The sequence below is a fragment of the Pteronotus mesoamericanus genome, unplaced genomic scaffold, assembly GCF_021234165.1.
Source record: "Pteronotus mesoamericanus isolate MK-2021 breed Mesoamerican mustached bat unplaced genomic scaffold, CSHL_Meso_final contig_182, whole genome shotgun sequence".
In the NCBI taxonomy this organism is placed as follows: domain Eukaryota; kingdom Metazoa; phylum Chordata; class Mammalia; order Chiroptera; family Mormoopidae; genus Pteronotus; species Pteronotus mesoamericanus.
In genome coordinates this window covers 33,732,758-33,850,628 of record NW_026555078.1, presented here as the reverse complement: position 1 = coordinate 33,850,628, position 117,871 = coordinate 33,732,758, and the positions used below count along the sequence as shown (strand labels likewise).

Below are 117,871 nucleotides of genomic sequence, written 5' to 3'. Positions count from 1 at the left end.
GTGTGTGTATGAATTTTTTTAAGATTTTATTTATTTTTAGGGAGCGGAAGGGAGGGAGAAAGAGAGGGAGAGAAACACCAATGAGTGGTTGCATCTCGTGCATCCCTTGCTGGGGACATGGCCTGCAACTCAGGTTCGTGCCCTGACTGGGAACTGAACCGGCAACCTTTTGATTCACAGGCCAGTGCTCAATCCACTGAGCCACACCAGCTAGGGCAAGACTGAGAACATTTCTAAACCCTGATGTCTGAGGTTCACCGTAGGTAGTAGTCAATAATCAAGACATCTAGACAAACATCGCTGAATACACAAGGGAGGCCAAAAGTAGGTTTACAGTTCATATGGAATGTAAGATAATAATTAATACATAATAATACAAGAATAAACTGTTAACCTATTTTGCGTCACCCTGTATGTTGTCTGCTTTTCCTCTTTAAGATTTTTTTCCTCCCTTCTTCATTTTATTGTATGGTTCATGTTGACTCAGGTTTTAAGATCTATTTTTGTGCATTATAATTCATGTTAAGCTTTCTAACAAATATAAATTTCACATGTTTGGATGTTTTGCTAGCTGTTAGTTCATTCTTGAACTGGTCACTGAAAAAAGGTTCCCAGTTTCATTGAAATAGCCTCTTGCTAGCTCGCAACCTTCCAGCTTTAAACCATTCATTCATTCTTATTGTAGAAGGAAATGTTGGCTCATCAGAAACTTCCTTTTTTAATTCAGATTGTCTTGTAATGATACAGCTTGTAAAAAAGCATAGTCAGTGTTAGGTAGTGAAAAAAACTCTATAATGAAACTGCAAGAGACCTTGAAAAGTCAGGGGATTGGTTAGAAGGACAGTGAGGAAAGAACGTTTAGTATTTCCGTCTGGCATTAATTACTGTGTGATCTTTGGCAAATGATTCATTCTCAGTTTCTTTGCCTCTGAACTTAAGGTGGTGGCCCAGATGACCCATGGCTCATGTTCTTATAGGAGCAAAATATCTGAAATTGTGTTTGTCCTGGAAAATCTGGGTCACGTGGCTCCCAGACATTTCATATCTCTTCTGATTTTGAAATGCTTTTCTGCTCATAGAGTCCCTTCATTACAGTGTCTACAGCAGGAAACTTGTCTCAAATTTGCTCCCGGATCTAATAGTTTGGAAGGCACTGTTTGCTTCTGTGCTCTTAGTCCCAGAGAGCAGGCAGGGCTTACGTGTTGGAGCTGGGGACATAGAAGCTGCTACCAAACTCCTAAAATGTCAGCTGTAGCCATGAACACATCTGGAAAGGTACCAACAGCCATGTGCACAAATGTGCCTTTGTTGTGCATGAGGAAATCTAGCAGAAACTCTTTTGTAACGACTCCCTAATCCTTGCCACACAGGGCCGGTTTTAAAGTAGATGGAACACATAGCAGGCTACCCACAGGGCATGATTGTGAAGACACCAGACAGGGTGCTTCAGCCAGAAATACCTACTCAGCGGGCTGTCAGTCCAACATTATTGAACTTAACTTTGGCTCATAAGAGCTATCACAGTGGCTTTAAAACACATCTTTCAAAAAATGGAAAGAAATCTACTTAGAGGAACAGGAACACTCATAGAATACAGTAAGTCAAGTTCAAACTAAAACTTTGGTGAGGCTATAGTGAGACTTTAAGAAAGATTCTAGAGTATGTTTCCTCTACTTGTAACACTATGAACACTACATTAGCATCTGAACATTTCCCATTTCCCTGTATTCATTCCTTTGTTATCAGGGAACCATGCTTCAATGGCAGGTCACAAAGTCACCTCTCAGTTTGTCCATTCGTGTTTCAGTTGCTGTTGAAAGTAGATTTCAGATTAAGATTTATGCCCGTTTTTAGAATTATTTCTTTGATCTGAGGCATATCCCATTTTTGGCCATCAGTGTGTTTATAGGCAAACTTCTTACATATATCTCTGGGTGCTTCATTTTAACAACTACTTCAGGCATTAATAATGAAATTATTAAACTTTTAAATAAGGGATTATAAAAATTTATTAAACATGGGGAAATATCTGTTTTAACATTGAAAACTATACACAGTGAACAGACTTTTTCTCTCAAAGTTCTTAGTACTATTTGTAGTTCATAAACAGTGAACTTATAACAGCTTATAACAAATTTATAATGTTAAACATAGCTTATATTAATTATTGATGAAGACAAAAATAGATTCTGAGATAACAGAATTCTGAGCATCTGAAATAGATAGTATAGTGTGACTTTGACCAGAGCTTCCTACAGAGGTTTACAATGTCCTTAACTTGTTTTGTTGGGGTTTTTTGGTTTTTTGGGTATTTTTTTGTGATTCCTCTTCCTCCGGTCATTAAAAGTATTCTCTGAGCCCTGGCCAGGTACTCAGTTGTTTGGAGCAACATCTTGAACACCAGAAGTTTGTGGGTTCAATTCTGGATCAGGGCACATACCAAGGCTGTGGGTTCAACCCCTGGTCAGGGTGCGTGTGTACAGGAGGCAACTGATCAATGTTTCTCTCTCATTGATGTTTCTCTCTTCCATCAATGTTTCTGTCTCTCTCTCCCCCCACCCCACTTCCTCTCCAAAATCCATAAAAACATTTCCTTGGGTGAGGAATTTAAAAAAAAAAAGTTCTCTAAAGTTTTAGATACCTATCCATTTGTTAAATTAGCTGTTGGATATCCACTGTGTTTTGGGCAGTGTGCTTGTTCCTGAAGCCACAAATATGAATAAGAGAAAGCCCCTCGCAAATGTTAGTGGGAGACAGTCACAGCATAATAATACAGAATATGTGTGAGGTTTCAAGAAATCTCATGGGAAGGAACTTCTTGGAATGTCAGAGAAGATCTGCCCAGGGAGGGAACACTTTTCAGAGAGAGATACACCTGACATTTTGATCTACAGAGGAAGAAAGCAGACGGGTGTGGTAAGTGCTTGGCCGAGGGAGCCCTGGGGTTCTTGCTGCAGGGCACCTAGCCCAGCCTGAGTGGGTCTGAGAAGGTGCTCAGAGATGGATCCAGTAAGGGCTGGAGGAAAATACGGAATAGGAGACTCTTCCAGGAAGGCAGCCCTGAAGGCCAGGGCCAAAGGTGTTCGCATAATTTATTCAGGGAACTACAGGTAGTCAGAAAGGCAGGGGGACCAGATTTGTGAGGGAAATTGATGAGAGAGGGAGGGATGGGATATAGACTTAGGAATGATGGCGGTAGATAGCGCTTATTGAGTTCTCACTGTGGGCCATGCACCATTCTACCCATAGCACGCATTAGCTCATTTAATCCTCATATAACTCTATAAAGTAGTTACTATTGTTTAATCTCCATTTTGCAGAAGAAGATAATTCTTTGATGTTCTTCCATTTAAGAAGTAGACCCTCACTCTGGCAGGTGTGGCTCAGTGGATTGAGTGCTGGCCTGCAAACCAAAGGGTCACGGGTTTGATTCCTAGTCAGGGCACATGCCTGGGTTGCAGGCCACGTCCCCCAGTAGGGGGTGTGCAAGAGAAAAACCACACATTGATGCTTCCTTCCCTCTTTCTTTCTCCCTCCCTTCCTCTCTCTAAAAATAAATACATACATACATACACATACACATACATACATACATAAAATCTTTAGGAAAAAAAAGAAAGGAGACCCTCTCTCCTCTCCCCTTGAATGTGGGCTAGTTAATGACTTGCTTCTACCTAATGAATATGGCAGAAGTGATGATTTGTGACTTCTGAGACTTAAGTTATAAAAGGTATTACGGGCTCCTTGCTCTCTCTCAGATCACTCTGGTGGAAGTCAGCTGCCTTATGACAAGGACACTGAAGCAGCCCTGTGGAGAGGCCCACATGACAGGAAATTGAGCCCTCCTGCCCACAGCCATCAAGGAGCTAAAGCTGCCTGCCATTTGCCAGGTGAGGGGGCCATTCTGGAAAGATCTGCTAGCCCCAGTCAAGCCTTCAAATGACTGCAGCTTCGGCCTGGACTGTAACCTCATGAGGAACCATCAGCTAAAACTGCCTAGCTAAGCTGCTCTCTAATTCCTGACCCCCAGAAACCTCTGGGATGATAAGAGTTGTTTTAAGCTACTCAGTTTTGAGGTAATTTGTTATGTAGCACTAGATAACTAATACAGAAAATGAGGCATCAACATATTGAGTAACTTTTCAAAGATCACGTAACTCATAACTTAAGAATTTGAAATTTGAACCCAGGCATTCAAAATCCCGTCTATGCCCCTAAACTATATACCATTCTGCCTTGAAAAGTAGCTGGGGACCTGTCTGTGGAGATCTGCGCCTCTGTTACACTTACACACACACACACTTTCTCTGTCCCCCTCCGTCCTTAATCCTGACAGTGAGCAGGAGGTACTGCAAACAACTGCTTTTTAGAAAGATTCTTTGTACAGAGGTCTGAGTGAAAGGGCTACAACTGAAATTTGGGAGAACAGTGTCAGGTAATGGAAGTACCCAGACAGTGGATGGTGAGGTCCCGAACTGAGGCATGGGGTAGAAAGGATGAGGCAGGTTCAAGAATTATTTAGTGGGTGGACTTGAAGGCCTGCTAGGAGCCTGGCTGGCTGTTGCAGTGCTGGGCAGGAGGAGCTGGTGGAGGGACTTTAAGAACTGGGCAGGTCATGCCAGGGCGCAAGGGCGGAGAAAGGGCTGTGGGGAGCTGGTGGGAGAGCAGGGGAGGGTTACGGGGAACCCTGCCTTGGCCATGGTGCATTTCAGGTTTCTTTGAGGCATTTAAGAGCTACCTGCGAGGTGGGGTCTTTGCAGAGGAGAACTCTCAGCTGAAGTAGGGTCTGGGAGCCACCTGTAGAGTCATCATCCGTGCTGAAGTGATGGCAGGGATAACTGTACCCTGGGACAGTGTGTGCACTGAGAGGAAGAGAGTCTCTCCAAAGAGGCCTGGTCAAACCTTGAAGTAGAGTTGGAGGAAACCAAGAAGCCAGAGAAAGGAGAACTCGGCGAAAATGGCATCAGAAAAGCTGAGGGGAGAGAGTTTCGAGGAAGAGCATTATTAAAGTGCCAAATGCAGGATCAGTATCTGCCAGGTACCCTTTCTCAGTCAGTGGAATGTGGCCACTGTGACTTCAGGCCTGGCGCTGGCAAGAGCGCACCGTGCGGGTCTTCCCCGCCGCCCTCTGAGGCCCTCAGAGGCTCCTGTGAGAGCGTGCGGTGTTCACCGGGTCTCGGCCATCTACTTCCCCGCTCATTTCAGTTCAACAAACTGAATTGCTTACCAAGTCATTTCAGTTCAACAAAATTTAATAAAGTTTAGCAACTGATAAGGAAGGTAATAAATGGTTGTCAGATGAATAAATACTTACTAATTAATAAATGCAAGGCTTTACCCTACTAGCATATGCAAAAATAATGTAAGAAGACTTCTCAATAAGTCCCACTGACTCATATTAAGTAGCTGCAGATTTCAGTGAGGGTTTGATGTCTCTCATGGAGACACAAAATTTTATTTCTCGTGGAAGAGCTATGAGAATTAACAAAAACAAAAAGGAGTCAAAGACCTGGAACTCCAAAATTTTTCCTGGTATATTAAGATTGAGTTTACAAAGGCAATTTGGGAGTTAACGTGGATTACGCTGAGCTTTTAAAAGGGGATTCTTTCAGCTCCAGCTGTTCTCATGGCAACTTCCTGTCCACCTGGGAGTCATTATTTTTAAAAGTTGTATTTAAGTTAAATGCAATAATGTCAGTACTTAAACATTTTTGGTAATTAGATATAGCAATTTGATTCTCTTTCTAAGCTATGCTTGGATTTTCAATTAAGAAAACCACGGCAAAGTCATAAAATAATAGGTCCATAATAAAGGTTCAAAGGTCCAAAAACTTTTACATACTTAAAAATACTAAATTTAAAATATTGAATTCTGTGGCTTTCATAGTAAAAGCAAACAGAAGTTTGCCACATATCTAAATAATTAAGACAATTAGAAAACTGTAAACCAAGCTTTCAGGTCTGTTGCCCTTTATAGGATGAAAGCTCATTTGTAAATCTGCTAGATTTATTAACTGAGGATGCTCATTTACTAGGGCATAAAACCCTATAACATAATGGCACTTACGGAGCTTGTTTTGTTTTTTAATTTGTTTTTAAAAGTCCCCAAAAGTAAAAAGACTGGAAAGAAGAGTTAATTGAGCTCATCTGAAACAACCTTGGTCACAGCTCCTAAGGGAAACCTTACCCTTAAGTCTCACCTACTCCTTTGTCTCTGAGTCCAACCCCCTCCCAGGCCCTTCTCACCTGTATGGAATCCCTGTGCATGAGGCTTTCATTTTGTCATCATAAATTATTCTATAGTCATTCCATGGGTACTTAGTGCAGGTTTGTCTCTGCAGTTTACTTTTATTGAGGACAGGGAACACTCGTAAGTTTTGTCTCCCTTTTCCCACAGTGGCTTGAACAGTGCTGATCACTGGATAACCTGATTCCATACTGTGATGTTTAATTTTATCTGTCAGCTTGGCTGGGCCCTGGTGCCCCGTTAGGTCAAATGCCAGTCAAGGTGTTCCGCAGCGCCTGGCCAGCCACGCCATCGCGAAGGCAAACAACCCGTCCTCTACACTGTGGTCTCAAATGCTTTTTTGACTTAAAATATTTTTACTTTATAATGGGCTTATTCACACATAACCCTATCATAAACCGAGGAGCATCTATAATTTCGAACCTATAGAAATGTTTCAAGAATAAGAATAGTACAAAGAAAACCCATATACCTGCTTCCCAGCTTCATCTAGTTTACCCATTTACTTTATCATTGTGCACACACTGTCTCTCTCCATACACACACACAATTTCTTTTTCTGAACCATTAGAGAGTAACTCACTATAACTCTTTACTCCTAAATGCTTCAGTGTGTATTTTCTAAGAATAAGGATATTATCTTACTAATCCAGTACAGTTAACAACTAAAGAAAATTCAATATTGCTATAAACACGTCTGTTCCGTAATCTGTATTCCAGTTGTAGTCATCCATCTAATATTGTACTTTAAAGCATTTTTTTCTTTAGTGTAGGATCAGTTATCATGTCTCTCTCAATATGGAACATTTCCAATTCCATATTAAGACTATTAAACTAAACTAAACTAAGCCTAATGCTAGTTTTAATAAAACTTTGAGTCAGAGATAAATCAGTGTAAGATGTAATTTTCCTCCTAAGACTTCATTAGGATCACACAGATTCTGGACATGAAACGCATACCCTAATGACGCCCGGCTTCACGGCCGATGGCCCTGCCGTCCTCGGGCAGGCTTCCCCCTCAGTCTCTGCCGTCACCCTGGGTGCAGTCCATGCTCAGGTCTGCGTCTGAGGTTCTATGACCAAGGGTTTATTCTGAATCAGAGCTGGGTTGCGAATGAAAACCAGATCTGTTTTTCAGTTGATTAATTTATAACATAAGAAAAAAGACAACGAAGAACTTGAGTTTAAAAAAAATTAATGAGAATACGTTGAAGTCATTGAGAACAGGCTTTTCCCAAATGTTTCCCTCAGCTTTATATTTTATAAAGAATGAATTAAGCTGGATTTAGTGCATAACATGTTCTGGCTTTTTTTTTTAACAGAAGGGAATATTCAATTAAATTATTCATCTGAAAATATTGATGGGGAAAAACCCATTAGATGCATAAAGACAGATAACATTAAATGGTTAATTAGGAACAAAGGCTCAATCATGTAATGAAAATAGTTAGGAAAAAGAGTTCTTTGTTTTTAAATACATTTGTATCCACTATCATATAGTCTTATTAAAATCATTGTCATGGTACCTGTTTGGTCCAAAAATTGTATCATGTAACATCTTTACTTTGACTGACACACTCTCTTGGCCTGGTTTTTGCTTCAGATGAGAATAGAAATGGTTCATGTCATAGTTTTAAAAAGTGTCTTTGATAGTAAAGCAGAAAGAACACAATTAAGGAGATGTCTGAATTATTCGATTTTTTTAACATACAGAATTTATTTTAGGGCATATTCTTATAACCAATGAAAACGCCTTACTTTTTTTTAAGCAGGAAAAAGATTAAATTAGAATTTGATGCAGTAGAGTGCAGAGGGTTGTGCAAGTACATGTTTAAGTGATTGACAATTAGCTGATACACCAATCAGAAATCCCCAAATAGTAGATATTATGTTTGTGAAAAAGAAAGCTTTCTGTTTGTTTTACTTAGAAAACTTGATGAATAAAATGATTACCATTTTTTAAAACTGAATACCATTCTCATTTAGAAATCAGCTAATTGTGGGTCTATGACCCAGATCAGGAAGTTAGTAATAAAGATTATTAAGAAAAATGGACTTAACCTAATTCAGTTGACATCTCCTGCTCTGGAAACCTAAATGGCTTAGGGCCAAAGGAAGATCTGCTAATACTACAGTAAAGCATCTCTGATAAAACAAAGATTTCCAGACACATTTCTAAAACATTTTCCATTATTTACCATACAGGAGGTTAGGTGTGATGCAAATGAAAGACAGTTATTTTCTGTTAGTGAGAGGCCTTCCCTTGACAAAGGACAGGGACACACTTCTTTCTCGTTGTGTAAGGGGAACAGATTGTTTCCTTTTGAATGCGTCTGTACAGGCTGAATGCAGAAAGCAGTCATGTGCCTGGGGACAGATTCTGGCCTTTGCCTCCCTCTTCTTGAAGTGGTTTTCCATCCCTTAATGTACATAAATGTGATTTGGAGAGGCCGCTCCCACTTCCTCCCAAAGAGACAGCTCCTCCAGTGAGTCATGCAGACAGACGCACACCAATGTCCAGGGTGTTTCCCTTCTAAGCACAGACGGGGTGTCATGTTGCCTGCAGCGTCAGCAGCCTCCTCCAGTTTCTCAGAGGAGGCTGCCCACTTAGCCTAGGGCCACTGTCCCTGGGGGACCAAGGCTTGTGTCTAATTACCCTCCAGAGTAGGAAGTACCCTACAAGGTGGGTGCCCATTTCACAAGAGTCGCAGGTGTATGAGTGCAGGGTGGGCGGGCGGGTAGAAGTGTGTTGGATCGGAGGTGAGGTAGACTGGTGGAGATAGTAATGGGTCTAGGGTTTGGATTGCCCGCAGGATATTTCAAGAACTAGGTATTGCTTTCTAAATCACCGTAAATAATTTCTTTTCCATTCTCCCCAAGAGAGCTCAAATGTAATCACTAAATTTTCTGGCTTTTAGGTTATGAGCCTGGGGTTCAATCACTGTTGGATTTTATTTACCAGAATGCAATTAGATGATTGGATAAATTGTTGGTTACTTTGCCAGTAACTATAACCCTTGTGGCATTGTTACTTTGGAAAGGCTAAAAATTTTAAACTTCCAAGGTTCCTGCCAATCCATGTTAAATAAACAATTATTCTGACACTGGTTAAAATAGTAAGGAGACTATTCAGAGCTATTGTAGTAAGAGCACTGCAGTAGAGGAGGGAGATGGGACTCAACTCCAAATACAGTGAAGACGTCGGGGGATTAATAAAAGACCTGTGGAGTGAGGGGCTCAGTGGACGGAAAATTACCAAGAGGAGATAGGAAGGGCAGGGGACTTAACAGAATTCTTGTGAAAGGCAGGTCAAGGACATGTACATCAAAGTTGGGAGACGAGGAACTTGATCGCAGCAAGGATGAGGGACAAGGTCAAGGCCTAGTCAAGAAGAGGGCTCAGAGGAGTCTGACCTAAGCTTGGTGATACGTGCTTTGCAGTAAGTGCTACATCTGACTGTCTGCTGCAGAGAGAAGAGCAGCACAGTTAGCCTGGGAAGGGGAGGCAGTGCCCGCGGAGTGGCTGTGTGAGGCCCGTGACTTCGCCTCTGCAGGCCATGGATGCTACAGGGGGTCAGCAGTTGGGCCGGGGAGAGCTTTCAGGCCTTCTGTGCGTCCACTGTGTCCACCCACACCCAGGCCAGCCAAACAATTTGCTGTTGAAACAAATCCAGAGAAACTTGGAAGTCTTTATGGTTGCATGTCCCAGAGACAAAGTGGAAGAATCACTTTGTATTAGTTTTATGTATTAAAAATACTGGAAGTACATTTTTAGATTATAAATTTGATCTTATGTGGTAAAGTAATCACCTCAAAAGCTTATTCATTTTTTTAATTGAGGTAAAGAATACATAGCGTAAAATTTAGCAGTTGAACCCTTTCTGAGTGTACAATTCTGTAGCATTTCCAGAACTTTTCCATCAGCTGAAACTGAAACTCTATACCCATTAAACACTAACTCCTCATTCTCCCCTCCCCCTAGTTGCAGGCAACCATTGTTCTTTCTGTCTCTATGAATTTATGTTGTCTGTGAGGTGCTCTGGGAACCTCATGTAACTGGCATCACACAATATTTGTTCTTTTCTGACTGGCTTATTTCAGTTACCATACTATGATGTTTTCAAGGTTCATCCATGTTGTAGGATGTGTCAGAATTTCCATCCTTTCTAAGGCTGAATAATATTCCATTGTATGTGTATACCATATTTTGTTTATCCATTTATCCTTCAATGAACACTTGGGTTGCTTCCACCTTTTGGCTCTTGTGAATAATGCTGCTGTGAACAGAGATATGCAAATATATGTTTTGAGTCCCTGCCTTCAGTTCTTTTGGATATATACTAGAAGTGGAACTACCAGATCATCTGATAGCTTTATTTTTAATTTTTCGAGGAATTATTTTCACGCCACTGTACATTCCCAACAGCTATTTTTCCATATCCTCACCAACACTTGTTATTCTGTTTTTGTTCTTGTTTTATAGTAACCATCCTGACGACTATGAAGTGGTATCTTATCGTGATCTTAATTTGCATTTCCTTAATGATGTTGAGCATTTTTTTTAACATGATTGCTGGTTGTTTAGCTCTTTTTTGGAGAAATGTCTGTTTAAGTCCTTTATCCTTTTATATATTGGGTTGTTTGTTTTTTGTTGAATTGTAGGAGTTCTTTATATATTGTAGATATTAATCTCTTATCAGATATATGCTTTGCAAATACTTTCTCTCATTTTGTAGGTTTCCTTTGATGCACGAATTTTACATTTTGATAAAGTACAACTTATCTACTTTTTCTTTCGTTGTTTGTGTTTTGGTGTCATATCCAAGAATTCATTGCCAAATGCAATGTAATCAAATATTTTCCCTATGTTTTCTTCTAAGAGTTTTATAGTTTTAGGTCTCACATTTATGTCTTTAATCCATTTTGAGATAATTTTTACTCTGGTATAAGGTATGGCTCCAGTTTTGTTTTATTGGATGTGGACATCCAGTTTTCTCAGCACCATTTGTTGAAAAGACTGTCCTTTCAATAGAAAGGTCTTGGCATTCTGTTGATCATTCAGTTTTATCTTACACTGAGAAGAGGAAACTGTTAGAATAACATTATTTTTTTTAAATATTTTATTTATTTATTTTTAAATTAAGGGGAAAAGCAGGGGGAGAGGGAAAGAAACATCGGTTGCCTCTCATATGTGCCTAGTCAGGGACCAAATCCACAACTCAGGTATGTGCCCTGACTGGGAATCGAACCAGTGACCTTTCCCCTTGCAGAACAATGCCCAACTAACTGAGCCACACTAACTAGGGCAGAATAATCTTATTTTTAGGTGCACCTTTCACTTTTCAATCAGTTTTTCAATATCTGTGGTTTGCGAGTTATTCACCAGCCCTTTGCTCAAGAATCAATGGGGGTAGTCACTTTATCTCTGTTAGGGGTGGTGAGGCCTGGCCACATGAAGGCCTCTGACAGTCCCATGGTGCTTTATGGTTTGAGGAAATCCAGACTTCTCCACATTTCTTCTTGTCAGGTATCCTACAGATTGAGCCTTTCTCCTAAGGAACACATTCCTTGAGCTTAACAAAATTTTAGAATGCCAGCATGCATGGAGGAAATAAAAATATTAGTCACTTACACACCAGTGTGAATTCATTTACATTATTTTCTTCCCAGTTGAACTGTACTGGAGGGCTGGGGAGAAGTAAGGGAGAGGGAAGGGCCACAGTCCAAGGAGGGCAGGCCAGGGTGTGGTGCGTCCTTGGACAGCATGAGGCATTGAGCACCCTGGATAAACCCAGAAAAGAGGACCACAACCCAGAATGGGAAGTAGGAGGATCTAAAGATAAAATTTGCCTATTTCACAGCTGTGCCTGGGAGAGGCCTTGGAAGGAGTATGAGTAATCCATAGATGTGCATGACCAAGACCTGGTCCTGTCGTGTTTATTTTAAAATAGTGGCACATATTTCTCCAGGCCCAGCAACATTTCTTTTAGATAGTGTCAAATCAGTCCTTTTAAGGGAAAAATAGAAAGGTCTTAGTGACGAAAAACATCTAACAAGAGGATTTTCTTTCTGTGTCTCCACTTCCACATGCAACACAGACACAATGATCTGTTTGGGGGATTTGTCATGATTTTGTAATGATTTTAATTTGAGTTTATTGCTCATATTTAACTGGCAGATATTTAAAATGTAGACTATTCTGTTGAAGCTGGACACTTCTGGAGAGTACTGAATATTTTATTTAATTTTTATTTGTATATTTTTTACCTACAAGAAGCCATAGCTTTATTAAAGATAGAAAGAATTTGATAGTACAAATTTCAAACCAAGCTGAAGTTACTCTTTCGAAACACACAAACACAAAAGAAAAGAAAAAGGAAACAGGTCCTCATTTTTAGATCGTTCCAGTGTGAATTACATAATAGCATTTACAATATTATTACTGTTGTTCTTCAGGGCATGGACTGGCTTTGCTCTTGACACATTTTCTTGTGACCTGACCAGTTCCACATCCTTGACTTCCACACCTGTTTCTTCAACTTCTCTGTTACTCTGCTCTTGTACAGTTGGAGTCTGTATGTTTTTTCTTGAATGTCTGAGACAGCTTCACCTTGAACTGCGAAGTTCTCAGCACTGCTAACTAGGCTTGCTGAGATAAGTCCTCAATCTTATCTTCCCCCCAAAACTGTTATAGGTATCTGAAGCTGGGCTCTTGTAGACATCTGGTTTTGTGATAGCAAAGAGGATATTCTTAGATTTCTAGATAGTGTAGCTTGTTGAAGACCCAGTTTGGACATAGCCTTCTGTGCCTTCTTTGAACTCTGGCTGTTTCGCTTTCCTGGCTGGCTCTTCATCCATTTCAGCTGCTGCCTCCTGGGCTTGTTTAGCGGTTGCCTGTGTGTAATCTTGTTCCTCGAGCTCTGGTACTGATTCATCACTGTCCGATTCTGTTCCAGACCCTGTCTTAGCCTGGGGCTGTGGCAGTTCCTGCTCTGTAGCAGGGACGGTTTATGTGGTTTCATGGGACATTTTGTGTGGGGAACACAGAACCAAGATGGCCAAGTACTGAATATTTTAATAGTTCCATTCATACATTTCAAGAATTAGGATGTTTTTAAAATTATTCATATTAAATAAAATCTTTTTAAAAATAAAATAAATTATTAAAGATTGACATATTTGTCAAGTTCCCGTTTCTAGCTGAAGTCATCTGTACTATACGCTAAAGAAAGTAGTTTTAAAATTTGATTCAGTTATCTCTAAAGTAGCTTTTATTCACAAAGGAAAAGTTGTATCAAGGTAACATCCAAAATTTATATCTCATTAATGCTACACTGATCTCATTAATTTGGTCACACAGGCACTGTTAGTCCTATAAAAAGTTCCACTAAGGGGGAACTCTTACACCCTTAGTTTTGTGCTGAGGGTTCTCCTTTTTCTAACACAGAACTACTTATCTCTCACTTCTTGGTCTTCGTACTGTTACAAGAGAGTTGACTTGTCACACTAGAGTGCAAGATGTCACAAATCATTCTGGCCAATGCATTTTCTCTTTAACAAATCACATTTGACTATTTTAAAGAAGTGAATGAGAGGGGCTACCTTGTGCTATTATTAGGAAGCTTGGGTTTCTACTTTCCAGTATCTTTCAGCCAGTATGTACTCTTTCTTTTTTTTTTTAACTTAATGTTGTCCAACACTTCAGGCCTTCGAATCTAGTGACTGGTTTCCCCTTCTCTCAAATAGACTGTGACCACCCTATAACATGCTGCTAAAAAAAAAAAAAAAGAAAAAAAAAAGAAATGTATACACCAAACAAACAAAAATATATTTTAACACAGTGGTGGATATCTTGCTTGATTAACACATATATTTTCTTTATTTACATTTTGGGGAATGCATTTTTCCCTGTTTGGAATTACATTTGACCTTAGAACAGGGATTAGGGGGGCCACCCTGTGCACATTGAAAATCTGTATATCACTATAGTCTGCCCTGCACATACTCAGATTCCCAACCCAACCACAGAGATGACCCTTGAACAACATGGGTTTGAACTATGGGTCAATTGAAAAAAAAAATCACCTACGGGACCATGTAGTTCATACCCATGTTGTTCAAGGGTCAACTGTATTACTGTTGTTTGAGGTAATATCTGACTAAAATAAAGGAATAGCCAATAAGTGTTTGAGTAGGGTAGAATGGAATAGAAAGCACTTTTAACCTTGGAATAATATATTTCTGATAACCTTTTTTATTTTAAATCTTACAATGTGGTATCATGGCCATATGCATATGTCCAAACTCATCAAATTGCATGCTTTAAATACAGTGCAGTTATTTTGTATATCAATTAAGTCTCCATTAAGCTCTCTTTATTAAAAAAAATAGCTTTGTTTCTGTCAGATAATAGGAGGCTCAGTCTTGGCCACCCCCCAAAAAAATTCCAATAAATGGAAAGAGATACTGTCCTCATGGCTTGGAAAGACTTGATATTGTTAAAATGTTAATTCTTCCCAAAGTAATGTAGAGATTCAGTACAGTCTCAATCATAATTCCAACAGGCTTTTTAATGTAGAAATGGACAAGATCATTCTGAAATCTATATGGAAATGTAAAGGACTTTGACTTGCTAAAGCAGTCTGTAAGAAAAAGAATAAAGCTAGAGGATTTACATTACCTGACTCAAGATTTACAATATAAAGCTATAATAATCAAAACAATGTGGCTCGTGCAGAAGAGAGAAATATGTGGTGTAAGGATAGAACAAAGTCTACAAATAGATGCTCACTTACATAGTCAACGATTACATAGTGATTGATTTCTGTCAAAGGACAAGAAAAATCAGTGGGCAAACAGTAGTGTTTTCAACAAGTGGTGCAGGAATACTGGATAACCACATGTTTAAAAAAAATGAACCTCAACCAATACCTGACATCATATGCAAAACTTAATTTAAGATGGATCCTAGACCTAAATGTGAAAGCTAAAACTACAAAGCTTTAAAAGAGAACATAATAGAATACATTCATGGACTGAGGTAGGCAACTATTTTTCAGATGGGACTCAGAAAACAATAACCATAAAAAGAAAAAAATTATAAATTAGATTTTTTCAAAATCAAATATCTTTGTTCATAAAAAACATTATTAGTAACAAACAAATGAGGCTTGTCAAGGCAGCAGCATTAATGTTGTACTCACATCCTCCCATAACCATATCAAGATTACAGATAACTAAAGAACAGCCACCATTCAGAATCACCTGAAATCTAGCTGAATAAAAGTACTTCAACTGAAGGATTTAAAGGAGAAGCCACATTGAGATTGGTAAGAGGGGCAGAGACACAGAACAGGCTGGTCCCATTCTCACATGTGGCAGATTAAAATTGGAAGGAATAGCTCAGGAGCAAGGGGTTCCCAGCCCCACACTAGCCCCCCAGCCCAGAGGTTCAATGCCAGGAAGAGAAGTCCCATAACTTCTGGCTGTAAAAACCAGAGGGGAATTGAAGCTAAGTGAGACAGAAGACTTTTAGGGTCCCAGGGGGTACCTCTTAAGGAGCCTGCACGTGAACTTACTCTGACTCACTCCCCCTACGCTCCAGTGCTGGGATAGCAGTTCAAAAGGCACCAGGGACATCTGGGGAGGAACTTAATTGTCTGGCTTCAAGGTAAGAGCTTGAGCAGGAGCTTTCTCCTAGACAAAAGTTCGTCAGAGACCACTGTTCCTTTGATGAGCCCAACCCCCACAGAGACAGCAGGCAGGTGCCATATCTGGGTCTCCGTCAAGGTGGCCCACACTGTTTGCCCCATCCTAATGATTCCCTGAGACTCTGCCCAACCAGACTTGGAGGCCCACCCAAGCTGTTTCCAGTGTCTTTTCTATAACTGATGGCCTGTTTTGGCTCATGCTTCAACCTTTCCTAAAATCTCTCAAACCAGCAGCATTTGACCTGAGCGTGCCCTGTATTTCTTGCTAAGTGGCCGCAGGCCCAGCACTGGCAGCATCTGGCTGTCGTTCACAGCTTGGCTTCTCCCGGGCACCTCCAAGCCCAGCACAAGTAGCAGCCATCTGCAAACTGCTTTGTAGCTCAAGCTGGTTGGCCAAGGCAGAACACAGGCAGAAGCTGACCTTGGTCTGCACCTCCTGAGAGGCCCCAGAGTTGGTTTACCCTGTGGACAGCTTCAGATCATGTTGAAGCAACACCCAGCCACCTCCACAATGACATACTCAAGGGGGCAGACTTAGCAGGCACCAGAGCCTCACTGAAGTAAGACCTCCTCCATGGCCCCTGCACAGCTAATCCTCCACAGTGATCACATGCAGCCCTCACAGCCAATCACCCTGGTGGGTAAATCCCTCCCATTGATGTGCTAACAACAATCAAAGCTCAATTACAATAGGAGGATGTACACAACCCACACTGGGGCAGGAGGGGCACCCGGAGTGCCTATCTTGAGTGATCAGGGAGGCTGTGCCACTGGACCCAACAGGAGACCTGCTATGTTAGGCCACTCTAGCAAGTCCAGGAGATGCAGCAGCTCTGCCTAATATACAGAAACAAACACAGGGAGGATGACAAAATGAGAAGACAAACACACCCCAAATGAAAGAACAGAACACAATTCCAGAAGAAAACTAAACAAAATGGAGATAAGCATTCTATCAGATGCAGAGTTAAAAACATTGATTATAAGGATGCTCAAGGAACTTAGAGGAAGAATAGTTGAACTTAGAACTTCAACATCATAAGAGAGGACATGGAAACCATAAAAAAAGCCAGAAATGAAGGATACAATAACTGGAATGAAGAATAACTTACAGGGAATCAACAGTAGAGGATAAAGCCAAGAATCAAATCAGTGGTTTGGAATATAAGGAAGCAGAAAACACCCAATCAGAAAAGCAAAAAGGAAAAAGAATCCAAAGAAATGAGGATAGTGTAAGGAGCCTGTGAGGCTCCTTCAAGTGTACCAACATTTGCATTATAGGGGTGCCAGAAGGAGAAGAGAGCAAGAAATTGAAAGCCTATTTGAACAAATGATGACAGAAGACTTCCCTAACCTGGTGAAGAAAGTAGACATACAGGTCCAGGAAGCACAGAGAGTCCCAAACAAGATAAACCCAAAGAGCCACACACCAAGACACATCACATTAAAATGCCAAAGGTTAAAGACCGAGAAAGAATCTTAAAAGCAGCAAGAGAAAAGCAATCAGTTACCTACAAGGGTGCTTCTATAAGATTGTCAGTTGATTTCTCAACAGAAACTTTGCAGGCCAGAAGAGATTGGCAAGAAATATTCAAAGTAATGAAAAGCAGGTAGTTAAAACCAAGATAACTCTACCCAGCAAAGCTATCATTTGTAATCAAAAGACATATAAAGAGCTTCCCAGACAAGAAAAATCTAACAGAGTTCATGACCATCAAACTAGTATTACATGAGATGTTAAAAGGTCTAAATGTTTAATAAGGAGAAAAAAATAAAAAATATGAACAATGAAATGGCAATAAATACATATCTATCAATAAATGAATCTTAAAAAAACAAAATAAGCAAAGAAGCAGAAATAGACTATAGAGAACATTTTGACAGTTGCCATATGGGCTGGGCGAAAAAGGTGAATGGGTTAAGAAGTACAAATTGGTAGTTCCAGAATAGTCATGGGGATGTAAAGTACAGCATAGGGAAGGTATATAGGCAATAATATTCTAATAACTATGCATGGTGTCAGATAGATACTAGATTTATCAGGGGGATCACTTAGTCAGTTACATGTCTAATCACTGGGTGTACACCTGAAACTAATATAATATTGTATGTCAACTGTAATTGAAAAATAAAAAATGATTTAAATAAAAAAAATAAACCGGCAATCCATAGCCTGGAAGAAGAAGTGGCAAAATATATTTCTAATAAAGAACTTGTGTCCAGAATCTATAAAGAGTTTGACTATGCAGTAATAAAGACAACCCACTTTTAAAAAGATATACAAAAATCTTAAACCAATACTTCACAAAGGAAGATATGTGAATGGCCAGCACACACAGGGAAAGATGCTCAACATCACTAGTCATCAGAGAAATGCAAATTAAAACCACAATGAACTAGTACTATACACCTGTTACAGTGGCTACAATGAGAAAGACTGACATCATCAAACGTTGGTGAGTCTGAAGGCAACTCTTATACATCACTAATGGAAATATAAAATAGTATATCTACTCTGGACAGAGGTTTAGCAGTTTCAGGTAAAAATCAAACATGCACCAACCCTTTGACTTAGAAATTCCACTCCTAAGAGAAATGAAACACACGTTCACAAAAAGAATAGTCACAGTGACTTTCTTCATAATAGCTCTGGAATGGAAACATCCCAAATGTGCACCAATAGGACAATGTATAAACAAATTGTGGTGTATTCAGACAAGGAATGAACCACCGATACATTCAACAATGTTGCATAAATCTCAAAATGTGCTGAGCAAAAGCAGCCAGACACAAGAGGACATTCTGTATGATTCCATTTATAGAAATTCTAGAAACAGCAAAAACTAATAACCTAAGGTGGGAAAAACAAAGATAGTAACAGTGGTTGTCTCTGGGGACGGGGAGGAGTGACTGGGAGGAGACATGGAGGCACTATCTGGGGACATGGAAATGTTCTGAATCATAAGAAGACTGTGGGTTATATGTGTGTACCCACTCATCACATTGCATAGCTGAAATTTGTGTGCATTTTAGTGTATGTTTATTTTGCCTCAAACTGCATAAAGTAACTGAGTGGACAGTACATAGAGGTAAAAATGATGTAAAGAATGGCAAGATATTGGTAATTGTTAAAATTGTGTGATGATACGTGAGGGTTCTATTCTATTTACTCTATGTATGTTTGAATTTCTTCCATAATAAAAAGTTTTCAAAAGTGCTTATAAAATATCAAAAGTGAATTGATTGGAAGGCTCATGGATTTTACTCGTTGCTGTATTTTTCCTGGACAATGCTCAATTGTCCATGTTAATGGAGCAGAATATAGTGCTTTAAGATCACAAGTTTTGGAACCATTTACTAGTTATGTGGCTTTGAGGAAATTCTTTGATTTCTCCATAGTTCAAGGTCCCTCATACAGCTTTGTGAGGATTAAATGAGATGAAATACATGTAAAGTGCTTTGCCAGTTTCTTGCTCAATAAATGTCAGTTATTAGTGGAGGGAAAATGTAGCAGAGGTCACTTTAAAAAAAAAAATTTCTTATTTGGCTTTGAAAAGTCTTTTTAATTTGAACGTGCCTGTCTCTGATACTTGAGAATCAACATGATATGGTCATACAGGGGAAGATTTAGCTCAGAAGAAATTAGAAGGCAATTCCGGCCCTTGTAGTGAACTCTTCTACTTTATGTGTAACTTCAGAATTAACACCTAACCTCTATTTCCATGAGACTAGCTTCAAATTTGTAACATAAAGCTCATAAACTGATAATGCATACAATTCTAAAATCTTTTTTTTTCCCCTTGTTTGTTTGCTTTTTGAGCTTGAACTTCTTTTTTTCCCCTTTGGAGAGCACCTGTCTCTTTAGAATTTAGAAAAAAATTCTAAAATATTTTGCTTGGGCCAATATTTAAATTGGCTCTGTTTTCTAACTTCAAAACAACTAGTGGTACGGAGAGAAAGCTAAGATTTTTGGACCTAAATATAGCAAAATAAATAATCCCCAGCTGGCTAATAAAAAAAAACAAGTGCATAACGATGTCCAATCTCGGGCCTGGAGGAGGACAGTTCCCTCTGAGTTTCTCTCCTTTGCAACTTGCACCTCCACGCTTTCGCTTTGTTAAATGCTCGTCCCCGCTCCTTGGCTGGAATGCTTCTCCTTGCTCATTCGAGACACTTTCTCTGTGCCGCACCCCGTTACCCGCTGGGGAAGGGAGGATGAACACCACCCTCTTAGTTCTACAGCTTCGAGACGGACACTTAGTAAATAATGAGTAACTTGTGGGGACACAGAGACTGTTGTCAGGGAAGGTCTCTCTAAGAGGTTGTGAGTGCAGACCCTCTCGGATGAGAAGGTCTCCATTGGTTTCGTTTTCTTGCGTCACATGGTGTGGGGTTTTGGTGTCATTTTTCTGTAGTGGTCCAAAATGGAATCTGCCAGATAGAGTTGTCTTTGACGACTTACTTGCGGTGATCATCTTTCCAAATCCCTTCGCAGGAGTCTCGCTGTGCACCACAATATATTTTGCTTTAGGAAAGCAGATTTAGGCACATCTGCTCAGGGTCGAATTTCTCCGCGCACCCCTTACAGTGTCACAGAGAGATTCCCACGCCTCAGCGCTCCTGCTGTGTGGCTGCGATTCTCTCCTCCCCCACCTTCCTCTGAGGACATGCTCACAGGCTCATGGCTGTTTCCAGCTGGGCTCCCTCCCCATCCTGAAATGTAAGGAGCATCCTTTGCAATTGAAGTTGGCCTTCTTGCAGGTCTTCCCCACGATACCTTGTTTTTGGAAGCTTCAGTGTGTTGCACTGCTTTATCTTGTGCTAGTGTATCACCTTTTCTGTTGCTTTCTCATCTTTGTTCCTCTGCTACTTTTTAAAAATACACGCATTTATACTAATTAAGGTTATAGATGATGCTTCTTCATAAGTGCATCTTATTTTCCATGTGTCTTCAGGATGATTTTTAATGGTTTGTCTCCCTCACATTCTGGTTTCTCCTGTCTGTACTTCTGATATTCATGGCTAATTTTAGCTTCATTTGAATAACTCAAATCCTCATCACAGTACTGCACATGATTTCTGTTTAAGTACTTGAATTAGTTTCACTTTTTTTTTTAAAAAACCCCTCTTTTTTAGGTTTTTACCAATATTTATTGAACACCCACCATTTCCTCGCATTGGGACTGGGATCTTTCTCCTCACTGACTCGGAACGTCGCTTCCTGCCCTCGGCCCTCCTGCCCACCCCCACCCCCTCTCCTCCCAGCCCCGTGTGCCCCCTGGTCAGGAGTTTTCCCAGGCTGCTCCAGTCCTGCTGACTTAGGAGCATTTATCACCCCCATCACTCACTTGGCAGTTAGTCATAAACCACTATCGGACGTGTATCAAATGCCTCGTCTCTTCCATGCTGGCAAGAGTCTTGTCATCTCCGGGCCCTGCTGTCACTTGATACAGTGCGTCCTTCCTCCGGCGCTCAAATATTAGAATTTCTTAAAAAGATAGCAGTTCCTTGCTTTCTACTTCTCTACCTTCGGCTTCAGGAACTTATTTTGGTTTTGAGTCCTCCAAGAAAAGTTAATTCCTTTTCTCAAAAAAATCAGTCATGTAGCTTTATCTGCCTCGTAAGGAAAGGTTGTGAATGTATAGATCTCTTGGAACAAAATGAGCCGACTGGCCTCCAGGGGGTTGTGACCTCTTAGAGACAGAACTCAAACAATTGGTTATTAAACACCCCTCCTGTTTCTAAAAAACGGTTGCCCAACATATTGCAAAAGACTATGCCCCAGGCTTTTACAGAACACAGCTTCTTAGCACAGTTTCTCAGAATATAAATCAAGGGCAGAGTTTAGAATCAGATCTCATAGGCTTAGAAATCATTTTTGTTTATGCAGAGCAACATAATTTGATCTCAGGCAGTTCTGGGGACTAGAGGAAGCATTGTTCACTCATGTTGTTTACCTAAACACACACACACAATAAAAAAAACCCCGCAACTCTAGAAATTCTACATTCCACAGATTTGCCTTAACCTGTAAAGATGAAAGAAGACATCTGTCCAGTTGTCTCTTTAAAGATCTTCATAGGAGGAGTTCTGAGCATGGGAAAAGAGTGGAGTTCACAGTGGAGGCCTCTAAAGTGCCCAAGATCTGGACAGGGCTTTTCAAGGAACTTTAGTTCCATCTTCCTGTTAAGAATAATTAGAAGGCATGTACTCTTCATTATGTGGCTGCTTTCAACAAAATTTATGAGAAAGCAAAAGAAAGCTGCTTAACTACTGCCAGATGGCAAGTATTGGAGCACTGATATGAGACTAAAACCCAATCAGAAAGAAACATAACATGTTTAGGACAAGACAGGCTTCTCTCGAGAACACCTGAAACTGAAGCATTTTCAAACCTTCCACGAAAACACAGGCTGATTACACAACGTTACAGAGATGTACAAATGAAAGTCAAACCTGAGTGACAAAGGTGACTTCAACAGCTGTCTCCTATTTGATGTTTATGCTTTGCTCTTGCTAACTTTCCTGTTCAGGCTGTTTTTGAAGAGCTCACTTACTTTTCTCCATCTTTGGTACTGGTATCAACTGGTACTGTCACCCAACAGGAGGGGTAAAATGGTGGCTTTTCAAAATACAGTTGACCCTTGAGCAGCGCAGGTTTGAACTGCATGGGTCTACTTATAGGCAGGGTTTTTCCAATAAATATGCAGGTGACCTTTTTTGTCCCTGAGTTTCACAACTGCATATTCAACCAACTGCAGATTGAAAATACTTTCTTTTTTTTAAAAAAAAAAAAATTATTTCAAGACCTTACATTTCTTTTTTAAAAAAATTTTCAATTACAGTTTACGTACTAGTTAGTTACATCCTTTATGCAGTGATCGCCCTGATATTTCTGGAACCAAGCTGGCTCCATTCCTAGTTATTACAATATTATTGACTATATTCCCTATGCTGTGCTTTACATTCCTATGACTGTTCTGTAATTACCAATTTGTACTTCTTAATCCCTTCACATTTTTCACTCAGCCCCCCAAACCTCCTCCCCTCTGATAACCATCAGCTGTTCTATGTATCTATGAGTTTGTTTCTATTTTGTTTGTTTATTTTGTTGTTTAGATTCCACATGTAATTGAAATCATATGGCATCTGTCTTTTTCTGTCTGACTTAATTTTGCTTAACTTAATACTGGTCCATCCATACTGTTGCAGATGGTAAGATTTCATATTTTTTATGGCCAAGTAATTAATATATATATCTCACAACTTTCATATCCACTCATCTATTGATGGGCACTTCAGTTGCTTCCATATCCTGGCTATTATAAATAATGCTGCAGTGAATACAGGGGTGCATATATTCTTCCAAAATTAGTGTTTTGGGTTGCTTTGGATATAGCAGAAATAGAATTGCTGGGTCATGAGGCAGTTCCATTTTTTATTCTTTGAGGAAACTCCATATTGTTTTCCATAGTGGCTGCACCAGTCTGCATTCTCAGCAACATTGCATAAGGGTTCCCTTTTCTTCACATCCTCGATAACACTTGTTTATTTATTGATGAGAGCCATTCTGACAGGTGTAAGGTGATATCTTGTTGTGGTTTTAATTTTCACTTCTCTGATGATTAGTGACGTTGAACATCTTTTTACATGTCTGTTGGCCATCTGTGTATGTTCTTTGAAGAACTGTCTACTCATATCCTCTGCCCACTTTTAAGATTTTATTTATTTATTTTTAGAAAGAGGGGAAGGGTGGGAGAAAGAGAGGGAGAGAAACATTGATCGGTTGCCTCTTGCACACCCCAAACTGGGGACCTGGCCCACACCCCAGGGATGTGCCCTGACCAGGAATCGAACCAGTGACCTTTCAATATGCAGGCCAGAGGTCAGTCCACTAAGCCACACCAGCCATTGCCTCTGCCCACTTTTTAATTGGATTTGTGTGTGTGTGTGTGTGTGTGTGTGTGTGTGTGTGTGTGTTGAGTTGTATGAGTTCTTTATAGATTTTGAATATTAACCCCTTATCAGATGTATCTTCTCCCGTTAAGTGAGTTGCCTTTTTTTTTGGTTGATAGTTTCCTTTGTTGTATGAAATCTTTTTAGATGGATGTAGTACCATTTGTTTATTTTTTTCTTTTGTTTTCCTTTCCCAAGGAGATGTCAGAAAAAAATAGTGCTAAGAGAAATGTCAGAGATTTTATTGCCAGTATGTTCTTCTAGGATTTTTATGGTTTTGAGTCTAACATTTAGGTCTTTAATCTATCTGGAGCTTATTTTTGTATACAGTGTAAGAAGGTGGTCAATTTTATTTTATTTTTTTTCATGTATCTGTTCAGTTTTCCCAACATCATATATTGAATGGACTGCCTTTACCTAATTTAATAGTTTTGCCTTCTTTGTCGTGTATTAATGCACATGTAGGCATGGGTTTATTTCTGAGCCCGCCATTCTGTTCCATTGATCTATGTGCCTGTGTCTATGCCAATACCATGTAGTTTTGATTACCATATCTTTGTAGTATAGTTTGATATCAGATAGTGTGTTAACTCCAACTTTGTTTTTCTTTCTCAAGATTGCTGTGGCTATTCGGGGTCTTTGCAGTCCCATACTAATTTGGGGGTTATTTGTTCTAGTTCTATTAAAAAACACCATTGGTATTTTGATAGGAATTACATTGAATCTATAGATTTCTTTGAGTAGTATGCCCATTTTAATGATGTTAATTCTTCCTATCTTTGAGCATGGTATATGTTCCATTTATTTGTATTTTCTTCAATACCTTATAATTTTCCAAGTACAGGTTTTTTAGCTCCTTGGTTAGATTTATTCCTAGGGTTGCTGCTTTTTTTTTTTTTTTTTTTTAATGCAATTGTAAATGGGATTGCTTTCCTAGTCTCTATTTCTGATAGTTCATTATTGGTGTATAAATATACAACCAATTTCTGAATATTTATTTTGTATTTTGCTACTATACTGAATTCATATATCAATTCTAGTAGTTTTCTGGTGGAATCTTTAGGGATCTCTCTCTATATAGTATCATGTCATCTACAAATAGTGACAGTTTTACTTACTCATTTCCAATGTAGATGCCTTTTAATTGTTCTTCATGTGTAAGTGCTGTGGTTAGGACTTCCTGAAAATACTTTTTAATTCGTAGTTGGTTGAGTCCATGGATGCAGAGGGCTGATTTTATTGATCTGTGCCATTTATATAAAGGACTTGAGCATCCTCAGATTTCTGTATCCATGAGATGTGTGTGGGGAGGGTGTCCTGGAACCGATCCTGAGGGATGACTCATAGTTCGGTTTCTGGGGAGTCAAAAGTTGTATGTGGATTTTCAGCTGCACAGAGAGTTGATGCCCCTACCCCCATGTTGTTCAAGGTCAACTGTACACCTTTGTAAGAAAATTTATATATATATATATATATGAATGAATGATAATGTCTCTTTTCCATTCTCACTGAACCTCTGTTGAACTAATTTCACTCATCAATTTTTTAAAAAAGTCTTCTGTTTTACTCTAAGCACTCCTTACTCTGGTACTTTATGAACCAGAAACATTTTAAAAACAAACCAAAATTAGATACTGGGTAATTTTGGCATTGTCCTGCTATATAGCAGTGGTTTTTAATTTACCTTTCTCATTCCGTTGACTTTGTGTTTATGCATTTATAAAGCACGTTCAGATCATGAAATCCTAATTTCTTGAGAATCAACATTTTGTTCAGAATACCTATCTCACAAAGTCAGCATCTAAATGAGTATATAGAAGGCTGGATCTAAAGCACAGGGACACCTTTGATATTCACCCATGCAGCAAGAGCTGGTGTCAAATGAGTTTCTTGATTCCTCTGCTATGGCTTGGATGGTTTAGTAAGATTTGAATTGATACCTTCGAAACTGCTTTATGAGTAACAACGCTGTGATTTGTATACTGACCAGAGCCATGGGCTTGAAGCTAATTTTCAAATCGAATGATCTGTTCTTCTTCTCTTGTCTGGTCCCTCTTGTGACTAACGCACATTTGCAGAATGGCGCAGCCAGTGACCATGAGACAGACTGCAAAGCCAACTGGACCACAGGGGACGGAACTGATGACCCTGGGCTCATTAGCTCCATTCTTAAACCAGGGCAGCCAAAGAGTCAGCCAAGTCAGTGAGTCACGTGGTAGCAGGGCCAGGCTCCTGTGCTGGTCTAGTGCAGACCCAATAAATTACATATATCGAAAGAGCAGAGTAGCCACTGTCAAGAGCAAGACTCACTTCCTTCCATTAGGCCACAGTGACTATTAGTGTCACATTGTTTCACAATGGACTTTAGACTCACCAACAATCTGTCTTTTAGAAGTGCAGCATTTACTCTCCAATGGAAGAGAAGAGTATCTGCCACTTCTATTCTTTTTAATGTTTAAAAATCTTGCATATTTAAAAACTTGAATCATACTATGTTCTGCAGCTAAATTTTGCTTCAGAATTAGGTTGCAATTCACCCATTTTGTTTGTGTGTTGGAATTTATTCACTCCTGCTATTTTATTCCATTTACAGGTGTGTTGTAATTTATCCATTCTGCTGTGGATGTTTGACTATTTCCAGTTTTTTGCTGTTATAAGTGGTTATGCTGTGCATAGTCTTGTGCATGTCTCCTGGTATGCACATGCCAGTGCCTCTAGGTATATATACATACCTAGGAGTGGAGTTGCTGGGGCCCAGGATTTATCTTGAATTTCACTAGATGATGTCAAAGTGTTTCTGAAGTGCTCTTTTCCCATTTATATTTCCACCAACATTAAGTATTCCAAAGAGCCTACTTACTAGCAATACCTGATATTATCAGACTGAAAATTTTACAAACATTCTAGGTGTGCAACTGTATTTTAATCATCTTTAAAATTTGTTTTTTCCCCATTTTCTAGACTACTAGTGAAGTTGAAGTTTTCCTGTAGAGTTTGTGGCCAGTTTTTCTGTTTTGTGAAGTATCCATCCCAGTGTTTTGTCCATTTTGCTTTGGGCCTGCTCAGTTGAAGATGTGTGTGTTTTTATATTCTAGATGAGAATCCTTTGTCCATTATGTGTTGCAAATATCATCTCCCAATTTGGTTTGCCTTTTTACGCTTCGAAATCTGTAATTCCCATTTTAATGTGATTGCTTTGTATGTTTATACCTTAACACACAAAATCTTCAGTGTCATATAAATGCTCTCTTATGTCACCTTTTAAAAGCTTTAGTTTTACTTTCCTTACTTAAGTCTTGAATCCATTTGGAATCGATTTGAACTGCTACATACACACATTAAGGCATGGTCCGAACTCCTTTGTTTCATGGATACTGCCGGAACCATGCACTGAAGTCCTTGTATTTTATCCTGATTTGCAATGAAGTTTCCACACATGGGCATGTTTGTTTCTGGAGTCTCTGTTTGGGCTGTTTTATTTATCTCTGTGTCAACATTACACTTTTAATATAGTTTTGTACTGACTTCTTGCTGTCTGCTAAGGCTACTCCCCTCACCTTTGCAGTGTTCTGGTTATTGTTGGCTGTTTGCTCTCCTGGATTACAAATGCTGTTTTCCAGTGTTCCTTCTCAGAGCTAATTGAATTTATAATTAGGTAAGAAAGAGAGAAACAAGATTTAGATATTCTGATTCTGATCAGTAAAACTGATAGTAAATGTTTACTTGATTTTTACTTGATCATAAAGTTCATAAAATTTAGATTTGAGAATTTATGCTCATAAAGTATTTTCTTCTTTATTGTGTAATATCTACAAACCATATTAATACAGATATATTCTACCCATTTGGTTGGTCGTGCTGTTTTTATCACAAATTTAATTAACATTGAACTTGGACCACTTCCCTGAGCAGTAATACAGATAATGCCTGGCCAATGAAGCCACATGAGACTATAATTAGATCTCATGAAATAATGGTCTCAAATTATTTTAAGTGCTTATAATTTTTAGTTTGGGTAGCTCATGCATAAATATCAAAAGGGAAACTCAACTAAGGGTACATGTGTACTGGCAACTGTTTAGTAAAGGAACAGAGAATTTTAATGTACACATTCAGCCTGGGAAACTCTGTATTGTTTATTAAATAAAGTAGAGAAAGCAAGAGAGGAATCAGCACATGGGAAATAAGGTCACCAGATAAGGCTTTTTTTTTTTCTACTCTGTTTCCTGTTCTGGATGGCTCTGCAGTCCACTCTGAGAATTTCATTCCTCTAACCCAAATCGAAAATTTCCCATTTCCTGTCTCTCTCTCTCTACTACCTCCCCCATTCTTTTTTTGTTTGTTTTTGTTCTCCATTCTTGAGCTGCCAAACCAAAGCAGTTCAAACAGATAAACCCACAGCTAATTTGTTGAAGAGCACGGAGCTTTCAGTAAACAGCTTCTTCCTGGATATTACCGTGTAGAGATGATTGGAACTTTATCAGTGGTGTAAGAATGTACCGTATCTGTTGGGGCTGCACCCATATAGCCTACAGCAAGTCAACTCATTCCTGGCCTGTCTTCACAACCACATAGCTACAAAAGGAAGGAATGACTACAGTAGCTACAGAAACATTTGTTATTGGCAGGGTGAGGGGGGCGGTGGTGGCGGGCAAGAGTTTTTTGAATCGGCATGGACATTTTTAGAGTAAAGCACGGTATAGATGACAGCTGTGCAGGGTAAAGCTTTTAGGATCCTTAAAGTTCAGGATTAGTGATGATACTATGTCACAAAGGGATGGATTCCAGAAAGCCCTGTTCTCTTATTTTCTCCAGTATCAGAGTGGTGAAAATGTTGCCATGTTTTAAGTGAGTAATGTAGAAACAGCAACAGCCCTTTTCAGATTACATAGATGGTAGAAATAGTGAGGTAAGGAATAGGATAGGGATGTATTCCAGAGGATCAAAAAAAAAAGTTTCAAATTAAAAAACTTTTGAGTTAATGTTTTATTGGGAAACTACCATATTCAACATATCAATAGGTACAATGTTGGATGCTTTAAACATTTTATTTAACTCTGTAAGGTATTTCTTCAGATAAATTAAGAGTCAGGAACCCAGATTGGTCTGATCTCACTTCCTCACTAACTAGTAACTAATCAAAAGCACTTTAATAAGACTTTTAACAACCAAAAAAGGGGACAGATACAGTCTGCCACATCGTTGCTTTTTGGCCTGTGTAAGAGCAGGTCAAGAACAGCAAATGGCTTTCCTTATACAAAGTTCATGCCTCTAGGGTATTGGATATGTTAGGTAGATGATGGGAATCCTTTCATAGTATATCAAGTCACCAAGATGTACTTGAAATATCTTATACTTTTGTCAATTATACCTCAGTAAAACTGGGGGAAAAAAAGTTCGTGTCTCAAGGTCTCTGACTTGAAGTTCAAGGTTCTGTAAAAAATAATTTGTAGCAAGTTAAGATTACTGATTAACCACATCAGGGGCTTCCAGGTGTCTAACTTGCTGACTTAAGAGAAACAGAGTCCAAGGAAGCTTGGTTGGTCCACGTGACACCGAGTCACACAAGCAGAAACGTGAGCTGTATCTCTGGAGGCCCCCGCAAGTGTTCTTTTCATAAACTGATGTTGTCTCGGTTGCAAGACCACTACCAATAGGGTTCCTCAGGATTCATGAAGGATTTTGTTTTCTAAATGTAATTTTTTTTTTCAATTACAGTTGACATACAATATTAGTTTCAGGTGCACAGCATGGTGATTAGACATTTAGACACCTTACGAAGTGACCACTTTGAAAAGTCTAGTACCCGGCTGATTCCATAATTATTACATGATTGACCATCTATATTCCCTGTGCTATACTTTACATCCCTGTGACTGTTTTTGTGTGTGGCAATTTGTACTTAGTCCCTTCACCTTTTTCACCCTCTCCTCAATGCCCCCTCCCATCTGGAGACCATCAGTTTGCTCTCTGTGTTTCTATCAGTCTGTCTTTTGACTTTTAGATTTCCACATATAAATGAAATCATATGGTATTTGTCTGTCTTACTTCTCTAGCATAACTTTTTTGGCCTATCCATGCTGTTGCAGATAGCAGGGTTTCATTGTTTTTACGGTTAAGCAATAATCCATTGTTATGTACGTACATCTTTATCCATTTATCTATTGATGGACACTTGGGTTACTTCCATATCTTGGCTATTGTAAATAATGCTGTGATAAACAGAGGGGTGCACATACCTTTTTGAATTAAGTGTTTTGGTTTTCTTCAGATAAAAACCCAGACTGGAGCTGCTTGGTCATATGGTAGTTCTATTTTTAATTTTTAGAGGAATGAAGTTTGTTTTTAACCGGACTGAATAGGGAGATAGAAATCTGGGTCCCACTTCCAGCTCTGCCTTGGCACTAATTAACTATAGCTATGTGCCTTTAAGAAGGTCACTTGGCGTCTCTGAGCCTCATCAATAAAATGAGGAGGTTGGACTGTATGACTCTTTTGAAGAGCTTATGTATGTGAAAGCACTTAGCAAAACTCGTAATGCATAGTTGCTGTACAGAAAACATGTTCGTTTCCTCTGTATTAAACAGTGCTGAGGCTAAAATTCTAAGTTGGAATAACTCCTTGATTTCCAAAGTAACCATCATTATATTCAATAAACAAATTCATATTAAGTGATCCTAGGTAGAAACCATGAGGCTCAGACCCAATTCTCACGGAACTAATAATTTATTAGGGACAATAGGCATTCTCAATCAAAATAAGGATGACTGCTCTCACATTCCAAAAAGGGCCAAACTCAGCGGCAGTTCAGAATTAAGAGAAGATTTCAGGCTACAAAGAAACTTGGAAGTATAAATGGAAAAAGAACCACTTGAGCCCTTTCTCAAGTTTCTGCTGTGGTAAAAAGATGAGATTTGGACAGGTAGAGACTGGAAGGAGGTTTGTGGATGAAGACATCCCAAGTTTGGGAAATATGGAGATGGGAGAGTGCAAAGTTGGTCTGGAAAATGTGATCTGTCCAGTTTGATTGGAATGCAGGGCTGTTGGGAGATAAGGACGAAAACGTGAACTGGGAAACAGACCATAGGAGACCTCTGTGCACTTGACTGAGGACTTTGGCATTTATGCTGTAGGCAAGCAGGAGTCACAGAGCTGAAACACAGCCCGTGCTGTGCTGGGGCTGAATTAATCTCAAAACTGCTGGGAGGTCAGTGGGGCAAACCAGAGGGAAACAAATCAGCAAAGGCTGTTCTCACTTGGGGGGAGGCTGTGGGGCTATAAAGGACTTCAGTCGTCATAGGCTAAATGTAGTTTAGGGTTTTTAGCAAGTGATTATACAAGTTGGTGACCTGTACTTAAGATGAGGAAATGGACTATACTGCTTAAAATTTTTATTTTTAATGGAAAAGAGCTCCTGAATTTTGGAATGAGGCCTGTTATGACCTGGCCTCCGAGTACAAAGAAAAGCCATGGAGAAGGTGACCTGAGCTTTGCTTTCTGAGGCTGCTGCATCGTGGCAGGCACAGGAGACTGACTGGAACTTCAGTGTCGGTGGAAAGACACAGGTTGCATGAGGGAAAAATCGGTGACACCTGGCCTGATTAAATGCACCAGGTAAAGGAGAAGGTTCAGGACTAAAGTTCTGAGTCTGAGTGATGAAATGATAGCAGAAACAGGGAGTAAATTAATAAAAGTGTTTTGTGTGTTTTTAAACCGAGTCATTTTACTGTTTAAAACAAATTCTGCCCATCAGTAATGTCCGTTTATGTGTCATATTTTTGTTTATAATGACATTTCTAACATTTAAATATTACACAGTTCATTATTTAAGTAGTAGGGAAAATTAGAAATTCTCAATTTAAGGAAGAATCTGTTGGGTTGGCCAAAGAGTCCATTTGTTTTTCCTGTAAAATAAAAAACACATTTTTCATTTTCACCAATAACTTTATTGATTTGGATATTTTCGACTATGTTGCCTATCTACGTCATGGTGTAACATTGATTGTTCTCAATTAATGTCTCAATTTGAATCACTATCAACTTTAACTTGTCTACCCGACCCTGAAGCATCATCCAGTGAGAAATCTCCAGGAGGAAACTTCGCAAACCTCTTCTGAGACATTTGATCAGTCACAGCATCTTCTCAATACACTGTACTAATCTTTTTTGTGTCTTTACCTTTCTTGAAATAAAGCATATAATGGTGAAAATGTTATTTTCCTCCATATTTAATATTAAAATGGCTACACAAAAATTCATCAACTTTGATAATTTTAAAAAAATGCACGCTGATATGACAGCTGTCACAACACAATCTAACAAAATTGTTTCAAATGAAGTTAAAGACAAGTAAGTGCTACTGGAGTCTTACAAAAAAACCAAATGAACTTTTTGGCCAGCCCAGTATCTTAGAGATAAGTATCTCTATCTAGTAACATTTTAGAATAATATTTCTCATAACACAAGATGCAGGCAAAGCACTTAGAAAAGGCAAAAGTTCATTTCTACAAAGTTAATGCTATGTTAAATATAAAAACAAGAAATACATAAGGAAACATTAAATAAAAGATTTTGCTTTTATTTAAAATAAAATGCATTTATACAGTCTCTGAACCATGGATTATTGGACAATACTGGTAATCCACCCCTCCCTGGCACCCTTCTGGGCTATGTGAGCTCGGAAGTTTTTGACTAGCACCAATGCAGATTGTAACAGCGCAACAGACTAGAATATGGCCAGTCCAGACATTAGAGTTAAGGACATTGTGGCAAATCACAACTATATTGAAGTCATTCTTAACTTAGCAGATATTAAAACTGCACATTAATTATATATTTAAAAGCATTTAATGTAAAGATGCTACATATCTAAGCCATTTTCTAGTTGTGAGTTATTTTAAAAACTGTACAATTTTATAAAATTTGTTTGTACATTAGTTACATAAAATGCATACTTCATAGACCTTTACTTCATACTGTAATGCAAAAGTTGCATATTTTAGGCAGACAGTGAATATGCTGGTGAATACTAAGTGTTGTAATACAATATAGTGTAAAAATAAAAACACAAGACAATATACATACATGCTTATTCAAGGACAAAAACAAATCAAGCATAACAGACTAACAGCATTTTCCTTCAAGGTTAAAACAATGACATTATTAATCATCAGGCATCTTTCATAGGCCTGATTTATTGGGGGCGGGGGGGAGGTGTTTCAAATGGCCACCAGAATAAGTAGGATGTATTTAAAAACACGAGGTCAAATTAAACATACATTAAAATACATGCATTAAACATGATAAATAGACTTCATATAGTTTAAGCCCTGGATAACTATAAAATAGATGGCTTGAGTTTCTTAGTTTGGCTAGCTTGAATCAGTGATGTTTTGTTCCTGATTTGCCCACTACTTCAGTTTTCAAATCTTGGCCCTCAGGAATGTGTGCCATATTCAAGTTCATATACTGTATCATGATAGCAGATTAATAGTCGTGCTTGTTAGTGCACATATTAACTGGTCTGGTAAGGCAAAAAAGTTTTCATGATAAAATGATAAATTTCAAGCTTACTTTATTAAGCAGCATATAACAAATAGCTTTTAAAGTTAAATATTGTTATGGCCATGGAGTTTCATTACACAGTACTTCTGTTCACACCCAACCACTGGTAAGTTTATAGAACATCTCTTCATCTAAGCTCTCATTTTGGTCTTTTGCCCGCGTTGAGAGAAATATGTAGCCACCAATGAATTCATGAACCACTTTGCAGTCTACTTCAGTACAAATGAAAGACAGCCGTACTTCATCTGCAAACTCTACAGTGACCTGGAACAAAGAGAGGGAACTGTAAGTCCCAGTAAAACTCCAGATGGGTGGGTCCAAACGAAGCTGCGTTGCTATTTAAGTTCTGCCCAATCACAAAATACTTAATCCTTAAGTATTCTTTTTTAATCCTAAACTTAATAATGCCTTCAAGTCCAAAATAATAAGCCCAAATTACCAGCCCCACCCCCAAGCCTTTTTAGTTTTCTTGTTCTGAAAAGGAAGACAAGGGGTTTAGGTCATTAAGTTCCCAAATGGTCTCTTGTGATTCAATTAATGAGAATGTCCCTCCTCAAGTCCTGGGAGAAAACCTACTTCCTGTGTTTAATTTACTATTTGCTTTAGATATTTAACCTTTAGGTATCATGTTTAAATATTTCAGAAAAATGAGATTCTAATGAAGTAATAGGAACTGATACAACAAACCCAGAGATCCTAAATGAATAATTAGTAAAAGACTGTTTATTTTAAATGATATTCATGTACTCCCAAGGCTAGGGGCAGCGGGACACATAGCAGTGCCAGGTTTTAGAGCCCTAAACAGCTCAGTCTGAATCCTGATTCTGTTATTACATGTGTGATCCTGGAAAATGACAGCCTCTAGGCTACATTTTAGTGTCCTCGTTTGTAGAGTAGGGATAATCCATCTACCTCACAGAGCAGGCATTCAATAAACAGTAGCTGTTACTGTGAGTGAAAGGGATTCATACATTCCTGAAAGACAATAATATTCTAAGTAGATCATTATGTACTTAAAATTTTTTAATTATTGATTTTAGGGGGGAGGTAGGGAAGGAGAGGCAGAGAGAGAGAGACAGGTTGATTTGCTGTTCCACCCATCCATGCATTCATTGGCTGATTCTTTTATGTGCCCTGACCAGGGATTAAACCTGCAACCTTGGCACATCAGAACCATGCTCCAACAACTCAGCCACGCAGCCAGCACTGTTCTTAGAATTTTAGTAACTGGGCAAGTTTCTAAGTGGGAAATGAATAACCATGTTTTATACTTTAAGAGGTTAACAGTACAAATAATCTTCAGAATTTATAGGGATTTTTATTATTAATTTACTAATTTTTAGCAGTATTCAAGTATTATTGCTATAGCTTACCATTTTTATTTCCCAGTTTACATTCCACTGTTTCATGTTACTGAAACGCCATGTTTTAATTGCGTCTCCTGTGCTGGCATCCATCCTAATCAGTCTGTTGTATGCAATTCCAATAAGTTCTTCTTTTTTGCCCCCTTGGAATCTGTAGCATTAAAAACATAGCAAATGTTTAAAGACATATTAGGGAGGGCGGGGGGGGGGGCGCATGTTGGTCCGTTTTTCTCCAAGATATGTGATCTTTAGCCCTAAAAGAAAGGGCTAGTCTTACTGATACAAATAAAAACAGAAATGCAATCTTTCTGAATTTTTAATGTAAAACTTACATGTATAGAAAATACTTCCAACACCTCTTTAAATATTATTGTGAAATAGGTTAATGGGTCTCAATTAGTAGCTTTAAATGTTTAATTTGGAATTAGGTGAAGTAGATTAAGTAGTAAGGCACAGATTAAGGTTTACATATAGGTGCTTTAATACAACCACTGACCTTGCAATAAAGTGTGTGATGCCGAATTCTGGTAAGGACTGCCAAGCTTGAATAAATCTCATCTTGGCCTCAATTAGACTCATCTGAGCTACATTCTGATGGGCCTCCAAAATTCTTGCTGTTATCTAAATATGATTGAACATCAACATCATTTTTACTAAGACACATTATTCTTTCATGATTGACTCAAGACAAAAGACTGAAAAATTGAATTACGTGTCCCACCCCTAAATCATATGTTGTACAAGTTGGAATTAGAAAGCTACATTTGGGAATTTTAGTAAAATGACTTTTCAAAATAAACCTTTATGTATTTCTTAATTTCAGTTTCCACATATCAAGAAACAAAAAGTACTACTGGAAGTACATAACTGCCATTTTTGAAACATATTTCACTACACACATATATGATACTGTTATTATAAAAAGTCATGTCCTAACCTTCATATACATGGTAAGTTTTAAATTTAGCATCAAGATGTATGATCAAAATAAGTACCTAGAAAACAAGTTTCTAGCAGAAATATTTATCACCATAATAATTTTTAAATTTTTCTAAGGGAATCATTAGAAAAGTTAAATTTTAATTTAAATTATACTCACTTTGGGAAAGCTACTCCCACAAGGAGTGGAAGGAAATTAATCCATGAGAGGAGATTGTAGCTAGGGCTTTAAAGTTTTTTATTTATTTCCTTTCTTTTTTGGTAAATATGGAGAACTTACCAAATCTCTTATATAGCCTGGCTGTAGATGGCAATGCGAGGAAAAGAAAAAGGAAGCAGAAAGAAAAAAAAGGCAATCAGAAAAAAAATGGCAACGAAGCAAAGAAAAAGTTGCGGTAACCTGCAAACCAAAATTCCAGCCAAAAACCATGCAAAAAATTACTTTAGGTGGAAACCAAGCAAAGTAAATGCAAGCATGAAAATGGAAATGAGGAAGCAGTGATTATTTCCATTGAGAACACTGAGAAACACTCCACATTGTTTTAGATTGTTACGTGTTACTAAAATTAAGGGTAGAAGGTTGATGGAGAAAATAAAAAGAGCAAATACCCCTTTTTCCCCCTTCATGTACCAGTTCTTACTGGTTAGGGTAAAGCTAATTATTTTAGTAGCAAAATCAAATTTAATACTTAGCCTTCAAAATTGTCTCAGATTGAGTCAGATAATATGATTCATGCACTGCTTTTCAGAAATAAGTTGAAGGCATAAAGTAAGTGCAATGACCATACTGTTTCTTTTAATTACACAAGAAAAGCAAACCCCTAAATTACCATCTGTTTTTTGCATCCTTTTTCCTGGAAGGGAAAATAAAGAGATGCCATACACTACACTAGGACTGGTGGCTATAAACATATGGTCCATTTCAATTTGGATTAACATGGATAAAAACAAAAAACAATTCTTTTTTTTAAAATGTAAAATCCAGTTTGGGAGTCACATTCATGTGAAAATAGCCACAGCAAGTTTAATTAATTAACATGGAGCTTTGAGGAACTAAAGTAGATTTAAATATGACAAAGGCTATATTGATGGACCCAAAGGAAAACAATGCACTTATGCCCTGGGAGATACGAACGAACGGCCTCAGGCCTACACACCTTCCTGACTCCTGAATATGCCCCACTCGATTACATGGGGTAAGAAACAATTACTGCGCATTACGTCCAACAACCGGTGCAGCACCCCACACACAACTTTCAACTCAACTTTCGCCTATTAGCATCTACTAGGTGTGAGGGCAGTATCTGGCTTCTACCTTCTGGGAACATCCGTAAGTCTAGTTAGGGAAAGAAGGATTAAAAAAGAATGCGCATTTCATAAGATGCCAATGTGGAAGACAGGCTAGAAGGAGCCTTAACCATGGACCACACACATACTGCCAATCTGCCACTTAAGGACATTCACTGTCTTTGTCCTTAAAGAGAATGTTCAGTTGACAATTTAGTTGAGACCTTTTTGAAGTGAAAACTACTGTTTTAAAGTTTCTGAAAAACAATAAATACCTTTCTCTGACAGCTAAACCAACATGTGGCTGTTTTCACAGTTACACTTTAGGATCTTTTTTTTCTGATACTTGATAGTGAAAATAAATTGCTGAGATTTGAACTTATTCACTGCCTTTGAAGGCATATGAATCCTCTCTTTTTCAAACAGCCTTTAAATGAAATTACTAAGAATAAAACGAAATACATTAGTATTTGATACTTTGCCTTTTTAACTTACAATCTACATTCCACAAAGTTCCCCAGGGCAGCATTTCTGCCATTCCTTACTACTCCCACACTGTATGACTGTAGGATAAATAATTTCTATGTAACTCACATGGCTGCAGAAACAAAAAGACAACTACTTGGTGATTAAAACTTCTAAACAGTTTAAATTTCTAGTTAAGTGATGTCAGACTCATATGATAAGCATTATATTTAAAGTTAAGGATTACTAAACGTCCTGGGTACTTCACTGGGCCTTTTCAATAATGTTTTAAAATTATTCCTGAAGATCAACATGAAACTAGATAAAAATAAAATATTTATTCTAAAGGTCTTCTTTACCCCCTCTTCCAAACTGAAGCCTTTTCCTTTTATGGCAGTATGTTTGGTGTAGAGAATACTAGGGGTTATCCCAAGTGAAATTCCCCTGCAAAAAACCTTTTATGTTGTACCGAAGAACCATTTTCCTACATAGCAATCCTTTTATAGTATTAATTTCCAGGAAAGGAATTCTAAACAGAGTAAACAAAAGCAGTGAATTTCAATGAGAATTTACCAAATTTTATCACATTATGCAAATATTGCTCAGGTTTTGACTGTTAATAGGCTGTTTTTACCCTTGTAAAATTTATTTCCAAAGCTGGAAAAGTCAATTTCAACAGCAAGAGGAGTCAATATAGATTTTCTTGGAAGCGAATAAAACTGCATGAATGAAGGAACCCAAAGCATTAAGACCACATTTAATTCCCTGGATGAACAGCCTGTTAACAGAATGGTTTACTCAAGTTGCTTAGAATAAATATACTCCCAACTATTCCACCTCATTATCTGTCCTATTAAAATGATAAAGGTTTGTTTTTTTTTTTTTAAATGACCAACTTAAACTTACTGAAGGCAATTTATTACTGACTTTATATTCTAATCACCTGATAAAACATTAAGACGACCAATTAACATTAAAAAGTTTTGAGGGGAGGAAACTAAATTTAAAATATGTGTACAAAATTGTAAAACAAACCAGCAGAAAATAGTAGGTGAAATAAAATGAATCAAGTACCTGCTTGTTCTTGTACTTTTTTAGATAGCGAGGAGACACCAAACACTCAGGATTTATATCAGTTGTGATCTGCTCTGGTATTAACTGAGGATCTGGGTTTAAATGCTGCATCTTCAGAAAGGAAAGAATATTCTGGACTTCTAGGTTATAAGAACTGTCCGCCATTGTCTTGCCCTTGGAGGCTAATCTGCAAGCTGCCATCCAGTGGGCATACTGTTTTTCCTGTTGAAAAGAAATACTGAGGTATGAATTGAATCACATGATGGGTCCTTTGAGTATGAAATATAAGGATGATGCCCTAGCTGGTGTGGCTCAATGGATTGAGTGCTGGCCTGCGAACCAAAGAGCTGCCAGTTCAATTCCCAGTCAGGGCACATGCCTGGGTTGCAGGCCAGGTGTGTGAGAGGCTACCAGTCATTGACGTTTCCCTCCCTCTCTTCCCCTCTCTCTAAAAATATATAAAATCTTTTTAAAAAATATTTAAAATATAAGGATGACTGGCTAATTCACTAAGCGATTAAAGAAAATTGAGGTTTACTTTTAACTGGAAAACTTACATTGTCACAACGAAGCCAGATTTCATTCATGCCCTCTGCAACTGGAATCAGGAGTTTAATGTTAAATTTTTGGCCTGAAATGTTTACATCTGGAGTGACTTCACATCCTGTAATAAAAAAATCAATTATTAAAATGGTCAAATTTACTCTTAAGAAATCCCAAGCCAATAAAGTTATCCCTCATTTTCTTTATGTCCTGTAATTTTGTTTGGTGTGGAGCAAAGAGTAAGAGTAAGAGAGATCTCCTAGAGAGGAGAGGTGTTGAATGGCACAGAGGTTGTGGCCTTGCAATTCACAAAACTTGACTAAGCAGCAAAGGAAAGGGTCCTGCTAAAAAGAGATTACCAAAACCCACAACTTGCACCCCAACAAGTTTTGATATATATTATTTTAATATTATGCAGATCTTTGAATCTTAAGTTATTTGGGATTTTTAAGTTTAATGTATTGGAATTTAAAAATATCTATTAATTAGATTTTAACCTAATTGTGTGTTTTGGTTAGAATAAATGACTTTTATTATGCCTTAAAAAAGTGTGAGAGGGGGATTAGACAGTTTGTGAGAGTCCTATATGGGAGCCTCTTCAGGGCCCTGTAGTCAACTCTGTTAAGCATTAGCTGGCAGTGCCCTGGCTGGTATGGTTCATTGGATTGAGTGCCACCCTGCAAACCGAAGGGTCATTGGTTCAATTTCCAGTCAGGGCACAAGCCCAAGTTGCAGGCCAGGTTCCCAGTTGGGGTCCTATAAGAGGCAGCCAATTGGTGTTTCTCTCCTCTTTCTCTCCCTTGCCCTCTCTCTAAAAATAAATAAAATCAAATCTTTAAAAAAAAAAAAAGGCATTAGGTGGTAGCATTCCAAAAGAAAACAGATTTATCAAACATATACCCAGTTAGATAATGAGGTAATGGTTGGCACAAATAAGCAGTAACCAGTATAATATAGTGGAGAAGAGCTTTGCCATCATACAGATTTGGGTTTAAGACCTTTCTCTACCACAATAATTATGGAAAATTTATTTAACATTGCTAAGCCCAAATTTCCTATCCTTAAAATCTAAATGATAGGGATGCTATAAGGATAAATAATGTGCACGTCAAAGCTCACTGAAGGGTATTCTAACTGTTTGTGCTTAGTTCATGCCACCCACAATGTGTCTTAAGATCACCCAGCAGGCTCTGTGATGAAAATGTAAGCTGTGAGCAGGGCTTGCCACTGCTTTGCTCTTTGTGCTGAATCAACTTGTCTTGGCACAGAGCACAAAGAACAAAATAATCAACCTCTATATATCTACCACAGAAGAAGAAATGTTAAAACTGTCATTTTTTCCTTCACATAGAAACATTTTCAATAAAGGGGACACTCCACTCCTCCTCAGAAGCAACTCCTAACATTTGGTGGACTTTCTCCCCCTCTTTATTTTTTTCTTTTTTAGTATTTACTACATATAAATAGCTATAGCATTTTAACTCCCTCTATACAAGCATTAGAAACTATGAGGAAGTTGTGTGGCAATGTGTTAACACGCAAAGTTAAAACAGATGTTTGAAAACAGATGATCTGTTGCAAAATTCCATTAATTATTCAAGTGGATTTTAAGTACACAATCCCATTAATAATTAGGCCTCTTTTAAAAGTAAAATGCCAGGAAAATAAAAAAGGGAGCAACAAAATGAGTGGTAACGCAGGTGCTAGTGTAGGCACAGAGGCACTTATTGGGCCACAACTCAGGCAACCTCAGCTCCACACGCCTCCATGGCGACATGCTGGGCTTCACTGTAACCCAGTTACTGTTTCCTTGAACTGTTAAATGCAAACAGTCTGGTTGGACCACAATCTTCAATCCTGACTCTCTTCACCCTCTTTGAGGGAGGCTATCCTGTGACCCCTCAACTTTCTCCCCATCAGCAATGTGTTTTCACTCCTCTACCCAGGCCAGCCTGGACCCCATTCACCAGACATCACCTCCAGTTCCCTAGACTTACTGACTTCCCATCATACACACTTAGCAAAACCTTAACCCTGGTTCAATCCAACCATCTGTCTTTTACTTCCCTATACTCAGGCTGTTGAGCACTGAAAGAGGGGAGGGAAGAAAAATCCCAAAACTGAACAGAGATAGGTTTCATGGGAAATTCAGGAATCCCAGCCCCAACCTGGCCCTTGACACCTACAGTCCTATGTTTACAGACATTCTCAAAAATGTTTCTTTCAGCTCTTCTCAGGCCTCTTATGCCACAGGCTCTCAGGGGACAACCTTACCCATTGCAGGTACATGAAAAGCCACCAGCAGTAAAGTACCCTGAGTTCCCTGCCAACCATACCAGATAAGCCCTGCTGCCCTTGCTTCCACACAGCAAAGAGGCATTTCTCCTGCTAAGGCTCCCCTCTCCAAGTGGGCTGAGTTTTCTTCCATCCCAGGAACCTTGTTCCATCACAGAGATCCTCTCCTTCTCCCAGACAGCAGGTTTCTTTCTACTGTGATGTTTCCATCAGCATTTAACTTCCTTGACTCGCTCCCATTTTAAACCACAAAATGCCTCTCCGCTTTGTACCTGTCTTCTGTTACTGCCCTCTTTCCCCCTTCCGTGTCCCAGATAGGGTCCTTTAAAAAGCTGTCTTTGTTTCCTATTTACTTCTCAATGACTGTACTTTCACTCTCATACTCAAAATCCCACTGAAATCTGCTCTTAATCAAGGCCACTGAATGCCTCAATGTGTCCAAGGAGGTTTAACAATCTTTATCTTATTTTTCTGTAGCTTTTTTAAATGAAGAACTGGGTAACTTTTTAAAAAAAAAGATTTTATTTATTTTTGAAAGAAATGGGAAGAGAGGGAGGGAAACATCTGATGTACTCGAGATACATCAATTGGTTGCCTCTCGCACACCCCCAACTGGGGACCTGGCCTGCAACCCAGGTATGTGCCCTGACTGGGAATTAAACTGGTGACCTTTTGGTTCACAGGCCGGTGCTCAATCCACCGAGCCACACCAGCCAGGGCACTTTTCTGTAGCATTTGATGCTGACTTGCTCTGTCCTTTTTGAAACAACTTTTATCTTAGCTTCCATCATACCATATTTTCGTATCTTCCTACACACTTTTTTTTTTGTTTCCTTTACAAGCTTTTCTTCATCTAATATGCCCTGTACCTTAAATATGAGTCTTCTGCAGGGTTCTATTCTTAGCTTTCTCACATAATAGACAACCATTCCAGTGGCTACATTTACCATTAATGCTTAGTGCTACCATATCAGTATCTGTAGCACGGGTCTCTTCTATGATCCAATGGTCTACAGATGGTATTTCCAGATAAGTATCCCACAAGTACCTCAAATTTAAAATATCCCCAAATTAAACTCATCTTTCTCTCAAAACTCAGCTCTTGTCTATTCCCAGTCTCAATAACACCCTATCCACCTAACTGCACAAACCAGAAACAAGTCCTTTTCCTCTAGCCCCTCCCAAGTTAATCACTGAGTCTATTGACTGAACTTCCTCATAGCTATTGATTATACCCTTTCTTCATCCCTATTGATAACCTTAATTTGGATGCCTATCACTCTCTGAAATTACTTCTCTAAGCTGTAGCCAATATAAATATGATGGATCCTGTCATTTTCATGTTAGTAATTTTTCAGTGGCACTTCATTGCTGCCAGTTCAGAAAACAGTCTCCTTAACATTTTTATCCACTATTTCTTGCCAACTCCCTCTGAACTCCCTCACGTGTTAGTAGGAACCAGATTCAACAGCTATTAAGGAAGTATATTCATCCTGCTGATTGAATTCTGCATTCCAACAGCACAAAACCCCCTGTGGTTGCTGATGCTTTTCTCCAGGCGTTTTTGTATACCAGTCTCTGCCTGGAAGGCTCTTACACCAACTCTCCTTCCCTCCCAGATCTCAGTTTCTCTTTTGGATCCTAAGTCCAACAGTATTTCACCTATGAAGTCTCTCCTGATTTTCTCCACCATTACTGAAGACTAAATGATATAGCACCATTACTTCCTTACTCCTTTGACCTGTTACTTAATTTTTAAAGAACTATTATTGCCTGAATTGTAATTGTTTATCTTCCCAACATGCTCTAAACATCCTGAGGGCTGGGACTATTATTTGTTCTTGCTCATGTCTCTAGTACCTAGCAGTTTGTGGCAAAGGAGCTGAATTATATTTGCTAAGATGAATTTTTTAGAACTTCGCAGTTTAGATCTCTCAAGGGTCTTACAGCACCTAGTCCAACAGATTCATTCCTCAGAGGAAGATACTGAGGTCCAAGTGGACTGTTTTTCCCAAAGCACAGGGCTTGTTTAGTGGCAGGGCAGAATCTTGGCCATTTGATTCTTAAACTAGTGTTTACCTTTCTCAGTGTGATGTGCCCAAGAAGTGCTCCTTTGGAAGGAGTCGGGAGAGATGGGATGAGAACGCCTTGTGGAGCTGTTCTCCATAGCAGGACTTGACTTCTCAGTCATTCAGGCAGAAGGTTAAGGATATAATAGGGACAGAAAGGACAGACGCCAAAAGACAAATCTAGTCTCTTAGGAGTGGATAATCTGAGCTGATCCTGGGCATCTTAGGAGGTAAGCAAGAAGAAAGCTAAAACTGACTCTTTGAGTAACAAATACTGGTAGATACCCAAAGTTACACTCATGTGACAGAGAGAAAGGCAATGAGACTAATTAAAAGTTTTAGGAAAATTACAGAATTCCAACACTTGAACATAGCGATCTCCTAATAGAGGTTCTCTATTTTTTACAATGTGTATAACTATGAAACAATTCAGATGACAACTAGGCAGATAGCAGAGATTGGGAAATTTTTTTGAAATATACTAAAAATACCCTAATGTGCAATGTACTAAGAAAAAAAGATCAGGAAAAACACCCCTGCATTTTAAGTGATAAGTGAAGTTATTTTGGGTATAACTTTTGTGAAATGAGTTAGGGGACCTTTTTCTTTGGTGCTTTTGTCCAAATTGCTTTACATATAATAATAAATGTACATGTAAAATGTAACCCAAAGAGATGTGCTGGGCTGGGCTGATAGGAATTATTCTCTAAATACCACTTCACAACTGGCTGACGAGGGGAGACGCAACCTTCACTTCAATCAAGTGGCTGGGAACCCAGGAGACTGCCACTATGGCTGTAGCTCCAGAGCCTGGAAGAACCCCATTCCTTTCTCAATTCTGCCTCTCCAACCCTTTAACTTAGTTGGGAATTCAGATCTTATGTGAATGCATCTTACTAGAATCTAGAAATAAGTCTGAAAAATGCATTTTTAGTTTTCTAGATTTTGCCATAAGGGAAGCCACAGTGAAGAGAGTATGCAACAGTAAAGAGCCAAACTACTGCCTCCTTTACTGACCATGCCAGGTGCCAAGGGTGTATGGATGGTCCCCAATCTACAATGGCTTGGCTTAGAATCTTTTAACTTTACGACGGTGTGAAAGTGATACACATTCAATAGAAACTGTACTTTAGATTTGGAATTTTGATCTCTTCCTAGGCTAGCAATATGCAGTTTCTCTCTGTGTCATGATGCTAGGCAGTGCTGCAGCTCCCAGTCAGTCACATGATCACAAGGGCAAACAACCAGTCCTCTACAGTGTGCTGTGTTGCCATTTGGGGGTGGGGGGCAGGGCAGTGGCAAGGGGGTATTGTGTTCAGAGCACATTTAAAGTAGGCTAAGCAAAGCTATGATGTTCAGTAGGTTAGGTGTTATTAAATGCATTTTCGACTTATGATGGGTTTATCTGAAGTGTGTCTCAGAGGTTTGGCTTCCTAAAGGAAGTGGTATCTAAACTGGAAGCCCGCCAGTTGGTTTCAGTCAATTTCACAAATGGAGGTGTGTCAACCTGCAAGGGTAGCTGAAGGCCCTAGGGAGAAGTCACAGCAGGAGGCAAGCAGAATGTCCTCCAGCTGAAGAAGCAGCAGTTGAACGTGGAGAGTAAATTCTCCTACCATCTAAATCAGTCCGTCTATCAGATGAAAGAGGTGAAGGAACAATGTGAAGAACCAAGAGAAGTAGTCTAAGCTGAGACAAATCTAAGACAAGAACTAAACATAATAACCTAAAGGAGTGCAGAAACTGCTGAAAATCTTTTCCTCTTAGCAAAGTGAAATTTATAGGATATCAGCTAATAGATATCTCCATCAACACTGGTCATTCCATGTTTCCCTTACTTACCTCTCAGGTTCATCTGATGAGCTGGGGTGCCACTGGATTCTTCTTTGCTTTTGTAGCAAGAAATAGATGTATCTTTGAAGGTGCACCAATATTGCTTATAACCTTTTAGAGTCAGCTTTTTTGGCCTATGTGTCAAATAGAATTAAAAGAAAAACCACTTTTGAAATAATTTTATCAATGCTTTGTTTTAGCACCAAAGTTTCACAGTGTTAAAAGTCCAGGGCCAAGTTTTGTATCTGCTGAATTCAGTTCCGTTTGGCCAATGTATTATATTCAATGTTGCTAGTATTGGATTTGCCCCTTCCTTCCCAGTCCACTCAGGAAGACCTCACAAATAGTGAATGGGCAGAGGAGAAAGACAGAAGAGCCAACATTCTAGTATTTCTGTCAGTTGTGGCCATCTGTATTACAACCAGGTCACATGGAAAGGACAGGAAAAGAGAGGTGAAGTACATGTCAAGAACTGGAAATTTCCTAGGTCCCATAATTACCCGTAGATTAACGGATGTCTGTAGGTCTGTCTTTGGAGCTTCTCTGAACCAACAACTTTATCTGGCATGACTAAAATGAGGTAAATGCTCCTCTCTCTCAGGGGTGTATTTCAATGGTTACTTTAACTTGCCACTCCAATGTCAAACATTACAAAGACAGAGCAGTCATAAGGGAGAGTAAATAAAGAAAGGTATAGGTAGATGAAAAAGGTGTATAAATGATAAAGAAAGGGGGGAGGCAGCAGCATCTGAAATCATGCCCTTATTTCATAAATGTTATATATGTTGAGCTGTTTTTGTTTACTTACCATAAATGGTTTACTCCATAATGGCTTTGTATATTATATTCCATATCATCTCCTTTCCTCTTTCCCCTCTCTGCCTTAATGCCTAGCTCTCGTGATTCTGTGGAGTATGACTAGGCTAATTGTTTTAAAGTCTACATAACATACTCTGGAACCTTGATTATAAAATGTCCCATGAACAAATGGATAGAATTTAACAGAATCTGGGGCTCTAAACAAAGCAATAACCGCTGGCAGTAAGTTCATGATGCACTGTGCTTCCCCCAGACAGGCCACTTACAATGACACGCCACCGTGGGTATCACGGTCTACGTGATGCAATCTAGGTTACAGTTTCCCCCCGACCCTTCCTTAAGGAAAATGTTTACCAGCTAAAACAACTTTAAGAGTACTGTGATTTTAATTTGGTATAGATGGTTATTTGCTCTCATTTTAATTTAGTGTTCATCTAATTGGTAAGTCCTTTTACAGATGCATCTGCCAGTCAGATTTACAGTAAATTTCAATAATGTAAAAAAAACTATAAAATTGGCACTATGCATTAGTATTTGGAATCCCCTAAGTTTTGTGTACTTACTTGAAAACTTTAATATAGTCAGCAAGTTCAGGAATTGAAGTGATGTCACCCTAGGGGAAGAATTTAATAGTTTTTTTATTTTCATGAAATGAGAAACTCTAATATTTGATATCTGATATCAAGAACCAGTTTACTTAACAATTACCTAAAATACAGATTATGAAGATTTTAAAGGTACAATCCTATTATGTGGTCACATATTACAAAATGTCATAAAAAGTTAATATCATTTGATCAAAATGGCAATTTATACAACCCACAAGAATACCCTGTTGATACCAACTAAAACTGTTTGTATCTACATAAATTTTATAAATCATAACAGCCCCAAGATAAATGCTTCTTCTATAACAACTATCTTCTAAGCTTTAGAATCATAAAACTAAACTTAGCATTTCAAATTTTTCCTGAGAGCCATTTCTCTTTTCTTTTTGTAATATTTCAAATTTGGAGACCACTAAATGGATTTTACCATGACTCAAGATTAACTTTTCGTCTCCAAGAACATTCCATTACCACTTATAAGACAATGTGCAGAGTATCAGAAGACCCATCTTTACTGTGTTGGAGGCACTAGAGACTAGAACAGTAGTAATTTTTAAGTTTCTGAAAAATTGATGTCTGAATTCTTTAACACATTAAATATTTCTACATCCCCCAAATACTTCATGACAACCTAAATCAACAAAAAGGTGAGCATCAATTCAAAGTAAATTAATACATAAATGGTTCACCCTACCAGAATTGTTGACGTTTTACCCCCTTCTAAAGTAATCTCCAGGTCTGAAAGAGCAGCATCAACTTCATCAACTTCTTTGTCACTGTTGTTCAAATGATTCTCTGATGTCATGATTGACAGCTTATTGATATGATACTGAAACCAGAAATGTTATTTAAATGACTGTTCTTTTTTTTAAATGACTGTTCTAGTGAGATTATTATCTATATCTTTATCTTTACTGAATGGTTTTCATCACCTAATATGAAAAGATAAAAAGTGTCCAGAACTAACTAGAATGATAGGAAAATAAAGGTAATCAGTGTCCTGAATCTGCTAATAAATATTTGTCCAAAAGAAGTACGATATTTGGGCATATCCAAATAAATTCCTAGTTTGGTAGGTCCTAGGCCTTAGTGATAACACGTTCTCCACTAAGCTCTACATAAGCACAGATATTTTGATGTTTCCCCATCCCCCACTGCACTATTTATTCCCTGTGTCTAGAACAGGGCCTGGAATCAATAAATACTGAATGAACAGAATATGCATAAGGTCATCTGTAGAAATGGATTAACACTGATTACTTTATAATTCCACTCTTACCCAGAAAGTTAGTTGTCAATGTCATGTTGAAAGCTAAAGCTGCATTACCCCTCCCCTTCCAGAATTCAATGCTGAAAACATGCCCAGAGGGAGATGTTGTTTATATTCTGTTACATAAGAATGATAAGATGGTTACAGCACTACAGAGATACAGGCATTAAGTACTGATAACTACTCCTTTATGTAAACAGAAAAATCTCTAGGTATAGAGTAAGTAGTCACAATTTTAAATACACTTAGGGAAGTGACTTGGAACAAATATTAGACTTTAATGTTAAACCTTAGGGAGGTTTTATACAATGATAAACAGAACTTTTAAATCACTTAGTTACTTTTCAAAGTACTAAATAGCACTCCAAACTTCTGAAGTGTATTCACTGAATATAATCTATCCATGGGAACATTTAATGAACTAATCTGAGGCCAATAATGTTCCTCTGTATTTAAAGATGTAGTGAATTAGTAATGAAAAGTCTGTGGTTATACCTTCAGTTGTGCCGAAACTGAGAGCCTTACAGTGGTAGGAACTTCCCTGTTCACAAATCATGGAGGATAAGGTAGGTTAAGAATCACAGGGAGGGCTGGTTAAAAATATAGATTCTTAGATTTAGTCCCAGGGATTTTGATTCAGCAGGGTTCCACCCTGGAATCTGCATTTCTACCAAGTGCTTTAGGTGATCTGAGGCAAAAGTTCCTCAAATTAAATGCTTTAAAAACAGTGTTACCAATTTATGTTTTATTTTTTTATCCACAACTTAATTATGAGTTATTTTCTTTTTACTACTGTAAATTTATTTTACACAAGGAACTAGAAGCCCCACAGAGAAAACAGTCTAGAGTATAGGGTGTCTAAAATAAAAAATAGTACGCATCTCTCTTTGTCATGCTTTCCAAATTTCCCCCTCCTGATACTGGATGGTTGCCTATGGCCTTCAGGTCAGTCTCTGGGAAGTCTAACAATTTAAGGTATTTGTAATACAAAATTCTTCATCACGCCTAGATTCTAAAGTGGTCCAGGAGCACTATGCTTAGGGACATTCAGTCTCCCCAAATTAAAATCCATGGTTTCTGAGGTGGTTTTTCACTGCACTGAAGTAGTTTATCCACTGTACATTGAGTAGGGGGGATGCTGCAGAATAATCCCATTTCTGTGACAGTATGAGTGTGTATACTCATTCAGTAAACACTTTTTGAGCACCTACTATGTGCTAAACATTGTTATGTTGGCTTTTTAAAGAAAATGTATAATAAAGATAAAAGGAAATAACATACAATAAAAACCTGTGGTTTTTCCCCCATGTATTTTTTACATATATTATTCTTTCATTGGCAAAACCCTCACCAAAAAATTTTAAGTGAGAAAGACACAGGTACAAAGTTGTTTAACCATGTGAGGGACTTTCAGTAAAGTTGCTCCCTCAAAACAGTACTGGCATAAAAACAAACACATGAAACAGATCAATGAAACAGAACAGAGAGCTCAGAAATAAACTCATGCCTTTAGAGTCAATATTTAATAGAGGAAGCAAGCACATACAATGGGCTGAGTATAGTTTACCCAATAAATGATGTTGGGAAAATTGGACAGATATGTGTAGGAAAATGAAACTAGACTACCTTCTTGCATTACACACATTTATTTTTGCATTAAAAATAAATTCAAAATGGATTAAAAACTCAAATGTTATACCTGAAACCATAAAAATCATAGAGGAAAACATAGGCAGCAATATCTCAGACATTGTGTGTAGCAATATTTTATCAGATATAGCTCCCCAGGCAAGGGAAACAAAAGAAAAAAATAAATGGGACTACATCAAACTAAAAAGTTTTTGCACAGCCAAGGAAAACATCAGCAAAATAAGAGGACGACTCACAGAATGGGAGAGCGTATTTGCAGATATATCTGATAAGGGGCTAACAGCCAAAATTTATATAAAGTATTTACAAAACTCAACACCAAAAAAACAAACCACCCAATTAAAAAATGGGCAAAGGACTTGAATAGCCTCTTCTCCAAAGAGGACATACAGATGGCCAATAGACATATGAAAAGATGCTCAACAATAATAAAACATTAGCTACCTACTTCTTAAGGATTATCCTTCTAAAAACTTACTCATATTCATAGTTCGTGTCACTAGTTTCAAAAAATTTTATCTTCTTGAAGGGTATTATTTCTGCCGTAGCCCATTTTACAAATATTATCATCCCAAACTGTTTATGAAATTATGCAAGTAAGTTTCATTTTTAGAAATCTTATTTTTAATGTAGACTGTTTCCAAAGGAAAATGGAATAGTTAATATACATCTGGAGGTGGGAGGATAATTTTTCTCCTTTAGGGTACAGAAAAGTAACTTATTAACTATACCACTAAACTCTTAAGATGAGAAGAAAAAAATTAAACAGAAGTCATATATGTATTTTGCCTTCCTAAGTATCTATTCACTTTCTACACAGCATAAAGCAAACACTATTAAGATGCTACTGGACTACTATGCCACTTCACTATTTAAAAATAATCCCCTATTCTCTTCCCCCCAAAAGTCCCATTTACCAGTCCTCTTCACTACCTGCAAGGCTGCAAACATCATCATTTCTTCTTCTGTGCATTCAATTTCTTCTAGGAGAATAGCCCACTTGGCCTGCTCATAAAGCTGATTGATTCTGATTGCATCATACTGCAGCAAAAGAGACACAGTTCTCTTATAATACATCACTTTTAATATTTAAGAAGTTTGAAAACTCTGAATATTCACTTTAAAACTTTAGAAGAAAAATTTAATATGGGATTTTATTCATTATCAAATATGTAGTAAGAAAGAAATACACCTATGGGATTGGAGATACATATATACACACATATACATATACATATATATATATCTGCCTCTGATTTCCATTAAAAATGAAAATGAAATATGCCAAAGGATTATTATTATTCAATATCAGAAACAGATTCTGTATGTTATTTTCTAGGGAAATAACCATTTGATATTATAGTCCTTAACACAAGAAATCTACTTGAAGACATTAAAGTAAGGTAGAACTGACTGCTCTTTGGTATTACTGTTGCAACTTGCCACACTAAAATGTCATGATCAGAGAATAAATTAATTATTTCAGAAACATCTTGCTCACTGTGTAAAAGCTTACCCGGACAAAGTGGCAGGACCTTAGACACAGGTCCTCTGTCTGTGTCTATTTTAAGAATCCAAAAATAGAGGGTACATATAGAGACTTGTAGAAAAGGTTTACTTATGCTATTGAATTCTATTTATGTATATTAAAAAAGTCAATGGTAATGTATTAATAAAATCTTAGGATGTTAGCAAAATACATAACTCTTTCCTTCCCCCAGCAAATATACTTACATTCCCAAACCTTTTTGGTTTTACTACAATTAGATATCTTATGGCCTAGAAAAGGAACTAAAATGATTTTTTTAATAGTTCTACTATATATTTTACTTTTGTGTAATGCATTATTTAAGCACTCAGTAAAAATGATAACTATATACATTAAAATCTGGACTATAATCTAGACATGAAAAGGATGAGATGGTAGTCAAGATACTTCTTTCCATCGATGACGTGGGAGCAAGGATCCAAATCTCTGTACTGTATCTTTTCTGGGGTAAAATACTCCATATTTTCATAATAAATTTAAATCTCATTAGGAAAACAAAGTACTTTAGTAGCAATCATTTGATAGTAAAAACATATTATAATGTTTGGCTATAAGATGGGAAGACAAACTTTAAAAAATTTTTAAAGCAACATGTTTTGGTATATAATTAGAAATCAAAGTAATTGAAAAGGTAATCTTTCAGAAACTTTCTTTTACCTAAAGTACAGATAAAGGAGGTATGAAAAAAAAATCCAAAAACTAACTTTACCAATACCAATTCTGTGTCTTTTACCAAATTAGTGCCTTTGAAATACAAATCAACCAAAAATTCAATGATCTTAACAACAAAAAGGTTTAGTTATGTTTTCAACTTATTAAAACAATACACTTATTTAAAATACAGATACCTTTGTCTAATGCTTTGGGTTTTTATGATTCAAGACTTGCTATTTACAAACAATTTCTTACCCCACCATCTTCCAAAAAACAAACATCCAAATGAACAAAACGAAAAGGAAAAAAAAGAAATTCCTCTAAACCCTTGGTACCTTTGGATTCAAATCAAAAAAGCTGTAATACTTGAATCGGAGCAGCAAGGCCTCATTTTCCTTCACGTCTTGTTCCATGAGAGATCTTGAGGAATCAAGCCACCTGGACAAGTTAACGAGAGCAGTGGAACAAAGCAAGGCAGGTTTAGTAAACTATTTCTACTTCTAATTGGATAAGGAAATTCTTCAATTGTATCTATATTTTGAAACTTACCCTTGGTTGATTTTTGCTTTGTCAAGAAGAGCCTGAGGCTTGAACATTTTCGCCAAGATTTCTGGTGATGTGACTGGCTGGCTGACAGCAAGTATACCAGGGTTGCCTTCAGACAATGCACTGTCACCAAACCAAGCAGAAGTCGGTGACAAGGGGCTTCCATCATGAGCATCATATGTGGGGGTCATTGTTTTACTATAAAGTCCTGGGCTTGAATATATACTTCCTAATAAACAACATGAAAAATAGGTAGTAAGTATGAAGTAAAGAATCTTAGTTTTCAGTGACATGCTATAATGAATATAAAAGCATATTGTGAAAACTCAAACTTCATTCTGGAAGAAAACTCAGTACATTACTTTACCTGTCTTGAAAACATGTGAAATTAACTTTAACACTCTACTTGTATAACATTAGATCATATAATAACAAGGCAAGTTGGTGGACATTCTGGGGATAAAATCAGTGCAATAGAATTAGGAGATAAGGATATAGCTAAAGCAGACCAACACGTTTTGTTTTTGATTGTGGCAAGGCTCACCTTTCAGAGGGCCAATGTAAAGAACATCAGAGCCTATAGGAAAGGAAAGAAAGGAATTCAGAAGGTAAAGGAAAGGCAACAATAGAAGATAGAAAAAAAGAATGAAAATGAAAAGGAAATGGAGAAAAAGAAAAAACAGATCTTTCCTAAGTGTGAATCATAAACTAAAGTACATATTTCAAGTGGATTTAAGAGTTTAAAAAAACTTTTAAAGCTGTAACAAGTAAAATTAGTTTTCTGTCCAATTCAAAAGAATATTTGTTACTAGACACTTGACTGTGCTCTAGTCAAGTGTCTAGTAACAAATATGCCTACATTTATCACCCTTTCAAAACCATACCACATTTTAAGACAGCTCAATGTAAGTGAATAAATTCAAATAAACCAAGAAAATAATTTTATATTAATGTTTTCTCAGGGAATAGCTAAACTGCTTCCAACAGATTTATAAATAAAATATTATAAGGGGATAAATAAAATTTTGCCCCAGAAAGAGGTCAGTAAAGGTACATTTTACAATGAAAACCTTGAAGTGATACTGTCCTTTTTTTTTAATCTTCTGATTCCTCAGTATCGAAGAGCTAGGCATATAGTAGAAGCTACATAAATAAAAATCTGTTGAATTAGTCAACTGATGATATGTTCTCTATCATTTAGACTGCAAAAATGAAGGCGATAAGGACTTTTTTTTTAAAGTTCAGAATGACAATAAGTAAAAACACTTCTCCTCCAAAGTCACAGCTCTGTTAATTATAAAGTGTATAAATGGATATCATACTGTATAATGGATGACAGAAAGAATGGCAGCTGTTTCCCTTACCTGGTTTAGGGATATGCTTAGAAATCTCTCCCCTTTCCTAACTTCTGCCCCACACAATGATAGAAAAAAATCACCCATTAAAAAGTGGTGGTAACGCTAGAGATTTTTGCAGCTGTCATCACCCAGTCTAAGAAGAGAACACAATTTTTAAAAAACCCTTTAAAAAGATACCCTAGCTACAGGGTATCTGATTTCACATCCCTAATATATGCTCTAAAGCAACTTATAGATTATGAACATGGTTAAACTTAATAAGCACAAGGTAAGCTGGGAATTCTCCTTCTTAGGCCTTTAAAGAACATTGTGATATTATTTTGTAGCTTTAAAAGCTAGAACCTTAAACTACAAGGGCACTTGAATAAAGTCAGAATCGACAATTTTCTTTATGAAGTTTCTAAAACAGAAAATACCCCTAAATCACACTGAAATCTCTTTCCTATCAATTTCCTATTCTTTGTACACTTCATACTTGATCACTTTATTGTTACTATTTATTCTTATATTGTTAGGCACTCTGTGGTAATAACTCATGTGTTGTTCCCAACAATCTTATTACCCTCACGTTAGTGGAACAAACCGAGGCACAGACATTGAACAGCTTGTCCAAAGTCAACTATTAAGTTGCAGAGCCAAGCTATCAGCTATCAATCAGCCAGTCTGGCTGCAGTTCTACACACTGCAATTCCCAATGGCATGCATTTACTTGGTTAGTTATTGATGTCACCACTTCTGTTGCAAAAGAGGTTTCTAATAAATACTTTTGTGCATATTTCCCAATTCTTGTAGCATTGCTGGTCAGAGGGGTTGTGCATTTTAAACTCCTGTAAGCCACAGTGCAGTTGACAATCCCAACTAGCTTGTGTTTCTGATTGCCCAATTTAAAACATATTTGAAGGAGAAAACTAATACAAAGTTAGATGAAGAAATATACTTAACAAAATATGAGTTTGCTGAACTCTATAGAAAAATAAATTAAAACTATGAGGAGAATTAAGGAGTTCAATGAGAACTGCATTCTCAGGCCACCTGCTATAGATATCTAAAAACCGCACATAATATATTATCTCCTGAGAGTATTGCTATGTTAACATAGGAGAATCTTCCTCATAACTTAGTATATTTATATTCTTATATATATTTTAAAGAAAGTATGAGTATTTTAATACATTTTAGAACTTTGTTTTTTAACTTTTTCTCCCCATTCTCCTCCCGTCCCCTCCTTGCTGATTACCCTCCATGTGATTTCCATTTCTGTGATTCTGTTACTGTTTTGGTTGTTTGCTCCGTTTTTGTTTTTTAGGTTCAGTTGTTCATAGCTGTGAGTTTGTTGATTTTATTACAGTTCATAGTTGTGACCTTCTTTTTCTTAGATAAGTTCCTTTAACATTTCATAGAATAAGGGCTTGGTGCTGATGAACTCCTTTAACTTGACCTTATCTGGGAGGCACTCTATCTGCCCTTCCATTCTAAATGATAGCCTTGCTGGATAGAGTAATCTTGGATGTGGGTCCTTGCCTTTCATGACACTGAATACTTCTTTCCAGCCCCTTCTTGCCTGCAAAGTTTCTTTTGAGAAATCAGCTTATAGTTTTATAGGAACTTCTTTGTAGGTAACTGTCTCCTTTTCTCTTCCTGCTTTTAAGATTCTCTCCTTATCTTTAATCTTGGGTAACGTAATTATGATGTGCCTTGGTGTGGGCTTCCCTTGGGTGCAACTTCTTCAGGACTCTCTAAGTTTCCTGCACTTCCTGGAAGTCTATTTCTTTTGCCAGACTGGGAAAGTTCTCCATTATTTTTTCCAAATAAGTTTTCAATTTCTCGCTCTTCCTCTTCTTGAACCCCTATGATTCGGATGTTAGAACATTTAATGTCCCGGAGATTCCTAATCCTCTCATTTTTTTGAATTGTTTCTTTATTCTGTTCTGGTTGAATGTTTATCTCTTCCTCCTGTTCCAAATCATTGAGTCGAGTCCTGGTTTCCTTCCCTTCACTGTTGTTTCCTGTGTATTTTTCTTTATTTCACTTTTCATAGCCTTCACTTTTTCCTCTATTTTGCATCCACCCTCAACCATTTCTGTGAGCATCCTCATTAACAGTGTTTTGAACTCTGCACCTAGTAGGTTGACTATCTCCTCATCACTTAGTTCTATTTTGGGAAGTTTTATCTGTTCTTTCATTTAGGCCATCTTTCTTTGTCTCTGCGCACCAGCCACATTGGACGGGGTGGGCCTTAGGTATTTGCCAGGGAGAGGCAACCCACTTTGCTGTGTTCAGACACTGTATGTGGGGGAGGGGTCAGAGAGGGAACAATGCCACATGCTGGACTATAGACCCACTTTCAGTCACTTCCCCCACTACTCACAAGCAGATCAGGTGCTCACTTGCAGGTGGGTGGGTCTCTTCCAGTGAACTCTCCTGTGAGGCGGGGAGCTTCTCCCACCGCTGCAACCGCCAAAGGTTTTTACAGCCTGAGGTTGTGAGGCTTTTGTTTCCTGCACTGGAGCTCTGGTTTGAGTGGGCTGTCTTGCTCCCCAGCTGTTCCTCCAGGCTTATCCACACACGAATGTTGACCGCCCAGTCTACCAGCCGCTGCCTTGCTGTCCATCCTCTCTGCCCCGGCTGCCCATCTCCGCCTCTCCTACCGGTCTGGATGAATGTTTCTTCTTTAACTCCTTGGTTGTTGCACTTCTATACAGTTTGATCTTATGGCAGTTCTGGTTGTTTTTAAATTTGTTGTTGTCCTTCTTTGGTTGTGCAAGGAAGCAAAGTGTGTCTACTTATGCCTCCACCTTGGCTGGAAGCCGATTTTTTGAGTTCCATCTCATACCAAGTTACAGTAAATTAAAGAACATAAATGTTGACATCACAGGTAAAGTATTACCAGTATAAAATAATTATTAAAGTAATAAAGAAAATACAGAATTTTTATATTTGTAAACTCAGCACTATAATGTAAATAATATATTTGACTACATAAAAACATACAACTTTAGTGTAGTAAAAAGACTACAAACAAAATTAAAAACAAAATGCCAGTATAGGGAAAATATCTAACATATCAAATGATTAATGCCACTAAAAAACAAAAATATAAATTAAAAAATGAACGAAGTCTATGATTTGAAAATTAATAGAACAGGAATGGCTAATAAATATATGACATATTATTTACACTTGTGCTTATCAAGGAAACAGAAAAAAGTAAGTTTAAAATACTTATTATCATATCAGCAAAAGAGTTACATCATTTAATATTGGCAGAATGTATGAGAAGGGGTATTTCATATATTGTTGATGGGAATATAAAAGCATTAACTCTCACACTCTTTTTAAGTACATGTGAACTTTGGGAAACTTTATGGAGTATATCTGATTGAAAAATGAGGTACCCCTAGGCAGAGAAATAGTTTTTTTATTTCAAAAACTCTGAAGCTATATATTTATTATTCGATTTGATTGTCCTTATGACTTTTAAAAAGTGAGCATGAAAATACTTATTTTCAGCTCTCTGAAGCCATTTATTAAAAACCAGGGAAATCTCTTTACTCTGACACTGAAGGATCACCAAAGTACATTGTTCAGTGAAAAAACTCAAATTGCAGAATATACAATATATATTAGGCTCTCACTGATGTGGTAAAAAACAAAACTAGACATGTAAGTATACAACATCTGTCCAGAAAAAAATCCAACCATTGTTAATATAATGAGAATGGTTTGCGTGACATTGAGGTCACCTGGCAGCCAAGGAGAGTGGACTGAAATGCGCATATGTGACAACGATGACTTCACTGTACTAGTTAGTGGTGGTAGACACCATTAAGTGAGTATGTGCACTGTGTGGCCAAAGCATTCAAAATGAGCAAGTAAAGCAACAAATCTGCATCAAATTCTTCATAAAACTCGAACATTCCTCCACGGAAACTATTTGGATGATTCAGACGGCCACAGCTATGGGCAGCTGGTGATTGGCAGCTTCATCATGACAACACGCCCACTCATGCATCACATCTGGTACTGAGTTTTTTGGCAAAACACAAATCACCCAGGTGACTCAGCCCCCTATAGCCCAGACTTGGCACCCTGCAACTCCTGGCTTTTCCCAAAACTAAAATCACCTTTGAAACGGAAGAGATTTCAGACCATTGATGAGATTCAGGAAAAATTACAGGGCAGCTGACTGCGACTAAGAGAACTGTGTGAGGTCCCAACGTGTGTACTTTGAAAGGGACTGGAGCTTCTTAGTCCTATGTACATGTTTCTGGTATCTTGTATCTTCTTCAATAAACGTCTCTTATTTTTCACACTGCATTGCTGGATACCTTCTGGACAGAACTCACACATAAACACAGAGAAAAGGTACTGGAAAGTTGTACTCCAACTCTTTATAACACTGTTAAACACATCAATCAAGAAACTGAGAGGGAGAAGCAAGGAAACAAGTTGGTGGAGTGGAATTTTCATGTTCAGTTTAGTAAATTTTCTGTACTAGTTGAATTATTTACAAAGAGGCTATATTAAAGTATGACTTTTGAAATTAGAAAGATACAAGGTCCATTAATTAGAGTAGAAAAATTAATGTGTATATATGTCTCACTTTCATTATGAAAATGTATAACTCTAAATTTGAATTTTTACTATGTGCATGCTTTACTTTCATGACTAAAGAAGTTTTTTTTTTAATGTTTTGATGCTTAAAACTGCAAGTTTCAGTTAAAAATAGGCATCCTGTGTGATTTTCCTTACAGTGCCAAGAAAGCGAGTATTAATAACTTCCTGTATGTATTATTTTAGGACCCAGTTTTCCTGCCTTTAAGATTTTTAAGAAAAGTTTCTAATGAGATAATTTTATATTTCTAATTACATAGCGCATCCAGAAATTAGTAATTTGTACATTAGTACTATATGATACAATTGATTTATTTTTGAAAAACTCTTTTCCACAGACCTGGGATCAGGCTAGTTCAATGGGTTCCCTCCAATGGATAATTGGAAATTAGATATTTACCTAGTTAAAGCTAGGAGGTGGCAAAGCACTGAAGAATGTGCCACCTGACCACAGCCATGTAAGCAAGGTATTTAAAAACTCATAGAATTTTTTTTCATAATTCTATGTAAGAACTTAACTGAAGTCTGAGAATCATTCATTCACTAATGATCCCTTATCTCTTAAAAAACATTACTTTTAAAAATTAGCTCTGCTGAGTTATAATTTACACATTACTATTTTATCAAATGTTCCTATTAGAATTCACAAAATATTTACTTTAAATATAATTGGATATTTGAATGTCACATAATAGTTAGAGACATGAGCGTTGGAGCCAGACAGACCTGGATTTGAATTCTAGCTCTGCCCCTTAAGTTTGGGATCTTGGACAAATTACTTAATCCTTGTAGGGTATTCTTTCCTTTATAAGTAGAACAGGTATACCACCAAAACTGCAGGAATTTTGTGAGGCTCAAGTGAAAAATAATGTATGTATTAAATAATAGTTATCATTTATTGAATACATTTTGTTGATCATGCATACACTGAGATATTCACAACTGAGAAGCATGTAGGAACTAAGAACAAAGGGAAACTTATCTCCTCAATAAAATGAAGATTATACCTAATCCTCACCATACCTGCAGTAAAGGAACAATTGTGAAGCACTGAACATAGTGTCTAATGTCTTAAAGATGTCACATATTGAACCCTGGCCACTGTGGCTCAGTGGATTGAGCACTGGCCTGTGAACCAAAGGGTCGCCAGTTCAATTCCCAGTCTAGGGCACATGCCTGGGTTGCAGGCCAGGTGCCCAGTAGGGGGCATACAAGAGGCTACCACACATTGATGTTTCTCTCCCTTTCTCTCCCCCTTCCCCTCCCTAAAAATAAATAAAATATTCTTTTAAAAAAAGATGTCACATATTGCGGAGTCACATTTTGTGATTGTTCCTCTACTGCAGGTATGGTAAGAATTAGGATAAGAAAATCTTCATTTTACTGAGGAGGTAAGTTTCCCTTTCTTCTTAGTTCCCACATGCATGCTTCTCAGTTGTGAACATTTCAATGTATGCATATGCATGGTCAACAAAATGTATTCAATAAATGATAACTATTATTTAATACATACGGTTACTTGATACTGACATAACATGCAACTGATCATATTTTTCAGTACTTGGTCCAATAACTGATTAAAGTCCTAACAAATCATAAAAGCAGGCACATTAGATAGTTAATTTTTCTTTTCAGAATTAACTGCACATTACTTTTTACTTATGTATGGTACTCAGTGGACATTTTCTCTACAGATCATCAGTCCTCTACATATCACTATCTTTGTGCACTTTACTTTTTATTTTATATTTTTTAAAGCATTTTTTTTAATTGTTCAAGTACAATTCTCCATTCCCCCCTGCCCCCCACTCTACCCATCCCCACCTCGGACCCTCAATCCTACCCACCTTTGGCTTTGTCCATGTATCCTTTATACATGTTCCTTGATAACCCTTCTTTTTCCCGTTATCCCCTCCTCCCCCTTCCCTGCCCCAGTTACTGTCAATTTGTTCTTTATTTCAGTGTCTGGTTATTTCATATCAACTTGTTGGAATTCCTCAAATGTTTTAAAATAAATTGACTGTAGACAACTAAAATCTATTTTTTTTAATTCCTTCACTCAAAACACAGTCACTCTGCATAAATAAGAGAGCACATACTCTAAGGTTGATTCATGAGGTTCAACAGGAAACGCTAATTTGTGGTCACAGAGGTAAAAAAAGTAGTTATTTTGTGGGATGATGACTGGGAAAAGGCATGTGGGAGGCCTGGTTTACTGGTATAATGCTATATGCTATATTGTGTCCTGGGTGATTACAAGTGTATACACCTGTAAATATTTATCTGTAATTTAAAATTTGTTCATTTTACTGAATGTAACAACTCAATTTAAAAAAATTTTAGTTACTCTAGTTACTCAGTCCAAAGATCATTCCCTCATCTAAATTCATCGCCCTTTGTTTTCAAACTGTTTTTCCTTAAAGCTGTACAAAATCTTTGTTTGCAATTCTAAGACCAATCCTTCCTGATTTCAACCACCCCAGAATCACCCCATAAATATAAGGTGGGGCAAAAGTAGGTTTACAGTGGTAGGTACATAAAACACAGAGTTTATTCTTGTATTATTATTTATTATTTTCCATATGAGTAACTGTACTTTTCTATGTGGTTCTATGTTGTAAAAATTAAATGAGTTAAACTATAAACTATAAAATAACTGAAAGTAGGGATTGTGTCTACATCAGATGCCTTTATCAATATAAACCATGTTGAAATCGAACTTTTAAATTAACCTTATTCTAATGATGAACATATTCATTTATTCTCTTTTAACTCTACAATCTGTAGGCTTCTTCTCTGGGAAGCACTTTACCTGCCCTTCCATTCTAAATGACAGCTTTGCTGAATACAGTAATCTAGGTTGTAGGTCCTTATCCTTCATGACTTTGAGTACTTCTTGCCAGTCCTTTCTTGCCTATAAGGTTTCTTTGGAGAAATCAGCTGATACAGTTTTATGGGAACTCCTTTGTAGGTAACTGTCTCCTTTTCTCTTGCTGCTTTTAAGATCAAGGTAAAGCTAAAGGAGTTCATCATCACCAAGCCATTATTACATGAAATGTTAAAGGGACTTATTTAAGAAAAAGATCAAAACTATCAAACCTATAAATATTAAAAAGGGCAACAAATTCCTAAATATCAACAACTGAATTTAAAACAAACAAAAACTAAGCAAAAAACCAAAACAGGAACAGAATCATAGATATGGAGGTCATTTGGAGGGTTGGTTATCAGATGGGAGTAGGAGAGTAGGCAAAAGGTTCAGGGATTAAGAAGCATAATTGATGGGTACAAAAGAGACAGGAGGATGTCAAGAATAGTATAGGAAATGGAGAAGCCAAAGAACTTATGTGCATAACCCATGGACATGAACTAAGCTGGGGGACTGCAGGAGGGGAGGGAGGTATTGGGTGGAGGGGGACCAAGGGGAGAAAAATTGGGACAACTATAATAGCATAATCAATAAAATATATTTTTAAAAATACCTGTAGTCTTCTACCAGTACCTGAATCCTTTCCCCTCATTCCCTCCAACACATTTACTGACTGGAAGTATTATTACTCTTTCTAAAATGATTTGTTTACTTTTTAACATAATTCAGGAGCCAATGACTCTACAGTGCCCTACTCAAAATTTCTCAGCCTGGCATTAATCACCTGCCAATGTGATCCTCAAGTTCTTTGGAGGTCTTGCTCCCATGAACTGGCTCAACTGGTTTGTTCACATTTTGTATTTTTCTTCAGCCAGCATGTTCTCATTCTTTCTGCTTGGATTGCCTTTTCTTCCCATCAAAATGCTAGCCATTGGAATTTAAAAGCCAATTCACAAACTTATTCCCTCAACTTATAAAATAAACATATCCTATTTGGAACTGTTTTGTCTTCCGAATTCTTACCACCTTAAACAGCCTGTGTTTTTCAACTAGCCTATAAACCGCTTAAGAGTACGGATTAATTTATTTCTTATCTCCCAAATGCAATTAGTACGTGAGTACTGACATAAAAACAACATATGTGAACTTAAGATATTCCTAACCTTACAGTGCCATAATTTCTTCACCCTTTAAGTAGGAGCAATAACAATCCACTTCAAAGGACTGTAGTGAGAATTAAATGAATTTCCATGGCTAAAGTGTGTGAAATAGTTTCAGACAAACAGTAAGCATGATATGAAGTGTTTCCTTTATCCTCCTCATCATTCCAAAGTTTTAAACCCAGGAATAAACTGAATTAGAAGAAGACCCAATTCCGGTTGGAGAGGTAATGGAATGAAATTTGAAAAATCTTAAAGGAGTAAACTGTTTAAAGAAAAAGGCATGTGGGCACAAGGATTGGCATATTCAAACAGAAGGTTTTAAGTAACCTGACAAAAGTACGTCTTAATGAAATAATGGTGTTTTTCACAGAAAAAGGAACCTAAATACTAAAAAGCGATCCAATATCGGAAAAGTAAAGAACAGAGCCAATTAAGATACTGTCCCTTCCTGAGCAGGCAGAATCAGCCTTCCTGTTTATTGATGCAACTATTAACACCTGACATGATGTTTTACACGTGATGCCCTGTGGCAGTAATCTCAGCTTGTGGAAAAGGATGCTGAAGGTGAGTTGTTTTTGTTATTGTTTTGACTTGACCCTTCTACTGACCTACATAATCCATTTATTCATTCTCGAAAGACAGGCATACTGTCCATGGTTCTCACTTTGAACCTTTTCTTAGAGAGACTAACCTGATCCAGGAGTAATAAGAGGCCCTTCTAATTCAAGTGCCTCATCTTCAGACTGGTCATCTAGCTTTTTCTTTTTTTTCTTCGTTGGATCTCTGGGCTTTTTCAAGAGAGAAAGTTCTTCAGGGTGTCTGATATCTGTTAATATAAGAAAACATTATTTTACTAGAATAACAAAATATAAACACTTCACACTTGGTAAACTCATCTATTAATCCATTTCAAAGTAAGAATTTGTAATTTCCTTTGGTGTATGTGTGTTTTGCCACGTATTAATGCCATGCAAAAGGCTGAAATACGACATTTTTAATAAATCTACTAAAGTACTCTTAATTCATAGCTAATAAATGTAGTGACCTCAAAGTGAAAAGATAATGATCTATGGTACAAAAAGAAAATATCAGGATTTTTACATATTTATTTTTACCTAAAAGCCATAAGAAATAAAGGTTTATATTTATTATATGGCAGCCCTCCTTCATTCTGCATGTAAAGCAAATGTAATGAAAATATTTTCATATCGTTACCAAACCTCAAAATTTTAATTGATTCAAACTTTTCTGCCTTGTATCAAATGGCTACGAGTTCTGTGTTCTATTCATTTTCATGTGAAGAACCTGATCAGAGGCAAAATAGTTAAATGAAAGTAACAAAAGTAATTAAAGACAATCCAAATAGGTATTTAATACATTATATATTATAAATTGGGTTGGCCAAAAAAATGTTTAGTTTTTTCAGTAAAATAAAAGGCACATTTTTGATTTTCACCAATAACTTTACTGATTTGGATATTTTGAGTATGTCAGCTATCGCCCACATGGTATAATGTTGATTTTCCTCAATTAATGTCTCAATCTGATCACCATCAACTTCAACTTGTCTACCAGACCATGGAGCATCGTCCAACAACAAATTCCAGCATGAAACTTTGCAGACCACTTTTGACATGTTCAGTCACAGCACCTTCTCATACACTGCACAAATCTTTTTGCGTTTCAGTGGCATTTCTACCTTTCTTGAAATAATATAATATGCCAAAAAAGTTGCTCATTTTCTTCCACCTTCAATATTAAAATAGCTACACAAAAATTCACCAATTTTGGTTAAGTTTTTTTAAAAATGCATGCTGATATGACAGCTGTCACAATACAATCTGACAAAATTGTTTTGCATGAAGTGAAAGACAACTAAGCGCTACTAGAGCCACCTTATGGAAGAACCAAATAAACTTTTTAGCCAACCCAATATCTGACCATGTCCATGAATTGCCAAGAATTGTTAAGAAGTCAAGTCTTCCCAAAATGAGCTGAGGAGTAAATGGAATCCTATTCAAAATTCCAACTTGCTTTTTTGTACAAGTTGACAAGCTGACTATAAAATTTATATGGAAATGAGAACAATCCTAGATTACTCAAGACAATTTTTAAAAAGAATAAAGTTGGAGGACTTATACTACCTGATTTCAAGACATCACAAAGCTACAGCAATCAAGATGGTGCAATTACTGGCTAAATTATAAGGCATAAAGATCAAGAGAATAGCGGAGAGGGCCTATATATAGATGATCAATTACTCTGAACAAAGGTACCATGACAATTAAAAGAGAAAAGGGAAATCTTTTCAACAAACAGCGCTGAACAAGAGTCATATTTCTTAAAAAATAACAATACCCTTGACCTCACACAATATGCAAAAATTAATTCTAAATGGATCACAGACCTAAAAGAAAATCTAAGTAGACAAAGATTTCTTATACAGGACACACACCCGACACAAAAACCTGCCTGTTATTTTTTGTAAAAGTCAAAACGAAAAACCTACTCCTTGAAAGATACTGTTGAGATAACAAAAAGGCAAGCTGTATACTGGGACAAAATTCTCATGAAACATAGACATATTATCTGACAAAGGACTTATATCCAAAATAAAAAGAACCCATACAGACCGATGGGGTTAAAATTTGGACAAGCATTTTGCCAAAGAATACATCTTGGCTAAGCAACATTGTTTATGCAGAGATGCCCAACATTATTGGCCAGGAAAATACAAATTAAAAACATGAGATAGCATTACAAATTCATCGGAGCAGCCAAGATTGTTCTAAGACTGTTAGCCAACGTTGGTGAGGCTACAGAGGAGGAACTAGTACTCTCATAACCAGCTGGTGGAAATGTGAAATGAAACAGTTTTGGGGGGATGAGGGGAGAAAGTTTAGCAGGTTTTTAATTGCTGACATTATTATAGATGTCCCCCATTACCCCCAACTTTGCCCACTTCCACCCAGCCCCTGCTCCAACCCCAGCAATATATAGGATAAAAAATAAAATGTAAAGTGCACATTTAAAGTGTATATAGGATATATAGGATATATATAGAAGGATATATATATATATATATATCCTTCTTTTGCTCATTTTTCTATTATATTTCTTCAAATCAAAGTTAATTTGCATGTAAAAATTAACATAGGATCACTGCAAACAACTTAGGACTTTTTAAAAACTTTATATACACCATATCCCATGTTTTAAAAAAGAAGTCCAAATAAACCTTTTAATAACTATATAGGTTTTTTGTTTCTCTGTTGGTTATTTGATTTTTACCAGTAGGAATACTTGATACACATTAGGTTTTTGTTTTGTTCTATATTTTACAGGCTATTTTATGGGGGATATTTTTCTGAAACATAAAAATAGAATTCCTAGAAAAACTGTTCTGAACAGAGAGCTTAACAGGCAGTAGACATAACCACTTTTTAATTATTAATAACCACTTTTTAATTATTAATAAATTTGGGGTTAAGTACACCTTATGGACTAAACAAATGGCAGAAATCACGTTAAAAATATATGCTATTCCTTACATTCTATCACCTTCTCAAAAGCATCTAGCTTAACTGATTTCTTTTGAAGTTAAAAATAGGAAAGCATATCCTTTACCTAAAGTTACACAATTAAAAATCAAGTGTTTTCTTCATCCTTATATATCCAAGGTATAAAGAAGTTAACCCATTTATCCTCAAATGTAATTTGGGGGATTTGATGTATTAGCATTAATTGTTATGTGGATTCAGAAACTCATTAAGATATTTCAGGAATATCTTTTGAGCCATATTGCCTAATTAATAAAGTCAAATCATCATTTCTTAAACTACTTTGAAAAGAAACAGATTTAACATTCTAAGAGACCTAATGATTTATGAGTTACATTTTAGTGTACCCACACTAAATAATTTCCAGTGTACCCACAGTTTTAAATGCCATCACTGACCCATGCTGGGAGAATACCCTACAGAGAAGTGACAAGCTAAACCATATTTAATGCCAAGCTTCATATGGACAATGATTGGCAGAGATTTGAGAAAGGCCTCTGTGGAAAGAATTCTAGAGATAACCCCCTTAAAATTCCTGTCCCTGGGCATACAATCATACACCAATCCAGGAACTGTTGTGAAGAAATTTTGCAAATGAAATTAAAGGGAGAACTTCAGTCCTACAACCACATGGAACCAAATTCTACCATACAGAATTCTTTCTCAGCGCCTTCAGGAAAGAACATACCCCACGGACACCTTAATTTCAGCCTTATAAAACTCTGACCATAGACCCAGCTCAGCCATGTTGTGCTGGAACTTTCAACCTACAGAAACTGTGAGATAATAAGTTTGTGTTGTTTTAGGCTACTAAGTTTATGGTAATTCGTTATGGCAGCCACAGAAAATGCAGAGATTCTAATATGAAAGAGACCAAATTAAAAAAATTAAAAGAAAAAACACAAAAAACAACTAAGAGAGGAAGAACTAATGCAGAGAACAAAAGAATAAAACAAAAACATTAACTACAATTCTCAGAAAGGTAAGATAAACACACCTATGAAGTTCTTCTTTCCTTCTTTTTTGTTTTTACTTATTTTGTTGAGGCTTAATTTATATAAATCCCCCAAATCTGAAATGTATTCATGAATACCTGGGTAACAAACATCCAGATAAAAATATAAAACACAGAAAATTAAAACTGATATCCACAATTATAAAAATCTAATAGAAGAGAATATAAAGTCAGGTAACAGGATCAATCCAAGAACAAAGTCTAATTACCAGTAACAGAACAGAGAAAACAAAGGGAAGGAATTGGGGCACATTACTATGGAATTTTAAAATGACAGGAAAAAGAAAAGATCCTGTAAGTTTCCAGAGAGAAAAAGTAGTCTACAAAGAAAAGATAAAAATAAGATTTAAGAACACTATCAGAATTATCAACAGCAACATTGGAAGCTAAAATACAACTGAACAGTGACTTCTCAATTCTGAGGGAAAGTAATTTTCAACTCAATGATTCTATCAAAGGTCAAACTTAAGACATGTTCAAATATAACATCTCAAAAACATCCATCCCATTCACCTTTTTCTTACTACACTGATGGACGATACAGCCCACCAAAAAAGGTCTAAAGTGAGAGGGAACACAATTTCTTTGGACAAGCGTGAAGGGAGGTCCTGGAGCTATGACTGTATACCTTGGCCTAGAAAATATCCACCCCAGATAATTGGAGCAGGATGATGAAGAGGCTTCAGAATATCTCTAGGAAAAAAAAGGGGGGGGGGGAGGTGGGGAATTATTATCAGATTATGTATTTGACCATGAAAACTATAGAGAATGTGGAATGTAGAAGAATCAGCAAGAGATACTGGTTGAAAACTAGCAAATGGTAAACAAAAACACATATTCTGAAGAGAGGGAAAGAAAAAGTATACACTTTGGTTCAGCAAGTAAAAATATTTACCTTGTTAAAATGTAAACAATGGTACCAGTTTAGCCAAAAATTGTAATAGTTATAATAAAAGGGGGGGAAAGTTGAGTGAAAACAAATATCTAAAAGTAGTAAATTTAGAAATAACAGTATAAGCACCTTAAATAGTGGAACTAAATGTCAGAAAGAAACACAAAAAAGTGGTAGGAATGTGATTAGTGGTAGTGGAATTTTTGACTTTAACTTTTTTAACCTTTTTAACTTTAACTCTGCATCTATTGCTTTGATAAAAATTTTTTTTAAATGTTCCTGCTTACTATGTAAAGAATGTTATTGGAATGAACAATAATGGATAAAGACTGTTTGGGAGGCTGTTGAGTCTAAGGGAGAGAGTAGTGTGGTCTACCAGAGAAGTAGAGGTGACAGAGGTGCAAAGATGTGAAAAGATTCCAGGTATATCTTGGGAGGCAAAATTAACACTTCCAGGTGACAGATGATGTACAGATGAGGAAGAGGTGCTTAGGATGACTCCCAAGTTTCTAGTATGTGTATCTGGGATGGTGGTACATTTTGCTGCTATGAAAACTTCTAAGGGACAGAGTAGGGGAGGAGGAAGCACAGAGATTTGGGAAGGATACTATGAGCTCAGTTTTGAACATGTTCAATTTGAAATGTCTGTGACAGAAATGGTTTTATTATTATAATAGTGCTTCAGTGAGCAAATGATGGCTTTCAAAAAAGGTATATAGCTAAGAAAAAATATTAAGGATAAATAAAAAAATGGAGGGTCTCAACTAAGATGGAGTACTGAGACTTGATTTACCCTCCTGCATTATTTAACCAATAAGAAAGGAAAAGAAAGGTTTTCAGACCTTAGACAAGGAGCACAGAAGAGAAAAAAAAAACAAAACCCGGATGAGCCCTTTGAGTGCACCAGCTTACTGTCTAGAAGTAATGCAGTGGGAGGCGGGGGGCAAACAGAGCCAGGTCTTACTGATTTGACAGATCTGAGACAGAGTTCAGGGAGGCCAAGAAATAGCTAGAATTTATGGGTCGGAATACTGGAGAGAAGGGAGCTACACAGAGAGCTGTGGAGATCTGCACTTAACTGCTGGAGTCTGGCTGAATACTAATCTGTGCATTTGGGAGAGAAAGGCCTCCTTGTACATAGGTACAGAGAAGAATGCCCAGAGAGAAATTAGCGCTAGACTAAAGGCATTTCTAGACCTACCCTAACACAGCATAAAAGCAGGATCCAACTGATTCCAAGTAATTGACTGTTGACCAGGAAAACAAATCAAACACTACTTAAAAGAAATCCAGCTACCAACAATGAAAAATGTAATAAAGTCCAGTATTCAATCAAAAATTACCAGGCATAAAAGAGGCAGGAAAATATGACCCCTTCCCAGAAGTAAAAGGGGGAAAAAAAAGAAAGTAACAGAAGTAGAAATAACCATAATGAGAGATAATATGGATGCACGTTGAGAATATTATGCAAAATGAGAAAAAGCTAAGAACCCTATGATTCCACTCATCTGTGGGATACAGAACTGAAACTCACAGACAAAGACAACAGTATGATATTACCAGAGGGAAGGAGGTAGGAGGGCAGTGAAGGGTAAAGGAGGCCATATATATGGTGACAGAAGATGATTTGACTTTGGGGTGGTGGGCACACAATGCCATATGCAGATCATGTATCACAGAAATGTACATCTTAGAACCTGTATGATCCTATTAACCTATGTCACCCTATTTAATTTTAAAAAAGAAAAAAAGAAACCACAATGATAGTCATCAAAGATATTGAAACAGCTTTTATATGCCACATGTTAAAATAAAGGAAAGCATAAACTAATGAGAAAAATGAAAGATTTATGTATTTTTAAAAAGCCCAAATCAATCAAACTTCTAGTGATGAAAAATACATCTAAAATGAAAAAAAAAAAAAAAAAAAAAACACTGGATGGAATTATCAGCAGATTAGCAGAAGATCAGTGAACTTAAAGATATGGCAATGGACACTATTCAAATGAAGCACAGAGAACAAAGACCGAAAAAAGGAAGACAGTATCAGCGACCTTTGGAACAATAATTGGTCTAATATATGAGACACTAAAGCCCCACAAGGGATGGGAGGTGTGGGAAGACACACTAAAAATTATCTGAAGAAGTACTGGTTGAAAATTATCCAGATTTGATGAAGACTACAAATCCACAGATCTAAGAAAGGAAATGAACCTAGAACACAATAAACCTAAGAAAAACTATGCCAACACATATCAGGGTTAAACTGCTGAAAACCAGAATAAATACAATCCCTGAAAGGCTAACAGAAAAAACATAGAGGAACAAATAAAAAAAAGCACAAATTACAGGGGACGGGGGTGTGTGTGGTCCTGAATGCTTCACTCAGCTGCAATATCAAAAATTAAGGTAAAATTAAGATTTTACAAACAGGACACTTTGCCTCCTTGCACAACCAAAAGAACAACAACAAATTTTAAAACAAAAAATAACCAGAACTGCCAGAAAATCGAACTGTATGGAAGTCTGATAACCAAGGAGCTAAAAAAGAAACATTCACCTAGACCAGCAGAAGGGGCAGAGATGGACAGCCAGGGCAGAGAGGATGCTCCACAGGCAGCAGCTGGCAGACCAGGTGGTCCCACATTTGCATGCAGATAAACCGGAGGAACAGCTGAGGAGCAAGACAGAACAAGCAATCCAGGATTCCGGTGCAGGAAAAGAAAACCTCAAAATCTCTGGCTGTAAAAACCTGTGGGGGTTGCGAGAGCAGAAGAAACTCCCAGCCTCACAGTAGAGTCCGTTAGACCCAAGGGGGTCCTAGAATGTACACAAACCCACTCGAGGGAATCAACACTAGAAGGGCCCAATTTACTTGTGGGTAGCAGAGGACGTGACTGAAAGTGGGTGAGAGAGCTGAGCAAGCAGCATTGTTTCCTTTTGGACCTCTCCCCGACATGCTGCGTTACAACTAAGGGACCTGAGTTGTCCTGCCCTGGTGAATACCTAAGGCTCTGCTCCTCCCAACCTAACAGGCACGCTGAGACAAAGAAATATGGCCCAAATGAAAAAAGCAGATCAAAACTCCAAAATGAGAACTAAGTGGTGTACAGATGCACAGTTCAAAACACTGGTAATCTGGATGCTCACTCAATTGGTTGAGTACGGTCACAAAATGGAGGAAAAAGTGAAGGCTACACAAAATGAAATAAAAATATACAGGGAACCACCAATAAAGGGAAGGAAACCGGGACTCAAATCAATGATTTGGAGCAGTAGGAAGGCATAAACATTCAACAAGAACAGAATGAAGAAATAAGCCTCTCCTCATTCTTTTGAATTCTTAAGAACATTTCAGACGACTTTAAACATTCCAGTATCTGAATGATAGGGGTGCCAGAAGGAGAAGAGGAAGAGCAAGAAATTGAAAACTTATTTGAAAAAATAATGAAGGAGAACTTCCCCAATCTGGCAAAGGAAAGAGACTTCCAGGAGATCCAGAAGCTCAGAGTCCCAAAGAAGCTGGACCCAAGGAAGCACACACCAAGGCACATCATAGTTACATGACCCACGATTAAAAATGAGAGAATCTTTAAAGCAGCAAGAGAAGAGAGTTACCTACAAAGGAGTTCCCATAAGACTATCAGCTGATTTCTCAAAAGAAACCTTACATGTAAGAAAGGGCTGGAAAGAAGTATTCAGAGTCATGAAGGATAAGGGCCTACATCCAAGATAACTCTATCCAGGAAAGCGATCATTTAGAATGGAAGGGCAGATAGAGTGCCTCCCAGATAAGGTAAAGTTAAAGGAGTTCATCATTACCAAACCCTTACTGTATGAAATGTTAAAGAGACTTATCTAAGACAAAGAAGATAAAAAAACTATGAACACTAAAATGACAACAAACTCAGAACTTTCAACAACTGAACCTAAAACAAAAACAAAACAAAAACAAACAACTAGAACAGGAACAGAATCATAGAAATGCAGATCAGGAGAGGAGGGGGAAGAATGGGGGGAAAAGGTACAGGGAATAAGCAGCATAAATAGTAAGTATAAAATAGGCAGGGGGAGGTTAAGAATAGTATAGGAAATGGAGAAGCCGAAGAACTTTTATGTACAACCCATGGACATGAACGAAGGGCAGGGGGAGGGGCAATGATGCTGGTGGGAAGGGCAGTGCAAGGTGGAGAGGAATAAAGGGGAGAAAAAAAGGGACAACTGCTAATAGCATAATCAATAAAATACATTAAAATAAAGATTTTACAAGCAAAAGGTGAAAAAAAAACCACCATCAGACCTGCACTATAAAAGATCTTTTCAAGTCTTTCAGATAGAAGAAATCCAAATACATAGAAAATATCCTCACAAAGAGCACTGAAAAAATAGTAAATATGTGGGCAATTACAAAAAAAACTATTTTCCTATTTTCAAAATTTTCAAAAAACAAGTATTGTTTTAGGGGAAAATAATAATATATTGTGGATTTTAGCGTATGTGAAAGTAAAACATGACAATAAAACAAAGGAAAGGGGAACTGAAACTATACTGTTTAAGGGTATTATACAAAGTGTGAAATGGTATATTACACTATTTGAACAACGAATGTGAGTAAATTGAAAGTCCTGTTGTAAATTCTAGAGCAACCACTAAAATGACAAAATGAAAGTGGTAATAATTACAGCGGCACAGGTAGGAACAAATATAACCATAAACCCTCCTGAATTCCAAAGAAGGAAACAAACAAGAAAAGGAACACAAGAAAATAAAAATAAATATATACCAAATAAAAAATAACAAGATGGTAGATTTAAACCCAACCAACCACACTGATAATAATCACATTAAATATAAATGGCCTACACAATTTATAAAAGGGCAGAGATTATCAGAATAGATTTTAAAAAATCTGCCTTAGCTGTATGTTGTTTAAAGACACAACCAGAAATTGTTTTTTCAGAAAAGATAATTTTTCTTTTTCTTTTAAGAAATCCAGTTTAAAGACACAGGCAGATTAAAAGAAACAAGGTAGAAAAAAGATACAGTGTATCTTTTGTCATCAGACAAGGTGTATTTCAAAGCAAACAATATTACCAGGCATATAGAAAGTCATTTCATAGTGATAGAGTAAATTCTTCAAGGGACATAACATTTTAAATGTGTATACATATTGAGAATACTTCAATAAAACTGATAGAAGTGAAAGGAGTAAGAACAAATCATATAGTTGAAGATTTCAATATCCCTTAGTATCCAACTTGCCCTGTCATTCATAGAAAATTCCCATCCAATGGCAATAACATAATTCTTTCACATGCACATAAAAAGTTTTATATTCTTGAGATAAACTTTAATCATGATGTGTTCATCTTTTTTATATATTGCTGTATTCAATTTGCTAAAATCTTGCTAAGGATTTATGTATCTATGAACAAAAACCATTAAAGAGATTGTAAACTGGTCTTTATCAAATTAAAACTTTTGTTTTTCAAAAGACAATTACTGAAATTGAAAGGTAAGCCAGACAGTAAAAAAAAATGTTTGTAAAACATATCTAATAAATGCTGCATATCCAGAATATGCAAAAATGCTTACAACCCAGTAAGATGACAGACAACCTATTTTTTTTAAAGGAAGGCAAAGTATTCAAACAGACACTTTATCAAAGAATATACATGGTGGTGGCCCTGCCTAGGTAGCTCAGTTGGTTACAGCTTCATTCCAATATGCCAAAGTTGCAGGGTTTGATCTCTGGTGAGGGCACATACAAGAAGCAACAAGAGAGCATGAATACGTGGAAAAACAAATAGATGTCTCTCTCACTCACTCACTCTCACTGTCTCTCTCCATTCCCCCCTTCCTGTCTCTCTCTAAAATCAATAAAAAATTTTTAAAAAAAGGAATATACGTAAGGGCAATTAAACACATGAAAAGATGCTCAAAATCATTAGTCATTAGGATAATGCAAATTGAAGCCTCAAGGAGATATCACCCCACCTCCACTAGAGTAGTCCAAACTAGAAAATGTTACCAGTAGTTTAAGTAATTTTCCATCTGTTTTCCATCTTTACCTTCAACGAAAAAAGTAATCTGTATTGTTTGTTTTTGTTTTGGGTGGCATTTTTTCATTCCACAATAAATGAGGTCTTACAGTATTTTGTCTTTGACTTATTTCACTTAGCGTAATGCCTTCATGGTCCATCTACGCTGTCACAAATGACAAGATTTCCATCATTCCATCATTTTTTATGAATAATATTCCATTGTGTGTGTGTTCACATCTTTATCCATACATCTGTTGTTGACGGACACTTAGGTTGTTCCCAAATATTGGCTATTGTAAAAAGTATTGACTATGAATACAGTGTTAGAGCGTATAGGGATACAGTGTTTTAATTTCCTGTAGTATGGGGATGGTAGCCTAGAAATAGACCTACATAAATATAGTCAACTCATCTTTGGCAAAGGAGCAAAGGCAATACAATGGAGAAAAGATAATTTTTCTTTTTCTTTTAAAGTTTTTAAAATTAATGTAGTGGGGTAACACTGTCAATAACATTACGTAAGTTTTCATGCACAACTTTATAATACATTATCTGTATACTCCATTGTATATTCACCACCCAAAGTTTAGTCTCCTTCCATCACTATATATTTGACCCCCTTTAATCTCTCTGTACTCCATGAATCCCCTTCCCCTATGGTAACCACCATTCCATTGTCTATTATCTATGAGTTTACACATGTAAGTTTTTATGTGGTCATAAATTTAGAATCAGTTGAGTAAATACCTAAGAACACAACTGCTAAATCATATGGTAAGACTATGTTTAGCTTTGTAAGAAACTGCCAGCTCTGACATAATTTTTCAAAAACCGGCGCTAGAACAACTGGACATCACTACATGAAAAAAAAATGGATCTAGACCCAGATCATTTCACCTTCACAAAAATCAACTCAAAATGTATCACAGGCCTAAATATGTAAAATTACAAAACCTCTATACCGTAACAGAGGAAAAAATCTAGATGACCTTGGGGTTGGCAATGACTTTTTGGACACAACAAAAGTATAACACAAAAAAGAGGTAACTGGTGAGTTGAAGTTCATTAAAATTAATTTCTGCTCTGTGAAAGAAACTGTCAAAAGTAATGAAAAGACAAGCTGCAGACTAGGAGAAAATATTTGCAAAAGACTTATCTGATGAAGAGTTGTTATCCAAAATATATAAAGAACTTTTTTTTAAGTCAACAATAAGACAACAAACAACCTGATTAAAGAATAGGCCAAAGACCTTAGTAGACCTCACAGAAGATGTACAGATGGCAAAGGAGCCTATGAAAAGATGCTCCACATCATATGTCATCAGGGAATTGCAAACTAAAACAACAATGAGACACCATCCCACATTTATCAGAACGGCCACAATGCAGGCCACTTTCAATACCAAATGCTGGTGACAACTGCAAGCAACAGGAACTCTTGTTCATTGCTGGTATAAATGCAAAATGGTACAACTACTTTGGAAGACAGTCTGGTAGCATCTTACAACACTAAACGCATTCTTACCATCTGATCCAACAATCACACTCCTTAGTATTTACTCAAAGGAGTTGAAAATATATGTCCACACAAAATCCTGCACATGGATGTTTATAGCAGCTGTATTTACACTTGCATAACCTGGACACAACCAAGATGTCTTTCAACAGGAGAATGTATAAACTGTGGTACATCCAGACAATGGAATATTTTTTAGTACCAGGAAGAAATGAGCTATCAAGCCATGAAAAGACATGGAGAAAACTTAAATGCCTATTACTAAGTGAAAGAAACCAATCTGAAAAGGCTACTAATTCTATGATTCCAACTAGAAGACATTTTGGAAAAGGCAAAACTATGGAGACAGTAAGGAAATTAGTGGTGCCAAGGGCTGGGGGAAGAAGAGAAGAATAAACAGAGCATTTCAAAAATAGAAGAAACTTAGATTAGATGGTGAGTACAGATATAAAAACATCTGAACTAAAATGAAATTGTGTATTTTTTTCACTCAGAGAAGCAAACACTAAAAACTGACAACTCAAGTGTTAGCGATGATTTGCAGTGAGGGGCTTTCATACACTGCAGGTTGGAATGTGAACTGTTACAACCACTTGGGAGAGCAATTCAACAGACTCTGAAATACATTATGTATACACTTAAAACAATTCTACCTTTTACTTTAACACTTTAGAGAAGTTCCTATACACACGTTCAATGTAAGTAGCACAGCAATGGAAATAACATATTATTTTGGGGTACATATTTACATATAGATATGAATATATGCATGTGTGTTTATGTATTTTTAAAAGTTCTGGGAGGATACACACTAAATTTATGATAGTGGTTGCTTTTGCTTTTTGAAAAGTAAGAGAATTTAACTGAAGAACTTTACCTATATTATTCAGACTTATGAGTTTGGCAAAATGATATCAGCTATTAATTACCTGTACTTTTCTGTGTTTTAATTTTTTCTTAAATTCCATTAAACATGACAACCATTATCATTTCAGTCATTAGATCAAAATAGTAATGTCAATCTACCTGTATTTCCCCTAATCTAGCAATTTTCAACTTTTTTCACGTCATGGCACACACCAACTAATTAGTAAAATTCAGTGGCACATCAAAAATATATTTTTTGCCAATCTACCAAAAAAAAAAAGAAAAAGAAAAAAGAAAAACAGAACTAGGTATAATTTTGATTCATTCACACTGAACAGCTGCTATTGTGATGTCATTTTTTTATTAGACAATCTAAAGGAAAAGAGGTCAGTGCCCCTGACTAAACAGTGAGGTACTGCATGTTTTAAAAGTTACTGTGACACACTGGGTGAAAACTGCTGCCCTAATGTATAGCACAGTAGAGTTACATACTAGTGATAAAGACAGCAGTTCACATTTTCACTGATGGTTCAATACTTCCAGTCACATGATAAAACTGGGTCAGCCAAAATTAATCCACATCTCATTTTCAGAAAGCATAAATAGAATCACTGCAGAAGTGTTCAAATTGTAGACTTGTTAAGGAAGACAACCCTCATGGTCATTTCCTTAGAAGCTCTGTCAGGCCGTTAGTGAAGGAAGTGACATAATCTGCCTGAATCGCTAAAATCAAATAGTGACTTGTGTGAAGGAAACACTGCAAAAACTACATCCCTCTGAAAATAATACCTATTTCCTTCCTGTTCTCTTCTCCTTCCCATAAAAATAAGTCATCAGAACAAAGTATTACATAACAATAAATACCTGATATACTTCTAGTAAGGAAAGAATCTCTACTAGATTCCTCCTATCCCACCTTAATCTAACATTTCTTAAATATAAAAACTTTAAAGAAAAAAGTAAAAATTTCACATATACACATGAACATAGACAGCTCACCCCAATCCCTGTTTCTTGAGATAAGCGAAATGTCAGCCATCAGTCATATTACACATTCATCGCACAACGCATACTTTCATGAAGAATTTATCTAATACTTACTGAAAGTCTTACAGATGTCAGAAACAGCTTTGAAGACTCTATCAGAAAAATTCACTTTCACTTTCACATACTTCATGTTGGGAAGTTGAAGGCGAAGCAGTTTGTGCTGGGGGGTGAACTGAAGCTTAGCATCTGCCTGAATGCCGTACTTATCCAAGGTCCAATGAGTCTTAAGAAGCCACGTTCTCTTCTTTTCCCACCAGAGAGCATGGTCAGACCAATCTTTTTTCACATCTATTAAAAAAAAAGAACATAACACTTAAAAATCATCAAGATCACCTTGAGAGAAATTAAAAGCAGAAAACTAAATAATTGGGCATTTAATACGAACAATTAAAAACTAAGTGCATGTCATGTGATAGATTTTAAAGAAATACTAACAGCTGAGAAAACACTGTCCTGCCCTGGAAAGCTACAAGGCAGATTATGCGGAATACCCAGGACCACTAATAATGCCTAAATTAGGTACAACAGGGGACCTACGGATGACAGAGTATTCTCTGTAGTCATTCGGAGAACAAATAGAAACCTGGGGGCAGAAATCTAAAGGATAAATAACAACATGGATAACATTCTGATAATAAAGTAGGTGAGAAGGCTGAGGTTTATGAGGCTACAGAAGTGTGTTGAGGTGGGTAAGGAGTAGTAAAAAGTAAGATATGGAACCAGAGTGAATAAAAACCAATAGTTTAGGTGCAAAAGACCATTGGAAAAAAACACCCATGAGTAACACTATAATCTAAGAGAGAAAAACAACAAACAAAAAAGAGTATCTACATCCCAACCCACATGATGTACCAAATATACAGTTATTTGCATGGGGAAAAAAATGCAGATTATGATTATTACAATAGCTTTATTAACTCAAAAGAATGTCACGATGGCACAGTGAGCCTACTTTTGCCCACGCCTGTATTCCAAGAAAAGTAATTTATAAAGTCTTGTTTAACTTCCCCCCAACATATTTTGGTACAAGTGTAACAGAAAATATTAATAACTGTTAAACTTCTTAACAGCCTTATGCAATTAAATGAAACCAAGTAAAAAAGGTAATTTACACAAGATTTGACTACTCCCAGATATAGATCTTAACAGTAAAGTAGGAAAACACACATAAAAATCTAACTTCAGCAAGTTTTTATTTTTATATTTTAAAAACAATTTATTTATTTTTAGAGAGAAGGGAAAGGAAGGAGGAGAGGGAGAGAGATACCGACATGAATCGGCTGCTTCCTGCATACCCCCAACTGGGGACCTGGCCTGCAACTCAGACGTGTGCCCTGACTGGGAATCGAACCCGTGACCTTTTGGTTCACAGGCTGGCACTCAATCCACTGAGACACACCAGCCAGGACTAACTTCAGCTAGTTTTTAAAGTAGCAATAAAAGTGAAAACATTTTGGACATGTTAAACTATGAACCAAAAAGGGGGAAAATGATGTTTAAAAAAAAACAAACAAAAAACACCACCACCAGCTAAACAAAGCCTTCCAAGGGGTGAGGAACCTGGAAAACAATGATCTTACAAATAAAAATGAAAATTATTATCATGATTCTGATACAAAGATCATTTTAATTTAGCTTAAGAAAAGTTCCTCAACTTTAATAAAATCTGAAAGTATATACTAATCTGGAACATTTAAAAAATGTAACTTGTCAAGCCAAAAGCCTCAGGAAATAAAAATTCAAATTTCTACAATGATTTTGTACATACAAACACCTACGGTGAAATTTACTTCACAATAACTTAACTTCTATTTAATATGAAAGAAATATATTACAAGTATAAAAAGACTTTCACTTCTCCACACACTAAAAAAATATTTTATCAGTAATTACTTTACTGGAGAATTGTAGTTACCTGTAATTTATTGACATTTTGAAATTTTAATACTCATTTTGGGAAAGCCCAGTTAATTATGTTAAAGGCTGGCTACAAAAATACACATAACTGTTATTTTACAACTCACCTAGTTGTGACACAATGTATAGTACCCTGCATCTTAAATCATTTTCCAGCACAGAGTTTGTTGTCTGTTGCAAACAACAAACCTGATCTATCTAGCTCACAGAAGACAACCAAGGCTGGGACCATTTCATGTATGAGGTAAATGGTGACACATGATACAGATGGTTCACTTTTCAAGAATAGGACTGGTATGACTCAGTGGATTGGGCACTGGCCTGCAAACTGAAAGGTCACAGGTTCGATTCTCAGTCAGGGTATATGCCTAAGTTGTGGGCCAGGTCCCCCAGTCAGGGATCTGTGAGAAGCAAACAAACAATGTTTCTTTCACACATGGATGTTTCTCTCCCTCTCTTCCCCTTTCTAAAAATAAAAAGAAATGAAATCTTAGGGAAAAAAAAAAATAGCAGCCCAGGGCAGGAAAAGGTTAACTCCTGCAACGAATGACAGTAATCACATAGAGTAAGGCAAAGCTGAACTGAATTAACAGTAGGTATGTATGTAATACTTTCTTCCCAACACCTCAGTCCAGTCACTTCTGTGTTACTCTGGTACCAATGTCAATCATTAAGGAAGCTATAGCATATGTACTCCCAGTGGGGGCAGAACGGAGAGAAAAGGCTGTACTCATGATGATGATGATGATGATGATGATGATGATGGAGGAGGAGGGGTGGGGGAGGGGAGGAGGAGGAGAAAGAAGAGGAAGAAGGAGAAAGAAAAAAGAAGAAAGACGTAGTAGTAGTAGTAGTAGTAGTAGTAGTAGTAGTAGTAGTAGGTAAACACTGAATTAAGTCATTTCGGTTCCCCTAAAAGGCAAACCTGAGATAAGAACTTTGGTGCAAAAGGCTTATTTGGGGGCAGGAAGAACCGGGGAAGCACACGTGTGGGGATTAGAAAAAGTGAGTTATGGGAAGAAAGTTCTCTTAAGGGCTTATTAACAGCTGTGGATACTGGAGTTCAGTCCTACTAGAGACCCTTTGAAGAATCATGGAGAACATGCCTTAGAATTGTCCCACTGAGGAAAGAGAAAGCCAGGGTATCTATCCATCTCCTTGGTTGAGGGTTGCTCCCAGGGCCATTAAATTCCCAGCACTTCCTGGCTGCCATGCATGGGGCTGACCACCCACATTCAGGCAGAGAAAACTCAGAGACCCTAGTGCTTTAACAAGGCAGACCTCAGGATCTGTCCATTACAGCAGCCAGTGAACTGTGGTGGGGAAGAGGGACTCAACAGCATCTGTTATAAACTTGAAAGAAATGCTTATTCAGACAGACAAAAATGTACTGTTTTACAATGGTGTCAGGACAAAAAGCAATATTGTAAAGGCATAATAAATGACAGTCTCAAATGTGGCCCAGAAGGAAAGTGCTAAAACACAGAGGCAAAGATACCAAGAAAAGGAGCTGAATAGCTCTTTGGGATAAGTTACAGGTAAACTTCTTGAATAGGTCATTTGTTGCAAACACCAAAAGTTTAAAGTTTAAAAACAGCATCTACAATGTGGAGTGTGAAAAGGGCTATTGGTCAAGAATTGGACTTCTCAAGTCAAAACTACGTAAGGGTGCCATTACTATGCATGGGCCCAGGGCCAAATCCTGCCTTCTGCCTGATTTTGTGTGGCCCACCAGCTAAGAATGGTTTTTTATAACTGAATTCTGACACTATCTACCAGGAGATAGCATCAGATTCCACAAGTTACAAGCCCAGTCCTACAAGACTGCCCCGTCCCTTCCCCAACCATACACACTTTAAACGCTGGATGCAGGCCCAGGTTACCTGTACCTCTGACCTACTGACTACAGGTTCAGGTAGCAATGACTGCCTCCAACTCAATGCCAACTGCAAGTTCTGGTTGTCACCTGTATTTCTGAATGACCGGCTATAAATCAGAGGTTCCCATATCACCCTCTTTGGGCTTGATGAACTTGTTAGAATGCCTCACAGTACTCAGAGAAACACAGTACTTACAACATCACTGGCTAATTGTAAAAGGATATAACTAAGGAATATCCAGGTGAAAGAGGTGCATAGGGCAAGGTATGTGGGAAGGGGTTCAGAGCTTCCTTGCCCTCTAAGGGTGTGCCACTCTCCTTTCATCTCCACGTGTTCACCAACCAAGAAGCTTTCCAAACCCATCCTTTTGGCTTTTTATGGACACTTTATTACATAGTCATGGCTGATTAAATCAACCTCTAGCCCCTCACCCCTCCTGGAGGCCAAGGGGTGAGATGGAAAGTTCCAACCCCTCTCTTCCTAACTTACGTAAATATCTAATCACTATGATGTACATCTGAAACTAATATAATATTGTATGTAAACTGTAAGTGAAAATAAAATAAAATTAAATTAAATTAAATTCCAACCCTCTACGGGGTGGTTCTCCTTAGGCGCTTTCCCATCATCACTTCAGTAACATAACAAAAGACACCTCCCAACTCTTAAGAAATCCCCAAAGTTCTGGAGCTCAGAGCCCAGCAATTATGGAAGACCAAATGTATTTGAAAAATGAATTTTGGTCATCTGAATGATTAACTATATATTTCTTATAAATCACAATGCCTCAGGGGATTAAAAAATTAAAAGAATATTAATAATATAATTTTTATATAAAATTCAAATTTCAGTGTTCATAACTAGCTTCATGGAACATGGCCACACTCGTTTGTTAACATACTGTATATGGCTGCTTCTGCACTAAAACAGCAGAGTAGAGTAGTTGTGACAGAGACCCCATAAAGCCCACAATATTTACTATTTGGACTTTTACCAAAAAACTTTGCAGGGCGCCTGATTCAATGAAATCTCAACTTTGCATCAATTAGGCCTCAACCTCTGACCTCAGAAACAGACACCTCCCCTGATGTCCATCTTCCCTTTTAAAGTCTGTCCCTCCCCATCAATTCCATCTTGGTGTTTCACATGAAAGGAGCAGCCACCTGTGTCCAGCAAGAATAATTAGACAAGAAGGGCATACAATCCAAAGATGTACTAGAAATCCTATGAGTACTGTGTTTACCCACAGAAGGAAAGACAATCTCTTACTGACTGACGACACTGGTAAGAGTAGTCCTTTAAACCCACTGTGGATAACAATACAGGAAAGAAAAACTATACAAAATAAAAACAGACACAGGACACTAAAAACAGATCAGAGGTGTCAATGGTGCACATACCAAGAGAGAAGCAAGAAAAAGCAGGCATTCTGACAGGGAAAGAAGTAGATATTGGAAGATCAAATAGTTAAGACTGTGGGAGCCTGTGACATATGTTCAAATAGAATTTTTGGTAGCATTCTTGAAGACTCAAAATGCTAGCAACCTAGGAGCATTTATTATAGGGTAATCACTACTACAGAACAAGAACAGTGTAAAATGTTCATTAATTCAACAAATATCTATTGAACTGGCACTATGTTCCATAGTAGGTACACTGTTCTAGTGCTGGGGATAGTGATGAGAGCAACAAAACTCCATCAGCTTTGAAGAAAGCCAGTATGACTAGAGTAGAGAAGGTAAAGAAAACAGGAGACAGTATCATAGAGCAGACAGGAGTCTGATAGGTCAAAGTTGTTTAGATTTTATTATGAGTACGAAAGAAGCCACTACAACAGAGGTTTTCAGCCTATCTCACATTAGTACTACCTGAGCATCTTTTCAAATATTCTAATGCATGGGCCCAGCCCGAACTACTTTGGTTTTAAGCAGGGGAATGATGTATGTTTCAAAATCACTGATGATTCTGAAGAATTGCAGGGGCAGGGGTATGCATGAGTGAAAACAGGACCATGCATAAAGTTAAGGTGGGAGTGGAAATGATGAAAGCTTGAATGACAATGGTTGGACGGTAACAACAGAGACAACTTTTCTGAGTATTTTGTTATGGTGGGGAGAATAAAGATGGGAGATGGACAGAAAGGAGATGTTAAGTCCAAGGATTATTTTTAATTTTCTTTTTAAGAAGGGAAAGATATTATGGGATTACTTAAACAGTGATTGGAATGATCCTGTTAAGCTTAAAAGATATTTACAATTACTATCATTCCTTAATGTGACTATCCCTTAGCAGAGAGTCAGTGTGCCATAGTGTCACTTCAAAACTTTTTAAGACATGACTGGGCTCTCTCCAATCTTCAAGACAATGTTTTCCCACCACTTAGAAAAATCTTTCTTTGGTGCTTTGTATTACACTGGGTATCTTATTTTGAAACTAATAGTACCTCCACATCAAGTCCCACAAATAGCTCCATTCAGGATATCTTAGGAATATATCTATTCTACTCAGAAGTAACATAAATGAATTTTATACACGACCAAAATCCTGAGAAAAATGATGTTATACCAACTGAGAGTCATTCATCTGGACAAACTTAAGAACCAAGTACACATCAAAAATACATACTGCACAAAATTGTGTGTGTGTGTGTGTGTGTGTGTGTGTGTGGAAAGCAACATATCTTAATGCAATACGTCCTGAAAGTACATTATCTAGTGTATTACATCACTAATTGTCTCTATTTACAAGTCAATGTCTTATCCACTTGCCGTATCTGTATGGCAAGTACCTATTTCTCTGGTTAAAGGCTAATTAACCACAAGCATAAACACATGCTGTCCTTAAAACGAACATGGACATCCATAAATAATTATGAATAAATAGTGACAAGCAAAAAAATATGCTACTGATCAGTAAAATAATAGTTTCTTTTTCTTGTGTGGTATTAGTATTGGTAAAGGAACAGTTATTGACATTCCTTGCATTTGCATAATATAAAGCTTTGAGCCCTGGCTGGGTGGCTCAGTTGTTGGAGCACTGCCCTTTGTCCACAGCACCCAAGGGTTGCGGGTTTGACCCCCCCCCCCCAAGTCAGGGCACATACCTAGGCTGTGGGTTCAATCCCTGGTCGGGGTGCATATAGGATGCAACCAGTGTGTTTCTTGCATTGAAGTTTCTCTCTCTCTCTCTCTCTCTCTCTCTCAAATCAATAAATATACCCTTAGGTGAGGATTTTTTAAAGATATAAAGCTTTGAAGTAACTTTTTTAAAAAAATTGTATTTTATTGATTATGTTACTACAATTGTCCCTATTTTCCCCCTTTGCACCCCTCCACCCAGCAACCCCTACTCCCTCAGACAATCCCCACACCACTGTTCATGTCCACAGGTCATACGTATAGGTCCTTTGGCTATTCCATTTCCTGTAATGTACTTTACCTCCCCATGGCTATTCTGTAACTACCAATTTGCACTTCTTAATCCCCTCACCTCTTCACCCATTCCCCCATACCCCTCCTCCCATGTGGCAATGATCAAAATGCTCTCCATATCCATGATTCTGTCTCTGTTCTTGTTTGCTTAGTTTTTTAGATTCAATTGTTAATAGTTAAGTATTTATTGTCATTTTATTGTTCATAGTTTTGATCTTTTTCTTAAGTTCCTTTAACATTTCACGTAATAATGGTTTGGTGATGATGAACTCCTTTAGTTTTTTCTTGTCTGTGATGTTATCTGCCCTTCAATTCTAAATGATAGCTTTCCTGGGTAGAGCAATCCTGGCTATAGTAATCCTGGCTATAGTTCCCTGCTTTTCATGACTTTACAATCCCTTCTAGCTTGCAAAGTTTCTTTTGAGAAATCAGCCAACAGTCTTATGGGAACTCCCCTGTAGGTAACTAACTACTCTTATCTTGCTGCTTTTCAGATTCTCTCTTTACCTTGAACCTTTGGCATTTTAATGATGATGTGTCTTGGAGTGGGCCTCTTTGCATCCATCTCGTTTGAGACTCTCTGTGCTTCCTGGATGTGGCATGTCTATTTCCTTAACCAAATTAGGGAAGTTTTCTTTCACTATTTTGTTTAAAAAAGTACCAATTTCTTGCTCTTTCTCTTCTCTTTCTGGCACCCCTATGATGCAAATGTTAGAATGCTTCAAGTTGTCCAGGAGCTCCTTTCGTTATCCTTGCTTATCTGGATTCTTTTTCCTTCTTGTTCTGATTGCTTGTTTTTTGCTTCCTTATTTTCCAAATCATTGATCTGATTCTTGGCTTCATCCACTCTACTATTGTTTCCCTGAAAATTGTTCTTTATTTCAGTTAGTGTATCCTTTATTTCTGACTGGATCTTTTTTATGCTTTGAGGTCCTCCCTAAGTTACTTATAACCAGGGTTTTGAACTCTGCATCTGATAGACTGCTTATCTCCATTTCTTTTTCTGGAGTTTTGATCTGTTCTTTCATTTGGGCCATATTTTTTTGTCTCTTCATTTTGGCAGCCTCCTTGTGTTTGCTTCTATATATCAGGTAGACCTCCTATGACTCCATGTCTTGGTAGTACGGCTTAATGTAGTAAGTATCCTGTAGGGTCTAGAGGCACTGCCTCCCCTGTCACCCAAGCTGGGTACTCAAGGTGCACCCTTTATGTGGGCTGAGTACACCCTCCTCTTGTAGTTGAGCCTTGACTGCTACAGGTCAATGGGAGGGATTTACCCAGGCCAGTCAGCTGCAAGGACTGGCTGTGACCACTTAACACCAACTTCCACCCTCTGTGGAAGATTAGCTGTGTGGGGCAGGGTAGTGGTACTCTGATGTGGTCTGTAGCTGTCTACTGGATGCACAAGCTCTGGGGTTTCCTGGGTGGTACAGGCCAAGGTCAGCCCCCACTTGTGTTTTGCCAGGAGCCACCCTGCCTGAGCTATAAACAATCTGAGATGGCTGCTACTTGACGGGGCTTGGAGATTCCCAGACTAAGCCAAGCTGTGAATCTAAGTTCGGTGCTGCCAGTGCCAGGCCTGGGGCTATTTAGCAAGAGGTATAGGGTCTGGGGACTCACTGAGATTGGCTGTAGTTTGTTTGAGAGGATTTTGGAAGTGGTGAGCAGGAGCCAAAACCTGTCATTCCTATGGAAAGCACTTTGGGTTGGCCCATAAATTGGGTGGGATTGAGTCTCTGGGGACCTCCAGGGTGCGGCAGTGTTAGCCAGGTTGATGGAGTATGAGATATGGCACCAGTCTGCTGGCTCTGTGGTTCTGTAGGGAGAGGGTTCAGAAAAGGGACATTGGCTTCTGCCTGCCTTTCTGTTGGGGGAAAGCTGTCCCCCAGCACTCAATTTGATGCCAGACACTTCAGTTCCTCTCTGTATACCACTGGTGGCTTTTAAGCTACTACTCTGGTGCTGGAGGTCTGCGAGAGGGAATCTAAGTCCATATGTGGGTTCTTTAAAAGGAACTTCTTGGGACTCCAGAAGTTGCTTCCACTGACTCAATCCCTGCTGGTTTTTTGCAGCCAGAAGTTATGGGGACTTTTCTTTCTGGAACCCGGGGCTGAGGGGCCTGGGACTCTCACTCCCGAGATTTCCCTCCGGAATTTTTATTTTACCTACCACACGTGGATGTGTCACCAGCCCATTCGGCGTCTCCACCCCTCCTACCAGTCTGGATAGATGTGGTTTCTTTAATTTTGTAGTTGTCAGACTTCCATTCAACTTGATTTCTGACAGGTCTGAGTGATGGCTGTTCTATATTTTAGTTGTAATTCTGATGTGGTTGTATGAAGAGGTGAGCCATGTTTACCTATGCTGCCATACTGACTGGAAGTCTGAAATAAATTTCCATACATATAACTCCCATCCACATTACAATCTGGCCCCAGACTATGTTTAAAGTAAACAAACACTTCTGTCTTTTCAGAATGGCAGCCTTGGTTTCAAACACACCATTAGACAACTGAATGTCACACACACAAATCAATCAATCAATCAATCAATCAATCAACCGGGAACCTGCCATGATTGGAGTTAGCAAGCAACTGTGGTAGACTTGTTTCAATCAGCATTATGAAGCCACTCAAGAGTAGATCATGCTCAACAACATATCCTAATAGTCGATTTTTCCAAAATCATGATTTCCAGTTATGCTCCAGGTATTGTGTAACCTTTAATTTGGAATACTGTGGTTTTAAATGATTGTTTCTAGATTTTCAGAAGCAACCTACCATAAATACAAACATTTTCAGGAAGAAAAACTGAAAGGGAAAATGTACCATTATCAAGTCATTGTTTATTTTTCTTCTTCTGGGAGAAAAGAAGGAATTTTCATTATTTATAAATTTAGCCTGTTTAATTTTTAGGAGTCAACAATTACTTAAGATTATGGTGTAAAAGAGAAGACATGGGTCTTCTATAATAACTTGACAAAATATGTTCATTTTTCAAAACATTTTGCTGGGATTCTGGAAAGAAGTATTTCTGTGTTCCTCCCTTACTTAATAAAGCCACTCATGCTGTGCTATGCTGCACATAAAATAGTATCTGACAGGCACTCAAATTCATATAAAATTGCAAATGGCTAAAACATTAACTGTATCAATAAATATCTCCACCCTTGACTATAACAAAATGTTCCCCAAACTCAAGTGGTTGTATATTTACTGTATTTTGCCATGTACAGTGCTCTTCCATGTATAATGCACATTCACATTTTGGGCCCAAACTTTCAGGGGAAAAAATCTTTCATTTTTATTTTTTAATTCAGTTTTTATTTATACATAAAACCAATTACAGTATTCCAGAGTATTATTTTGCATAGATATCATTATTGCTTTCTAGAATCACACTTTTAAAGCATAAGTATTAATAAAAGAATTTAAAACATTTATATAGATATGAATTAGCATTACCCATGTATAAAGCATATCCTTATAGTTCCCTCAAAAATTTGGGCCCAAAAATACACATTATACATGGCAAAGTACAGTAGTCTACAAAGATATCATGTGAGTGTTCTAAGGAACAGGCTTAGGATTTCATCATTGGGGGCTGCATTTAAGAATACTACCAATTCTTCCAAATGGCTTTCAGTATCACAGCGTTCAACTATTCCATGAGTCACAAATGAAAACAAGTATTTCAAAAAACTGTCTGTTCTAGAGAAAATATTATATGCCCCTCTTCATGCAATGACAACTAGCTAACATTCTAGAAAACATAAACAAGAAGAAAGGAAACACACCAGTGATTTTCAACCAGTGTGCCACAAGAATTTTTAAAATCTGCATAATACCTGATTTTAAATAATAAAATAAAATAATACCTGATTATTTAGTCAGGGGCACTGATCTCTTTTCCTTAGATTGTTAATTTAAAAAATGACAACAGCCAACATAACAATAGCCATCTAGTGTGCATAAAAATTATACCTGTTTTTTTGTCAGATTGGCAAAAAATATTTTTTGTAAGCCACAGTGTTTTAGTAATTAGTTTATATGTGCCATGAGATGAAAAAGGTTCAAAATCGCTGAGATACACTACTGATGACACCCTATTTAATCTTTCCCTAAAGGGCTACCAATTACTATATTACGGTTTGATGCAGGGTTTTAAAATTCAATTTTTGTCCTGGCTGGTGTGGTTCAGTGGATTGAACGCCCACCTGCAAACCAATGGGTCACTGGTTCTAGTCACAGTCAGGGCACATGCCTGGGTTGCAGGTCCGGTTCCCAGTAGGGGGCCGGCAAGTGGCACACATTAATATTTCTCTCCTTCTCTCCCTCCCTTCCCCTCTCTCTAAAAATAAATAAAATCTTTTAAAAAATAATAAAATGCTTTTTTGCTTTTGTGTAAATAAAAACTTTTGTTTAAAAAGCCAAGAAAATGGAAAAGAAAGTTAAGCAAATAACTTATTTTTTTCTTAAGGACCCATATTTTTTCTTGTTCTTTTTATTAAACTTTGTTTTTACTTTTGACACTATTACAGTTGTCCCCATTCCCCTGCCCTTTTAGCCACCTCCTCCCAGCTCCCATCCCCCTCTCCTCTGGCCAATACCACACCATTGTCTGTGTCTACTGGGTTATGGCTGTTTGCTTTTTGACTCATCCTTTTACCTTCTTTTATCCAGTCCCCATCCCCCTCCTCTCTGACAGCTGTCTTAAAATAAGTAACTCATTAGCAACCATTTGGAATGAAGAGAAGACAAGATGGTGTGCTTTTAAGTGGCTTATATTTCTAGTTGCACATTTAATTAAGAATATTAATTCAAAAAGCAAATGTAAAATTTGTTTAGCATTCTCTTAACTTCCATAAACTAGAAGCAAAGTTTCTATTACTTTAAATGATATTTGGTAAGGCAGCATTATATTTAAAATTTTAAGTACAGAGAAGCTTTCTGGACACATGCCTTAATTTTGGTAAGTAGATATTTCTTCATTTTGCTAACACTGTTGACATTTTCTGTTTCCTTTGTTTATAAGCCTCCTGAGCCACAAATTAGGTAGTGTAATTATTACTATATTCAAGACACTAAAGAGTTTTTAGCCTGTCTTTACTGATGGTAAAGAAAACTTCAATCCTAGAACCCTAGTAACAACACTACTAAGCAGCTGGTCTGTCACTACTGGCAAGTGAGTCATGCAAACTGACCAGACCAGATACCGTGGGCCAGTGTCCTAACCTCCAAAATAAGGACTTTCAAACTCCTGCCCCCACCCCTCACATCATTTACCTATACCACCTAGTCATTCATCTACCAAACTTAGATGATTTTTCCTCCTTCATTTTACAACCAGGCAGATGTAAACATTACTAAAAATTTATGGTCAACAGGGGCTAAGATACCCGTGGGCAATCCTACTATGTCCCTTCTGTCCATCACTGTATTTCAAACTTCTCAACTGTCCTCAACCTCCTGAGTATCTTCCTCCTCAGTAGACAACCATGGATTCTACCTACTTCAGAAAATACAGAAGCCATCACATTGAAACTATTTCACCTACATGCCAATCAAAATCTACAAACCTCCTTCCATCTTTACCCCTGTGGGTTTCCTGCCTTTATGTTATGATGAAAAAAGCATCTCTCTTCTTACTTATCTGAAATCAATCCCATCTGTGCTCTGCTGTCCCTCCCACCTTCTAGGAACCATGCACTTCTCTCCTTACACTGGCTTCCTAGATATCTCAACCATGCCATGGCTTTAAATGGCATGTTACCTTCCTAATTTTTATCTCCAGCCCAACCATCTGCTTATAGCACCAGCTTATATGCCCCAATGTCTACCCCACTCCTCCCCCTGGATGTCTCTCGGGCACCTCAAACTTAGTAACTCCAAATTTAGCCCAATTTTCTCCTATCCCTACTGTTTAAAAACAAAAAACCAAAAACCCATTAACCATCAACCTAGTTGCTCAAGTGAGAAATCTAAAAGTAATGGATTTTTCTCTTTCCTGTATTCCCATTTTTCAGCAAGCCGTTCTTTGGTTCTATTTCCAGAAATCTCCACTTCAGTCTCCACTAGCACCACCCTATTTCAAGCCACCATCATCTCTTCCAATGACTACAGCAACAGCCTCCTAACGGGTCTCCTGATTCCATTCAGTACTTCCCACACAACAGCCAAGATGATCTATTCAACACTTCATGTCATTCCCCTGCTGAAAACTCTTCAACAGCTTCCAACTGCACTTAGACTAAGATCCAAATGCTTATCATCGTCTACAGAGCCCCAGACAATATGGCCCATCTACTCCTCCGAATTTATCCTGTGACTCTTCCTTTGCTTCAGCCACACTTGCTGCCTCCTTATTACAAGACCTGTCTAAGAAGTAAGCTCTTTCCTGCCTTAGTGGTTTTGAACATACTATTCCACTCTGAATGTCTCATTCCCTCTCATTTTTCAAATTTCATGTTCAAACTTCCATGTTCTCAGGGAAACCTTCCTTAACCACCTAGTGAAGATGAGCCCTCCTATGTCTCTCATTATTCTCTATTCCAGTACACTGTGATATCACTTATTAAAACTTGTATTCATTTTGAAAATTTGTATTCATTTTGTTTGTTCATAGGAGGGAGGTGTCTTTCTTCCCTAATAGATTATAAACTCTGAGAAGACAAGGACAATGTCTATTTCAATCACCAGTATACAGAATGGGGAAAAATAGGTTCATAGTTGTGAATACACAAAACAGTGTTTATTCTTGTATTATTATTTATTATTGTATTATTTTCCATACAAACTGTAAACCTACTTTTGCCCCACCCTGTATTTCTAGAAGCTAACCCAGTGCCTAGCACACAACATCTGACAAATGAATGAATCCTCATACTGATAATGTTGAAGACAATCCATCACTAGAAAAATATAATCCCAAAAAAGAAATTATTCTTAAATCACCAAGGGGAAAAAAATATGATTTGTTAATTTAATTGTATGTTTAAAAATCCATTTCATCTTTTTCAACTTCAGAATTAAAACATCCTTCTATACTAGCTAGAAATGTGGCAGAGATTCTCCTAAACAACGGGGAATTAAACTGAACTGACTTCCTCCTCTTTCTCCCATCTCCTAAGAAAGATGACTTCCATTGCTCAACACAATCCCTATTGTGCAAAATGATAATATTTCAAACATCCATTTGTTTGTCTCACAATTCTGAGTCACCACAGAGAATCATTATAAACAACAGGTTCCAAATCAGACTATTACCCACTCAAGTATATTACTAGTAATATTAAACTATATTGATTATAAGGCTTTTTGCACTTAATATTTCAACTTGAGATATAAGAACTCTAGCAGTGGCACCTGCTGAGTGTGGATTTGGAGAGAAGGGAATGTTGCTGGTAAATTGTGAGTGACAAGGACTTCCTGCTAAAGTTAAGACAACTGGCTACTCCCCAGGCATCTTTCAACAAACACCAAGGTTAACCTGCCTCTTTACTCTTTCCCAGCTACAATGTGCTGTCTTAGGCCAAGGTTTCTTTCCTTTAATGCTAGTGGCAACAGAAAAGTTTTATCTTCTGCTTTCCTCTTCAATTTCTGAAGCAAACAAATCTCTTAATGTTTCTAATGAGCTATTATTGGCAATAATGTGTAAAGAAAGAGTCTACAAGTAAAATTAATGTTTATATGAGTTTTAAAAATTAACTCTATCATGTTATCCCTAATATTTCCTGGAATGTAAAGGACATAAATAATTATTTCACTATAGAATCACAATTTTCCCCCCCTTAAAAACTCCTTATTCTCCAGCCTTTTGTTCTCTCTTTTCCCAAACTCCTTTTCATTTCAGACTTGAGAAAGCTGAGGGTCCCCCTCTCTTGCTTTTAGAATGTGCCTTTTTGTTGTTCTCTCTTTATCACAGAAAGAGGAGGCAAAACAGATGAAGTGTGTGCTCTTCCGATAATACACAATCAATAAATGATAACATTTTCCAAGTACTTAACCATATACAAGACATGAAGTTAGGTCATGGGAATATAGAATTTGTAAGAATTCCATTCTAGAGGCATTTATAGTCCAAGTGAAGGACACAGACAAGTAAAATGAGCTAAACAGATGAAAGAACAAAATGCCACAGGAGCAACCAACTTTAAATGTGAAAGATTAATTAGGGCCTGAAGAAGAGGGGACATTTTACCTCAGTCTTGAGGGGGAGTTCCAACATGTGCTACGAGTAACTTCTATAGAAAACACAGGCTTTCATATTGTTTTATGAAGATAATTATGATGGAATTACAGAGAATGAATCAGAAAAAGGAAGAGTCTAACAGCAAGAAAAGTACTGCAATTTTCTGTGAGCTGGACCTGACCTAAGGCCAAAGCTGAGAAGCCTAATAGGAGAGATGTGTCTAAGTTAGAATCACAGGTTTTAATGATATTGATTACAGATGCAAGAGGACAGCTGGAAGGTGAAGAGGAAAACTAGAAAGTTCCTAGCTTGAGAATTAAATGGGTAATAACAATAGCATTAAGATTTATTAACCATTTAGCATGCACTTAACATATTCTCATAAAAATGCTAAGCAGTAAATACTATTATAATCCCTGTTTTAGAGATGAGAAAACCGAAAGACAGAAGTTGTGTAACTTTGCCAAATGATAAAGCTAGTACATACAGAAGTTAAGATTTGAAACAGATCAGTGTGACTTTCGAAGTGGCATTTTAAAATAATCAATTTACCAAGGTAAAGTTATTCAGAAGAGAAGCAGGTTAGGACATGATGAAGTTGAGGACAAAAGACTAATGTTAAGATTCATTTATATTTCATAGTAAAATATTGATGTTTATCCTGCACATTTCTTACAGGAAGTAGGTATTCAGGAGTGAGAAAGAAGACAGACTGCACATCTACAGGGAGGTAAAGAGATTATTAAATGAAGTGGAAATACCAGGTCTTGTCAGGGGGACCAATAAGCAATAGAAATGAGATTTACATCACATGGGGACTGTATTTACTTCTTCCCTCCCCTAATTAAGCACCTTTCCTACCTCAGAGCTAAGTGGTCTGCACTGGCGAGAGGTCTATTGTGGGGTAGATTTCAATCTTGAAGGCAAAGGTCTGCAGCAGAGTAATATTCTAGTGAGAGTTTCAACAAACTTTTAAACCTTCAATGACTAACTAAAGCAGATGAATTGACCAATTACACAAAACATTTAGAAAATAAACTTTCAATAAAAGCTGGCAAATTGGTATTTCTTTGACATAGCTGATTGAAGAATCAAGAAATTCACTAGTCAAAACAAGATCATATTTTGAAGTTACTTACAAACCTCAAATAATAAAGGCTATCAATTTCAATTTAATATTTGATACTACAAAATATACTAATTCAAGTAGTTAAGAAGTGTTATCAGATCACATAAACTATGCATGCAATTACACAATGCACACAAATTGAAAGTGTGCCGATTATTCATTTCCAGAGGGTGGGTAACTTTCTATCCAATCCTGAAGGCTTAATTCTTATTTGGTTCGACTTGGCTTAGGTCCTAGCAGAGTGGACTCAGAGCCCACACAATGTCAACATCTGACAAATTCTGAGAGTAACATCCGGGCTGAATTCATCAGTTAATCCTTGACTCATAGAAGTGCTAACAGGATTTGTCTTTTAAACGTAATCAAAGGCATTTATTAAATAGTTCAAAAAAAGAAGTAACTTAGTAAGAATACTTTATTGACTTTGATATTTTAAATCTCAAAGTACTAACAAATCCTAATACAGGACTGGAGTGTAGACTACTGGAAAAAACATGTCTTGGAACCCAAGAGGCTTGTTATTGCTGATTATCTTCTGTTATTGATTTATATGTGCCTAAAGGACTCAAAGTTGTAAATATCTGATGTTTCTCCCTGTTTAAAAATCTTTAAATGGCACCTCACAATTCTTACTATTACACAATCTTTAAACCTGGTTTACAAGGCACTCTAAATACGTGCTCATTCCTTCAGCCTGTCAAGCCACTGGTTCCCCAGGATGGCTCCTCCATCATTAGATTTCTTTCAGTTCTTCAAATTGCCACCCTCCCTGGCTTCACCTCTCTTCTGGGCTTCTCATCTTCTCCTAACCTATTGTCTTTTCCACCCCATATCCCCATGCTTAACATCCTTTGTCACTCTTCTAATTTCTACTTTACCTTCAGCTTTTGGCATAAAGATTATTGCCTTCAAAAATCCTTCCTTTACACACTAGGTCAGGCTTCTGGGTACATAGTCCCATAACTATTTAAATTTTCCTTTTCCTTTTTTGTTTTTTTGGGGGTTTTTTTTGTTTTGTTTTTGTCTAACAGACATGTATTCCTTTAGCTGAACATTTTCTACACACAAAACAGATGGTTTAAGATTTTTGAGTGGAAAGGAATTTAGGTTTTAAGAGGTTTTGAGTCTGCTAAATGTTTTCTGGAAATCACTCTACTGAGCCTTAAAGACCCGGGATGGCTGCAGCCAGATGGAAAGCTCAGTTTTCATTTACACTCATCACATCATAGCAATGAATTATTTAAAGACTGCCTTGTTGAGTGAGGCTAAGGAATGATTAATTTTTTCATGTCTTATCTGTCCCATTCATAGTATAGTAACTAGCATTCAGTAGGTTCTCATTTAAAATATTAGGTGGGTGAGTGAGGGAATTACACAATATCATTTCCTCACTTAACCAAATTTTTCCTCTCTATAATCTTATCTTCTACTTCTTTAAGCTAGTCTCCAATACACCATAAACACTGCCATCCTCAACCTGGAATGCCTTTCTTCCTAACTTTTCACCTAGACCCTCTTTTAAGTAAGGCCAGTCATTGATCATGCTTCTAAATCCCCATCATCTTCCTGTACCACTTATTTGGCACTTCACCACCAGGCCATCAACTCAAAACAATCTTCTATTTTCATTGTGGTACTAGAAAACTGCTCACATTTTGAGCGAGGACTATGTACCATTACCTAATGCAATGCTTGGCCCTCCCACAAATGTTTGTTTCTGCTGCTACTGATGGGGTCAAGTTCATGTCCCCACAGAAGCCTCAGGCTTCATATCTCTATAACTTATCAAATATAATGACCTGCCCTGGTTAGTGTGGCTCAGCAGATTGAGTGGTGGCCTGTGAATCAAAGGGTCACTGGTGTGATTCCCAGTCACAGCACATGCCCGGGTTGTGGGCCAGGTCCCCAGTACGGGGTGTGTGAGGCAACCACACACTGATGTTTCTTTCCCTTTCTCCCTCCCTTCCCCTCTCTAAAAATAAATAAATAAAATCTTTAAAAAAAGAGAGAGCGCAAGTGGCCCTGGCCAGTGTGGCTCACTTGGTTGGAGCATCACCCCATAAAGTATGAGAAGTGATTGATGGATGTTTCTCACATTGGTGTTTCTCTCCCCCACCTCTTCCTCCCTTTCTCTCTCTCTAAAATCAATAAGCATGCCTTTGGGTGTAGATAAAAAAATAAAGGAGTGTATAAAATTATCTTTATGCAGGAACATTTACATCTGAATGTTCCATCTCACACGAAAGCCCCTCTTTCCTAGTCTAAGTTTTTTAAGGAACTTCTTCCCCCAAACTCAGTGAGATATCCCAGAGGTTCATTAGGATCTCAATAAAATAATAAGAATTATTGTATCTAGTACTTACTATGCACCAAGCACATATATAGTCATTTAATCCTTACAACTCTGTGAGGTAAATATATTATCCCCATTTTACTTATAAGGAAAGTAAGTCACAATAATGTTAAATAACTAGGCACAAAGTCATAAAGATCATAGGTAGTGAGGACAGTATTCAAAGCCAAGCAGTCAGGCTTTAGGGAACATATTCAGACAGTTTGGAATAATTATACAAAATTTATAAAACCAAGACAGTAAGAGGGCTTTCTGGTTAAATACTGCATAAATACAATGAAAATAAATTAATTAGATAAACTACTTCAATCTACAAATCAAGTTTGTTTTAGGTTTACATAGTATTTGATGGATAACTGAGGGTAACATTTTATTGAGCTCTAACTATACTCCCTCTACTAATTGCCAGGGATTCTGCTACTCCTTTTAATATCATACTTAGCTCTTACATTAACTTCAAGTAACAGGTAAGTAAACTAAGGTTAAGTAACATGTAAAATCAGGAGTTGTTAAAATAGCATGCCAAGATCATATATAATTATTAATTGGCCAGGCCATGTCTTAGACTAAGTTCTTAAACACTAACAAAGTTCACCTTCTAAAAACCAGAATATTAAATTTATTGAAAATACTCTCCATTTTAGCACAGCTATTATTTTATATATATGTGTGCATAAAATCTACTCTCATACCATCTTTATAATATTGATAGGGATTGCAAAGTAGCACAATAAAGGTGAAATGCTTAATTCCTTATATTGTAAAGAATAACTATTTGGCGTATCTTTATAAAAGACACATTCTCAATTTTTTATAAAATACTATTATTTCACTAGCTTAGTTAAAGGGAAAATATACATACCACTAAAATAGCCTGGACTGCAATCATCATCATCATCACAGCTACATTTACATAGACATTCTAAACACTTCAGTACCTACTAACTTAATCCTTATAATAACTCTATTATAAAGGTACAATTATTATTCCCATTTTACAGATGAGAAACCAGAAGCACAGAGAGGTAGGTCACACAGCCCAAAATTATACAGCTAGAGTACAGTGAAGTCAGGACTATGACACAAGTAGGCTGCCCTTCCCCCAGTCAACGCTCCACAACACGAACACTCTATCACAGCAACGAAATTACAAAATCCATCAACACCTTGTACAAAATTTTCAAAATTGATACAGGAATTCTTTGCCTTTTTTCAAGTTATTTTTTATTTCAAAGTTTATGAAATTCTTAAATCTGAATTTATGTAACTACATTAAGGTACATTAAGCTGGAAGGCACTTATCCAATAGACATCATCTACAATCAATAATGCTGGCACTTTACTGGTGTTTTATTCATAACCCTGAATGTTCCATTAAGGAAAAGATATCAAAAAGCATCATTACACTGATGCCTTGAAATTACATCTTTAAAATACCTGATGTAATTTTTAGTTACAGCATAATATAAAATCACATAGTTAAATATATGAGAAAAGACTGACTACAGATTCTATGGCAGATGTCACCTCCCCTGAGCTAGACATTATCAGCTCCCAACCTTGAAAACTGTGGAAGAGTCTCCCAAGGATACACTGAGGCTGGCTAGTCCTTCTACAAGTAGGTAGTAAATAATAAGTCTGAAAACTAAATCATAAAAAAAAAGGAATTCCAAATGTAAACCTCACATTTTAATCTGTTACTGCTTATTTTCTTTCATATACACTAATTCAATGAGAAGCAGAACTGAAATTGAGAGAAAATACCAGACGATTACATTTTCAAATCATTTTACCCATATAACATTCTCAATGAAGGAAAACAGACCAGTACAATGATCCTTCTTTCCACAATGGTATAGTTTTGGAGTGGTATTTTCTAGTTTAGAGGGTTACTATACTTGAAAAAACAATTTTAAAGAATTCATACATTACAAAGTAAAGGGACAAACTTAATTGAAGGCTTATTCTTTATTTATTTATACTGTACAGATTAAAAAAAAACCCTGAAATTGTGAATATTGAAAACCCTCACTTAAAAAAATTCACACATGGTATAACCAGGATTGGAACCCAGAGACTGACTTCTTTCTATAACATTAATATCTGAAACTTTTCTTTGATTATTCAAAGATGCTTCACTAACAGTACAATTTTATGCCTTAAGTTCTAAATATCTAAGTTTTCTAGTAGATTGATGACAAATACGTTTTCACTGGACTATTATTTTATACCACAGATTCTACCAAATTAAAACAGTAAATTATGTAATTATTTCTTCTCTGATATATAATCACTACTGTATCTCATATATTCCTCCTTTTAACATATAAAAGTAAACAAAAGCTATACAAATTATAGAACAAAATCTTCGTGGTCTTAATTAGACAGATTTCTTATATATGACAATTGTTTTAAAAAGCTCAATCCAGAAAAGAAAAAAAATTGATAAAATGAACTTCATCAAAATTAAAAACTCTCTTTTTTGAAAGATAAAGTGTTAGCCCTGTCCGCTGTGGCTCTGTTGGTTGGGCATCATCCTGCAAACCAAAAGGTTGTTGCTTCAATTCCTGGTCAGGGCATTTCCCTGGGATTCAGGTTTGGTCCCCAATCAGGGCATGTACAAGAGGCGACCTACTGACATTTGTCTATCAATGTTTCTCTCCCTCTTGTTCTCCCTCCCTTACCCTCTCTCTAGAGTTAATAAAAGAAAGAAAAATAAGTAAGAAAGTAAATAATACTGTGTTAAAAATGAAAAGACAACACATAGACTAGGAGGAAATATTCCAAAACACATTATCTGATAAAGAACCTGTATCTATAATTTACAAAGAACTCTTAAAACTCGGTTAAGAAAAACACACAAATTTTAAAAAGATTTTATTTATTTATTTTTAGAGGGAATAAGGAGGAGAGAAACATCAATGTGAGAAACATCGATAGGTTGCCTCTTGCACATCCCACAACCGGGGACCGAACCACAATCCAGGCAAGTCCCTGATCAGGAACTGAACCCACCAACTTTCACTTTGCAGGACAATGCCAAACCACCTGAGCTACACCATTATGGCAAGAAAAACACAATTTTTTTTTTCAAGGTAAAAGATATAAAGACACTTCACTAAGAAGATACACAAATGGCATATAAGCATGTGAAAAGCTCCCCAACATATTGATCACTAGGGAAATGTGATTTAAAATCATTATGAGAACCACTGCATACTTATTAGACTGGCTAGAACTAACCAAAAATATAAACAAAACACCTGACAATACCAAGCGCTGGAAAAGGACTCAGAGCAACTGGAAATCCCATACAATTTTTTTTATTTTTTTAGTTCTCATACAGTGCTGACAGGCATACAAAATGATGTGGCCACTTTGGAAAAGTTTGGTAGTTTCTTATAAATTTAAACATATACTTAGGACACTACCCAGCAATCCCACTCCTATGTAGGTATTCCAGAGAAATTAAAGTATATATTCATGCAAATGTTACAGCCCTGTTCATAATCTACAAAAAATGGAAACAACACAAATGCCCTTCAACTAGTGAATAAACTATAATACATATCTATATAATGGACTATTACTCAACAATTAAAAAAAATTGATACACAAACAAATAGATCTAAAATTATGCTATCCTGGCTGGGTGGCTCAGTTTTTTGGAGTGTCGTTGTCCCATAGACCAAAAAGGTTGCGGGTTCAACACCCCATCAGGGCACATATGGGAGGCAACCAATCAATGTTTCTCTCTCACATGTCTGCCTGTCTCTCTCTCTCTCCCCTCCTTCCTCTCTTTCTAAAATCAATAATAATATCCTTGGGTGAGAATTAAAAAGTAAATAAATACATAAATATCAATAAAAAAAATTATGCTAAACTTTTTAAAAGTAAAATAAAATGTATTATGCTAAGTGGAAGAAACCAGACTGAAGACTACATATTGTATGGTTCCATTTAAACTACATTCTAGAAAAGGAAAACTATCAGTGATTTTCAGGAGCTGGCGTGGAGGGGATGGGCTGATTATAAAGTAACAAGGAAACTCTTTGGAGTGTTGGAAAAGTTCTGTATCTTGATTATGGTAGTTTAACATGACTTTATGCACTGGTCAAAATTCAACACACTATACTAAAGAGAATGAATTTTGCTCTATGTAAATTATGCCTCAGTAAGCTTGATATTATGAGAAAACTACAAGAAAAAAATGCAATAATTACACAAATAATTTGTTAGGAATGGATTATAATGGCAATAAATGTTTAATCACGAATCAAAGTGTAAAAGGCCATATCTCGATTTTTAAAACATTAATTTAAAATATTCTTTTGGGATATCTGTTTACCTCATAGTAGGCATATCTGCCATTTTGTAACATACCACAGCAATGGCATTATAATTTTTATTTCAATAAAATAATTATTGATATAAAAACTTTCAGTAATTTCTAAATGCAATGTTTTCATGTGCCAAGAAACAATTTTATATATCTTTGTTATTACTGTATACAAAATACTGTTCTTATAACATGTATTAAGTAAAAAAATAATCTCCTTCTGAAACCTTCACGGTTATACATTTTTTCAAATTCCAAGATACCACTATCCCCTTTCAGCTCCATTCCATTTCAGAAATCTAATGAAAACAGTAAATAGCTCTTTGTTGTATTACACAGGCAGGTGTGTTTGAAAATCAGAAGAAGGGTGGAATGATAGCTATTTTTCTTGTTATTGAGGGGGTGAGAACACAAAGCAGTACCAAACTAAGCTCCTGAGGAGTACAGTTCCTCACCATTAAAGCTGAAACCTATTAAAATTAAATAGTCTAGACTACATTTAACTCCCTTTCCCTTTTTTTCCAGTTCAGTATGCTCAGAGACTTTCATGATATTAGAAAATAGCCACTGTCATTATTATAGAACTAATAGTGTATATAATTCACTTCCACATATATTGTCTCTTTTAATTCTCACCAAAACCTATGAGAAACTTTGCTTTTCTTTCATCCCCATTTCAGAGATGGCAAAACCCACTCAGGTGCTTGCTTCAGCAGCACATATACTAAAACTGGAATGGCAGAATGGTACAGAGAAGATTAGCATGGTCCCTGAATAAAGATGACATGCAAATTGGTGATGTGTTCCATTTTTTTAACGCAATATACAGATGTATTATAAAACTGTACACCTGAAATCTATGTAATTTTATTAATCAGTGTCACCCCAATAAATTCAATAAATAAATAAATAAAATAAAAACCCACTCAGAAGGTTGAATTAGTTTTCCCTAGGTCATACCATAAGTGGCAGGGCCTGAATGTTGTTTCTTACTACTCTGTATAACCCATTAGCATCTACTGCAGCCTGAAGACATCCAACATGGGAAATCTGTACCAAATGATGTCTAAAAATATTATCAATAACTTACCTAACAGTAAAGTAAGAAAAAAGTCAAATTTTAAATACAAAGTATATGAAAACGAACCTATAAAAATATCATTCTGAAGTGAAATTTACCCTGATAAAGAATCTTATTTAGCCCTTACTGGTGTGGCTCAGTGGGTCGGGCGTCTTCTGCAAAGCAAAAGGTCACCAGTTTGATTCCTCGTCAGAGCACATGCCTGGGTTGCAGGCCTGGTCCTCCATCGGGGGCGTGCAAGGGTCAGCTAATCAATGTTTCTCTCACACATCTATGTTTCTCTCCCTTTCTCCCTCTCTTTCTAAAAATAAATAAATAGCCCTGGCCAGGTAGCTCTGTTGGTTAGAGCATCATCCTGATATTGACATATTCAATACTGGTTGCAGGTTCAATACTGGTGAGGGTATATTCAAGAATCAATGAATGCATAAATAAGTGGAATAACAAGTTGTCCTCTCTCTCAAATCAATAAATAAGAATTTTAAAGAATTAAAAATAAATAAAATCTCAAATAAAAGACTTATTTAAAAGGTAAAAGTATTTTGAAAGACAAAAGCTAAGGAACTATTCTAAAGGGTGATTATAAAGTCTGGAAACACGTACTATTTATGACTTTACATGTATCTTAATGTAATTTTAATAAACCATTTATTACATATTCTCCTGTGGTTCCAAACTTAGTAGCCAGTCTGTATATTGAAGGACCTGCCCTGGCCAGTATTGCTCAGTGGACTGAGCACTGGCCTGTGAACCGAAAGGTCCCAGGTTCAATTCCCAGTCAGGGCACATGCCTGGATTGTGGGTCAGGCAGCTGATTGATATTTCTCTCACAAATCAATGTTTCTGTCCTTTTCCTTCTCCCTCCCTAACCCTCTCTCCAAAAATAAACAAATAAATCTAAAATAAAATAAAGGACCCTAAGAGGCCAATTTAATTAAAACTCAATGTGGAATGAGATCCTGAATGGAAAAAAACAAAGACCATTACTAGAACCATTTGCAAATCTGAATACGGATACATAGTAGACAATAGCATCAATTCAATATTAAATTTCCTGGATTTGATAATTCTACCATAATGTTTAACAGAAATTCCTTGTTCTTAAGTGATACATATTTTAAATATCTAGGTATGAAGGATTATGATGTCTGCAACTTAAAAGGTTCGAGAAAGAGAGAGAGAGAGAGAGAGCGAGAGAGAGCACACGCACACGTGCGTACAGAGAAATCAAATCGCAAATTGTTAACTGGTGATCCATATAAAGATTATACAATATCTACTGTTACTATTCTTGAACTTAGAAGTCTGATACTGAATTTCAAAAAATAGATAAAAGGTAATACTTTAAATTACTTTCAATTTTCTTCAATAGCTATCAGATATTTCCAACAAGATCTTTTATAAGAAATTGCATAAACAAATATATTCTTTTTAATGCCTCTATAAATATAAGTTAACTCTTGCTGGAATCAAACAGTATTTGCTGATTTTTTTTAAAAAAGTAGTGTAAAACATGGCAGCAAACACCACAAAATGCATTCAAAGAATAGCTCACACTTTATTAGGGATATGAGAATTTTAATAAAATTTACATTCCTGTCCTCTATTTTTAATGAACTTAAAATTTGTTAAGAAATATAAAATTCCAATGTCCAGTTCCTATGGATAATTAATAGTATTCTCAACACTGAATTAACTTACTATCAAATAGTACATATATAACTAAAATTCAGCTCACCTTAACAGATATAATTTTATCATTGTTTCTTCCACTCCACGATTTTTTAAAATTTCTTATTTTTTTTTAAGTTCTTAGTGAAATCTTCATATATTTCACTGTGAATGCAGTGAGACTGCATCATGCAGACATTTTATTTCCCTAAATTCAACCATAAGCCCTATGGAGAAAAAAACAGGATTTCTGAAAAGTCATAGACACCATTCCAACTAAATAATCATGCCTTCACCAAGGAGCAACACTAAGCACAAGTATGAGAAGGGAGCTGTCCAGTTACCTATGCCTCTCTCCCCATGTGCATCTTGCCAAACTCTAATCCTAGTATTTAAAGTATTTCTGTGTAACAAAGCCCCTAACATAAGTCAACTTCATCTGGTGCTCAACTAACAAAATTTTTGTAGTTTCTAAGGGAAAAACTAGCTATTGTACCCCTCTGTGAGATAGAATGTATACCCTACTTCAAGATCACTTTAAGAAATTTCTAAGGGTAATTTTCATTAAAATTTCTTTTTTTCGATCATGTGTGATAACTTCACAACCTAACTCTAATGTAACATACAACTCCAACATAAATGTATTCATTTCCTTATTATGGCAAGAACATAACACACTTACAAGCAAGGACAACTTCTTTCTAAAGTCTACATTCAAAAACATATTCCTTGAATTTGTAGTCAACTCCACACATTTCTTCTAGTTATTCTTGAGTCACCCAACCTGCATTTTTCACTCTGGATTATTATTTAACCTGGTATAAGTCAATTTCTACATTCTTCGTACTATAATCAGAGCTACAAGGTACTTAGAAATCACAGTCTACTCTTCCCTTCAAGCTCATAGAGTCGGCTTGAGACTTCCACTCAGTGGGTTTCAAGTTACAAAATTCTTTATTCTTCAACCAAAATGAATTTTTATAGAAAGGTAAAACTTTAATTGTACACAGAAGTTTTAAAGACAATTTTTATTAAGTGATTACTAAATGCACTGAAACAAAGTATCCCGTTGGAATTTAGAATCCTCAATCCTGACTAACCTCTTTATAAATCCAAGAGAACAGCTTTAATATTTCTCACTGATCTCCAGAGAAACATCAGGAAAGTCCACAAAATTGAGCCTCTTCACAAAATTTATTTTTGAATACAAGTGCTTTACAATTCTGTTCTCTGATATCTTATTTTTATAATCCTTATCCCTGATGATGTATATTTGAATCCTTTTCTTTAAAATAAAAAACACTATACAGGTTTGAAAATTGTTTTTCACAAAACGTGCAATATGTTTTAAAAACTGTATTTAAGGGTTTCAATCTGTATATCTAAAAAAGGTGGAAATAATTTTCCAGGTTTGGAATGAAGTATAAACATTAAGGGGATCAATATTAAGATCATTTGTCCAGTATCAGCCAAGACCAAGTCACAGGTGCAACTGTTTCTGTCACATCACACTATAATTCCCTAAAGCCCACTTCTCCATGGTGTATACTCTTTGCTTTCTTTTAAAAGATTAGCACGGAACGACAAATGTATTTTATACTGTTTTATTTTTTTAAAGATCTTATGTGTTCATTTCTCAGAGAAAGGGGAAGAGAGAGAGGGAAACGTCAATGAGTGAGAGAAACACTGATCTGCTGCCTCTCGCTCATGCCCCGCCACGCCCCAACTGGGGACCACCTGCATACCAAGCATGTGCCCAGACTGGGAATGGAACCAGAGAGCTTTTGATCTGCAGGATGTCAGTCAACCAACTGAGCCACACTGGTCAGGGATTATACTAAGATTTAAAAGGGACCTTTCAGATCTTTGAAACGAAGTCATAAATCTAAGAATCATGGTTTAAAGTTCTTTATAAAATTCTGCCTACAAAGATGACACCTACTTAGGAAGCATTATTTACTTTTTTAGGTTGCTTAATTAAACTGCCAGAGTCTGGGATGAATACTGTACCTTCACAATAAGGCTGACCCTAAAGGGCCAATCCACAGTTGTGTCATAAACTTTTTTTTTATCATAGGCCTCTTTGAGAAACTAATAAAGCTAAAAAGCCTCTTCCCAAGAAATCTCACAATGTGCACATACACATAAATTTTACTACAATGTCAAGGGAAGGAGTCATTGTAAAATCTGTTCATCCCAGAGAAACAAATTGTTATCACTGAACATATAAGAAGACAGCCTTAACACATAATACTTTGGTATTTATACACACTCTAATGAGAACAAGGGTATCATACAGGCATTTGGAGTTTAAGGTTGTAAGTGAGCGGTGCGGTAGCTTCTGATTCAAGGTACATAAATGTTCCAAGGCTACATACAGTAGCTAATTGTCCATCCCTGCTCTGCAATCCGAAGACATGAGACCCTCTGCCACATCATCCCCACCATGACCTCAAGCTCTTATCATCCAGACTCCACCAAGCTGCTTTGATCAACTATAACTACTATAAACAAGTAGCCATTCAGTCTGCCCTTTAACACCTTCAATGACACAACTTAGGGCTTCAGAAGACAGGCCATTCCAGTTTTAGGCAACTCCAAAGAATTACAAAGTTCTTTTCTAATTTTACTAGACTGATTTGTAAATTTTAAATGTTGCTCTACTGAATTTCTCCTCTATTTACTTGCCAATAGGTTACAAAATTGCTTACCATTCAAGGTATCTAATTCTAAAGCCAGGAGCAAAACCTCTTTTAGCTTTATGTGTACCAAACAGGAAAGTCAGAATTATGTTGATAAGCACTTTCTTCTATTCGGAAGTCAAAATATTAAGAGGACTGATGCCAGCTGAGTTCAAGAAAGATGTAAGGTTTCCATGTACACAACATTTCCTACAATGCTGGGCTTCTTTTCACTATATAAAAAATTTTAAATGCACGAACATTAAAAGATTAAGGTTATAGTCACTTAAAATTAACATCAGTTCTCTTTGTAAATAGCTTATTCTCTATATTTCTATGCCTGTGATTCTGTAATAAACAATTCTAATCAATGTAATGTAAATATAGAATTCATTATTTATTCATTAAAGGCTGGCTTTCAAGAACTACAAGTTGTGTCTGTCACCTTCAACAGCTCCTTTTTCATAAGAAATATCTCTTGTTGAAACCAGTATTATTAATAAGATCCTAAAGCAATCTCCGATGTAAATGCTTGTTTCCTTTGAAAACAAAGGAAATAAAAACCATTATATTTGATATTTTCTTCCTGAAATAATCCCACACTAGTGCTGGACAAGAGTTCACAAATATTTTGCAAACAGTAATTGATTTATCCAAATCCAATCAGAAAAAATGTTAACCACCAGCTCACTGGATAAACAATAAAGTCAGTCTCATTTTCAAAGAGCTACCCCAGGGGGATCTCTTTAGTGGGCTGTCTCAGAGAGCCAAACAATGCAGTCCTGAGGAGGAGGTAGCTACCTTGGAAGGAGCTTCTTTTTGGCCCTTCAATAATTAAATTTCCTGTAAGAATACAAAAACAGTCCACCTAAATGAATTCTCCCTTATTTTGCAAATTGCACTGGGGCACTATTCCAGTAAATTTATATGGTAGGTATACAATGATCCCTTGGTAAGAAATAAATTTTCTAATACCACTTTTCTACTTTCCCAGAGTGGCGTGAAGAAGGAATGCTGTTTAAAAAAAATCCAAAAGCCTAAAAAGACTGTGCCGAACACACCATCACCTTATCAGAACTGGATTACATATTAAAGGCACTTTAAAGCTCAGGAAGACAGTCCTCCCAGCATTTCTCTTGTGATAAAAGTATGTACTGAATCATTTCAGTAGATCCTTCCAGGTGAAAGTGGTTTCAACTCTCACAAAAAATGTGTACTGTGAAATTTCCTTACACTTCAAATTGTTGTATACCCTATTACTTAAAATTGAATCAGTTTTAAATCAACTCAGTGTATATTTGTACCCAACCAAATACTGTCCATCTCCAATCAGCTTAACGTCCTTTTTTTTTTTAAACACAAAATTCTTTCACTAGCTTGTTATTAACATAAAATTGAACGCTTGAAATAGCTTACTTAAAGCATGGACTATAGATAGTCAAACGCTGCTCCACCCCTTGGTAAGAGTGGATGACTGGAAATTTATTTTAATACACTCCACGCAGTAGTACAGCTATAGAACCTTCATATTGGCGCCAGAAGTTGTACATTTTCCGGTACAGTTTATTCTTAAGTAGACTTTGCATTATCCTCAATACCAAACGTCACAAACATTCAAGTAAACTAAAGATACGTAACTGATAATCACAAGCCCCGTAATATCCCCCTCCCAGCATCCACTTGTACACTCTTCTCACTTCTTTTAATGTGAACTCCCTAAATGTAAAAAGAATTAAGTTTTCCCGGGTAACTGTGCAATTAAATGTATTAATTGGGAAGTTGGAATCACATTATGAAAATTTCAAAGAGTAACAATACAAAACACGACGCGAAAAGGAAAAGGTCTGTCTGCTTAAATATTGAAAGATTTTACATTTTTTGAAAAAGTATTTGTGGAACGCCAACCAAGATTTCTAAAATCCACCCCTCCCCCTCGCCGAAAGCCCCCCCCGCCCCGCCGTCTGGGATGCTACTCACCGAGTTTTTCCACCAACTTGAGCATCACCCCTCCAATGTGCACCTCCCCAGTCACTCTTAGGGTGACATCGCGGTTCAGGTCCGTCACATGAACACTCAGTTCCCATGTCCCATCCGCATAGCAGCCATCTGGCATCCTTATCCCGTCCAGAGCCATGGCTCCTTCCTGCGAACACGGAGGAAATGGCTCTCGTAAGCGTCACTCCTCCCAAGGAAGGCAAATCCCACCGAACTCGCGGAGTCGGCAGCGGGGTGGGAGAAGGTGAAGGACGCGAGCGTTTCCTCACGAACTCGGGAGAGCAGCGGCGGCGGCGGGAGACGGGCTGCGGGCACCACTCCGCGCCCCCGCGCCTCTTCCCGGCGGCCGCCCCGCGCTCCCGCCCCGCGGCGGCCCTCAGCGGCCACGACGTCACCCGCCCGCACGGCCCCAGCCTAGCGGACCGCGGTGGGCTTCACCTGCCGGCCAGTCGACCGCACCCTGGCCAGCAGGACTGCGCCCGCGGGCTCCACATTCCTCCTCCTCCTGCCCACCCATGATCCCGACCAAGGTACCAGCCAAGGTCCCGGCCCCTCACTGCGCGCCCCTCGGGCTCCCAACCTGCGGCTCGCGCGGCAACTAGTGCGGGGGCGGTGGCTCGCGGGGCAGCGGCGTCCGGTCCCCCACCTCAACCAGCGAAGCACAGCCTCCTGGTTGGAGCAACTAATGGAGTCCCGTCTTCGCGGCCCCTCGCCTCCCTCCCGGGGCTCCACCCCTCTCTCCCCGCCCCCTCAGTCGAGTCCGGCTGTGGCTGGGCGCGCCCGCTGCCTCCTCCTCCGCCCCGCCGAGGCGCCCGGAGCGGGCCGGGCCGCCGCGCCCCCTCCCCCACCGTCCCCAGCGGCCGCGCTCTGGGGTAGGGGGCCGCGCGGACTCCGGCTGGGGGCGGGGCGGCGCGTGGGGGCGGGAGCTGAGCCGAGGGGGCGGGGGGCGCCCGCAGCGGCAGCAATCTCGGCCCCGCGGAGCGGCTGCCCTTTTATGGAAATGAAGGACCCAGCGTAGGGATAGAATCCAACATCCGGGCTCTCGGCGGGACCTGAGGAGGGGGAGCGAAGAGAGCGCGGGTGGGCAGCAGGGCGCTCCCTTCCCCGTTTGCGTCTTTGGCTCTGCGGGACCCGTGGAGGAGGGCGCTTCCAACCGGTGGAGGGGGCTTGTCCGTGAGAATCGGCCACAGGAAATTCCCAGGGCAGGGTCGTTTTCAGGGAACAAAGTCTTTCCCGCCCCCTCCCCACGCCTGGAGCCAGACCAAAAGTCTCGGGGCGGTGAAACGAGGCGCACTCCGGGAGCTCGAGATGGGGTTTGGGACGTGGAAACTTTTAAAAAGTATTTGTCCACGCCAGCTCCATGAACATCCTACAAAAGAATGACAAAACCCAGAGGGAGGTGAGCCACAAAAATTGCTTTGCAAGTAATGTCCGGCACAAGCAGCAACTCCTACTGGACTCCCAAGACTGTGCACGCGCTCTTAACCCATTCGGAAGCTCCAACTAGAAGCCAGCCAAATACGTCCTACAATGCTCTGGTTTAGCGGGAAAAAAGAAAAAAAATCAGTGCTTTTACTATGAAAGTTTCTCCAGCCCTTTTTATGTCTCTCTGAGAAACTAAAATCTAACAGTATACTTTGTAGATGGACATACCTCCTCCTCCTCCACCCCACCCTCAGCCACACCTTGAAGGAATTTCAATAGCTCTACACCGGTGCCAGCAAATACAGGGAGGAACTATGAACCTACCTGTTGAGACTGCCTAGCGATGGAGAACGGTCCTCCTGCTTCCCATTTTACTTTTCACTTCCCCATTTTCTACTGTTGCACTCTGGCAAGTGGGCTCTCTCCAGAAACAGCTAATCAGGGGAACTGCCTCGCTGGCTAACGTGGGCTCAAAAAATGTAGATCAGGAAGACTCAGGTAAGGTGTCCCAGGTCCCATAAAAGACCCCAGTTTTTAAGTCTCAAAATCGTCTTGAGCTTTGTGAAACACTTGGAAGAGGAACTCATCAGGTAGATAAGCTTTTTTGATCTTCAACACGTTTGGGAAAGCAAGTTCGAGGCCTCAAGAAAGGGGTGGGACCCGTTAAGGAGTGAAAAGAAAGCAGCGAAATTTAGTCAGATGCCAGAGGTTTGGACAAAAAAAAAAAAAAAGGAAAACCACTACAGTATTTTCAGCTAGTCGTCATGGAGAAATTGATGCTTCGAGTCTGTAGGCTCTCCATTCTCCAGTTATTTCTACGCATGGAGATTTCAAATAGTTCACTTGGAACCAGAGAGGAGAAAAGGTTTATGTAAGTTACAGTGTTGAAAATATATAGGAAAATGTTTTTAATAAAATAAAGCATTGTTAGGGTACAAGACTGGACATGCAGCTGTAAAATCACAAGCTTATCTATTCTTAAATATTTAGAGAAAAAAATCTGGAAGGAAACACACCACAAAATTAGGAAGCTATCTGGGTGTTGAGATTATGGGAGATTTTTTTCTTTGTATTCTGCTTTATTTTCTAAAAACTCCAATGCTTTGCATTCAGAACCCTTCTATCACCAGCTCAAATTGTATTCAGCACCTCAGTTTCTCTGTGCATGTCATTACATTCACAATGACAGACCAGCTACCAGACTCCTGAGCAGGGTTTTCAGGGGTTTCCTTGCGTGTTTTTTAATATCCACAAATAAAATGTGAGTTCTTTTGGAGTAGGAACTTTAAATTATTTGCATTGCCTACAGATTTACAAATAGCTTGACACTGAGGAAGTGTAAAATATGCTGATACCAAATCAACACAAATGTCAAGGAAATGGTAGGCCTTTTCCATGAAGAAATCTCATTATTGGCAAAATCCTGGCTTTTGAATTTTATGTGTTTATTTTCATACCTTATTGCAAAAAGACTTATGGCACTGTATAAGTATGCGTAAACTATGGCTAGAATACATTATTGATGATACAAAACAAAAAAAGAAACAAGGCCAGAGGTAAAGGGATAGATATTTACAATGGAAGCTGGAATGAGGTACCTAATGACCTTCACAAGAGCTCCAATAAACTCTGAACAACTGTGGCTTCACAAACATGACTTTGTAGAACTAAAAAATCCATGTTCTTTCTGAATATACCCGCTCCTTTAGACAAATTTGTCAAAGCCGACTGTCTGTCTCTGAAACTCTTTTAATACTCAGCTTGCACAGTCTAGTTCTTTTCTTATTCTTGTCTGTTACTTTTTGAACTTTCCACCACAGTGCCTACTATAGTGGCTGCCGCCCATTTGTATGAATGTTCCTTGCATTTAGTGACAGAGGGGGGTGGGTTTTAATATTGTGAATTAACAGCCCTTTTTCTTTGAAATAACTTGATTATCACTTTATAAGAGATTTGAGCCCTGGCCCATGTGGTTCAGTTGGGTGGAGTGTCTTCCTGTAAACCAAAAGGTCATGGATTTAATTCCCAGTCAGGGCATATGCCTAGGTTGCACGGTCATCGGTCATCCCTCTTCTGGGCACATATGAGAGGCAACTGATTGATGTTTCTCTTTCACATCTACGTTAATCTCCCTCTCTCTCCCTCCCCCTCTCTCTGAAATCAACAAAAATAATAAAAATATTTTTTAAAATCTGGACTTCTGAGAATTTTAAAAAAGAGATTTTAATCGCTTTAGAAAACCAGAAGTTTATGTTTGAGCACTATAAAGCACAGGAAGGCAGTGACCTTTTATTAAGTACTATTGGAGGATAATTGGATTAGGATGGGTGCATCTGGTCCCTTGGGGCCTTGTTTTTGAATATTTCAAGTTGTTGGGCACTTTAAGGAGGAGTCAGACTTGAATCAGTTTCTTTTCTAGTTTATCAAGTGAGACCTTCAAGTGGATTTCTTAAATGTTTACTTCCACCTAAAGTCCTTCAGTGTATTCAGATGTGAAATCTTATGTGAAATCCCCCACTGGAAACTGTAAGACAATGCAATACTTGTGATACTTACATCATACTGAAAAGTAGCCGAGCACTCCAGTGTTTGGAAGAACAGCTCAAGCATTGAAAGCAGCAATATCCAAATAAGGTACCAAGCACTGGGCTTAGATTTAGACTAAATGATACCTCACAGATCTGCCATCAAATGCAGCCCTCCGGCTTGGTAATCTGCAGGTTGACTTCAGATTTTTCTGAACCTAAACTGTGCTTTATATTTCTAAAAGTTTAATATAAAATATAACCACAGGGTTTTAAAAAAAGAGAGGTCAAGGGATGTAAGAAAAATAAGAGGTTTGTGTGAGTGTGAATGTGTAAGGATGGTTAAAAATGCTATATGAGGACAGCAAGATGAAATGTAATGAATTATTCCTGTCAAATACCAGGTGAGCAGAATTCTCTCTTTGTCTCAGGGATTGCCCAAATTGGAACAAACTGCTAAAGCTGCTCAGGAGGTTGAAATCAAGGGGCATACGATGTGAACTCAGGATGGGAGGGAAGGTTGTAGTGCCACTTTTTTTGATAGACGTAGGCAGTCACTTTAAATAGCAAGGAAGGGGCTGGCAAACTGAGATACAAAGAGGATTTGCTAGGAGTGGAGCTGTTTCTATACAGTCCTAAAGGAAGGCTCTGAGGTACAAAGAAATCTCTACTTCAAGGGGAAAGAAATGCACTGCTTACATTTAATTCTCTAGATTATATTGGGTTGGCCAAAAAGTCCATTAGATTTTTCCCTATGATAACTCTAGTAGTGCTTAGTTGCCTTTAACTTAATTCGAAAAAATTTTGTTAGACTGTATTGTGACAGCTGTCATATCACCCTGCATTTAAAAAAAAAATCAAAGTTGGTGAAGTTTTATGCAGCCATTTTAATATTGAAGGTGGAAGAAAATACACATTTTCCTCGTGTTATGCTTTATTATTTTAAGAAAAGTAAAAATGCAACTAAAACACAAAAAAAAATCTTTGCAGTGTATGGAGAAACTGCTGTGACTGATCAAACATGTCAAAAGTGGTTTGCGAAGTTTCTTGGTACTGTTGACATTTTGGCCAAATAATTTTTTCTTGTGGTGCTGTCTTATGCATTGGAAGATGTTCAGCAGCACCCCTGATCTCTACCCACTAGAAGCCAATAGCAAGCGATAGCTGATATACTGAAAATATCCAAATCAACAATGTTATTGGCAAAAATGAAAAATGAAAAAGTGTCTTTCGTTTTATGGAAAAAATGTAACAGATTTTTTGGCAACCCAGTAGAAAGTGTTTTGTAGTAAATAATGCTGAGTGATTCTTAAAAATTTCTTTTCCTTTAAGTTTGAACATCATGTCATCTTGTGAAAAGTTCTTCCCCTGACAAAAATATGAAATGTTCACACATATACTCACACAAACAAAGCAGCTAATTGTGTGCTTAGCGCAGTGCAAGCAGGGCACCAAGACAGACATGTAGATATATAACATCAGGAACTTTTAAGGAACATTTATGTAATGAAGGAAGCTTATCTGTAAAACATCCGAAAGGATATCCACATACAAAAAGAATGAAATTAGACCCATACCTTATACCATAAACAAAAACTAACTCAAAAGAGATGATAGAAGTAAATATATGATCTAAACCATAAAATTCTTAGAGGAAAAAAACAGGAGTAAACCTTTGTGGCTTTGGATTAGGCAATGGCTTCTTAGATAATACATAAAAGCAAAAGCAACAAAAGAAAACAAAATTGGATTTTATCAAAATTTAAAACATCTATGTTTCAAAGCACAACATTAAAAATCCAGGAAAAGCAACCTACATTTTTGGGAAAAAATGTTTCCCAAAAATTTTTTTGAAAATCATATATCTTTTAAGAAATTTATATCTGGACTATATAAAGAACTATTACAAAATAAAGAACAAACTGACAGTAACCAGAGTGGAGGGGAGAGGGGGATAACGGGGGAAAGAAGAGGAAGGATCATCAAGGAACATGTATAAAGGACCCGTGGAGAAAGCCAAAGAGGGGTAGGATTGAGGGAGGGAAAGGTGGAAGGTGGGGGTGGGTGAAGCAGGGGAAAGTGGTGGTGGGAAAACGGAGACAACTGTACTTGAACAACAATTAAAAATAAAAAATAATAAAAAAACTATTACAAGTATAGTAAGAAGACTAGTAACTTAATTAAAAATGGCCGAATGAACCCTAGCTGGTATGGCTTAATGGATTGAGTGTCTGCCTGGGAATTGAATGGGCAACTTTTTGATTCCCAGTCAGGGCACATGCCTGGATTATGGGCCAGATACCCAGTTGGTGGCATGTGAGAGCCAACCCATCAATGTTCCTCTCCCTTCCTTCCCCGGCTCTAAAAATAAATAAATAAAATCTTTTTTTTAAAAGGCAAATGATCTGAATAGACAGTTCTCCAAAGAAGATATATAAATGGCCAATAAGCACATAATATTGTAAACCGCTCAACATTATTATGCATCAGGAAAATGCAAATCAAAACCATAATAAGAAAACACTTCACACCTCACTAAAAGCCTATGATTAAAAAAAGATGACAAAGCAAGTTTTGGCTAGGATGTGGAGAAATTGCAACCTTCATACATTGCTTGTGGGAATGCAAAATGGTCTGCTGTTTTGAAAAACAATTTAGCAGTTCCTCACAACATTAAACATAGAATTACCATACAGCCCAGAAATTCTACTCCTAGATATATACCCGAGAGAATTGAAAATGTATGTCCACACAAGTTCTTATGTATAAATATAAATAATAGCCAAGAGATGGAAACGACCCAAATGTCTTTTGAGTGATGAAAGACATCTGAGTTGTTTCCGTCTTGGCTATTATTTATATTTGCATACAAGTGTTTTTAAAAATGATTCATTAACAAAATCAGAAGGGAGAAAAACTCTGTTAGTCTAAGTCCAAATTGTGAAGTACAGACCCACTCTGAGGACTGTGATAGTCTACCCTCTGAAGGAGGTCACCAATGAAGTCCTGGAACATTTTATGAAGAGAAATTGAGCCCTGGCTAGTCACACCAGCCTAAGAAATTGAGGGAAATTGAGTTTGGCCTGCGAAACAAAGGGTCGCTGGTTCAATTCCCAGTCAGGGCACAGGCCTGGGTTGCGGGCCAGGTTCCTGGTAGGGGGCACTAGAGAAACAACCACATTGATGTTTCTCTCCCTCTCTTTCTCCCTCATTTTCCTTCTCTCTATAAAAAAATAAACTCTTTAAAAAAAGAGAGAGAAATCAAAACGTACCTGAAGGAGTAGACAGAACTAGATATATAAAGAGTAGTATGAAAAATCATGAGGTTGAAGTGAGTGTGGCTGGCTCACCAGACAGGGAGAAGAAAGAAAAGCCAAGGAGAAGTTCTGTGGAAGAGTGAGCATGGAGTGAGGCCAGACTAGGGAGGACAGAAGTTTAGACTCTGAGATAGAAAAAGGGAACCATTAAAAAGTTGGTTGGTGCAGAGTAGTAACATCGTGAAAGCAATGTTCAAATAAGATTAATCCAGTAAAAACATGCATGCTGGATTGGAAGAGCTATGGACTCAAATCCAGAAAGTTGGTTTGGAATCTGTCCATAACTTAGATGTAAGAAAAAGCCTTTGGTTGGTAAGGTAAGTAATAGAGGTTGGGGAACAGTGGGAATTTCAACAGAATTATTATCAGAAGCTTTTGAGAGTTTTTGATGATTTAAGTGCTGTGCAGGGCACTTTATTTTAAATATTTTATTTATTTATTTTTAGAGAGGGGAAGGGAGGAAGAAAGAGAGGGAGAGAAATATCATTGTGTGGTTGCCCCTTGCACACCCCTTACTGGGGATGTGGTCTGCAACCCAGGCATGTGCCCTGACTGGGAATCGTACCAGCGACTATTGGGTTCACGGGCCAGCTCTCAATCCACTGAGCCACACCAGCCAAGGTGTGTGCAGGGCACTTTAAATGTTCTTCACAACAACCCTGAGTTTTTATTATCCTTATATGATGTGAGTTAACTGATGGTTAGATTGGTCATCTGGGTATATAACTTGTCCTAAACCACACAGCTGGTATATGGAAGGACTAGGATTAAAACCTAGGTCTGAGAGAAGGTCATAAATGCTCCAAAGTTTGTTTGGATGACCAAGAAGAACAGCGGAGCTACTGAACTGAGAAACGGAAGTTCGGAGGGGCTGATTTTAGGGAGCAAGGGAAAGATGAGGCATTTTAACAAAGATGTGTTTAACTTGGGGTGAAAGTCATGTATTTCATTTACATAGAAACATTTACAGAGAAATTAGGTAAATAAGCCTGTCAATCTTGTGAGAGGGTCAGATCACACGGAGAAATTACTAACATAAAAGCCAGCCATAATGGGTATCCCAGCCCCCAAATGAAACTGACACTTGGGTGACTGCTCCCCAAAGGCAGAAACAAGAAGAGTCATCTAAGGCAACAGAACAAAAGGATCAGAGGAGGAAAAAGAATCAGTTTAATCCAGTGTCAGGCAAGCAAAAAAGAGAAAAGAAACAGAAACCATTTTCAAGAACGAAAGGGTGGTTAGCAGTATTGAATAATGCAGAGAAATCAAATAGAACAAAGAGTGATTGAAGAACATGACGACTGGTGACAGTCATTGCTCACCTTGCAGAGAACAATTTTATAGTCAACTGAAGACAGGTTTCAAAGAGTTAAAAACGAAAAAGAGACGTCTATCAGGAGGAGGAGAACAAGAAATATGATGGTACCCGTAATTTGGAGGTGCTGCAAGAACAAAGATGCTTTTTCGAAAACAAAGGAGGCCTGAGCATGCATAGAGACTATGGACAATGTAAGTGGGTAATAGTTGCTTAAAACTGAAACCATGATCCCTCCTGGAATTATCCAGGATAATCCCAAAGATTCAGAGGGAAATAGGAGCAGCCCTTGCTGAGGCAGAAGAAATACACACCAGTTTGTAGGGATAGGATTGGGTTACTGGAAGGCTCTAATTTTATAAAAGTACAAAAGCACAGCAGGATACAGCAAACAGTACATACACATATTTAAATAAATTCTGATAATGTCAGTCAAGGAGTGGGTGGGATTGGCTGGGTTATTGTGCTGCTCAAATGGATGTCCTCCTAGGAGGTCAGATTGGGGCCAGGATGTAAAAAAGGAAGGATGTGATTAAGAGATTATTTCAGTACATCTAGGACAGCGATTCAAAGGTCCACAAAGGAAAACCAGTAGTGACAGTACAGATGCCAACTTGCTTGGCCCAGAGGTGCTGCTGGGGATCAACTGGCTGGGGACAGTACAGCCATCATTTATAAATCACTGAAGGACTCAGGGAAAGAGGCCAGTCCCCACAGCCTTTACGTACTCAATTCCTACAACACAGCAGAAAATCCTACTTGATAAGTGTTTCCTTGTTACTGAATGACTAGGCTCCACCCTGATTTTCAGTGTTATTTATTGTCTAGCTGGTTCCTCCCAGTTTTGGGTAGCAGATTCTTTGCTGACTCCCAACCTCCATTCTGAGAAATAATCTTTACCTATCCTTTGTGCTTTGTATCACGATGTCCTCTTCAAATGCATAAACCCTTTATTCTTCTCAAATCAGGAGTTGCAGTTCCAGTAAAAGAGCCAAACCAGAAAGTCACCTACAATTCCAATTGCCTTAGGGCCAACTCAGTCTAACTTGGAAGGACAAAAGTGCTTTTTATCAACGTGCTCCTAAGAAGGTACTCAGGTAACAGAGGACTGACCACAGCTGAACATCACCATCTGGTGCCTGGAAGGTGTCACTGCGAATCTTTTCTCTCCCTTGAACTAAATTCAGTAAATAATTCATTAAGAACTTAGCAAATGGAAAAAATATCCTTGCGCCAATA

General features: G+C 37.6%; 1 protein-coding gene and 2 pseudogenes across 6 annotated transcripts; 1 reads left to right on the top strand and 2 right to left on the bottom strand.

Annotated features, from left to right (window-relative positions):
* Positions 1 to 12,660: 12,660 nt before the first annotated feature.
* On the bottom strand, positions 12,661 to 13,254 carry LOC129065687 (nascent polypeptide-associated complex subunit alpha-like; annotated as a pseudogene).
* Positions 13,255 to 32,485: 19,231 nt separating this feature from the next.
* On the bottom strand, positions 32,486 to 108,779 carry FERMT2 (FERM domain containing kindlin 2). 6 transcript variants are annotated; one of them, XM_054567555.1, is made up of 18 exons: positions 108,631 to 108,779; positions 108,033 to 108,198; positions 77,438 to 77,671; positions 63,134 to 63,268; positions 52,983 to 53,015; positions 52,442 to 52,667; positions 52,228 to 52,330; positions 50,623 to 50,730; positions 47,464 to 47,598; positions 46,725 to 46,774; positions 45,352 to 45,476; positions 39,163 to 39,269; positions 38,606 to 38,827; positions 36,610 to 36,633; positions 36,060 to 36,080; positions 35,337 to 35,461; positions 34,850 to 34,991; positions 32,486 to 33,740 (listed from the first exon to the last, which is right to left on the bottom strand). In XM_054567555.1, exons 2-18 carry the CDS (start codon positions 108,187 to 108,189, stop codon positions 33,567 to 33,569), a joined length of 2,121 nt encoding a protein of 706 aa, XP_054423530.1. In that variant the 5' UTR covers positions 108,190 to 108,198; positions 108,631 to 108,779; the 3' UTR covers positions 32,486 to 33,566. The 6 variants fall into 6 exon arrangements, with proteins under 6 accessions (XP_054423530.1, XP_054423531.1, XP_054423532.1 ...); XM_054567556.1 differs by lacking the exon at positions 36,610 to 36,633; XM_054567557.1 differs by lacking the exon at positions 52,983 to 53,015 and having other exon boundaries at positions 32,487 to 33,740.
* On the top strand, positions 101,323 to 101,437 carry LOC129066116 (uncharacterized; annotated as a pseudogene).
* Positions 108,780 to 117,871: the final 9,092 nt, after the last annotated feature.

Excerpts from the sequence above, each read along its gene's own strand:
- FERMT2 (XM_054567555.1), bottom strand. The coding sequence starts at position 108,189 with ATGGCTCTGGACGGGATAAGGATGCCAGATGGCTGCTATGCGGATGGG. Across the intron at positions 52,331-52,441 it reads AAAGCAAAAATCAACCAAGG|GTGGCTTGATTCCTCAAGAT; the intron begins GTAAGTTTCAAA and ends TAACTTGTCCAG. Across the intron at positions 34,992-35,336 it reads ATCACACACTTTATTGCAAG|ATTCCAAGGGGGCAAAAAAG; the intron begins GTCAGTGGTTGT and ends TTAATGCTACAG.